The 128,329-nt window shown below is 33.0% G+C and overlaps 17 protein-coding genes and 2 pseudogenes across 20 annotated transcripts; 11 read left to right on the forward strand and 8 right to left on the reverse strand.

Annotated features, from left to right (window-relative positions):
- The first annotated feature begins 407 nt into the window (after window positions 1–407).
- Window positions 408–3,652, forward strand: LOC130806076 (26S proteasome non-ATPase regulatory subunit 11 homolog). Its single transcript, XM_057670999.1, has 2 exons — window positions 408–643; window positions 2,123–3,652. The coding sequence occupies exon 2, from the start codon at window positions 2,128–2,130 to the stop codon at window positions 3,391–3,393; it is 1,266 nt and encodes a 421-aa protein (XP_057526982.1). The 5' UTR covers window positions 408–643; window positions 2,123–2,127; the 3' UTR covers window positions 3,394–3,652.
- Window positions 3,653–5,347: 1,695 nt separating this feature from the next.
- On the forward strand, window positions 5,348–6,673 carry LOC130805811 (F-box protein At3g07870-like). Its single transcript, XM_057670596.1, has 3 exons — window positions 5,348–6,286; window positions 6,455–6,515; window positions 6,597–6,673. Exons 1-3 carry the CDS (start codon window positions 5,348–5,350, stop codon window positions 6,671–6,673), a joined length of 1,077 nt encoding a protein of 358 aa, XP_057526579.1.
- A 12,627-nt stretch (window positions 6,674–19,300) lies between these two features.
- Window positions 19,301–21,470, forward strand: LOC130806077 (7-deoxyloganetic acid glucosyltransferase-like). Its single transcript, XM_057671000.1, has 2 exons — window positions 19,301–19,890; window positions 20,552–21,470. Exons 1-2 carry the CDS (start codon window positions 19,395–19,397, stop codon window positions 20,737–20,739), a joined length of 684 nt encoding a protein of 227 aa, XP_057526983.1. The 5' UTR covers window positions 19,301–19,394; the 3' UTR covers window positions 20,740–21,470.
- A 2,852-nt stretch (window positions 21,471–24,322) lies between these two features.
- LOC130805812 (uncharacterized) lies at window positions 24,323–27,065 on the forward strand. The gene is made up of 4 exons (XM_057670597.1): window positions 24,323–24,514; window positions 24,815–24,901; window positions 25,269–25,329; window positions 26,308–27,065. The coding sequence occupies exons 1-4, from the start codon at window positions 24,323–24,325 to the stop codon at window positions 26,913–26,915; spliced, it is 948 nt and encodes a 315-aa protein (XP_057526580.1). The 3' UTR covers window positions 26,916–27,065.
- Window positions 27,066–27,215: 150 nt separating this feature from the next.
- LOC130806080 (tRNA-specific adenosine deaminase TAD2-like) lies at window positions 27,216–30,347 on the forward strand (annotated as a pseudogene).
- Window positions 28,516–33,573, reverse strand: LOC130806079 (uncharacterized). Its single transcript, XM_057671001.1, has 2 exons — window positions 33,171–33,573; window positions 28,516–31,535 (listed from the first exon to the last, which is right to left on the reverse strand). The coding sequence occupies exons 1-2, from the start codon at window positions 33,183–33,185 to the stop codon at window positions 30,807–30,809; spliced, it is 744 nt and encodes a 247-aa protein (XP_057526984.1). The 5' UTR covers window positions 33,186–33,573; the 3' UTR covers window positions 28,516–30,806.
- Window positions 33,574–40,645: 7,072 nt separating this feature from the next.
- Window positions 40,646–45,839, forward strand: LOC130806081 (rho GDP-dissociation inhibitor 1-like). 2 transcript variants are annotated; one of them, XM_057671002.1, is made up of 5 exons: window positions 40,647–41,218; window positions 41,341–41,407; window positions 43,031–43,249; window positions 43,996–44,120; window positions 45,427–45,839. In XM_057671002.1, the coding sequence occupies exons 1-5, from the start codon at window positions 41,006–41,008 to the stop codon at window positions 45,502–45,504; spliced, it is 702 nt and encodes a 233-aa protein (XP_057526985.1). In that variant the 5' UTR covers window positions 40,647–41,005; the 3' UTR covers window positions 45,505–45,839. The 2 variants fall into 2 exon arrangements, with proteins under 2 accessions (XP_057526986.1, XP_057526985.1); XM_057671003.1 differs by lacking the exons at window positions 43,996–44,120; window positions 45,427–45,839 and adding an exon at window positions 43,800–43,989 and having other exon boundaries at window positions 40,646–41,218.
- Window positions 45,840–47,726: 1,887 nt separating this feature from the next.
- On the forward strand, window positions 47,727–49,965 carry LOC130806082 (fasciclin-like arabinogalactan protein 7). Its single transcript, XM_057671005.1, has 2 exons — window positions 47,727–47,994; window positions 48,981–49,965. Exon 2 carries the CDS (start codon window positions 49,049–49,051, stop codon window positions 49,808–49,810), a length of 762 nt encoding a protein of 253 aa, XP_057526988.1. The 5' UTR covers window positions 47,727–47,994; window positions 48,981–49,048; the 3' UTR covers window positions 49,811–49,965.
- Window positions 49,966–56,576: 6,611 nt separating this feature from the next.
- Window positions 56,577–61,908, forward strand: LOC130805813 (uncharacterized). The gene is made up of 4 exons (XM_057670598.1): window positions 56,577–56,594; window positions 57,175–57,351; window positions 60,335–60,737; window positions 61,624–61,908. Exons 1-4 carry the CDS (start codon window positions 56,577–56,579, stop codon window positions 61,644–61,646), a joined length of 621 nt encoding a protein of 206 aa, XP_057526581.1. The 3' UTR covers window positions 61,647–61,908.
- A 1,611-nt stretch (window positions 61,909–63,519) lies between these two features.
- LOC130805814 (uncharacterized) lies at window positions 63,520–64,092 on the reverse strand. Its single transcript, XM_057670599.1, has one exon. The coding sequence runs from the start codon at window positions 64,090–64,092 to the stop codon at window positions 63,520–63,522; it is 573 nt and encodes a 190-aa protein (XP_057526582.1).
- A 1,879-nt stretch (window positions 64,093–65,971) lies between these two features.
- Window positions 65,972–74,448, forward strand: LOC130806083 (fimbrin-5). The gene is made up of 15 exons (XM_057671006.1): window positions 65,972–66,287; window positions 67,183–67,320; window positions 67,722–67,892; window positions 67,982–68,220; window positions 68,486–68,657; window positions 68,774–68,812; window positions 68,923–68,991; window positions 69,086–69,202; window positions 69,947–70,158; window positions 71,813–71,974; window positions 72,053–72,252; window positions 72,690–72,847; window positions 73,128–73,224; window positions 73,377–73,468; window positions 73,990–74,448. The coding sequence occupies exons 2-15, from the start codon at window positions 67,234–67,236 to the stop codon at window positions 74,131–74,133; spliced, it is 1,959 nt and encodes a 652-aa protein (XP_057526989.1). The 5' UTR covers window positions 65,972–66,287; window positions 67,183–67,233; the 3' UTR covers window positions 74,134–74,448.
- An 11,334-nt stretch (window positions 74,449–85,782) lies between these two features.
- LOC130806084 (60S ribosomal protein L23A-like) lies at window positions 85,783–88,133 on the reverse strand. The gene is made up of 4 exons (XM_057671007.1): window positions 88,067–88,133; window positions 87,916–87,952; window positions 86,310–86,670; window positions 85,783–86,158 (listed from the first exon to the last, which is right to left on the reverse strand). Exons 2-4 carry the CDS (start codon window positions 87,929–87,931, stop codon window positions 86,074–86,076), a joined length of 462 nt encoding a protein of 153 aa, XP_057526990.1. The 5' UTR covers window positions 87,932–87,952; window positions 88,067–88,133; the 3' UTR covers window positions 85,783–86,073.
- Window positions 88,134–89,235: 1,102 nt separating this feature from the next.
- LOC130806085 (uncharacterized) lies at window positions 89,236–95,644 on the reverse strand. Its single transcript, XM_057671008.1, has 11 exons — window positions 95,458–95,644; window positions 93,445–93,578; window positions 92,953–93,034; window positions 92,019–92,086; window positions 91,730–91,831; window positions 91,530–91,619; window positions 91,371–91,445; window positions 90,723–90,755; window positions 90,541–90,621; window positions 89,788–89,844; window positions 89,236–89,687 (listed from the first exon to the last, which is right to left on the reverse strand). Exons 1-11 carry the CDS (start codon window positions 95,510–95,512, stop codon window positions 89,511–89,513), a joined length of 954 nt encoding a protein of 317 aa, XP_057526991.1. The 5' UTR covers window positions 95,513–95,644; the 3' UTR covers window positions 89,236–89,510.
- Window positions 95,645–97,207: 1,563 nt separating this feature from the next.
- On the reverse strand, window positions 97,208–99,287 carry LOC130806086 (probable glutathione S-transferase). Its single transcript, XM_057671009.1, has 2 exons — window positions 98,622–99,287; window positions 97,208–97,909 (listed from the first exon to the last, which is right to left on the reverse strand). The coding sequence occupies exons 1-2, from the start codon at window positions 98,934–98,936 to the stop codon at window positions 97,565–97,567; spliced, it is 660 nt and encodes a 219-aa protein (XP_057526992.1). The 5' UTR covers window positions 98,937–99,287; the 3' UTR covers window positions 97,208–97,564.
- A 720-nt stretch (window positions 99,288–100,007) lies between these two features.
- On the forward strand, window positions 100,008–106,202 carry LOC130806087 (putative BPI/LBP family protein At1g04970). 2 transcript variants are annotated; one of them, XM_057671011.1, is made up of 7 exons: window positions 100,008–100,660; window positions 101,824–101,963; window positions 102,677–103,094; window positions 103,999–104,247; window positions 104,595–104,720; window positions 105,504–105,592; window positions 105,757–105,889. In XM_057671011.1, exons 1-6 carry the CDS (start codon window positions 100,226–100,228, stop codon window positions 105,579–105,581), a joined length of 1,446 nt encoding a protein of 481 aa, XP_057526994.1. In that variant the 5' UTR covers window positions 100,008–100,225; the 3' UTR covers window positions 105,582–105,592; window positions 105,757–105,889. The 2 variants fall into 2 exon arrangements, with proteins under 2 accessions (XP_057526994.1, XP_057526993.1); XM_057671010.1 differs by lacking the exon at window positions 105,504–105,592 and having other exon boundaries at window positions 105,757–106,202.
- A 688-nt stretch (window positions 106,203–106,890) lies between these two features.
- LOC130806088 (uncharacterized) lies at window positions 106,891–113,193 on the reverse strand. 2 transcript variants are annotated; one of them, XM_057671014.1, is made up of 6 exons: window positions 112,860–113,193; window positions 111,298–111,415; window positions 108,505–108,607; window positions 107,827–108,010; window positions 107,524–107,564; window positions 106,891–107,270 (listed from the first exon to the last, which is right to left on the reverse strand). In XM_057671014.1, the coding sequence occupies exons 2-6, from the start codon at window positions 111,373–111,375 to the stop codon at window positions 107,266–107,268; spliced, it is 411 nt and encodes a 136-aa protein (XP_057526997.1). In that variant the 5' UTR covers window positions 111,376–111,415; window positions 112,860–113,193; the 3' UTR covers window positions 106,891–107,265. The 2 variants fall into 2 exon arrangements, with proteins under 2 accessions (XP_057526997.1, XP_057526996.1); XM_057671013.1 differs by having other exon boundaries at window positions 106,891–107,293; window positions 112,860–113,192.
- A 1,388-nt stretch (window positions 113,194–114,581) lies between these two features.
- Window positions 114,582–121,769, forward strand: LOC130806089 (3-oxoacyl-[acyl-carrier-protein] synthase, mitochondrial). The gene is made up of 14 exons (XM_057671015.1): window positions 114,582–114,860; window positions 114,941–115,164; window positions 115,917–116,024; window positions 116,107–116,178; window positions 116,476–116,562; window positions 117,558–117,709; window positions 118,469–118,549; window positions 118,681–118,714; window positions 119,253–119,319; window positions 119,396–119,472; window positions 120,019–120,079; window positions 120,243–120,325; window positions 120,698–120,769; window positions 121,489–121,769. The coding sequence occupies exons 1-14, from the start codon at window positions 114,725–114,727 to the stop codon at window positions 121,651–121,653; spliced, it is 1,419 nt and encodes a 472-aa protein (XP_057526998.1). The 5' UTR covers window positions 114,582–114,724; the 3' UTR covers window positions 121,654–121,769.
- Window positions 121,770–122,092: 323 nt separating this feature from the next.
- LOC130806090 (tRNase Z TRZ2, chloroplastic) lies at window positions 122,093–128,140 on the reverse strand. The gene is made up of 8 exons (XM_057671016.1): window positions 127,676–128,140; window positions 124,838–125,000; window positions 124,670–124,740; window positions 123,292–123,387; window positions 123,111–123,224; window positions 122,951–123,019; window positions 122,497–122,571; window positions 122,093–122,328 (listed from the first exon to the last, which is right to left on the reverse strand). Exons 1-8 carry the CDS (start codon window positions 128,069–128,071, stop codon window positions 122,239–122,241), a joined length of 1,074 nt encoding a protein of 357 aa, XP_057526999.1. The 5' UTR covers window positions 128,072–128,140; the 3' UTR covers window positions 122,093–122,238.
- Window positions 123,642–123,764, reverse strand: LOC130807153 (5S ribosomal RNA; annotated as a pseudogene).
- Window positions 128,141–128,329: the final 189 nt, after the last annotated feature.

Genomic DNA, 128,329 nt, shown 5'->3' on the forward strand with positions numbered 1-128,329 from the left:
AGTTTACGATCAACTAAAAACAAAAATATCGGTCTTTCATAAAAATGAATGTGCGGGTTCTAAAAGAATGACGTCCCGCCTAATTAAATATAAGTAAGTCTCTTGAAAGACCATCTCTTTAAAAGATGGCTCCCAAAGGCGATCCCAATTTATCTTTTAAGAGAACTCCTATTACACCCATGCATTTCACAAAACACCTACTACAATTTTTAGTAGTTATTTTGCTTCTTGAAATAGACATATAAACACTCAAGCACGTAGCATAATCTCCTACATCAAATAACCTAAATAACTATAGCACATAACATAAATACATAAAACAAATAACCTAAACACTTACAATACATAACGAAAATACCTACAACATATAACACTTTGTGATGAAAATAGATTCACGCAACATTTGAGGGGGAGAAACCCAAATTGATCAATCCTAGGCTCCTAGCCCACCTTCTACTAAAAAACACATTTACTTAGTTAACTAATTGTTACCAAAGTATCCCTATTCCCTTGCAAACAAATGTTTTTGGCTTAAATTCTAGGGATCTTAATTGAGAACGGTTCGCTAGTTAGATTCTTGAGCAAGAAAACCCGAAGAATCCGACTCGGACCCAACTCATACTCAGTTTCGTCCCAATTTCAGGTTTTTCTTCCATCTCGATCTTCTCGTTTAATTTCTATTTGCATTTTCTTCTGTAATCTTTCTCCATTTCTTCACATATAGATCAATAATTTCATCTTCTGCTTTTGTTTTCTGCCCTAATTTCACAATTCCTGTTGATTCATTGTGTATAGTTTTCTCGAGATTTGATTACTTGTAATTTAGGGTTCGACTTAAGCTAGCCAATCTTATTTAAAATTATGTCGAATTTTTAATCTTTGATAATTTGTTGGTTTTGTTATCTGATTAGTAGATTACAGAAGGTTATTTTTTAGAGATAATTACATTTCAGATGTATGATTTTAATCGTAAACACTGATTTCGATGTTGAATAAATCTGGTGTATTAGAATAGTCTTGATATAAGTGATGAATCTGGCTTGATAGTACATGATTTTGAGTGAGATCATTGCTTTTGTTTTACATGGTCAGTTTACCTAGTTTTGTGTCTTCTAGTATTGTCGCCTGTGGGGTGCTACAATTGCAATTACTGTTATGTTTTTATGTTCAATGAAAATTTTCTGAGTTTTCAGAGGCAAACTGGATGTATTGAGTCAATTTTAGGGAAATGATGCGATAGGTATCTTGATAGTTGCCCTTTTATGTGGGGAGTTAGCGATTTTATCACTAATTGAGAGCTCAAGTGTTTTGGTTTGAGTGTTCCAAAGCTGCTAACTGCTAGTTGTAGCTGATTATGAAGTTGAAGTTGAAGTTGTGAGAAATGAATGTGGGTTGGGAGTTAAAGTGGGGGTGATAAGAGTTGCTAGGAAAATTTATATTCTAGTACGAGGATTTAATAAACGTCGTGGAGTAAGAATAATGCACATATCATATCTTGGAATGGCAAAACTGGGAAATGACTTATAAAACACAAATAACTTCGGTAACCAGTTGTCCCAGGGGTTTTGCAACTCAAAAGTTCTTAGTTTTATTTGAATTTTAGAATGTGGTGCATACTTTTTGTGTGTCGCCTTGCTTAATACTATAGCAATGTTCTTCGTGGTGCGAGGTTTAATGTGTTGCCAATAGAATGGAGTTTTGTACATTGCCAAGTACAAGTTCTCTAGTCATTTGTGACTTTTGGCTCAAGCATTTTTATCCCTAGATATTGGGACATGGGGGACAGTGCTGATTGTTAAGTATATATGGTGAATGATAACTTAAAAAAATATAATTCATATGGTTATGAAGATTTTTTTTGGAAATCTGAATTAAGTTAGACCTTTATCTGTCTTAGCTGTTGTGGTTATGGTTTCCCTTAATTTTATCATCTAGCCCACCTCGAATCAACTTCCATGCAGTGAACATCAGAAATATGTGCATGTGATGGCTCTTGCACACTGCACCAGAGAGCTAGAGTGTTTAGTGTACAAAATTCTGTTGTCTATAAAATTTGTACAGATTTTACAGGTTTGTACTTGTGTTTCCTAATAGTATGCTGGTTTTTCTTGGTCATACATAGATATAATGGACACTGCTCTTCCAGCAACCACAGAGTCCCTTACGCTGGCTATGGAAGCGAGCAGTGCTGAGGAGTCTATTTCCATCTTGCAGAGAGTGCTCGCTGATCCATCTTCTTCACCTGATACCTTGCGGATCAAAGAACAGGCAATTTCAAATCTCACTGATCTTCTCAAGCAAGAAAATAAAGCGGAGGACCTTCGAATCCTTCTGACACAATTGAGATCCTACTTCTCCATGATACCTAAAGCTAAAACTGCGAAAATTGTCCGTGGAATTATCGATGCAGTGGCTAAAATACCAAATACAACTGAACTCCAGATCTCCCTTTGCAAGGAAATGGTGCAGTGGACTCGTGATGAGAAGAGAACTTTTCTTCGCCAACGTGTTGAGGCAAGACTAGCGGCTTTGTTGGTTGAGATCAAGGAGTACTCTGAAGCATTATCTCTCCTTTCGGGTCTGATTAAGGAGGTTAGAAGGCTTGATGATAAACTTCTTTTGGTGGACATTGAGTTGCTGGAAAGCAAGCTTCATTTCTCTCTGAGAAACCTTCCTAAAGCCAAGGCTTCTCTTACTGCAGCTAGAACAGCCGCCAATGCCATTTACGTGCCTCCAGCCCAGCAGGGGACCATAGACTTACAGAGTGGGATACTCCATGCCGAGGAAAAAGATTATAAAACTGCTTATAGTTACTTCTACGAAGCTTTTGAGGCCTTCAATACTCTCGAGGATCCCAGAGCAGTATACAGTCTGAAATACATGCTCTTGTGTAAAGTCATGGTGAATCAAGCTGATGATGTTGCTGGGATAATATCTTCCAAAGCAGGCTTGCAGTACTTGGGCCCTGATCTTGATGCAATGAAAGCTATAGCCGATGCTTATTCGAAGCGTTCTCTAAAACTCTTTGAGGCTTCATTGGAGAACTTCAAGGCTCAACTAGAAGAAGATCCAATTGTTCATAGGCACCTATCATCTTTATATGACACTTTGTTGGAGCAAAACCTTTGCAGATTGATTGAGCCATTTTCAAGTGTTGAGATTGCCCACATTGCTGAATTGATTGAACTTCCGGTTGATCACGTTGAGAGGAAACTATCTCAGATGATTTTGGACAAAAAATTCGCAGGGACTCTCGACCAGGGTGCAGGATGCCTGATCATCTTTGATGATTTGAAGACGGATGCGATCTATGAAGCTACACTCGAAACCATTTCAAATGTTTCGAAGGTTGTCGACAGTCTTTTTATCAGATCTGCTAAGATTATGGCCTAAGGGTACGTTTTGTACATCAATATATGCCTGTCTTTGCTCATGAGTTAAAAGCTCCTGTTTCTGTTGAGTTTTAGATATACTCAGTTTGGATATTCTCCGTTCAAGTTTATTTTTATTCATTGCTAGCATTCGATTCGTAGTTTATCAATATCATTTGAACATCTGTGTTTGTGGCGGCTCTGAATCTCTGGTGGTGAAACTTGACAATTGCATTCTACTCGATTTTCTTTTATAAACCGTCTGGCTGTTTAGGTTTAGATGGAAACTTGTTAATATCAGTACTAGTTAGTTATATAACTAAGCTTCTCAAGGCTATCAAGCCAACCCTCTTTGCAGCCTATTACTCCACGCCTGCGCCTGTCTGCCCTCCATTGCTTCGTTTTAGTGTTCGACACAGGGTTGCGCTCCATTACCGCAACTAATGTTCCTATACAAGTTCGTGTGTTCTACACAGGCTCCTCTACTCGCTTGCTTTGGTTAATGAAATCATTTACTAACTGAATTTTGTTATTATCTGAGAATCATGGGTTTCTGTGGTGGTCGTGTGATTTCTCTTTCAACCTTGTGATGGGATTTCATTACCCATCTATAAAAATGATTAATTTCTTCTTTTCTTATCTCTACAAATTCTAAAAAAAATAATTAAGCTTATTTAATTTTTTCTAAGTTCAATTAAATCAGTTTAAATTAATTGAATATTCTTACAAGTATAGTTCAATACAATATAAAATATAGTTTAATTTAGTTTTAATTGACCAAACTTACTATAATACTCCTATGATTTACTAGGGTTTGACATAGCTGGTTAACAAATTCTCAAATGATACGGTCTCACGGTGACACTATTTTTGTTTGACAGACTCAATGTACCTTTATTGTTTTTACAGTGTCATTTAGCTTATTACTGTAAAATAGTTACTTATACTTTTAAAGATCACCTTCTATAGTCATAAAGTGATCACTTACAATCTTAAACTGATCAATAAGTGAAATAAATAATAAGATATATAACTCTTCTCATAGTAAAATGATCTTCATACAAGACTTGTTAAATCTTTGATTTACGCTCATTTTAGTCTGACCAACCATTGAAAAAAAGAAAATAAGTTTTACTAAAAATCAATAGACAACAACACGAATAAATAGAGAATCATTATTTTATCACAAATTCTTGTAATCTCTAATTGAGGTGGCTTATAAACGAAAATATAAATTAAGTTATTTCGTAGACATTAACAATATTATAAGTAGACATTTAAGATAACTACCGTCTACCGCACATTAACCTATCTTATAAAAAAAATTAAATTAAATTTGATGCACCCTATTTTTGTACGGACTATGTCCACACAAGAACTAATCATAGCCTTGAACGCATATTCAATGATTTATGGCCAAGATTAACTCTGATTTAAACCAAATATGGAATTCTCTTCCCTAATTTTCTCTCATCTCCTCACTTTTTCTTACTTTATTTATAATATTTAGAGCGATTTTAGGAGTACTAATCTTTATTTAGTAATAATAAAGTGTAAAAATATACTTAACAAAATCGGAAAATATTTTTTTCTTTATTTTTAATCATTAATTTTAAAAACTATAATTTTTTCATGATATTCTATATATATATATATATATATTTGCAAATATGGAATACAAATATGTCATTTTATTTTCACAATTCTCTCATATAATGGAATTATCCTCCCCACCACCAAATCTACCATGTCACATCTTAATTGATATCTTAGCAAGAGTTTCATTAAAAACCCTAATCAATTGTAGGGTTGTTTGTAAATCATGGAAATCATTGATTTCAGATCTTTATTTCTTTAAATTGTATAATCATTACACGCCCACATGTTTGATCCTTCAATTGGAGGGTAACACCTTTAAAAATTTCAATAAAACATCATTCGTTGATAAAGATGTTGATTCTTATATTCTAAGATCAATGTCTCTTTTATCCGATGTTGATAATCCCAATTCAAATTATAATAATTCGGGTTTTATTCTACCCGATTTTGGATTCAAGATTGGAAATAGTTGTAATGGGTTGATTTGTTTAACAAAGATTCAAATTTGTAATCAGAGTTTGATTTGGAATCCTATAATCCGTGAATTTGTCATACTTCCAAAGCCCACAACCGCAACCACAGATAGAAATGTGATTATGGGTTTCGGTTATTGTAAACGCACCGATAGATATAAAGTGGTTCGAATTTTTCGTAAGCTTATAGATTATTGTCATAAAAAACGAGCTGAAATATACGAGTTAGGTGTTGGATTACAATGGAGAGAAATTGGGGATGTACCATTTAATATTCCTTCGTCAAATCGTGGTTTTTTCTTTAATAATTCAATTCATTGGTTGTTATTGGAGTGCAGCAACAATAACAATAACAAAAACAATAAAATCGATAATTTCGATCTCATTGGTGGATTTGATTTCGTAGAGGAGATATTTATAACAATCTCGCCACCACCCATTTTTAAATCCGATAAGATGAACGAGTATTATTGGTCGAATTTAGGTGTCATTGGAAACCGTTTTTCAATATGTGCTACCGATGCAGTGAGGTTTAGACCCGATATTCAAGTATGGGTCATGGAGCAATATGGAAAATCGGATTCATGGTCGATTCGATACTCTATTCGAGACCCTTTCAAGGATTGGTGTAATCCTTACAAATGGATTCAAGTTATAAATTATCTTAAGGATAGAAAGATTTATATGATGTGTTCACATGGTTATGTTGTTGCTTATAATGCCATTGATCGAAAGTATGTGGATTATACGAAGGAATTGACATTTGATAGCATTGCTCATGTTCCTAGCCTTATATCCTTGAAAGATATTTTGAATCAACGTAATGGAACGGGATCATTGGAAGTAAGATACATGTAGAACAAGAAATAGAAAAATAAACGGAGGGAATCGAAGGAACAGCGAGAATCGAATCATCGATCTTTCATTGAGAAAGTGATACATGCTCCAACTTGATTTTCATAGATTGAATAAGATTATATAGAGTATGTGATTTGTTTTTGTTCTGTTTAGATGATGGTTAATTGTGGGGGTGTAGACAAGTTTTCGGTTTACTTTATGTGTTCTTACCAATGTGAGAGTTTTTAAATTGTAGTATTGCAAATTGAAGAAAACGTACGGATTGAGTATACATTTTAGAGACTATGAGTTGTAGACGATGGACGTATGGAGATTAAATCAAAACTCACAAGTTCAAGTGAATTGGGTTTTATCATCAACTGCCAACAATAAAAGTGAAAGATCGATTCATTTCACAGAAGATATTATGTACTTAAGATTAAGATCAATCGAACATCACTTAAATAATAAGGTTGTATAGAACTAGTCTTTAGACCCGTATGAATGGGTGACAATTTTAATAACATTTCAATAGTGAAATGTCGTTGTTGTTATTCTCTAGTATTTTGGCAATCAATCATCAAATCTTTGTTGATTAGGGTAAAAAACTGAAAAATCTGTTTCATGAAAATTTGGAGATAATAGAAATTTAGATTAAGACTTGAAATGTTGCTATTTGGTGATATTTTTATTAAAAATTTATGATATGACTTTTAATTAATCATTGTATGCTATTGTTAATGTTTGACCATCTTTTGTTGTTTGTGGCACTTGAAATGTACGTCTCATATAAGCTGTTACTTTCTTGTATCAGTAGCAAATCTACATGATTTTTTACGAACTAGGTCGAGAGAGGCAGCGTGAATAAAATTTAAGATTTTATTTCGATAAAATAGTACATATTTCAATTGACATGATATTTAATTTACACTAATTCAAGAGTAAAGACTCAAATGTGTCACCTTAATGTTTATTTAACTGTCTTTTTAATTTTTAATCTAGCATTTGGGTTGAATTGGGTTTTTGCTTAAGTGTCGAAACTAGGTTTTGAAATAAAAAACAGGGTTAATCTAGGCTAGTTCAGGCTAAATAAGTTTGATCCATTTTGGTCATTTTCTAGTAAATAGGCTAAATTAAATTATGATACGATTTGTCAATCAAAACACATTAAGGAGACTTTTAAAGTCATTTATAATTTGATTAGGTAGAATGTGGTTATTCAAGCCAATTTGGCAAGACCTTAGGTGCCTTCAACATTTTTAGATAATCAATGCATTTTGAGACACAAACAATTATAATACTCATATTTGATGTAGGTAAGATACCATTTGAAATGAGCATTATCCAAAAACACAAATAAAATAACTGCGTTTGTCTTTAAGAGATTACAATATTTATGCTCGACCCATCAAATAGAGTACTAATTAATCCTAAAAAAACAAAAAGACATTCTAGAAGGAAATTGCATGATACGAATCAATGAACAATATCCCTAAATAGCTGATGATAATGACAACAACATAAGCATGATTATCCCTATTTGGCAAATCCCACTTTCATCTATATTGGGCATAGTAAGCCATTACTCAATCAAAAGCTATAACTAGATAAAACTTCATAATATATTATAAATTCTATTACGCTTCGTTATATAAGATTTTTTCACGCCAAAAGGATAGATGCACGTGCCCTCTCATTCTTAAGGCTAAATATTTTGTTTAAAATAAATGGGTATATATATATATATATATATATATATATATATATATATATATATAAAATACTTTTACTCTCAAATGCTTGAACAACTATTATATGTTCATATATGTCTGAGTTGGTAAGCAAAAGTTAATTTTGTATTCACTATTATCCCATTACCTTGAAGAAGATAATATTTTAAATTAGATAATGTAATGATAGATTATCATTATCAATTTATAGAAAAGGCAATTTACTTTTTCATTGGACAAAATCTTACGATAATTGCTTCACTTGGAGGCTACATATTCATTTGCGGTTATATTTTATATTAATTTTTTTTATTTAGAAATTTCTGTATTAGACGGTCTCATAGTAAAACTTTTTCTATTTGTTTGAAGTCGTCATATCAAAAAATGGTCTCATACAAGACAAGAGTAACCCTTTTTTATTTTGTTAGATGGAAATGTGAGGAATAAAAAGGGTTAGAAGACCTTACTTGAGAAAAACGATGCTTAATAATTTTATTTTAAGAAAATAGGATTTAAAAGTTATAGTTAGAAAAATGGTAGTATGTTGGTTACTCACAAAACGATAGCATGGTAGTCTTAATTTCAACAATAAAACTCTATAATAACAATTGAGACTTCAAATTGATATGTTGTTTGACAAGTGTTTTGAGTTGTTCTTGTGTTCAATTTAAAAGGTCTATTTTATTTTTTATGTAAATAGCTTTATATACATGGATAGATTGAGAAATACTATTATCTTATACTTCATATATAGATTTTAATTCAAAACTATTGTGAAATGAGAAAAAAATATTTAACAATTTAAATAAAAATAAATCAAATTATTATTCATGTCACTCAAATCAATTAAATTTAGAAATATGGAAAGGCAGCACAAAGTAGTTAAGACGACCATAATTAGGCGCCTTTGTCGGTGTGGTGGCTGGTAAAGGAATCCCACAATCCACAACGCAAACAATTAGTCAATCACTCGGTGGAAGCAGTCGAAGTAAATTCAATAATTTAATAATATAATAAAATTTAAATTTAATTTGATTTTATAAAATGAATTTTACAATTATGCAAAATTAATTTGGATATAAAACATAATTATAAATCAACTTAAAAGATGATCCGAATGAACACCTTTATCCTAATGGAAAATTAGAGAGTCAATACCCTTGTTGCTCATCTTTTAGACTATTTGATTTATGGTTGGGGAGGGTGAAAATTGTCGATTATTATGATAAAAAAAATCATCTTTCAGTGAGACGATCTCAAAATAAAAAGTCTAATTTCTCATAATTTGTATTAATTGGACTATTAAATCATATATGTGCCGAACTGAGACATGATAAGTGTGATACCTAAACCACCCCAAACAACACGTGAACAACTCAACACAACACCTATAATTGTTTATTAGATATGATAAATTGCAACCATAACTTTGCCTATAGCTACAATTTCAACGCAATTCCTTGGAACATAAAAATGTGTGTTGGCAACAATATGAGTTTATCCCTAATTAGTGGGGCAATAAGTTTTGGAATAAGCATCATATGTGACTATGACTTGTAGTAAAACTTGGGGAGGATGTTCAATCAAGTTGAGATCATTTTATTCAACAAACCATCATAAATAGGGCAATTCTCATGTCCATAAATTGGATATGGACTTTGTCTTATTCAAAACAACAAGCCATAACTTAATGAATTATATATTCTAGATATGCATCTCATGACTCATACCATGCATGGTTCTAGTACAAAGGACAAATTATCACTTGTACTATTAGTTACTTCAATTATGCAATAAATATATGCCTTTTAACATTAATTAATGTTGGAAAAGTAAAAATAATATACAAAGATAATAGAGGTCCATACCTTTTATGCACATAAATTTATTATTGTTTTATTCTTATGCTATAAAGTATCATATTGGGTTTAACGAGCCTTTTCAATCTTAATAGTTGATTATTAACCTAATACCGTACCTAAAGGCTTTAAAAGAGAAATAGTAGGTTCGAGCTCAAATGTTTACCAATGATCTTCTTCTTAAAAAACAGACCGAATTAACATCCGACGAATTATTAAACTGGTTTAAAAATAGATGGATTTAAATTCATATAAACTGTTACATGTAAGAACGATTAATTGGAAAAGCGAGTCAACTTTTCTAGTTCAGGTTAAAGTTAGATTATTTGACCTACATTTTAAGGTTTTTTTTTAATTGGCTTAATTTTGAGTTATCAGTCAAAAGTTTTGAGTCTTAACTTACACATTATGATAAATTATAAAGCTAATTTCGGATCAAATTAAATTTTAATAGGTATAGGTCAATGATAGTCTCAAGCACTAAGCAAGTAGTAGGTCTAAAAGACCCACCACTAACAACTTGCAATAACAAGACAAAAAAGGTAAACAAACACCCATTTAAAAAGCTACCATTCTCTTTTTTTCCATTCCACTACTCTTTCTATTCTTCCAATAAACATTCAACTAATTACAAACAAAAAACACCCTAATTCATATAACCTAAAACAATTTTCCCTACACAAAAAAACCATCCAACAAAAAATGTTGCAAAACATTATTACCAAAAGAAAGTCTCCAAAGGTTGTTGATGAAGCCATGTTTAGTAACCTTACCTTAGATGCTTCTAATGTGCCTATTTACGTCCACCATGAAAGTTCTCGCCACGGTTGGCATGGTTTTGCAGTTATCTCGACCTTATTTCGTATTCCCTTTTCGATTCTTTCGTGTTTCTCACAACGCCATCATGGAAATGCTAGGGATGCTATATGGGTTACAGGAGAGATGGTTAGAACTTCAGAGATTGATCATCTTATGATTAGTGAAAGTATGCGTTATGCAATTTTGATGTAGGTTTAACACATGATTAATCTTTTTATTTGTTAATTAATGATCGATACTTAATGAGATGTGATTAGGTTTTATCGAGTTGATTGCTAGAAATTCCAAGATAAGAAATGATTAGAAATGAGCTCTCATGTAGCTGACTCTAATTTTTCGAAATTAATACTTTTGCATCATTGTGGAGTCACACCATCCCTTTGCATTTCTTATATGACATCGAAAATGTTCTCACTTTGATTTGTTAAACGTAAAAATACAAAGGAACAAATGATCTTGAGTATCTTATATTTACAAAGGAATATGAAGAAACAATTAGTGGTTGTGGCTTTATAGGCTTACTATTCACTTCTATGACAAGGGTACAATTCGCATCGATCATTTATAAGGAATAATCCCTTTACTGCGGCCTTATATGGAATATAAAAAGAGAGGAGGAATATTTACATTGTTACATGTAAAATTTGTTAATGGGTGTATTTAGTTTGTAAATTCTTTGGTTATATTGGAAAATACTATGACGTTAATCTTGATTTTGCATTGTGATCTTGGAAAATTGGGAATAGCTAGTTATGTACTTATGTTAACAAGATTTTCTAGTGTAAACTTTGTAAAGTAAATCAAGACTTTTACATAGCTAGATAGCATTCATGCTTTAAGTGAGAATTCAATATACAATTGAGAGAATATTTTATTTCGAACATAATCTGGGGCATCAATCATTTGGTACGTTGAGTTGATTTATTAATATGGTATCAGAATTAAGCCAATGTGATAAGAATTCACGAATTTAAATCTTACGCATCTCTAATTTGAAATGGAATATTTCATAGGGTATAAAGAGAACATGTAATGCATTCACATTTTTAGCCCAAAAGGGTCTCATGCAAGGAGTGTCATGGACATAGTCATGGTCATCAACCCAGCATCCCGCACAAAGTCAGGGTCTGAGGGGAGAGGGGCGTGTTAGAGTATAAAATTTAACATGGGCTTTCAATTATCGGCTTAAGCTTTTGATTGAATTGATTTCTTAACATGATATCAGAAGCTAATGAAACAAGAGATCACAGATTCGAATCTCACCCACTCTCATTTAAAGTGGAATATTTCAAGCCGAGTATGATGAGTACATGTGCTGCATTTCTAGCTCAAAGGGCACTCGGGTGAGAAGAGATATTATAACATAAAATATTACCTGTTATTTCAATCATCAATTTAAACTTTTGATTGAATTGACCGGTAAATTTATTTCTTTCATAAAAATTGTAAAATTATATGTCATTAGAGATTTTTGAATACGTTCAACACCAGCATAATTATTAGGTTAATCACCAAGAAGAAATGGTTTATCATCTCAAAAAAAAAAAAAAGAAGAAATGGTTTAATATCAGCAAGTTGAGTGAAAAGTTAGTCCAATCTCTCACATTCAACAATGAAAATGCGCAATGACGTTAATTTATGAGACTATGACAGGTAGCATCTATAAATGCTCTTTAGGGTGTTTAAATGCTACTATAAATCGGTATTAAATAATATGAACGATTAATTGAAATTAAATTTTGAAAATGTTTAATCATCTTATTTTCTTTGCAAACCTCATCATAATATATTACCGGACACTTGAAAATGTGATATGAAAAATTTTGAACAGTAATTTTACGAGCAATGTTTCATTAATTCATTACCATGTCAATGTTATATTGACATCATAAAAATTTATATTACAAATCATTTTTATTACCACTATTTAGTTATCAACAACAGAGATCAATAGGCATTAATTATTATTATTTGACGAATACAAAATTTATAATTTTTGTCTTTTTTCATAGTATGAGAGCCTTACTTTCTATTTCAAGCATACTTTGAGCAATAACTCCTCTTAACTTATTATTGATCATTTTTTTGACATAAATATTGACTTTCAAGAAAAGCTTTAACTTGCTCGTGAGAAGTTATTTCCCTGTGAAAATATCATTTATATTTTCTTCTATTCTAAGGACGTTGATTTTACAAGAGAAGTATAATTACTACTTTTCCATGAAAATGAACATTAAGCTAGTACAAGTATATTCTTTTGTTCGTTTGATTTAACATTAAAGAGAAAAGTGAAGTGTTTTCAAGAAAAAATGGATATTTGATAATAAATAAAAAGAAAGGTTAAATTGTATGTATACATTATTAAAAGAGAGATAGAATATATAAATAAGATAAGAAAGTGGCGGTCCATTTTCGAAAATAGAAATGATGCATTAGAAATAAAACAAACTAAAATAACAAATGAAGCAAAATGATAAAACTAGGGGTGTATAGATGCACTAAACAAATATAAACTGAATCGAATTAAATTGAAATCTAATTGGTTATATATATATATATAGAGAGAGAAAGACAACACTCCACAACTAGATTTATTAATTGGTTAGGATAACGTGTGGGTCAAAAATTTAATGGGCTGGATTGAGGCGGGACGAGCGACAATTTTAAATGCGCATGGTTCAGTCAAAGTCCGTTTATACTTGACCGCCCGCCGCGTTTAAAAAATGTGCATTTTATAATATTTAGTTCGACTTTGTAGTTTGTTGGGTTGATTCACCAACATATATAATAATGTCATATGGAAAAAAAAATGAGAATATTTTATAGCAAACAAGCTCAATAATAATCCAACCCGACTTAACCCAACTCTTTACATAAAAGCCCAACAATAATCAACATAAAAATATAGCAAAAAAAATTGTGAATATGAATCAAAGAAAATAATAAAAGTATTAACCAAAATAAAAATATATCAAAATCAAAAAAGCGAAATAAAATGAAAAGTAATCCAATTTATGCGAGGGGATATAGGGAGTATCATGGTAAAAACTTTATTTGATTAAGTTTAGGTAGTAGCATCATCAATCACATCAAATTTTGACTTGCCATTTACCATTTTCAAATGAAAACATGTTGAGTGGAAGTAAAAGCTTCTTGCACAAATCATAATTAAGATAAGGAAGCTTCAAAGATATTAGTACTTCAAAATACTTTGCTATTTCATTATATTTTACAAAAGTATTAAATATGTCAAAAGAAAATATAATAATTTAATTAGAGAATAAAAATTATTATCAGGCTGAAATTAACTATGACCCACCTTAAAAAATAGTGAGAATGTTACAGTCACAACAAATTCACGAATGACATAATTAAGATGCTCAAATACCCTGTGGTCTTGGCAATCTTAAATCCCTCATCTAAGAATCTTTTAGTAACGTTAAATTTGAATTTTCAATCCTTTCTCATTTAAAGTTTTGACTTTATTTGTAGATATTAGATTGAGAATATTTTCTTTCAAATCACAAGGACAACATTGATCCACATGATAAAGGAGAAAGTAAGATCCTATGTAGTGTTTATTAGTTACTCACATACTCTAATCCAAGATATGGAAGAACAAATTCTTTAAGCATTATTTCATGCATTTGGCTTAGAAAGCCTTTGGAATTTGTTCTGCACATATCTTTTCCTGCATCAAGAACCAATGTCTTGCTTTCTAACAAGTTTTTCTCAAAAGTGCCTATTATATGCTATTTAAGTATAGCAAAGGTTGTCATTCTTAGATTATACATTTGGGAGAATCTAACCTCGAATATGTTTAGGTCATAATTTAGAGCATTTAATTAAAAATTTAATAATAATATTAAATTGTATAACATATAACATAAAAAAGTAGCAACTGAGTTGGTTAATAGTTAGTACATATGAAGTGAATAGTGTTCAGCCCACCTTATACTAGTGTTTTGAATTCGATTCTAAATATGATGATCTTATAAAGCAACCAAATATATTCCTCTTTTTCTTTTTCAGATTTTGGACCTTCCCCGTTCTTTTTCTTATTCTTCGAGTTCTTGCCTTTGAAGTACAACTAAACTTTGACACAACAATTCCAACCCTTCATTCCAATAATATGGAGTCGACTATTACTAATCAACATCTACATATATATCGATTTCTATAAGTAACTACATCTATTTTCTTCTTCATTCATCCCATATGTTCCTTTTTATCTCAAATGTGTTATTTAGGTCATCTCCAACAACTTACCTAAAATTTGACAAACAAGTAAAAAAAACGATTCTAGAATACTCGACTCCTTTTATGATGTATAAGAAATTGTTCGATCCTTTAAAAAAAAAAGATACTCAAATTAATTTGTATAATAACTAGTTAGTGTAGTTTTTCGTAATTTAAATCTAAAAGTCAAATTAATATATTTTTTAGACAAAATACCACAATAAAAAATTAATTATATGTTTGATGATAGATATTTTGTGTTGCTAAATCAATCATTTGTATTACAAGCACTGGATCTTTCTAGTTGACTTTTTCAACTTAGTTATAGTCAATAGAGGTAATTTTGTAAAATAGATATTTTTAAAAAGTTAGTTAAATTGACTTTTAATTGAATGGATAGAATTCGATAAGATATCATTAAGTAAATAGTCAATCCTCATTTGCAAAATGGACAAAGTCAAATGCAATATGTTATGGAAATCATTGAATTGAAGCCAATACTTGAAAGGAATATACAATAATTATCATTAAAAAATAGAGTAATAATAATGAATGATGTGGTTCAATTTATATCCATGTTAAGTGGGATACAAGCAACATATGGAAATAAGCTAGCAATTACACCAATCACATTTAGCTCAAATAAATGGGAACAAGCCACCCACTACCTACTCATAATGAGTATATGCACTAATTGAATGATGTTATCCATTTGTTATTGGATCATACTAGGCCCTAGTATCTAAGGTTGGACAACAATGATAAAGATAACCTCAAAAGATTGAGGTGAAAAATGATAAAAAAAAAAAATGTCCATATAAGAGTTGACACTTGAGATATTATATTGGATTTATAATTTATATATTCAACTCTATTTTTTAAAGTAATGTTTTTGTCGTCATTGTTAAAATACTCTCTACTATTCGCTCTTTCTAGAAAAGTGTTTAAGAGATAAAGTCAACCCACAATTTCCATCAAATCACATCCAAGGAAATTTTGAATATAACTACCATCTAAGCATAGTTTAGAGCATTGAATATACACATAACACAAATTTACCAGACATTAATTTTCTATAAGGGGGTATTTAGAAAAATAGTATATTCAACAATTTCAGCTTAGCTTGTTAGGTTGATAAATTTGCAATCTTTCTATAATTTTCTATAAGGGGTGTTTGAAAAAATTGTATATGTTCAACCATTTCACCTTGTTTTAGTATAGATAGATAGTAGTTTGGTCAAATGACCTAGCTAATATGAGTATTTGATTAATTAATTGGTTAAAACAACTAGTCGGTGTGAATTAACTAATTTACAACAAACTACTCCAATCCTACCGATGTATTAAAAATTAGTTAATTAATTTGATTAACCGGGAAAATCAACTTATCAAATCAAACACTCCAATCAGCTATCAGTCGTTGGTGGCTGTTGCCAAACACCCACAATATACGCAAATATATATGAACTCATTGTCAATCAACAATTTTTTAAAAGCATACAAATCTTAAAATCATTTGTCAATTTTTACTCCGATTTTATCCTTAGAATTTGCGTCTAAGATGAAGTGATTTAGACGCAAGCGAGACAATCTCGCCTTTATCTTCCCTTTCAAAATGATTTGTCATATAACTTAATTCTTCTCTACCATCTTGCATCTTTCTTATAAATGTATCATCCTTTATTATTCTTGCAATAGACTTCTTCATTGCTTCTAAGAAGTCAAGCATTCTTAAAGATTTATCATTTAGATTTATCTGATAGCTGATAGCTGATCCCTGATAGCATTAACAACCATATTACCAAAATAATATGATTGTTCATCTTGTTGACTGACTGGTCGCAACCTTCTTTGATAAGAAAAAGGTTTGTCGTGTTTTTTTCTTTCCAAATATTGATTATATCTTTTATGAACGAGATATGCTCGGTATGAAGTTGATGATGATATGCCTTTGGTGGGCTTACTCTATTGCGTATATTAACTGCATGGAATACATGGTGAGGGATATTATGAGTAGTAATTAATTTCTTGAATTTAGCCCAAATGAAAGATGATAAAATCATTGAAAGAGAAGGAAGCTTATGATTTGTGTTATTATATAGTTTTTTCCTTAGGCATCTAATTTTGCTTCCTCAAACATAAACCATTTTGTTATGGGTCTATCTTTTTCCTCTCCCTTGGAATTTTCTAATAAAGCAGAAATATCATTATCAGTAATAAATTCATCGTTAGAATGAATATGATATTTCTTACTGTTTGATGAAAGTAAAGGCTAAAAAGCCTTACTTATTTCAAAAAAGGGCGAAAAATAAGTATTTTTATATTGTTTGTTACTATTAGCAATTGATGCCCATGTATTGACAAACATAAAGGATGAGAAAGCGTCGGAAATAGCATGGCTCATTTTTACACCAATAGCTAGTCCACCAGCCACCACACATGAAAACATTTATTTGAATGGCTAGCAAAAATTTTTTAAACCCTTGTTTATTATGACCATAGGAAGGTAACAATTTGTCTAGATGACATAAATCTACCTTATGGATGATATTCTCTAGTGGGATCCACCTCAGTTTCAACGTAAGGTACATCCTTGTCGTTGCAATCGATGTGATCGACATCTCGAACACGACTGGCGAGTGGGTAGAACAAAGATAATGTGATCGGAAGGGATTCTTCAAGTTTGATCAATGTTTTTTCAGTATGTGTTATATTGGTGGTAGTAGAGGTTTTGGGATAAGAGAAGAAAAAAATAAGGGGCATTAGAGTTGGTGAGTTTACAAGATCAAATAATGATGCTTGTAAAAGTCTAAGATTCTTAGGGGTTGGGTGATATGGTTTGATGATGTCTTTAGAAATTATTTTGGTACTCATGATTTTTGTTTGATCATCAAAAGAAGAACATTCAAAGTTTTGAAGTTTAATTTATCACTAACAATCAACAATACTTAGATAAATCAAATAAAAACATCAATGCTATTAACTAGTAAAATAAACAACAGTCAAAGACTAACAACCAACGACCAATGATTAACGTTGTTATATAATTAAACTACATAATAATTATCTTCATTTATTATATCGATAATTGAATTAAAAAAAAAAGATACGCACAACATGTGATAGTGTTGGGGAACCCACATGTTAGTTATCGGATCCATCCCTCTAATTAATTTCACTTACTCCTATAATAATTTCAACTATTGTCATCTGGTGTGAATAATCCCTACTATTGATTATTTTTAAATACTCTAACATTTGTATATTATTTGCTGATAACACCCTTTTCACATTTTAACCGGATATTATAGGTATCTACCAGCAAAGAGGAGTAGGGTAAGACCAATGATAAAGCATAAGGGGGAAGAAGAAGTAAGTGTAACGGTTAGTAGGTACCTACAGTAACAGTAGGCGGTTAAAATATAGAAAGGGGTGTTATCAGCAAATAATATACAAATGTTGCATTATTTCGAAATAATTAATAGTAGGAATTATTCACAGCAGATGAGTAATAGATGAGTTTATTCTGGACAATTTTTCCTAATAAATAGTATTTGACTATTATAAACGTAAACTTTTAAAGACAACCACTGTAGAATCACCAATCAGTTAAATAAACTACTCTCTCCATTCTTATTTGACTATAACATTTCTTCTCAAAAGCGCTCAAATAAAATGTGTAATATTACAATCTCAATAGAACATCATCATCATCATCATCATCAATTCGCTTGAAAATAGGGTATAGGTGAAAGAACGTGACAAACAATCCATACCTATACTCCTTTTAAAGGGAGGACTAAAGAAATATGGTCAGAAGTTGAATATCATTAAAACAATTCAATTAGTAACAGTTTTAACTAAACTAATTAATTAACAAGTCGCTATGGGTGCGTAACCAACTCTCCTTATACCTGGATTGTACACACAAGTCTCGCGTGTACAAACCCACGTAAAAGAAGAGTCGATCATTCATGAACTTGATTAAATAAGATCACTTAATTTCCCACATCACTGTTATCGATATAAGATCACATGTGAGCATTTCCTCACTAAAAACCCACATCTAGTAGACTATTTAATTATACCTTGAAAAAAGTTGACAAATAATCTCAATAAAACAAAGGCATATAAATCAGTCCAAAGCGGTCACAAGTTGAATATCATTTATACAAATCAATTAGTAAGAGTGTTAACTAAACTAATTAACAAATCGTTATAGGTGTGTAATCAACTCTCCTTATACATGGATTGTACATATAAGTCTCGTGTGTACAAATTCACATAAAGAGAGATCAGATTACTACTCATTACCGATACCATGTCAGATCACATGTGGGCATTTCCTCAATAAAAACCCAATTAACCACATCTAGTAGACTATACTTAGTTTCTTATCCATTATCTATCCATTAATTCATCCTTAGTTTTGTGTCAATCAAATCAAAAACCTTACACAATACAACAATGAAGATCATCAAACCTAAGACAAAAACAATTTCACACATCTTAATATTCCCATTACCAATCCAAGATCCAGTTAACTCAATTTTAAAACTATCAGAATTACTTCTTTTCTTCTCAAATAACATTCACATAACCTTCTTAACCACCCATGTAGTCTATAGAAACCTATTCATTTTGGCTCGAGCTCATGAAAGGTTTAATAAGAACCATAGATTTAGTTTTCATGCAATTTCAGATGGGCTTTCAGAGGATCATATTAGGGGCAGAGAAAAGTTTTTGGAGATGTTTTTGATAGTTAAAACATTGGTGCAAGAAATGGTGATGTCTTCTAAATTTAGTTGTATTATTGCTGATGGGTTGTTTGATTTTGTTTTGGATGTTGGAAATGAAGCTAATGTGCCTGTTTTTTATTTTGATACTATTAGTCCTAGTTGTCTTTGGGTTTATTTTTGGGTTCCTAAATTGGTTGAAGATGCTGGTGAGATCCCTTTCAAAGGTAAATATGTCTTAGTTTAGATGTATTCTTCCTCAATTGTTAGTTTAAGCTTTTGGTTAAATTGCTTTTGGTTAAATTGCTTTCTTTACTTTTGACATATGTGGTAACAGAGCGTGATAGAGTATAAAACGTATATCGGGACTTCAACTTGAACTTTTGGTTGAGTTAGTCCTTGATATGGCCGGAATCAAAAGCCAAAGTGAAGAGAGGCTAAGAGTTTGAATCTACTTGACCCCTAATTATTTTAAGTGGAATATCTTCCAACTTGTATTGCCAACTTGTATGAGAAGAACATGTGTTGCATTCGCATTTTTAATGCAAGAGTTCATGTGCTTTATTCATCAGCTTAAGCTTTTAGTTGAGTAATTGGTTCCTTGACATGATATCAGGATTTAAGAGTTAGCGTGATAATAGATCATGGGTTCGAATCTCAACACCCCATATTTAAACTGGAATATAGAACGTTATATGCTACATCCACACTTCCAGGTTAAAGGACTCTCATATAATGGTGCGTGTTAGAGTATAAAACATACCTTACAAAAATGAAAACATATCTTCTATGACACTATATATCTTATTTAGACATTTTTTGTTTAAGGAAAACAAATATATAAGTGAATAAAATAACAGGGTTTTTATTGTTGATTTTTGTGTGCAGGAAATAAGGACTTAGATGCATTAGTGAATGTTCCCAGCATGGATGAATTTCTACGTTGGTGTGACCTACCATACTTCTATCATGGGCGTGATGAAACAGACAAGACGATGATCCAAATATTAACAACGCAAATGAAACAATTTGAACGAGCAAAGGGCATCATTTTAAACACATTTGACGACTTTTGATTCGCTTGCGCTTTCTACATGCGCTCGCATTGTCCAAATAAAATCTATACAATCGGGCCCTTACATATGTGCCTTAAAGAAAACTTGCAAGCAAAATCTAATTTTCATCACTCAAATAGTTTTTGGCAAGAAGTTAGAAATTGTTTAAGTTGGCTTGACAAACAAGCATTAAGATCAGTTATATATTGTAATTTTGGAAGCCAAATAACCATCACAAAAGAGGAATTGATGGAGTTTTGGTATGGTTTAGCAAATAGTGGAATTAGGTTCATATAGGTTAATAGACCAAGATCTATCATTAGTATGGATGAGGATTTTGATATAGATCAAAATTTTCTTGTGATCATAAAGAAAAGAGGGTGTATTGTGAGTTGGGCACCACAAGTTGAGGTCTTAAGTTATTCTGCTAGTGGCGGGTTTTAAACTCATTCTGGATGTAACTCAACTATGAAAAGTATATTAATGGGAGTGCCTATGATTTGTTGGCCTCGATATGTTGATCAACTTGTGAATAGTAGGCTTGTATTCCAAATTTGGAAGATTGGTGTTGATATGAAAGATAGTTGCAATAGAGTCACTATTGAGAAGATGGTTAAAGAAGTCATGGTTTATAGGAGACAAGAGTTTTTAGAAAATGCAACCAAGTTTTCTATCTTGGCGAAAAATGCAATTCTTAAAGATGGATCTTCTTATGAGTCTTTGCATAATCTAATCAATGATATCTCATTATCTAATTTGCACGCAAAGGCTAAAATGTAATTCTACACAACCTCATTGTTATTGGACAAGATTTTAATTTGTTATTGGTGATATTAAGCACTAGTTTTATAAATTCAGCAAATTTTATATGAAACTGTCTCAATTTAAGACATCATCATCATACTTAGTATATTTTATTTATAGGACTGTAAATGTATATTGAGTAAATCCAATTAAAAATAATCTCGCCATAAAATCATTTCATTTCAAAATTTAAGTTATGAATTTTATGACGATCATTTATCATAACCTTACTTTTTATGAAAAGAAATTTATACCTTTGTACATATGTAAATGTATTTGTACAATTGTAACTGTTAGATATTTAGTTGTTTAAATAACTTTGTAAATTAATGTTGTTTGGTAAAAGTAACGGTTACGATAACAGTTGAAATATAATTTATTTAAAAAAATATAGAAAAATTAAACTACTACTTTTGATTTTAGAAAATTGTAAGGTATAACGTTCTGATGAAAATTATCTGCACAAGTACTTAAACTACTTAAAGGCTTACGCGGTTACGCAAAACACCTCCTTATTAAATACAGGAAAAATTACCTAGAATAATCCAACATTTTACTTATTTTCATACAATAATCTCAACTTTTGATTAACCATAAATAATCCCAAATATAAGAGATTCTTGCTAAGAATGCACCAAGATAACCTCCTACCTATACAACAAGTCAATTTGCTTAAAAAATAAAAAAAGTAAATATAAAATAAAAATATAAATAAATTTAAAAAAAAAATTAGAAAAGGAATTGAGTAACTTTTTTTTGTTTTAACATCTAATTTTTAATATTTTTCAATTTAATTTATTTTATTTTATTTTTTTGCGTGGCAATTGACATGTAAAAATCAATCATGAGTAAATTTTCCTTAAATATAAGTTTATTTTGGTTATTTAAAAAAGATTTAAATATGACAGCTCCTCCAATTCCATCTAATCCAACTCTGCAAACCCTAACTCCTCGAAAACTCTGAAAAAACTATCCCCAATCACATTCCACTCGCTGTCTCTTCTTTAAGAATCTATACTCTTCCACCTTCTTTTGAGATTTCAGGTTTTACTTCTTACTCTATAATTGATTCGTTACATATATTCAAACGATATCTGGCGTTTAATCATCTGTAGTACTTTTTATCCAATTTTTTGATTGGTTATTTATATATCTGTAGTTTTTTTGTGCGTGATAATTAAATTGGATTACTTGAGTAAATGATATAGTATTTCCGTTATTGCATTTGATGACTAGAAATTGGATTAATTGAGTAAATTACTAAGATGTTTGTTACTGAAATGCATTATCTGATTTTGTTAGTTTAATGTGTTTTGGAATTTCTTAAGTATTTTGTCTTTGATTATATTCTGATGATAATTTTGGGAATGAAAGAAGTTATGCAAAATTAGGTTTTGATAATCATGTTCTTACCGCGAGTGATTATAGTTTTAGATTAATTTTAGGTTAGTGCTGTACTTGTGAAATTTCATGTTTCCGTTAGTGTTGAGATTGAAATTTGATTATTTTAAGTTAGAATCAACAGGGCTTTCATAGTTTCATTGTCGTAGAAAGATTGATTTATAGCCTAGATTGGTGTGCATTTCTTTGAAAAACCTTTTTCTTTAAATTGTGCTCCATTTGTTATCGATATATATTTTCGGTGTCTTTATCTATTTGCTACATTACATTTCGCACTTTATCAATATTGGGTTGTAAGAAGAGGGAGGAAGAAAAAGAAACAAGTGGCTGGATGAAGTGTGTGTGTATGTGATGAAGAGAGATATAGTTTGTGTATGAAATGAGGAGATTAAAAGTGGTTGCTTTGTAGATTTCTGAAGTGTAGCAAAATGAGTGGGATATCCAAAATACAAGTATAATAAATTCACCCGGATGGAGGGTGTACATAAAATCACTATTTTGTTGGTTTTCATTTATTTTTTGTTGTTAAAATTGCAATTAAAAGAGTGTGCTTTAAAGTTATTAATAGTCAAGATTGTGCTTTAAATGTTGGAAAGAATTCAAATGGAGCAACTAAAAGAATGAATGATGTATGTTTTTTAAATGTTCAATTTTTGCTTTGGTGTCTTTATGTTCTTATATACCTTGTTATCACCAGATAAGTGTTAAGAATTAAGAAACAAACCCTTGGTGACTAAAGAACATTGGAAATTCACTAAATTTAAAGACTCCACTTCTTCACTGGTCACATAATAGTCATCACAATTTTTGTTTTTGATGTCACAAATGCAACTTTGTTTTCTCTGTGTCCATCCATTCTCATTTGGTGTGCTGAAATATAATTGGTGAACTTATGTTGCATCCTCGTAAAACTTCTTATATTGAGAGCCCGAGAGGCAATGGACTGATTTCTTCTGTTAATTTCATATTTGCATAAGGATTATAGACAAGTGTGCGACTAGCTGATGTACTAATTTGTGTGTTTAGTTCTCTTTTCTTATATATTATTCTCCTTTTAGGTGGTAGTAATGTGGTGCTCGAGAACTAAGTATATGTTTAATTGTTTATCAAAGCACTTCAACTTTTTTGATTGTACTGATCAAGAACTTAACCTTTTCTAACTTACTAAGTAGCGCGAATCTGACGGTGTGAATGGTGGAGAAATCTGAACTTACTAGAATTGAACTGATTGTCAGCTTGTTGGGAAGGGGGAGTCCTCAAGTGTTGATTTCTGTATAGTTTGAATGTGTCTAGTTCCCTTGCAAATGGTATTGTTTACTTTTCTATCTTTATGACTTATAGCAAGTTGATCTTTATGTCAGATTGGGCATAAGACTAAAATTTTGATTGCAAAGGAAATATGCCAATTGATAGAAGTCCCAACAGGCGTAGTTCAGAAGTTGGAGATAAAGACAGAGATAGAAATCGTGAACACCGACTCCAAGAGGTGAAAGGTGCTAGTTATGTGTTGAATAATAAGACTAATGGGTTAGGTGAAAGAGCCAAGGATTCTGATACAACAGCAGTCCCTCGTTCTCGATCTTATGTTCAGGTTTTTTACAATTTTTTTTTCCTTTCCTATTATATCAGCATCAAGATTTTGCATTACCTTCCTTTGATGAGTCATTACAAGAGATAATCAAAATAGATTTCCATACTTTCTTCATTTTAATGAATTTACAGGGTGTTTATTGAATTTTTTTTGGGTTTCTGTTCGTAGTAGTGTGTATACCTGAAAATGCCGTTCAATGGATAAAAGGGTGTAAAGATTTCAAGAGAGGTTTTGTACCGTTGAATTAGTTGTCTTGGTGTTGCTGGATCATTGTATGTCCATCAATGAGTATCTTACTAAAAATACTACTCCTTTCGTCCCAAAGATATTCCACCTTTTTGTTTATATGAGTTTGTTATTTTTATCAAACTCATCTTTTGGACAGAGGTAATATTACAGTCTTTTCCTATACATTTTAACTTATTCTGGCTAGATGATTTGCGTTTGCATGCTTGTGTATAGTGTGTGTAATTACTTATTTGCATGCAATTATACATTTTTTGTTTCTTTTTTCCTCCATGTAGTGGTTAGTTTCTACTATGGACATGCACTACAGTATATGTTTTTAGCCTAGGTAAATGTATGCCTTTGTTCTGAATGTGTCACTAGATATTATTACAGTTTGATCATTTGTATTCATTGTTAGCAAATCCATATACTGGACTGAACTAGCAGGATACTTGTTCGACCCATGACTTTCAGTGCTCCTGTGTAGTGTAACTATATTAGGCTGCCTCTTCATGTCTTATAACAGCATGACGACCGTCGAACGGCTGCCCGAGATGGCAGACACTCTGGACGAAGATCGACTTCTGGTGGGTTTCATATTTTGTTTGTTTTCAACTAATTGTTACACTTTTCTGTTTATCTTTTGATTGCACTACGTTTGATTCCAATTAAATGAATGTATTTCAGCTTCATAATTAATCTGAAATTATTGTGGGTGTGAATGAATCATCTTCAGCCTTTGTTGGAACTTTTATTGTACACATTCTTCTTCAACATTTTTTCCCCTTTAACTTAAGGTGAAGCAATAGAGCTAGAGTTCTCATTTACAGCAAATATGCTCATCAATCGTACTTTCCCCCGCTCACAAATAAACTTTCTGCCCTTCTGTTTGATGAATCTGCTGTTACTATTTATGTACTTCCTTTGTTTCCTTTTACTTGCAACACTTCTTAAAACACATGTAAATACACAATTTCAACGGGTAATATCTCTATTTTTAAGTAAAAAAACTGCTAAAAAGTTCATTTATTGAAAATATTTTTTGAGCATGACTATATCTTTTGTTAAAGACTATTCACTAAATAAGGTCAAAGTATATTTGTGATTAATTTTAAAGTCAAAGTGTGGCAAGTATGAAAAACGGAGCAACTATATTCTAGCATACCCAGTACATATAATATGAATTTCTTTGCATTCTCTTTCCGTTCCTTCTCCCCATATCCCATGTGTTCCATTCCTCAATTTCCATTAACCATCATTCAATTTTATTGCTGTTACGTATGCTTATTATCAAAAATATACCTATACTTTCCTGTTGAAATTTCATAGTATTCATGGCCTAGCCTACATTCTCATTATGGATGGAGGTGGTGTATGAATGTATCTTTTGATGTTTTTCCTGGATTTGTGCGTATATATTGATTTCCAGGATCAGGGACTTTTACATTAGTAAGTTGCAGTTTAAGTTGCATTCGTAACTGTAATGATTTGTTGAATTCTTTCCTCAACTTTTGGTTTTTTATCTGTTAAAATTTGCTGGTTAATTGAGGTGTTCATATGCGTAGAACGTGGATGGTGGAAAGATTCTGCAGATATAGAGCGACGACCATATAAAACAGCACCTTCCGATCGAAAAGAAAGGGATGAAAAAACCCGAGCTCAAGGCGGTGATAAACATGCTTGGAAACATGATAAATTCGTGGAAGCAGAGGGCGATGTACGTCCACCTACCAAAAAAAGACGTCCATTTAGAGAGGAGAAACTTCCCGTTGAGTCTGAGAATGTGAAAATTCTTGTTGCAGAGCCTAGCGTGGGTACCAATCCTCCTAGCTCTACTTTTGATGCTGTAAGACGGGAGGAAAAAGCACGTGATCGTTGCCCTTTGGAAAGAAACCAGTATGATCGACCATATGAAAGGGACATATCATTTTCAAGCCGACCACGAGGGGATAATAATGGATTTCCTTCTCAAGGACAAGGTAGGTTCAACGGTGTTGGTAACGATGGCAAATATAAGGGAAAGGAGATATTTCGTGCACAACAAGGGTATCGATCAAATGGTGGTCGGGTGGAGAAGTGGAAGCATGACTTGTTTGATGAGACTAATGGAAGCACATCCCCTAAAAAAGAGGAAGATCCAGTTGCAAAGGTGGAAGCATTACTTGCTTTGTAGATTCACCAAAACTTGCTTTGAAATTATTAGTGAATTCTTGATTACTGACTTTTAGCTCCAAGACCTTTAGATATTGCAATGCCTTTTGTTGGTTGAACAATTTGCTAGATAATTTGTGTTTATCCAAGAAGTTTGTCTATTAACAACAAATTATCATCAAATGGGTACTAAAAATACAAATATTACCTCCTTATCTCTTTTGATACGGGTATGGTCTGCTATTCAGTTGTCTTCTATCCCTCTTCATACCTTGATTATATTTTTGATGAGCGGAATGTTTTGGTTATCATGATGATGGGGTACCGGAAACTTCATTAGTTTAATAGTTTTTACTAGGAAGATGAGATCGGATATATAATGCATATGAATAATTGTTTCATAATTGTTTAGATGTCATTTTAATTAAAATGATTGTTTTCTTTACTCAACCAAAAAAATGGAGTATCCTAGCAAAAGATTGAGATTTATCTAGGGCCTAGGCACATATGGAATATGCATGATCGTATAAAGCCTGAATAACTCGTAATAGACTCTAATATTTAAAGGTAAAACACATAGATCTCAACACATTTGTCAATTTTTACTCTTTATATTACTCAATGAAATGCTTCATGGGGGATATCATGAACATTACTTGATTAGAGGTGATATTCGGTCACCGGATTGATATTGGATCAGGTGTTCCGGTTCCGTTTAAAGTCGAGTCTTGTGTCCATTGCAGTTTACATAATACAAATCTACTTTTAAAGTCGGGTCAAATCAAATTCGATTACAAGGTCGGGTAAATATCAAATTCGGTGACAAAGTAGGGTAAATATCTGATCATCGAGTCTCTATTGAATACCTCTAATCATGATTTAGGTTAGATAATAGTTTTGTTACTAGGGCATCTAATTTGGCGCTTCAAATTTAAACCCTAATTCTACAACAATTAAGAAGGAAGATAGGAAGAGCAAGAACCGAAGGCTGCAAAACCACAGCCAATATTATTCGTTCACAAACCAATCCCAAACAGTAAGTAATATCATCTCCACTGAATATACTTCAGAATCCCCAATTTATTTCTCTAATATGAACCCTAATCCCCGAATTCCAGTAATTGTAGGTAAATTATGGTTTTGTGCTAGCTTATTTTATTGCATATTCTGTAATTTTTATGTGTAATCTTCATATTCTTGTTTAATTTTCATCTCTTTGTTTCAAATTCAAGTCATTTTCCAGGTTTGAATATATGGGTTCTGAATCTATCTGTAGACTAACTTATTTGTGTTTCTTTAGTGCCCACATGATTTTTGTGGGTTTTAGGTTTTAAAACGAATACTGTTTTGTATTGCTTTGATGATCGTTGGGTTTTTGTTTATTTTTCGATTAAAGTTCATAACTTTTGGACTAATTTTGACAAGTAATGGTGTTTGTTCTTCTTTCTTATTCCTTAGCTTTAAGGAAAATTATTAGAAACTACCTAGAAAAAACTTCTCTTTGTAAAAAATAACCTAAAATATTTTTTTGTCAAAAACTACATAGAAAATTATTTTTTGTTGTCAAAGAGTACCTATTAACGGTTACTGTTTAAAATTCCGTTAATAAATCATGATTTAACAAAAAAAAAAAAAAAGAAAAAATCATTGCCACGAAACGACTGGCTTAATTTGTTGGTTCAATTTGGTTGTGTGATGGGAGATATTATCTAGCTTGCCGAACTTTAGGGTTTATGCTGAATTTGGTTGAATTTTTTTTTTGTCATGATTAAGCTTTACCGACAGAAGGGGAGATTTGCAAGTTTTTATTTTGGAGGGGGGTATTGTTATGATCTCAATTGAACCGGAATGAATTCGATTTTTTGGGTTTTAATCGAAGAAATCAAGATCAAATGGAACATGAATCTGTGAACTTTAAGGTTTGCGTTTTCTGATTTTTTCTGTTTTTTTTGGTTAAATCTTGACTTACTAACCAAATTTTGGATGGTAACCATTAAATGGTACTCCTTGGCAACAAAAATAAATTTGTTAGGTAGTTTTTGAAAAAAAAAAGTTTAAGGTAATTTTTCACAAAAGTAATCTTTTTTAGGTAGTTTCTAACAATTTTTTCTTTTCTTTATTTAGTTTATATTTTGTTTTTGGATTTGTTTTGTTACATGGTAGGCAAGAATTGAAGTCAGAGCCTTTCTTGAAAAGTGATACTTGCTTTACAACTAAGACAATATCTAATTCTCAATTTCCAATAAGGTTTATGATCACATGATTGGATTTAGACATAGGATCTATAGAAATAACCAAATATTGTAAAGTTTTAAGGAGAATCAGGTATTATTTAAGTTGGAGCATGTATCTATTTAACTATGTACCACTTTTTCAAGAGGAACCTAAGTTCGATTCTCGTTGCCCTCTTTCTTAGCCCTCCTTTTCTCTCCGCCTACTTTGTACCCAAAAAAATGTTTTAAACGTAGATGGGTTTATTGATAACCAATTCTTGATGGAGTGATTATTTCCCTTGATTTATTGCCATTTTACAAACCCGAACATTTGTAGTACTTTCTGATAACCTCATGTTTCTCTTTACGATGCAGAGACGGAGTTATTCTTCCCATTGTTGTAAGAAAAGAATTGTTAGTGTGATGACATAACGTTTGGAGCGGTGTTTGAAATTTGCTAATCGGAGCTCTTGATTTGGAGTACTTTGTAATGGATTTGGTTGATTCAGGAGAATCTTTGTATCATTGTGCATTTATGAAGCTTTCGATACAAGAAGCGAAACTTGCTTTGGAGAGACTAGAGGTGCCAGTAGGTTGTGTTATTGTCGAGAACGAGAAGGTCATTGCATCCGGGAGTAATCGTACAAATGAGACACGGAATGCCACATGACATGCTAAAATGGTAGCTATTGACAGTATTCTACAGCAGTGGCAACGATGGACTTTCTCAACTAGATGTCGCTAAGCGATTTTCCAAGTGTGTCCTGTATGTTACTTGTGAGCCTTGCATAATGTGTGCAGCTGCTTTATCTTTTATAGGAGTAAAGGAAGTTTACTATGGTTGTCCTAATAATAAGTTTGGTGGATGTGGTTCAATTCTTTCCCTTCATTCGACCATTTCCGAGCACTCTAACCTTGCCGAAGTTAGAGGCTTTAAATGCACTGGAGGAATCATGGCATCGGAAGCAGTTTCTCTTTTCCAAACATTTTATGATCACAGGAATCCTAATGCACCCAAACCTCACAGGCCAATGGTTCAACCTTGACGTCTCTTCATTGTCGTTCCTTCTCGTCTTTTATTTGTAAATGGAGGCCATATAACCTTTACCAGCATTGATCGGTTTAAAAGTATGTTCGATTTGATACAATGGTGATCTTCATGAGTATATCTACACATATTGTATGTCATATGCCAAGATACTTGAATTAAAGCCAATATATTAACACTCGATTTGAGTATATAGATACTCTATTATGACATTTCACACGAGAGCCTTTTGGATGAAAAATGTGGAAGTAGCATTGACGTACTTAATACCCAACAATAGATAATCCATAAGGTGGAAAAAGATACAAACTCGTAACCCTTTTATGTTGTTAGATTTAAGTACACACATATAAGGGGAATATGGTAAGAATTTGGTTTTAGTAAAAGGAAACACATTTTATTAAGCAACTAGCCAGCATTTCTCATCTTGGATGAACATCATACAAAAGGCTTCAAGTATCAAGAGTACATTTGCATCATTAAGTATTCAACCAAAATGAGCTAAAACAACATCATCCTTACAACATTACTCCATACAGCTGACTACTTAACATATTTTTTATAACATAAACACATAAATTAAACAAAATATAGAAAAACCCCATTGCATAATCTCATGAAATTACTTAAACCCATCAGATTTCCCATGTTTTCATGCTGCATCAGCTTGAATAACAGCAACAGATGCCTCTGATTTTGCGTCTGCTGGTGCCACAACAACAGCAGCCGCAACAGAAGCTTCTGCTTCCTGTTCTGCAGGTGCCACATCAGCAGCAGCCGTGACAGAAGCTTCTGCTTCCGGTTCTGCAGGTGCCACATCAGCAGCAGCAGCGACAGAAACTTCTGCTTTCGGTTCTGCTGGTGCCACATCAGTAGCGGCCACAACAGAAACTTCTGTTTCCTCCTCCTTAATGTTTTCATCATCGGTTTTATTTTCGTTCTCCTCAGCTGGTTCTGGAGCCACCTTCGAGGACTCTTCCACAGCCGTGTTCACTGCTTGATCAGCATCCTCGTTTTCTACATGTGCGTTTTCTTGTTCAACTGATTCGATAATAGGTTCTGGTTGTTGTTCTTCCTTTGGTTCGGTTTCTAACTTTTCGGATTCAACTGATTTAACAGGTAATTCTGTTTGCTTCCCTTCAGTATTTGGCTCATCTTCTACTGCAGTAGGTAGTGCTGATTGCTGATCTTCAATTTTGGGTTTGTTTTGCAGCTCGGGTTTTTCGTGTTCTACAGGTTGTTGCTGATCTTCCCCAGTTTCATCTTTCGGTTGTTCTTGCTCGACTACTTCTGATGCCTTCTCTTGTACTTGCTGTGGGGCTGAAGTAACAACATCCTCTACTGTTTTTTCCTTTGGCAAAGCATCCTGAGCTGATACAACCTGCACAAGTTGCATATCCTTAAAGGGTTAGTTGTCCTAAACAAAACTTCTCCAAAAATATTACTTCAATATATGTAGCCTAGAACAGGGGTGGATCTAGAATAAAAATCAAATGATGTCGATATATTTTGAAAAATTTGCTCAAGGAGGTTTGAGTCTAGGTTAATGCATTCACATAGCAAACTTTCCACCATCTTAACCAACACATATATTAGTATTTCTAGGTATATGGTTTTATACATAAACATCATTGAATGACTTTGAATCTGCCCCTAGCCTAGACGGCTTTGTTTTCCGTCTTACACTTTCTCCGATTTTATTTACATACACTCCCCCTGTCTCAAAAAAGTAGCTATCAATCATGCGGATCTAGAACAAACTCATATGATGTCGATAATACTTAAAGAAATGTGCTTAGGAGGTTTGAACTTAGGTCAATACATTCACATAGCAAAACTTCTGGCAACTTAATTAGCATATGTATTAGTATCTCTAGGTATATGATTTTATAAGTTGAATACTCTCAGTTGACATCATTGAATGACTTTAAATTCATGGAAAATTTGAAATGTATAAGACAATTTATCAAAAAAAAATAAACAAAATAGTATAAGTTTCAACTTTATTCCAAAAGTAAGCGTGAAATTCTCAAACCTGAGGTTTGGGGCTGTTCGCAGTTAGTAACTGCGAACAGGTCAAAAAAGACAAAAATAGTTGTTCGCAGTTAGTAACTGCGAACAACTATTTGACCTGTTTTTGTGGAGCATGACAGCCCCAAACCTCAGGTTTGAGAATTTCACGCTTACTTTTGAAATAAAGTTGAAACTTATACTATTTTATTCATTTTTTTTGATAAATTGTCTTATACATTTCAAATTCTCAAATTCACCCCTCATCAATACAAAATGTGTCTTTTAAGGTTTAAAGAAATTTATGAATAAGATGAAAGTATAGGTTAAATATGTGGATGAAAATCAAATAAAGGGTATAGATCATAGATAAGAATAATATTTTATTAAATTTTTTGTAACGGAATAAAAAAATTATAGGAAAGTCTATAAGGTAGATAATTAAATGTAGAATTTTAGTTTTTAATATCTTTGGTCAAACAAAATTATACATAATTAAGAAAAACATTTCAAATAATATATGAAAATACTTCTATACATTAAAATAAATGAATGAAAAAATGATTTTATTTAACTATGATTTTTTGGAAAGATAAAGTGAAAATGAAAATGAAGTATTATAGTTGAATTTTAAATATAATTTCGATGTGAGATCACAGATGGATTATTTTCAGCTACTAATCAATTAAGAATACAATAATTCTCAAGTTATATGGAGATGCTTTTCCATGACATCAACCTTAAGTTATCGATGGAAGGAAATGATCGAGTGTATAACATAACATGAGCTACAATCAAAAGATTAAGTTAATAACAATTTAATTATAGCCTAGTCAGTGATTGACTGATTGTAACCGAAAATATGTTATACACTCTTTCAGAAAGAAAATGATGTTTAGCTTGCTCCAATTACTTGGTTGTTTAAGTAATTAATATAAGTAATTAGTAGTGTTAATGAAAATGATTTAACTAAGAATTAAGGAGGGGATTAGTTGTGTGTGATTACCTCAACAGTGGCCATGGCTACTGGCTAGTGAAAGAAAAAGAGTGTGGTACAAGACAAGGAGTAATAAGAAACAAGCTAGATGAAGTGTAGGATGATGGAATTCATCAATTAGAAAAAGGGTATTTATAGGGCTGAACCTGCATCTAGAAAATTATGTCTGGTGGGAGTGGGACCCAAATGAAAATTTGTTGCCTAATCGACGTCACTTGAAGAATCTTAGGAATTTCATGCAATGAAAGTACTGAATTTGAGATATTGTCTCCGTTAGAGTAAATATTGTTTTTTCCGTGTAAAGTTATATATTTGATTTTCACGTAATTTTCTTTCTTAGCCTATTTTGTAATTCCAAAAAAAGTATTAGTGTTCGTTAATTGAATGTTGACTGTTGATTGCTATCTGTTGGTCGATTTAGTTGATATATTGCTTGTTTCTGAAGTAGTTGTTAAGTTACATGTATAAAAGTTTTAAAACACATGTTTGATAAATTTAGTTTTGAACCTGATTTGACCTGATTTTAAAATAAAAAATTGGAAAAATTATCAGGAATAATATAATTTTTTGCTTATTTTCCTACAATAATACGAACTTTTGATTAACCATGAATGGTACCAACTTAAGGGGGTTTTTTCCTAAAAAATCATTAACATGTTAAAAATCAAACTATAGGTGATTATAAGACAAAAAAAATTGGTAAATAGTTAATGAACTAAATTTTGTATTATTCTAGGAAAATAACCCCTTAAGTTGGTATTATTCATGATTAATCAATAGTTGGTATTATTGTATGAAAATTAACTAAAGATTGTATTATTCACGGTAATTTTTCCTTTAAAATTATATAAAAATTAATGTGGACACAAGACCTAGTTTTGATCCGATTTAAAATATTTGACCAAAAATGAACATGATAACTCGAATGAACACCTCCATAGATAAAGGTACATTCATTTTAAATATAAGTTAAATTAAATTGAATATATGATATAACTTAAAAACTGGATTATTTTGCTAATAGAGTTAAAGTAGTCCGTGATTAATATAATTAACCAAAATTGAACATAATTCGACCTGAATTGAAATAACACCATATAAAAGTTAAATCAGATTATCAAGATATTTACAAATAAATAAAAATCATATTTAAGCGAAATCGAAATATTACACTTAAAATCCGCTTGAACATTCGAAAGTAATCTTGTTTATGTTTACCAAGTATTTCATCATTCTTTCTATGGAGGAATGTGCTGATGTGCTTTGTGCAGTCGCTCTTGTAGGAAACTAATGCTATGATTCATCCATGTTCCTAGAATTCCTTCTCTTGTGTAGTCTCCCAAGTACCAAAAATTATAAAAATAATAATATAAGAGAAAATATTTTTGAGATGATAAATAAATATAAGGAATGTTATATGGGTTTATTTTGGGATTAGTATATTATAATAAATCTAGAATTACACCAAATATTTAATTGTTAATCTTACTTTTATAGAACTAAACCTATTATTAGGCCCCGTTTAGTTCATTTTAAAAATTTTCAAATACACAAAGGACTTACAAAGTTTGAACTTGTGGTTAAAGGTGATTTAAACTCATTTATTTGTGCTTTTGATACTATGTTAATGAACTATTCAACCAGAAATTTATGCTTTTATGTCATAAATTAAGATATATTATATATATACTATATCAATGTCATATGAATCCTCGTCGATTATAAATAATATATTTATAAGATATTCTGAAGCTTCAACTATATATTAGCTCAAGTTTATAATTCAATTTGTTCTATGGCAATGTATTAGATATTTAAGTCACGTGTTATTCTAGCTCTATGGGCACTCATTTTATTGCAGAAATCTCTCTTTTTGAGGATCTTTCTCGAGTCGAGAGACTTTTTGATCGTATCCCCCTTTGGGTTGTTGTCTTCCTTTCTTTTCTAAACCCTTATTATAATTTCTTATTGGCGAAATACACTGGGATGATGATGATGGTAAAGAGTATATGAGAAATCTCATTGTCTCAACTCTCAACCAACAACATTCAATTTCATTATCTTAATATCACTAATCAGCTTGTAGTAGTCTTGTACATACCTAGGCAAGATTCAAGTGTGTCGAATAAATGCAACATTACCTTATCTTTGTCAGTGATAACAAATTGAAGAAGTCGTTATCAAAACTCTGCTAACATGTTTCACTATAATTTGAAACGGTTTATGTAGTATAATTTTTGTTTGAGTTGATTTTTAACAATTTCATTAAAAAGAAATTGTTGGTGACTTATCATGAAATGATCAAATCTGAGCAGATCCAGCCATTGAAATACAACCTATTATCCACCGAAAGCATCTTTTTGATGTACTTTCCATCCCATATTTCCTTTGTTCATGTCGGGTGATCATGCCTACTGCTGTCTTTGTTAACAACTAGTATATACTATATATAGTAACCAATATTTTATTTGTTCCTTTGAATTTGTATCATATACCTTAAAATATCTCACATATTAAGTTGTATGGTGCAAATTCAAAGTGGCATTAGGATCAATCATCAAGCATCATCGTCGTACTTAGTATATCCCGATCATAGAAACTATGACCAGGGTCTGGGGAGGAAAGGAAGACGGCAACCCATATTCATAAAGAAGGATGCGGTTAAAATATCCTTCGTCTCAAAAACCGCCCTCAAAAAAGAAATTCTTGCAACAAAAAAGATTAAGTAAAGTTGAATCCATAGAATAACCATCAAGCAATTGTCTTAATTCTCTCATTATTTCCTCATGAACTCACACTTCCCTTTCATTTTACACAAACTCCTTTCATTCGCTTGTTTTTGTCTTTTCTCTTACTTAGGGTGTGAATCAAGGTCTATGCTTGCTTAGGTTATGATCTAAATCTTTTGATAAAAATCCTACTATATCTTTTAATATATATTCTCCGCTCTAACTGAAATTGCTATAATTTCATCTTTTATAAAAAAAATTTAAAAATATAACAATTTTGTAAAAATGGAAAAGTAAATTTGTCAAATATAGAAAATCCTATTAGATACTCCAAATGAGTATAGAGTAGAGAGTAAAGTGAAGAAGAATAGAACAAAGAAATTGTAGATCCCAATTTACCAAACCAATTGAAGATTTCGTACGCATATGTTAATTGGTGGAAAAGTGCGTTTATTGATACTCACTCCGTCTTGAAAATTTTGTCACCGTTGTATATTGCACAAACTTAAAAAAATTATTGAGTAAAATAATATTTTAAAAAATTGAAATATATAAACGACATTAAAAGAAAGTGACGAGAATATTTTCAGCAAATTATAGCAAAGCAAAAAGAACGGACTCAAGTCGATTTCGAGTTAGGTGTTTGGTGTTGTTCAAAATCGGATCTTGTGTCCACATTGGTTTTTACATAATTGTAAATCCATTATCAAGTCGGATCAAATTAAATTTGATTATACAATCTGATGATTATTAGGTCTTTAGGTATGTTTTGAACACTTTTACTTACATGGTGAGTAAATGGTTGCATCAGCCATGTTTTGTTGTGACACATTCGTTTTGGAAGCGTAATTCCTTGTTTGGCCAAACCTCCCCACCCAAAAGCATTTGCACTTTTATGATCTGATTTTGATGTAAACTATGGACGGTGATTCTGGTCCCACCAAACGCATCTTACAACTTTTCTTCGGGTAGTCTATAAATGATCCAACGTGTCTCCATGTCATATAATTCTGCACATTGTACATAATTCTTCTATCTCATCAATGATCGAAAAATTAGTGTCAACGGTAAATTTAAAGAAACCGAAAATATATAACTTTATTGAAAGATCTAAACTATAAATTTGCATCTATATTGGTTTTTTTACTTAATTTTAAATTCATTTTGAAATCGAGTCAAGTCGAGTTTGATTACCAAGTCGAGTTTGATTACAAAGTCGGGTAAATATCAATCGTCGAATCTGTTTAGGACACCAATGAATTTTAAAGAGCTAAAAATTTACACTTAACTTTTGATATAGTTGATTGGTTAAATGCATGGTGTCGTAATATATCTAATCTAATAATGATAGCATGTTAATCCCTAATTTATGTGGAATTTTTAAAAATGATTGTTAAAATAGCTTATGCAAATGTGTTGCATTCACAAGTCTTATTCAAATGTATCTAGTGTAAGAGAACATATTACAGTTATAATATATCTTGTAGTTTTAAACATCAATTTATACTTCTGATTGAACAATCACTTGATATATACTGTAACTACTACATAATGGTCTTTAAATAACACTTAAAAGTGAAAATAACACTTTTTTAATGATACATTATGCTATATATTATCTTAAATAACACTTTTACAAGCATGTATTAAAATATTTATAAGTGTCAATTTACATACCTTTAAGGAACATTTTTTTTACAAATGTATTATTTTCAAAGTGTTACTATATATATCTTTAAAACACTTTTTTATCATGGGATATCACTATTTGATCTCATCATTTTAGCTCTGGTAACGCATTTTAAATTATGTATTATTTTCAAAGTATTACTACTAATAATAATAATAATGATAAAGTATTAATTAATAATAATGATAATAATAATAAAATATTAATTAATAATAATAATAATAATAATAATAATAATAATAATAATAAGAATCTATTGTTATTAATACTGTTTGTTTGTTGTTTTGATTGTTTGCTTAAAAGTAGAGTTGTTTATGGGCGGGCTATCTATCAGGCTCGACCCATCTGGTTCGAAAAACGGGCGATCTTGGACAACGTTTTTCAAAAAAAAATTTAAATTTGGACGGGTAATACCCGCTCGCCAACATAAATGAGCCGGTAACGACACCAAAAAAAAAAATACCCGCGGGTATACCCGCCTGCCTGCTAATTTTAATATATTAATTATTAAATAATTAATTCTATTGATCATGAAACTAGTAGACAAGTACTAATAATCTACTACATACCCCAACTTTAGTAATTAGATTCCATACGCACTTTAATAATTTTTTTTAATTTATTATGATTGAAGAAGTATATGTCTGGACTTAGTACTCCGTAGTAAGATAAATCAATGATGCAAAGTTTTTGTTGGATTATCCAACAAAATGTTTATATTGTAATTTGAGTATTTTGAGACTTTTTATGTATTTAGAGTATTTTGGACAATGTATTGTATTTTAATTGTTATTAAAACTTAACTTCATAATTTGTATTATATTTTTAATCTATATATAATAAATATCCGCCTACCCAGGTCCCACCCGCTTTAAGAACTGGCAGGTGGCGACAAAAAAATATGCCCACAAATACAGGCGGGCTTTTGAATATTTGAGCCCACAGATAGATTTTTAGATACTACTCGATCCGCTATCCGCCCAAACTCGCCCATAAACACCTCTACTTAAAAGTAATCCTTTAGTTGTGTTAATTATGTTGCTCTTGAATTAGCATTAGAGCAAACAATTTATTTTGTGTAGACATATAGAAAATTACTACTCGTATACAGTTGTATAGTTCCATAGAGATCATGAAGGATTTATTGTTTTTCAAAATACTACTATTCCCTTTGAATTAGTATCAAAAAGAAAACAAAATATTTTTAAGAAAAAAAATAAATATTTGGTAATAAATGAAGAGATAAATTGAATTTGGTGAATGAAATTAAAATGAAGTAGTTAAAACGCATGGATGAGATTAGAAAAAGTAGTTGAACATTGTCCAAAAAGAATGATGCAAAATAAGTAAGGCGAACTAAAATAATAAATGATGCTAAATAAATGAGACTGTTAAAGTACTTGTTTGACTAAATTGATGCGACTAGTAGAAATGGTATTGCTACTAAATTGACTTAGTGATCAATATGATTATTTGCACTTATTGATGGTATATGATGATTTTTAGACTTTGGGTAACTAGTTATAGTAAGAACTACATGATCAAAGAAGAAAACTATATACATTCTAGACAAATTTGGATGCGACTCGCCTCATGTTTGCAATGTTTCGCCATATAATGGAGGCGTCTTTTCTTTAGCTTTTGTTTTTCTTAATTTCTGTTTGTTTGATATGTATTTTCTTTGTTCTTTTGAATTTGCACCATATAATATTAAATAATTTAAATATGTTTGAGAATTTTAAATCATTTAGTGTAAACTCAAAGTAATAAAGGGAGTAACAAATTAGTGACTACTGTTATGCCTATTTGAATGGAGTCAATACAATTTACAACAAATTCCCCTCTATTTCTCTAACAACCTTTAAATTCCTTATTTTTTTAATCTTTGAGATCTGCTAATATATGATATAATGTTCGGTCCAAACATAATGAATAGGCTAATGGTAGGAATTTAGTAAAATGAAAGATAAAAATTAATAAAATGGCTTTGGGCGATAAAAATAATGTCACTAATTTTAAAAGCGTCAATCATGCTATGAACATAGCTCCAAATATTACTTTATTATTATACTAAAGCAAATCAAAAGCGCTTGTGACTCGATGAATAGAGCATCTGCATGTGGAGTAGAAGGTTTGGAATTCGACCTTTACTGAACGCAGGTATTAGTTAGGGGTTTTTTGACAGCACGCATTTCTCTTTACTCCCTCCTTGGGGGAACGGGTATGATTTGTCCGCATCTTTTAGAAAAAAGAAAAACTCCTCGTCTGAATTCTACCTTATGTGAGATATTGTGAGTATCCTTTACCTTTACTGTACTAAAGCAAATCATTTAGAGCTCTTGAACCCAAAAAACAATACATTATGGGCTAGATGATGCTATGTGATGGTTTTAGAGTCTGGGATCGCTTGTATAGATCCAAAGAAAACAATATACATTTTTGGATAGATTTGGAGGCGACTCGCCTCACCTCCAAACGTCTTTTCCTTAATTTTGTTTGTTTGATATATACTCCATATATTCCTTTGAGTTTGTAGTATGACTCAAGTATATGAGAGTTTTTTAAGTCATAATTCATATGGTACAAACTCAAAGGATATTATAAATAAGGAAGATATGAGAAAGAAGGGAGTAAGATGAAAACATATTTTAAAATGGCTTTTAGCAACAAAAATTATTATCGCTAATCTTGAAAGTGTCACCCATGCTATGGACATAGCTCGGGACATTACTTTTATATCATACTAAAGCAAACTATTCACACTTTGTGGGCCTAACAAAACAACCATAACAAATTGTTTTGAGAGATGACCTCTTTGAGAAACGCGTTCTTTTGAGCCAACTTAATATATTATTAGAAAAAAATAACAAACGCGCGTTTTATTATCTGTGTTAACCTATTTAGAATTGATTTTTTAACATATTAAATTGGTATTCTAATCTACTCAAATTGGTATTTTAACCTACTAAAGTTGGTATAATGATCTAATTGAGAGTTGGTCTTCTTTTATCACTTTCTTGTAAAAACAACAAAAAGACAAATGTGCTTGCCCTCTATCATTCATAGGCAAAGTGTGGTTAGATAGAAAGTACAACCAATGTAGTGAACTTTCACGATGTTCGTTAGTGCACCTCACGATCTCTCCAATTCTGTTTCTCTCTCTTCACTCCTCTCTTCCTCGCTCCTTTCGGATCACCACAATTACCAAACAAATTTTCTTTTCCTCTTCTCATTCTTCTATTCCATTCCATCTTTAACTTACTTTTATCATATTCAAATTTGTGATTTTCTTCAATTCCATTAAAGGGTATTCAATTTGATTCATTTTATCATTCGGGTTGTTCTTAAATTTCAATTTTCTTATTTAATTTTTGTGGGTATTTTTATTGAGAAATTATAATAATTGGGTTTTTTTGGGTTAAAAAATGGGGTTTGATGAGAACAAAGAGATTGGAGAAAAAAGTGGAGCTGATAAAGAGATTGTAAATGAAGATAATGAAGAGGTAGAAAAATTTGGGAGAAAAATGAGTGAGAATTCTATTTATACAACAGATAATGAACATGAAGATGAAGATTATGATGGCAAAATTGATTTGGGTCCTCAATATACCATTAAAGAACAATTGGAAAAAGACAAGGTCTTTTAAATTTTTTTTAATGGGTGTTTTCTAATTTTTTTTGTCTAATTTTTTAGAATATTTTTGGATAATTTAATGATATTTCATCACATTGTATTTTTGTTATTGTTTTGGGAATGTAGGATGATGAAAGTTTGAGGAAATGGAAAGAACAACTTCTTGGAGGAGTTGATTTGAATGTAATTGGAGGTAAATCTATCATCATCATCATTTTATTTCTATGGTTTTTATTCCTAGATGTTTTCTAATGATGGTTCAATTATATTATAGAACCTTTCAATTTCATGTTATTTCATTAGTGATTTTAATGATGCTTGTACAACAATTTTGTATAATTTATTTTATTTTATATAAGCTAGGTAAATGCAATTGATATAACAACAATGTCAAAGCCAGTAGTTGTCCACATGAATTCTTATTCAGCAAGTCTTGTATATGTAGACTTTGATGAGACGGGTCCATACAAAAGGCCCATTAGTAAAAAAAAAAAAAACATCAAAAACTTCGAGGTTGTTTATTAATTCTAAAATGCCTAAATTTTAAGGTTGTAGCAGCCTCAATAAAGAATTAGTGTCTTCTTCTCCATTCATTATGCAATGAATATAGATCAAAATAATTAAAGGTTTTACCAATAATCTTGAGGATGAAAATAAATTTAAGAACTAGTTTGAAGCCTAGTATTTTTTAGTGTTTGATTGGATACTTGTCTAATTTTGTGATTGTAATTTGTAACCTACAACTTCTTGTATCATCATATCATACATTGATGATTAGTACTTGCTTTAGTCAGCCTAAGAGAGAGCAATATCATTGATCTTTCCTATCCGAATGTACTAGAGGATCCCGGTGTTTGGTAGTCATTGTATAGAATCTCTATGGACTAGTTATTCATACACATCTACGATTGATCTAATCAACACCTCAACTATATTTGTCGGATTCTTAACACTCCAACATGGGTATATATAACCTCGGATTTGCGATAAAATAGTCAAGTCAAACATATTGTCAAGATACCCGTGTTTGACACGAGCACCCGAGTTGTGTAAAATAGGTTTTGAGATAACACTCAAGCATTTTGTAAATTGTACCCTTATATATTTTCCGCGTGATACATGTCTTAACACAATTAGCTTGAACGGGCATAGTACCAAATGGGGAAAGAACAACTGTTTATGAAAGCTGTAAGCTTATGATTGAATTAAATCTAGAACTGTTTACTGTGCTTCTGTGCTTATCCTTGATGATTCTTCAAGCTGAAGGGTCCTTACATGAATAATGAACCAATGGCATATAGGCCCGGATCTTTAAGCTAATGCTTTTATCTATTATTTGACAATTGGCATGAAGTTATGATTGAATTCCCGTTCCTTTTTCTCTTGCGGGGCGGTTCAATCCAATGTGATGATAGTTCTTCAACTAATAAATTCGATGCAACCGCATTTTTCCTCAATTGCACATTTGAGCATCTTTAATCATGGCTTGCTAAAGTACATGAGCATTATGTTGTTTTCCTAGTGAAAAGGGTGGGGGGAATCATGAATATATATACTACTTTAAAGTTTTTATTGTCCTAAATCTATTAAAAGACTTGGTAAATCATGTGCACTTCTTATTTATGTGAAGCCGCAATTAATGTTTGTTACTAAGGGTCAATCAGAATAATCTCTTACATATCACTAACAAGGGTAAGGTTGCGTATACTCGACCGGTTCAAACCCCGCCCAAGTGGGAGATTGGGGTAATGAAAAAAATATGTTAGAGTATGAGAAATTTCCGCTAGTGTAATGATTTACTGTTCGATTACTACAGAAAGTCTGGAACCGGAAGTGAAGATCCTTAGCCTTGTGATCCTCTCACCAGATAGGCCCGACATCTATCTTCCAATGCCAGAGGATGGAAAACCAAAATCACCTTGGTTTACATTGAAGGAAGGTAGCCGATACAAATTGAAATTTACGTTTCAGGTTAACAACAACGTTGTTCTCGGGCTTAAGTACACCAACACTGTATGGAAAACTGGCCTTAAAGGTATGCTTTTTAAACTTATTTCTCAAACTCTTAAAATATCGAAGATCAAATTAAGACGTTTTTTGAACATAAGATGTAAGTTACAGAAATGCGTATGCTGAGGTGGATGTGTGGGCACACATTGATGGATCGAATTAGGAACCAAGAGTTTAGAGAAAAATTGGGGGTAGCTCCTATTTCTGGAAAAATGCGCGAAAATAGATTGAAATGGTTTGGACATGTGCAGAGAAAGACTCTCGCCACCCCTGTGAGGAGAGTAGAAAACATTATAGTAGAGGGCAAAAGGAGTCGAGGAAGACCCAGGAGAACTTGGGATGATCGGATAAAAGTTGACTTGCGTGAGTTAAACCTCACCGAGGGCCTGACTAGGGATAGGGGTAGTTGGAGGCGTAATATCCATGTTTTAGACTACTGATGTCCTCGTAAATTACCTCTTTGTATTCTTGCCATCTTGCTCCTGTCGTTTTTTTATTAGTTTTTTTGTCCCTTTATTCTGTAGGTGGGTATACTTATTTTTATTAATAAGCCTTTTTTTATCTTTCCCGTGTAGCTACGTCTCCGTATCTGTCTCGAGCCGGGGGACTCCTTTGGCCGCGCTCTCCTCTTGGGTATGAGTTGCCGCCGTCCTTCCCTCTCTAGACCCTATCCATAGCTTTTTCTATGAGTGGGATATACTGGGTTGGATGATGATGATGATGAAATTAAAGATAATGAAAGTATTTGGCTTATAATGAGCTTGTTTTCAGTGGATAGCACAAAGGAAATGCTTGGAACGTTTAGTCCTCAAGCGGAGCCATACGATCACGAGATGCCAGAAGAGACTACTCCTTCTGGCTACTTTGTGCGTGGATCATACTCTGCACGAACAAAGGTCAGCCTCATTCACTAAACTATATATTGCTTGCTTATGTGTGCAAACTTTGTACAATTATATCGCTCCACATTTTTTAATGAGTGAAAATTTAACGATTAAACCGAAAATTCTTATATTGCATTATTGAGAGGATAGCTTGAATCGATTTAAGGGATTGTAAAATGTTGCATTCTCAACACTTTGGCGGCATATGTAGTACGATCATGACTCACACATGAATACGCACCCTGAAAACGATCGCCAAATACTTACAATGTTAAGAACAAACAACAATGAGCAAAATTAAGTTTGACAAAGTAACAAACAAGGACACAAAGATTTAAGGAGGTTCACCCAATGATGGCTACGTCCTCCGTGGTGTGTAGTTTATGTTTATATTATATCAAATGAATACAAACAACACTTCAATATGAAGAATTACAATTGAGATAGAGATAACAACAATAGGCTATGTGTTTGGCTTAAGGGTTGTGTTTGATGTGTTTTGCATACTTGAAGTGTGGGTATGAGAGCCCTATTTATAGTGCTAGGTACTTGAAGATGAATGGCTCAAATAAGTACATAGTTAATTTAGGGTAATGAATATTATGAAATAACTCTAAGAACTTGAAAAGGCATTATCTCAAGAGTCACACACATGAGACTCTTCACCTTAATCTTCATTAACACCAATAATTCCCATGAATACTCTTCACCTTATTACACCCTTTTGGATTCCACAACTCAAGAGTCACACACATGAATTCAACCCTTTAATGTGCACTCAAGTTACACATTAGTATAGTATCATTTATAATCACATTAGTATACTACCATTCATAACACACCCAATTTGGATTTCCGCTTTTAAAATTTTTTTTTGTGGAAGAAAAACCCGCCTGGATGGGAGCCAACATAACGGCATTGGGTAATGTAGTTATGTTTTTGTTAAAGGGAAACGCTTGTTTTTATTGTGAGACAAAAATCCTCTTGTACATCTCTATTATATTGAAATTGTCAAAGTTTTCCACCTTTAGAAGGGATGATAAATATGACATTCTCATTACACTTAAGGACATGTCCTTAAGTGGTTCCCGCTTAGGTATACTTTGAGGGTCGGATATTCACAATTTTACCTCATAAAACCAATGATGTGTTTATAATTGACCCTTGATGAGAAAGTCATCTACAACTTTACGTAAATAAAAGGTGCATATGCTTTAGTGAGTTATTCAACTATATTTTATTAAATCTGAAAGTACAGAATTAAAAATCTTTTAACTCCATCGAGAATTGACACAAACAATGCGTTTTTGTTTTGCAGTTCCTTGATGATGATAACAAATGCTACTTAGAGATCAATTACACATTCGACATTCGTAAAGATTGGTTAACTACATGATTGAAAGAGTTTGAGCACTCTATAATCTCTTAACCATATCATCCCAATCTTTCTTGATGATTAATATAGGTTCTCAAACTTCTAATTGTTATGATCGCGTATTTTCTTTTTCTTTTTCTTTATCGAACATCAGAATGGAAAAATATGAAGAAAAAAACGAGAGGAGGATTAAACTTTGAAGATGTTCTTGTGTATTAGGAGTAGCTAACTTTGCCTGTTTCTATTGAAATTTCTGCGATTTTTGTAGTCTTTGTGTTATGTAACTTAAGACTCTGTTCTGTACGAGTTATTCGTTGATAAAACTAAATATATTATATTACGTCCCGAATTCTGGTTAAGATAGTGTTTGACAAATGACTTTTCAAATAGTTTTTTTTGTTGCGTTGAGTCTTTTAGCTTATTGGTTGTTCAAATAGTCAGAAAAAATGTGTTTGGTAAATGACTTTTAAGCCACTTACAAAGCTGATTATTAAAAATTAAAAAACTACCCTGATCAGTTTTTTCATTAGCATTTGACTTTTTAAATTATTTTTCTAATAAACAGTGAATAACCAATTTATATTTATCTAACTATTTTGTTAACAGTTAATTCCATAGAGTGATTAATTAAGAACATTGAGGTATACAACTAGAATGAGATTAGTCAATGTTTCTAAATAATATTAAATGATTACAAAATATTAACTTATTTAATTAGTGGCTAATGATTTGGGCAAATTTTATTTGGGTGTATTAGGGTGTCGGCAGTACTGTTTGTAGATATTAATATGTCATTACTTATTAGAGTCCATGGATTAATGGACAAACCCCCCTTTGAAGCTAAGTCAAAAGTAATTATTTAAATTAATCAATTAATTACAATTTTAAAAATTTTAAATAAAATAAAGTTTGCAATCATTAAATTTTGCTTTTATCTCTTGGATTGATAATTAGAAGTGTTTAGAAAGTGTGAGAAAATAAGATGTGTTGAGAGAGAAAAAAAGTCGAAAACATTTTTATAATTAAGTATCGATAATAATTAACTAAAATATGAATCATTAAAATTTAGTGGAAAATGATTTGAAAAACAAAGATAAGAAGACTTGAAGAGGCAAATAGGGAGCACCTTATTGATAGAGTTCTAAAGGGATTACATGGTTGGCATGAATCGTTAAATATATACAACCTACTTAAAAGCAATTTATAAATCATAACTTATTTTATAGCGAAAAAATAAGTTTGTATTCTTTAGTAGTCATGTTGAAAAGGATTTTAAATGTACCGAGTTGATCATAAAGACGTAAAAATGTAATTTTGTAGCTAATTGAAAAACTATTCATAATCTCAAGCCTTTTAACCCATAAATATAATAACCGTACAATTCCATTAACACATCAGTAAAAATTATTCAATATATAAGTTTTTTGAGAGAGAAGTTACTCAACTTTTAAGGTATCCTTTTAAAAAAAAGTTAGTGAATACCATTATTAGTTGTATATTAGTTGAAGATAATGCATATTAGAATAGGAAGAAACCCTTAAATATTCCTAGAAATTACTCTACATGGCATGAGCCAAGAGTCAAGAATCAAGATGTGCAAAACTATGATGATTGATGGGGTAGAGTGCAAGGTTGGAGACCCAATTGTAAACAATTTTAAGTTTTAGGGTTGATTTTGAAATCCCACCCTACACATCAACATCTTCTAGATCTCATTTTCCATCCAAGTACTCAAATACAATTATACTTTGTGGGTTTTTTTAGTTGAACCCGTCTTAACTTCAACATTATTTATCAACCAAATTGTCTTGTTTATTTTAGTTAATTTATAAGTTAAAAGATAGTCAAATGAGATCTACTTGAATTATCTCGATTTAAAGTTTATTAATATTTAGTTTTCATAATTTTTTTATTCGTAATTAGAGACATTAAGGATTGAAAATATGCATTAGAGAAACGCAAATGACGCAAGTAAAAAACAGCGATAATATTTTTATTTTATTTTAGTGTGTTAGGCAAATGAAGTTTTGCTAGTTTTATAGTTGACTTGACTTTTAGCTTTTTTATTGGTACAACAATCAAATTAGTCATAAATGCCTATTAAGCAGCTAAAAAAGTGATAATTAAGTAAAAAAAAATGCTATAAGCAACTTATTTAATGATTTTTAGCATTATGACCCATTTTTTTGTCTAATAAACCGCCGACAAGTAAATTTGATTAAATTTGTCAAAAGCATCTTACCCGATAACTAGCAAATCAGCCAATATTTTTATCTAATCAAACCATCCAATAGCTCCAACTAACCGTCATGTCTTTTATTTGTGAAAATTCATGTATTTGAGCACCAACCAAATCTTTTTTTATCTCTAAATCCCAGCTCAACAGCTGCTTTTGTAAGCTTTTACCTGCCAATAACGCTAACCCTTTAAATACACTTACATTTTAGCCTTCTCTACCAGTTGTCACTCCCACATTTCTTTTCTTTTAGTTCTCTGTATTCCTCTTTTCAGGTTAGTCCTCTACTTCTTTCCCTTCCATATGATTTCTGGGTTTGATTTGTATTGGTTTATTCCTATGTTAATGGGCATTTTTTTTCTGTTTTTTGGGTACATTATATTACATTACTGTTATGTTTACTGATCTAGATCTATTTGCATTAATGTACATTGCTTCCCAATGATTAGATATGCAAAAAAAAATCATGTCTTTTTAGTGAAAAACTGCTGATTTTGACCATTTTGAAGAAGTTTATTATGATCTTTAGTAAATAAATACTTCTGTATGTTGATTGGCCAAGATCTGTTATTGCTTGATTCTGTGGCACAAGGGTGAAGCCATCATATAGAGTGGTCGAATACTCGTCTTTATGTGTGTAAAGAACCAACCTGACTATCATTTTTTTTGTATATGTTATACAATTCGACATTAATAAGGATTTTGATTAATTGACCCGGGTCATATAGCAAGCATTGGCCTAGATTTCCTCTATTGTGGCATGATGGATCAATTTAGTAGAAATTTACTTCCATATTAAAAGTAGTTTTAAACATGTGTAAGATGTCAGATTGCATTGGACCCATAACTTGAAGCGCCTCAGATATTAATTTACATTAAACTTTTTATTATAGTTAAAATTATTTTCTTAGGCCATAAAATTTCGAAAATATTTTGAAAATAAGTCTTGTATGATACCGTCTCAACATGAGAGAGCCCATGTAATTAGCCTATTTCTCTAATTGATCACTTTTCTCTAATTGATCACTTTAAGATTGTAAGAGTCACTTTAAAACTATAACCGATCACTTTAAGGTATAACTTATAAGTGATCACTTTAAGACGATACGTGTATATTGAATCAGCCAAATAAAGATGATTTGTGTTTTCAAAAATAAACAAAGCCTGGAAAATTATTCCCCTATTGCATAATACTTCTATTATAATTTGAGATACTTATGATTGTTGTGTAATTTTCTAATGGGTTTTGGTCAATTTGCAGGAATTTGGAGAGAATTTTTGGAAATTTTATAAAATCAAAATAGTAATTTGCAATTACCCAATATAGAAATGGAGAAAGCCATGATTCTTGTGTTTACCACAACTTTGTTAGTGTTAAGTACTTCTAAGGTAAATGGTCAAAAAAAGGGTGTTCCAACCCCATCACCAGCCCCAGCCCCTGCACCAGGACCAACCTATGTAAACTTGACTGAACTCCTAAATGTAGCTGGCCCATTTCATACTTTCTTAAACTACCTTGAATCAACCAAAGTTATTGATACTTTACAAAACCAAGCAAACAATACTGATGAAGGTTTAACCCTTTTCGTACCCAAAGATAGCGCCTTTTCGTCTCTTAAGAAACCGTCTTTGTCGAACCTAACCCAAGACCAACTTAAACAGTTGTGCCTATTCCATGCTTTGCCTCACTACTACTCACTTGCGGACTTTCGAAACCTTAGTGGAATCGGGGGTGTCAACACCTTCGCTGGGGGCGATTACTCGTTGAACTTTACTGATGTGTCGGGTACTATCCATATGACCTCAGGGTGGAGTGTCACTAAGATTAGTAGCAGTGTTTGGTCTACTGAACCTGTTGCTATTTACCAGGTTGATAAGGTTCTCCTTCCTGAGGCGATCTTTGGTACCGACATTCCTCCTATGCCGGCTCCTGCCCCGGCTCCTGATGTCGCCCCGACTGCTGATGCTCCTGCAGATGCGCCAAAGGATGCAGACACGCCCACTACCTCGCCATTAAACTCATCTAACTCGTGTCGAGCTATGGCTAGTTTGGCTCTGGCATTAGCTGGAGGACTTGTTTTGTTCTTGTAAGAAGGGATTTTGTTGGTGATGTAACTTATATGAAATGGGTTTTTTTTTTTCCTAATAGTTCCTTTGATTGTTTTATGATTCTTTTGTTAAGGCATTTTGTTCACAAGATATTATACATTGAAAAACATTGTATGTGAATGTGAGATTGATTCTTAGTACCTTGTCTATCATTATTAGTTCCTTTGGTTTTTCTTTTTAGGTTTGTGAGACTTGTTTTTTTGAGATCTATGTTACTCAGATTTTTTTATTTTAGACATATCTAACACTTGGACACGTACCTATATCCGACATTAGTACAACAATATCCGAGTCCAAGTAACAGCTTGAGATATACGTATATGCATCTTATGTTATGCAATCCAAAATTCCAATTAAAATGTGTCATAGTATTATATATGTTTTTGTATAAAGATAGAGATAAATTATTCCATACAATTATAAAATAAAATGGGGAATACTTAATAAATTCCGCCTTAATGGAGAGACACTTAATAACATAGACGAAGATATACAAACAAGATGATAAATAGCACCTTTACTTTACCTTGCATATGTTTTTGCAACTTGATAGTGAAGGAAGGTATCATTTAGGTGCACTTTTGTTCCCATGAAGTTGTTCATTTTTATGATTAAAAGTTTTATGCTAATCATAGACATTTATTGATTTATTCTTGGAGTGAAGTGATATTTAAAACTTTATATTCTCTATGTGCTATGGATTTATTCTTATTTTTTAGTTTGTTCTTTAAATTTACCATTTTTTTATTTTTGACTATGACCTATTTTTTTATTTTTATTTACATATTTAACTTTTATTTTCATTTTATTACGCGTTTTTTTTCAGTTTCCGATAAAATATATATTTTATCATTTTTTATTTTTCGTGATATTCGCTCATTTATATTTGAAGCTATTTCTCTAACATAGATTGAAGTTGAAGGATAAGAATTTGAAACAGCGAAAGACACATTTATAAACAAAATTGCTATTAAGCATATGCAGAAGGTTGTTACATTTGATTTGATATAATCATACAAATTTAAATACTTAATTCCCTTTTTGTCATCACTTTAACTAAATATAATTCTTTTTATATAACTCATTTATAAAAACTTACATATTAAAAAAATATAAACATTGTCATTATGAGGAGTGTTTATAATATGCTAGTTTATGATGATAGAGTAGTAATAATATTAATGGGTTTTGTATCACATTCGTCCCGATTAGAGTGAGTATGGGAAATAATTTAGAGGGTAGTGGGTGGATATGTATGAAAAGTATTACCTGCTATGGGTAGTGGGTATGAGATCTTACATTTCATAGAGTCATATCCACCCGCCTCATCTCAAATCTGCAATGTATTACTTTATACTCCCTCCTATTCAGCCAAAGTGTCCAATTTTCATTTAGGGTCAATTCACTCTAAATGTCCCATTTCTATTTTTAGTATGTAATATTTACCCTTATATCCTTACTTCACTTAACCTATTTACTTTTATACCCCTATTAAACTCAACTAATTTACTCTTTTTTTTTATCCTAAACAATCAATTACACCATTCAAATCTAAACAACAATTAATCCTTCCCTCCAATTTAAACCCTAACTTACTCACCCCAACCCATTCCCCTTCCTTTTATCTTCTTCGTGTTCTTCACTCAACACCGCAACCTCCATTGTTCTTCTTTCTTAGAACCCTAGATATGGGTCTCTGATTCCCTTCATCGTGTTATTCTGGTTGTTGTTTCTTCTCCTTCTTTTCTCTCTTGCATTTTTCTTTGTCAGTTCTTGCTCTGTGTTCATGGAAAATCCTAAATCTCCCAAAACCTCCCCTCTCATGAACCCTAAATCGCCCATTAACTCACCTGGCCAGGTCTCGTCTTATACTAGAGGAAACTCGTCGCAATCATCAAGCGGCAAAAGAAGCCGCTGAAGATGCCACAGCCCTAAGAACCTTAACTCTCCTGATGTTTCCCCTCTCAAAATCCTAAAATCGCCTCTAGCAAACCCCGAGTATTATGACGATGAATGCTTTTTAGTTGAGACAGATCCAAAGTGGGGTAGAGAACTAGACTCTAAGGGTGAACCCATTTACATGGCCTGATCGTGAATATTCTTCTATTGATGTTGTTTTTTCTGACACTGATTGTGAGGATGAAGATTAGCTTGACAAACTTGGGCCATTTTCGAGCATGTTTCTGATGATTTGGTTGCGTTCTAACTGATGATAATTTTTCTTTTTAGGGTTTTTCGATGCATTATTTTCACATGCTCAATGATCTTCAAGTGAGAGTATTTTTTTTGCCACCAAAAAAATCGAACAAAAAAAGGGGTTTGGATTGTTTTCCTAAACTTTAAGCGCATACATGTTCGTTTTTTGCTCAATAATTTCATAATAAAAATGACAACTTTCTGTGAGTTTTGTAAAAAGAACCACTTTTTTCATTCATGTAAGCATGAGTACAAATGTTTCATTTTAAACAACATCAAAATTTTTATACTTGTTGTTTATATCTGAAACATCCCATTTTCAAGATCTCAAAAATTGTCCAAAAAAATGCATGATTTTCAAGGTTCACATGGTAAGTGGTTTCCTTCTTCGTGTTGCTGTTTTATTGTATGGGTTGCTGTTCATGTTGAAACTTGTTGTGTTGGTGTTCGTTCTTGCTGTTTTGTTCTTCCCAAAATGATGTTGATTGTGGTTGTTGTTCATGTTTATTCTTGCTTTTTTGTTCTTCCCAAAATTGGTGTTCGTTCTCTGTGTTGGTTGTTTGTTTATTGTTGTTGCTCCCAAAAATCTTCTTAACTGCTGGTGTACTTGCTGTTGTGGCTTAATCTTGCTATTGGATTTGTTGTTCATCGTTTTGGCTAGTTGTGATGGTTATGTTGACATGGACATTATCTTGGCCTTCTTCTATACCCCCTTGATACCCTATCATTTCCACCAACTCATTCATTGTCTCTGAACTGATTCTTGTGAATAAATGTTGAAGAGATTCAACAACTAATTGTTTGTCCACACTTAGATAGTCAGGCAATATCCCCTCCCTAACAGCTTTGGTTTTGTTCATATGTAGGATATAATAGTCAATACCCCCTTGCCTTTTCATGACCTGAATCATGCATGCTTGTAATGTTATGAACACAAATCTTAAACAATAAGGACTTAAATTGTCAAATGCATTACTCACAACGCTTAGTAATTGTGGTACATTGTAGGTTGTTTTCTGATATTGCAAAAATTGAATTGATCTAAAAAAACCTAGATCTAGTACATTCATGTCAGGAGAATTTGGTGGTTGTTGTACAAGTTATATAAAAAAATTATCTTTCATTGCCTCCTTCATAAACTATCTGTCATTGTGTGCTATGTGTGGCTTTGCATTATCCTGTTGAATGAAAATGTGCTTTGACATTCCGTGTGGCCACTTAGCTCTAATGGTGGGTAGGACATTAATTATGAGCATTGATCTCATATGCTCTTTGGTTATTGATTGTATTGGCTTTGTAACAGGCTCAAATTTCTTAATCTTAATCTTCCGATTAATTATTCCGAAATTTCTTTTCGAATTCCTAATCCTTTGGTTATCTAATTCAAATCACCTTTAATTCCTAAACCTTATTCCGATTTTTGTAATTTCTTCCAAATATTAAACTTAAAAATATATATATATTCTTAAATTTCTTTATAATCACTAAAATATTATTTTATTATTTTATACTACGAAAAGTAAAATTTTAATATTATATTTACGGTTTTATTAAAACGTTACGTTTAAATTTCGTTTTCTTAAACTAACTTTACTACTTATCATTTAAACTTTACAACTTTGATTTAATTATTTTATACCTAAAAATTAACTATATTTTTCTTATTAACTTTAAGTATAGTTTTAACTAAAATTTTCTAAGTAAACTATCATATTTTCATAATCAAACCTTAATCATACTTTCCCATTAATCTAAAACATTTCACTAGCATAAACTAGAACAAAAATTTGATGAATCAAAATCCTTTCTACATCAATCCATAATGTTCATCACTTACACAAGCTATCACCATTTCCTTACACAAGTTATCCTTCTTCTACACTCCAAATTCTTACACATCCACTTACACACTCCAACTCTTACACATTCACTTACACACTCTAAATCACTTACACAAGTTAACCTTCTTTTTCATACAATCTTATGAACTAAAAAGTTGCCCAAAACCCATTATAAATACCCCTCCTTAGCCATGAGATCACTTGCACCCCCATCATCAAATCTTTCTACCATTCTTTCTTATATCTTCACTTCATTAACATCTTACTAACTTTATACCCTTTTTATTTGTTGAAGAATCAAATGAAGATGGAGCTTGATCTTATCACTTCTTAAGCCAATAATCATCAACTTTTGAAAAGTCAAGTATTATCTTTTGGAGCTTGGATATCATTTTCTTTTGGGTAATTGAAGATCTACTTCTTTGAAGCTTGGAACCTTGAAGACTTTCTCTTTTGGAGCTTATTTCCTTAAGTTCTTATTATCCTATTATTATTCTCTTACTTGGTTTAGCACCACCTTCGGAGGAAAATGGTACACATTTTCTTAACTCTCTCGTTATGTGATATTTATTTATGGTTACTCGATAATATTAAAGCATGATCAACATGATCTTATTTTAGTCATTTAAACTTTATATGGTAATATTAAAGTCATATCCAGTTTAGTGATATTTTTGTCAAAACAATAATACTTTTGGGACACTCGAAAAAAGAGTCATATATATGGAAATTTTTGATTAATATGATAATATAAATATATATGAATTTTACTAGTTAAATAAACTTATGTGTTTAAAATGATTCCATATCATCTTGGTGTTTTGATAAATTTTTAATCGATTTATTGGTAAAATAGTCAAACAAATTTGTTAAAATGCTTAGCATTGTTTTTCTCTAAAACTCATTTCATATAGATTTTGGACCCTTAATAATTTGTCGGATTATGTTATTTTTATAGTGATGATAGATCCGTTTTACTATTTTACTAGTTATTTGATAAAATATGTTATTAAGTACTTAGAAATATTACCCTTGACTGTTATGATTATTTATGACACAATAATGACTTAGTTTAGCCTCAGGAATCTTAGTATAGCTACGAAAATTTGTTATTTAATTAATATTAATTTATTAGATAGTAGTAATTTGTTTCTATTACAAGGGTAGAATTGTCAAAAATTTGACTAGTGGAAGTTTGACTTATAAGAATGTAAACTATTTCGGTTTAGAGTCTTGTTTGATATTGCATGATATTGATTGTATGACTCTGATAGTAAGGTAACGTCGAACCATGGACCGGCATGTAAAATCTCGGCGTCCGTGTTAGCCGGCACGTAAAATGCGGTGTCAGACAGGGGGTCCGAGAAAAACCCATCCTGTGAAGTCTCGAGCATAACAGTATTGAGAGGAGTGACGACTCCCACCACAGTTAGGAATTAGGACTACGGTCCTCACCTAACCAGACCCTTACATATATCAGTTGTCATTATTGTTGTGATCTTGTGATGTGCTATGATGGTAAAGCTATGAGGCTTAATTGAACTTGATTAAATAAGCATTAAGGTTACCAAGTATTTAGTAGCAGTAATGAACTTCTGCAAGTATTGAGAATGTAACTTAATGGCTTAGTAAAGGTCAATAATGAGTAATAACCTTCTATATTGTGCTTGATGATTATTTTGTAAGCATGATTTAACTATCGCATCATAAGCTTATTGAGAAAATTGTACTCGGCTTTATCGCTGACCGATTTAATCGGCTGTCATCCGTATTATGGATGACAGTATTTTGCAGGAAAAAAAAATTAGCTCAGGTTTCGATCCAGGCCGCAACTTTATTTATTCTATCGAGGACTTAGCTTCAATGATTTTACTTGATGACTATATTGTACTTATGTTTTTTTTATCGTATTTAAGTAAACCTTATTTTATATTTTCTCAGTTGTAAGATATATTTTTACTTATGTTTGAACATTTTTTTTATTTCAAATGGTTTTTAGCAGTTCGGCGTTTTACACTTCCGCATTATTTATCTTAAGTATAATTATTAATGTTAATTATGTAACGAGAGTGCCGCTCCTGCTACACGTGGTATCAGAGCTAAAGTTACTCGAATCTTGGAATTTTAGTTCCATGTGAAAGGCTCGATAGCTGACTAAATATATATATATATATATATATATATATATATATATATATATATATATATATATATATATATATATATATATATATATATATATATATATATATATATATATATATATATATATATATATATATATATATATATATATATATATATATATAAATTAAAAAAAAAAAAAGAAGAAGAAGAAAAGAAAAGAATTTCAAATTATTTTCAAAACAAGTGTTCCTAAAAATTCTATTTGTTTTCTATGTGCTTATGTGACTATGTGTAAAATTACGTGCCAGATTAATTAAGTTAATGTGAAAGTCAATCACATGTTTAAAATTTTTTTTTAGGTAAGAAATGGCGTAACTTCATCTGATCACGAAGCTAGAGTTCGAGAGCTAGAAGCACAACTAGCTCGGATGGAAAGGACAAATGAGCGACTGATCACCCTCATGGAGAATCAGGCTAAAGAGGCCAATGACGACGGGAAATACTTTAAGAATATAGCATATCATCGTCCGCCGCAATACGACGGAGAAGCTGATCCGGTTCGCTTCGAGAATTGGCTCGCAGAGATGGAGAAACTTTTAGAGGTCATTAATTGTCCAGCGCACCTAAAAGTAAAGCTGGCTTCCTTCTACCTATCTGGTCCAGCAGAGTTATGTCAAGGCCACTATGACTGATACCTTTTGGGATGACTTTCTTATGACTCTTCGTCAACAATTCTATCCGCCATCACTCCAACGGAAAAAGGAGAATGAGTTCTTACATCTTCGTCAGGGTCTTATGACCGTGATTGAGTACAGTTGTAAGTTCAATGAGCTGTCTCGATTTGCTTCTGACATTGTAAGCAAAGAAAGTGTTCGTGCATCCCGCTTCTTCGAGGGTCTTAATCTTAAGATCCAAAAGGGGATTGGGAAGTATTCTGACTTCCGAGATCTCTACGATCGAGCGCTTGAGTATGAGAGGATCCTTGACAAGGAGGACAACACCAACAAAAGAAAATTTGGTGGAGGCAACAACAACAGGAATAAGAGGCTAACCAATTGGGATCGCAAGCCGTTCCAACCAACAACTTCAACAAGAGTCACAGTTTGGAAGTGTCGCTTATGTGGTAAGGATCACCGAGGTCGTTCATGCACTGGGAAGATCATCTGCTTCAAATGCAAAAAGGAGGGTCATGTTTCCACTAACTGCCGAGAAGGGATCCAGTTGGGAGCTAGTAGTACTGGTAATTATGGAGCTCCTAGTTTTTCAGGAAATATTCAGAGTATTGCAGCTAGGAGGACTGCCGGTTTGCACGCTATTAGCAACCATGTAGACAATCTTCATCAGGCGTTTGAGGGTAAGGTCATTTCTGGTCACTTTGTCGTAGGAGACTCTTTGGCTCATATTCTTTTTGATTCAGGAGCTGACCGATCTTTTATCTCTTCTTCTTTCCTTCATAAATCCTCTATCTCTCTTGAACCTCAAAAATTTAATCTCCAAATTCTATTACCTGACGGTTCACCATTCCTATGTGACCGTATCTTTCCTAATTTCCCTCTTAAGATTTTGGGACAACCATCTACCTGCCGATTTAATAGTGTTTGAGTTGGGTACATATGATATTATTTTGGGGATGGACTGGTTGGGACGTCATCATGCGGAGATTTTGTGTAAAGAGAAGATCGTTCGGGTTAAGGCTCCAGGTGGAGAATGTTTGATTAGGAAGAATTTTGTGTTTCCCATTCAGACCATTTCTGCAGTTCAAGCCATTGAGATGATTAAACATAGAGATAAGGGATATTTGTGTTTTATTACTAGTAGTGAGGAGAAAATCAAGTTAAGTCTTGAGGAAACCCCAATTGTTTGTGATTACCCTGATGTTTTCCCTGAGGATCTACCTGGTTTACCTCCAAGGAGAGAGGTTGACTTTCATATAGATCTAATTCCTGATGCTACCCCTATCTCTAGGACTCCGTACCGTTTTGCTCCAGCTGAGTTAGCCGAATTGAAAAAGCAATTAGATGAGTTATTGGAGAAAGGTTTTATCCGACCTAGTGTGTCACCCTGGGGAGCCCCTGTTCTGTTTGTGAAGAAGAAGGATGGAACGATGAGATTGTGTATTGATTATAGGGAGATTAATAAGATCACCATTAAGAACCGTTACCCTTTGCCCAGGATAGATGATTTGTTTGATCAGCTAAGAGGCGCTCAGGTGTTCTCGAAGATTGATTTAAGGTCTGGATATCATCAATTGAGGATAGCCAAGGAGGATGTTTCTAAAACAGCATTTCGGACCCGATATGGACATTATGAGTTTTTGGTGATGCCATTTGGGTTAACAAATGCACCTGCAGCATTTATGGATTTGATGCAGAGGTATCTTCGTCCTTATTTGGATAAATTTGTGGTTGTTTTTATCGATGATATTTTGGTATATTCAAGGAGTAGGGAAGAACATGAAAAACACTTGAGAATGATTCTAGAGCTTTTGAGAAAAGAGAAATTGTATGGGAAGTTTAGTAAGTGTGAGTTTTGGCTTGAGGAAATTTCTTTTCTAGGTCATATGGTGTCTAAGGGTGGAATTTCTGTAGATCCTGAGAAGATTAAAGCAATAACGGACTGGCCGATTCCTAGAAATGTGACTGAAGTTCGGAGCTTTTTAGGATTAGCTGGGTACTATAGGAAATATGTTGAAAACTTTTCTAAGGTTGCTCGTCCCATGTTTAAGCTGTTGAAGAAAGGGATACGATTTCAGTGGAATGAGAGGCACACAATTGCTTTCGAGGAATTAAAGAAAAGACTTACTACCGCCCCTGTTTTAGCAATGCCTGATTGTAGCAAGCCATTCGAGGTCTATTGTGATGCTTCATTCGAAGGTTTAGGTTGTGTACTTATGCAAGAAGGAAAGGTCATAGCTTATGCATCGAGGCAGTTAAGGCCACATGAGGTGAATTACCCCGTGCATGACATTGAACTTGCTGCAGTGATCTTTGCTTTGAAGTTGTGGAGACATTATTTGTATGGGTTACCGTGTAAGATCTACACTGATCATCAAAATTTGAGGTATGTCTTCAACCAAAAAGAATTGAACATGCGCCAAAGGCGGTGGCTTGAGGTTATTAAGGATTATGATCTTGAAATTGTGTACCACCCTGGAAAAGCGAATAAGGTAGCTGATGCCTTAAGTAGGAGACCGAGAGTGTCTGTGAATGCCATTATGTATGTACCATGGGAGTTGTATCGTGAGATGCAGAGTTTGAGATTAGAGATTTGTAGTCGACACGAGGTTGGTCAGTATTTGGGAGCAATGACTATACAACCCACTTTGTTTGATCGTATAATTGAGGCACAACTTGAGGATCCAGAGATTGTTGAGTTGATCCATAGAGTTGAGAAAAATGAGACTGATGCTTTTGAGTTAGGAGAAAGAGGAGAGTTGAGGATGAACGGTAGATTGTGTGTTCCAAATCAATTTGAATTGAAGAATGAGATTCTGAAGGAAGGTCATCAAAGTTTATTTCATTTGCATCCAGGTCGAGATAAGATGATTGAGGAGATAAGAGAGATATTTTGGTGGAAAGGTCTAAGGAAAGATGTCTCTAATTTTGTGTCTAAGTGCCTAGTCTGCCAGAGGGTAAAGTTCGAGAGACAAAAGAGTTCAGGGTTGCTTCAACCGTTGCCTGTCCCAGATTGGAAGTGGGACTCGATTTCTATGGACTTTGTGGTAGGGCTGCCAAGGACCCAACGAGGGAATGATGTTATTTGGGTCATTGTTGATAGATTGACCAAGGTCGCTAGATTTGTGCCAATGAAGAATACTTGGGGGGCCAAGCAATTAGCAGATACCTATGTCCGAGAGATTGTCAGACTTCATGGTGTTCCGAGGACTATTGTTTCGGATAGGGATCCGAAGTTTTTATCGAGGTTTTGGGAAAAGTTGCAGGAAGCTTTTGGGAGTAAGTTGTGCTTGAGTACTGCTTTTCATCCTGCGACTGATGGTCAGACTGAGAGAACTATTCAGACTTTAGAGGATCTTTTGAGATGTTGTGTGTTGGACTTTAAGGGTTCTTGGGAAGATAAATTGCCGATGGTGGAGTTCGCCTACAACAACAGTTTCCAATCTAGTATTAGGATGGCACCGTATGAAGCTCTTTATGGAAGGAAGTGTCGAGTACCTTTGTGTTGGGATTTGATGGATAGGACCATTCCCGAAGGTCCAGATGTGATTCAGGAATCCATTGATGCGTTGAAGATTGTTCAACAGAACATGAGAGCAGCACAGAGCCGACAAAAGAGTTATGCTGATAATCGTCGAAAGATGTTGCAATTTGAGGTGGGCGACAAGGTTTTCCTAAAGGTTTCACCTACAAGAGGTGTCCAGCGTTTTGGAGTTCGAGGAAAGTTGAGTCCAAAATTTATTGGACCTTTTGAGATCCTAAGGAGAGTCGGGGAAGTTTCTTATGAGTTGGCTTTACCTCCAAGTTTAGCAAAAGTTCATAATGTGTTCCATGTTTCACAGTTGAGGAAGTATGTTCACGATCCGTCTCATGTTCTAGCTCACGAGCCACTTTTGATTGAGGAGTCTTTGGTGTATGAGGAACGACCAATCAGGATCTTAGATACCCGAGTAAAAGAGTTGAGAAATTCGAGGATTCCATTGGTCAAGGTTTTGTGGTCAAACCACGGGGTTGAAGAGGCGACTTGGGAAAAAGAGATCGACATGAGAGAGCGTTATCCTAACCTTTTTGGTAAGTCCTAGTTTCGGGACGAAACTATCTAAAGGGGGAAAGAGTTGTAACAGGCTCAAATTTCTTAATCTTAATCTTCCGATTAATTATTCCGAAATTTCTTTTCGAATTCCTAATCCTTTGGTTATCTAATTCAAATCACCTTTAATTCCTAAACCTTATTCCGATTTTTGTAATTTCTTCCAAATATTAAACTTAAAAATATATATATATTCTTAAATTTCTTTATAATCACTAAAATATTATTTTATTATTTTATACTACGAAAAGTAAAATTTTAATATTATATTTACGGTTTTATTAAAACGTTACGTTTAAATTTCGTTTTCTTAAACTAACTTTACTACTTATCATTTAAACTTTACAACTTTGATTTAATTATTTTATACCTAAAAATTAACTATATTTTTCTTATTAACTTTAAGTATAGTTTTAACTAAAATTTTCTAAGTAAACTATCATATTTTCATAATCAAACCTTAATCATACTTTCCCATTAATCTAAAACATTTCACTAGCATAAACTAGAACAAAAATTTGATGAATCAAAATCCTTTCTACATCAATCCATAATGTTCATCACTTACACAAGCTATCACCATTTCCTTACACAAGTTATCCTTCTTCTACACTCCAAATTCTTACACATCCACTTACACACTCCAACTCTTACACATTCACTTACACACTCTAAATCACTTACACAAGTTAACCTTCTTTTTCATACAATCTTATGAACTAAAAAGTTGCCCAAAACCCATTATAAATACCCCTCCTTAGCCATGAGATCACTTGCACCCCCATCATCAAATCTTTCTACCATTCTTTCTTATATCTTCACTTCATTAACATCTTACTAACTTTATACCCTTTTTATTTGTTGAAGAATCAAATGAAGATGGAGCTTGATCTTATCACTTCTTAAGCCAATAATCATCAACTTTTGAAAAGTCAAGTATTATCTTTTGGAGCTTGGATATCATTTTCTTTTGGGTAATTGAAGATCTACTTCTTTGAAGCTTGGAACCTTGAAGACTTTCTCTTTTGGAGCTTATTTCCTTAAGTTCTTATTATCCTATTATTATTCTCTTACTTGGTTTAGCACCACCTTCGGAGGAAAATGGTACACATTTTCTTAACTCTCTCGTTATGTGATATTTATTTATGGTTACTCGATAATATTAAAGCATGATCAACATGATCTTATTTTAGTCATTTAAACTTTATATGGTAATATTAAAGTCATATCCAGTTTAGTGATATTTTTGTCAAAACAATAATACTTTTGGGACACTCGAAAAAAGAGTCATATATATGGAAATTTTTGATTAATATGATAATATAAATATATATGAATTTTACTAGTTAAATAAACTTATGTGTTTAAAATGATTCCATATCATCTTGGTGTTTTGATAAATTTTTAATCGATTTATTGGTAAAATAGTCAAACAAATTTGTTAAAATGCTTAGCATTGTTTTTCTCTAAAACTCATTTCATATAGATTTTGGACCCTTAATAATTTGTCGGATTATGTTATTTTTATAGTGATGATAGATCCGTTTTACTATTTTACTAGTTATTTGATAAAATATGTTATTAAGTACTTAGAAATATTACCCTTGACTGTTATGATTATTTATGACACAATAATGACTTAGTTTAGCCTCAGGAATCTTAGTATAGCTACGAAAATTTGTTATTTAATTAATATTAATTTATTAGATAGTAGTAATTTGTTTCTATTAAAAGGGTAGAATTGTCAAAAATTTGACTAGTGGAAGTTTGACTTATAAGAATGTAAACTATTTCGGTTTAGAGTCTTGTTTGATATTGCATGATATTGATTGTATGACTCTGATAGTAAGGTAACGTCGAACCATGGACCGGCATGTAAAATCTCGGCGTCCGTGTTAGCCGGCACGTAAAATGCGGTGTAAGACAGGGGGTCCGAGAAAAACCCATCCTGTGAAGTCTCGAGCATAACAGTATTGAGAGGAGTGACGACTCCCACCACAGTTAGGAATTAGGACTACGGTCCTCACCTAACCAGACCCTTACATATATCAGTTGTCATTATTGTTGTGATCTTGTGATGTGCTATGATGGTAAAGCTATGAGGCTTAATTGAAATTGATTAAATAAGCATTAAGGTTACCAAGTATTTAGTAGCAGTAATGAACTTCTGCAAGTATTGAGAATGTAACTTAATGGCTTAGTAAAGGTCAATAATGAGTAATAACCTTCTATATTGTGCTTGATGATTATTTTGTAAGCATGATTTAACTATCGCATCATAAGCTTATTGAGAAAATTGTACTCGGCTTTATCGCTGACCGATTTAATCGGCTGTCATCCGTATTATGGATGACAGTATTTTGCAGGAAAAAAAAATTAGCTCAGGTTTCGATCCAGGCCGCAACTTTATTTATTCTATCGAGGACTTAGCTTCAATGATTTTACTTGATGACTATATTGTACTTATGTTTTTTTTATCGTATTTAAGTAAACCTTATTTTATATTTTCTCAGTTGTAAGATATATTTTTACTTATGTTTGAACATTTTTTTTATTTCAAATGGTTTTTAGCAGTTCGGCGTTTTACACTTCCGCATTATTTATCTTAAGTATAATTATTAATGTTAATTATGTAACGAGAGTGCCGCTCCTGCTACAGGCTTGGTCTTCAATTCCCCCCTCTTTTTGTTCTTTGAGCTCCTTTTGGCGGGCTCTTATGTAATAAAAGGCCACATCCCTATCTTTCCATCAAAAAACACATCACTATTTGTTAAAAAAATTTGGATTTGCAACAGCACACATGAACATTATTTGTGGGATGAATCTTTTGGGCTGACATTTCCTATGTGGTTCAACTTCACCCGGTGCTAGGTAGTAAGTTTGTGATTCTCGGGTTAGATAGAAATGCTTTTCATCAATATGAATAATGTTAGTATGCAGCTTAAACTTGAAAGAATCATTCTGTTCATCGTATTGCAACTTAGATAATGCAAAACCTAACCTGTGTAGTTTGTTGTTATCATTAAGTGTGGGTTTGATTGCGTTTGTGTGCTTTCTAATTACTTTGTCTTTCTTCCACCCACAAACCATTGACTGTGATACCTCCATTTGCTTTGCAACTGAATGTTGAGTGTCTTTTAGCTCAAATTTGATGGACTTAAACTTCTCCTCATCAAATTGAATTTTTTTGGGTGCTTGTCTCCCAACCCTCTTGTTGTTGAGGTTGATAGTTGTGTTGTTGTTTTTCCTTTGCTTTTGAACTTCTTTCCATAATCTCGTGATTGTTTTCCTACACACTTCATACTCTCTTGCAAGTTCATTAATTGTACCTTGCATCGGTTTTCCCTTTTTGTTTAATTTGCTCAATAATTTTTGCATTATTTGAGTTTTTGTTGGGTGGAAAGATTCTTGGTTGGAGCCATTTTTGTTTAATTTGGAAGTGTAATTAATGTGATAGATGACTTTGGTATTTAAGGCACTTGGTTTCTGATTTTTGTTTTCATTAATGGTGCCAATAATGGATGGATTTTGGTTTCTGATTTGTGTTTCGTGCACTTTCATGTTTGGATCAGTTGTGTACTTCTGTTTATTGTTTGGTTTCTAATTTCATGTTTGACGCCTATAGTGTATTTGTGGTTTCTGATGTTTTTTTTAGACATAGATTTTTGATTTTTTGAATGAAAATGGGATAGTACAGTGATGATTTTTTTTACAAAATGAAATTTTTGTTGTTTACAATTCCGTGGCAATTTATGAAAATATTAATGCATCGATTTTTTTGGTAATGTGAAAAACCTGAAGTCGATCATCGAAAAAAAATCCGCACCTACATGATCAACAAAGATGTGAACTGCACCGAAGCTGTTGAAGAATTGAAAAGGCTATCTGAGATTCCATAGTTGAACTATGTAATTTTCTTTATTATTCGGACTAAGTATGTAATGTATTTGTAGGACGTATGTATTTTGATTATTAACCCGAACTATGTAATTTTCGGTTATTGAAAAAAAATTAACGGCTTTTGAAGGTGAAAAATATTCACCATTTTTAAATGCACACAAGTATTTTTAAATTTGGAGGGAATCATTAATTTCTTAACAATTCATTAAAAACCCATAACATCACTCTCTCTCCTACCCTTAGGGTCCTATTTTGACCTATCTTAAAATCCGTAAAAAGTCAAATGGGACAATTGGGCTGAATATGAGGGAGTATTAATGTTGTATATTCTTATTAAAAACTAGTTTGATGAAAGAATTAAGGATATTAATTTTTTCTTATGACATCGTATGATTTCAATAAAATTAAATATAGAATTAAATTTGTAAGAAACTACGATTGTAACAACGTAATAGAGTGGATGTAAAGTAGATTTTAGGTGGGTATAAACATGATGGGTAAACCTAATTGACCATAGTTAGTGGGGATGAGTTTAAATGCATAATCAGGTGCGTCAGTCGTAGGTGTGATAATCACCCGCCATGGGTGCCGGGTAGGTGTTGGGTATGAGAATTTCAGGTGTGTGTAGGTGTGTTCGTGTGGGAGACGTATTACACCCGCCCACCCATTTTGTCATCCCTAAATTACTATTATTATTAGTTTTAAACTCTCTCTAGTTCATATGTGTCTCATTTGGTTATTATCAATTTTCATCTATCAACTTTAATTTGTATTATTATTGTAAACTAAAAGATAGTCAAATGAAATTTTATTTGATTCGTCTCAATATAAAATTTATTAATAATATCTTTTTATATTTTTTATTATACACAATTAGAATATTTTTTATTATACACAATTAGAGAAATTAAATCATGGCTTATCTAACCTATGCCATAAGGACATATATTATAGAAAAAATTATCAAAAATAATTCAACATTTTAGTCATCCCTTATGAATAATCTCACATGTGAATTATTATCTATTAGTCTTGCATTTGCTATGTATTTGCTTTCTTTATATCTGGTGATCCGAACAACCACAACTCATCCCTCTCCTCCTACATCAGGTATGCTAAACATCATGTATGCTAAGAGCAAATATATATCAAAGATAAAATAATTAGAATATAATCAATAGATAAAATTATTCATAACGAAATGGGCAAAATATTAAATTATTTTCGACAATTTTACGATTGAGGCATTAATGAGACAAAATTGTATAGGCAAAGTTTGTCAAACATATAAACACGTCTAGGAGAACTTAGAGCCGTCCACCACAGCGCACGTCCACATCCCACCACCAATCCACCGTCCACTTCCATACATGTCGGATATTAGAATTTAAAATTACTACTCTTTAATTGTTTGTCAAATTTAGGAGAAATTTCGCATTTTTCTGACCAAATGAACTTGTAAGCAACGGACACTAATTACATGAAGTATTGAAAATAACCCATATAAAATATATTATTTTTATTGTTGTCATACAAGAAATGGTGAACTTTTATGCATTTAAGTTATAGGCTTTACGATTTTATCTCTCATTTTTTCTCTTTCTTCCATTTCAAGCATACATTCCAACAAGGTTTGATCTTTTCTTCTCTTAATCTTCATTGGGTTGTTCTTTGTTTTTCTTGTTGATGATTCCTTAGATTGTTTTGATGGGTATTTGTTGCATATGGGTATTTTCTAATTAACTTTGCTATTTATTTTTTAGGGATTTGCATTTGATTGTTTGTTGCTTTTATTGTTAATTTGTTGATGATTATGGTTTAAATGCACTTTTAATGATTGTGGGTTGAATGCAAATTTGATGATAGGATTGAAGATTGAATCAATAGAGGAAGGAATACCAAGAAATATAAGAATTCTTTTGTCATAAAACAACATTTTTTTTTATTTCCATTGAAGAAATGTGGAAGTTATAAGCATTAAAGTTATAAGCTTTATAGTTTTTCAAGCATAAATTTTAAGGTTTGATCTTGTTTCTTCATTTGGGTCGTTGTTTGTTTTTATTGTTGATGATTCCTTGGATGATGAGTATTTGCTTATTAACTTTTTCAAGCATTAATGCACTTTTAATGGTTGTGGGTTGAATGCAAATTTGATGATAGGATTGAAGATTGAATCAATAGAGGAAGGAATACCTAGAAATATAAGAATTCTTTTGTCACAAAACAACATTTTTTTTAATTTTCATTGAAGAAATGTTGAAGTTATAAGCATTAAAGTTATATGCTTTATGGTTATTTAAGCATAAAGTTTTGAGGTTTGATCTTATTTTCTTCATTTGGGTTGTTGTTTTGTTTTTATTCTTGATGATTCTTTGGGTTGTTTTGATGGTATATGCTAATCAACTTTGCCATCAATTTCTTTGGCATTTGCATTTGGATGTTTGTTACAGTTATTGTTGAATAGTTGATGATTATGAGTTAAATGCACTTTCGATGATTATGGGTTGATTGCAAATTTGATGATAGGATTGAAGATTGAATAATTAGAGGAAGGAATACCCATCCACATTTATCAAGATGTCGGGTTATGAGGGTGTGCTTGTTTCTGATACTCAATTGCAAAGTCAATTCACCCAAGTGGAGCTTCGTGGCCTCAAATCTAAGGTTTTGGACATTAATCATCTAATATGGAATCATTTAAGGATGATGTTTTTACTTCTAATTGTTGTTTACATTGTTGTTTTTGGGTGCTTTAGCAAATGGTTGTTGGTTGTTGGCTGTTGGCTTGTTTGGTTTGTTTAATCAGCAGAACAAGTCAAGTGTTTATAAAGATGTTTGATAAAACTATGTATCAAATCTTGGTGGGCGAAAAAGCCAAAAGCCAATGTGATTTTGGCTTAAAAGTCATTTGCTGAACAAGTTTATTTTAAACTATTTGACCGACCAACAAGCTAAGAGCCAAGAGCCTATCAAAAGTCATCTAATAGAGCCTTGTGCGAGAATTTATGAATCAATCAGTTAGAATATGATAGATTGCTTACAATTCTTATTGTGGGGTTTTGCAGTATTCTGCATTACAATCTCGTTCTGGTCATGTTACAGTATCCGATTTGCCGCCAGTTTTCGCTAAACTTAAGGGAATCAATGGAATTTATCCGGAAAGTGAAGTTAGAGCTGTATTGGAGGATTCATATCCCGATATGACTCACGAGATCGATTTCGAATCGTTTTTAAGGGTGAGTTTTGTAAGCAATTATGTTATAAATTGCAATGTCGAAAATATGTATGAAGCTAAACCTGTTCAAGCTCTTATCGCATTGGGCAGGAATATCTTGGCTTTCAAGGTCGAGCCAGCGGGAAAGGTACAGGTTATAAACGAGCTACTTCAATTCTAAGACAATCTACAACTACCCATTTTCATGTCATTAGCGAATCGGAGAAGGAATCTTATGTTACTCATATTAACCATCATCTGGCGGAGGATCCTTTCATGCAAAAATTTCTACCCATTGACCCGAAAACAAATCAGCTATTTGATCTTGTAAAAGACGGAGTTCTTTTGTGGTATTGTACTTGTGACTCCTAGATGCTTCTATTTAAGTTTGTAGTTCATAGTTGATTTGTGCGTTTTGAACACTGTAACATGATTCGCTAACTGATTCGCTTTTTGAATTCGCGATTCGCTCAAATTTGTCTAAAAACAGTCCAAAACCAACCATATCTCACTTTTTTCGATTCGCAATCTGTGAAGAGATTAGTGAATCATGTGACACCGTGAATATTTTCCTATAATGTCTTTGAAAGCGTTGAACTTTATGTTTTTCCACAGTAAGTTGATTAATCTTGCTGTGCCGGGAACGATAGATGAAAGAGCTATTAACACCAAAAAAACTCAAAATCCCTGGGAGAGAAATGAGAATCATACACTTTGTCTTAACTCTGCAAAGGCTATCGGCTGCACAGTCGTTAACATTGGCACACAAGACTTGGTTGAGGGACGGGTAAGTTATCACAAATTTGTTTCATAGCCGTATTCATTTTAAAGTTTTATTATTTTTTTTTGGAATTTTGTTTTATAATTTTAGTTATTGCTAATCTACTTAATGTCATTGTGTAGCCTCATCTTGTAATGGGATTGATTTCACAAATAATTAAGGTATTGAATCCTTCATCTCTTCAATGATTGTAAGCGGAAGTTTTCTCGCATATTAAGATTTTCTATTAATTGTCGTGCAATGCAATCCTCATATATATTATGTGAATCAGATTCAATTGTTATCCGACCTCAACTTGAAGAAGACACCTCAACTTGTGGAGTTAGTGGAGGATAATCAGGTTCGAACCGTCCTGTATTTGACATTGTATTCGGGACCAATTTTGCATGTGAAAGCTTGCCCATTTATTTTTGATGATGTAATATTTATCGCAGGATGTGGAGGAATTCATGAATTTGCCTCCAGATAAGGTCTTGTTGAAATGGATGAACTTCCAACTGAAGAAAGCGGGATATCAAAAGGAGGTGACGAACTTCTCCACCGATTTGAAGGTGAGCTCTTCAATGACCCTGAAATTAATAACAAGTTTTATGCAAGCTAAAAGCAAAATATTTGTTGATTTTGTTCTGTCCATATTTAAGGGAAAGGCTTTCATTATAAAGGGAACTTTGCTAGTTTTAATTACGGAAGAGACTATTGCTTCCTTCAAATTAACTTGAATTACTCGAGTTTGGAAAACGAATTAGGAGCCGCCATGATTGTTTCAAAAATCTTAACAATTTGTGGATCTAGCGTGCACTATGTGTTATCTTTTAAGCTTCCTAACCTGTTCTTCATGAACTATCAAATGGATTGACAGGTCTTGTATGAGACCGTCTCACCGTCTCACCATGAGACGAGTCCATATAAACTGTCCATTTAATTTTTCTTTTTTAAAAAAAGTTGATTAAGTAAATGAAAAACTGTTTATTTTAGTTATTTAAAAAAAACTAAATAGTGGGCCAACCATATTAAGTCGTCTCACGATGAGACGATCTTAATAAAGAACTTGTCCAAATGGAGAGGAGTTGTCCTTTATTTCAAGTGAGCTTATCTCGGAATTGAGGCATTGTTTCTGATTCCATGATCACCGTTTAGTTGAATTAACTGAAAAACTTTTACGGGCTTAAGCTTAAATAGATTAAGCTATTAGCCACTTTACAAGACCGAAGAAAAGAGTGTTGAACACCCAATTTCTTATGAGATTCTGCTATTTATAGAACATTAATCAGTGAAATGATGTGTTGTATATCCAGGATGGTGAAGCTTATGCGCATTTACTTAATGTTCTTGCTCCTGAACATAGTACGACCACTACTTTGGAAACTAAAGATCCTACACAAAGAGCAAAATTGATTGTGGAGCAAGCAGAAAAGTTGGATTGCCAGAAATATATTAGTCCAAAGGATATTGTCGAGGGGTCAACGAATTTGAATCTTACTTTTGTTGCTCAGATTTTTCAACACAGGTAATTCTTTGTGCCAATATTTCTACTCTTTGAATATCTCAGTTTAGAGCTGAAAATGTATCCATTTTGTCCTATTTAAGGAGATTTACTTGGTCGTGTTAGTAATGAATATATAAAGGTTGTTTCCAATTGATCCTTGATAGCAAACATCAACAACTTCACGTAGCAAAAAGTGCACATTAATTTACGAGTCATGTTGATATAGTCATTGATTTTGCAAATACTATATACTCATTACTTATGGAGATTTAAGTCAACAACAAGAGAATGACCATTGACATTCTTAAAATCTTCGCATGGATTATCTCCAAGTAATGCACCCCCTCTTACGCATTTTCTTGTCGTGCCGCCTCTGATAAAGTGTTACCCTTAACCCTTTGTTTCTCTTCTCGAATCTCTTCAAGATAAATATTACTCCCACTTGTCTTCTTGGAAATAAATTCATTTTCCAAAAAGACACCATCTCGAGAAACAAACACTTGGTTCTCACTTTGGTTGTAAAAGTAATACCACTTTGTCTCTTTTGGAGACCAAAAAAGACACTTATCGGATTTGGGTGAAAGCTTATCAGGTTCTATAAATTTTTTTACATATACTTCACAACCCCATTCAGCGGCAGTGTTTCCAATGGAGTCCTTTGCTGGAGGATTCCACAATTCATCAAATGATATATATACTCTTGGGATAAGTATTTGCCACCACGATTTGATCCTTATGAAGTTTTTTTAATGCGCTTTGAGCTCCTGTGATCTAATCGATAATGCCCATTGGTAAGTGGGATTACAATCATTTAACTTTTGCCTCTTTTTATCTATGTTATAGATGTGTGTTTCCAAATCCAAAACAGACAAATCGTTTGAAAGTTTGGCAGACATATAGAAAGTGTGCCTACCAACTACCAAGACATACTAAGGGGCTCTTTAAGCCATAGTGTAAAAACAAAGCCGCATTGTAAAGGTTTTCAATACAAACGAACCGATATTTTGCGTGGTAAAGGAGTAAAAAACCGCATTTTTGGATTCTATCAAGAGATATCTTATGATTTGGCTGATATTTAGGCGTTACGATAATTGCATCACTCCTGTTACCGCATCACCTTTTCGTTACCGCAATTTCGACCATTACCGCATTTTTACACTATGCTTTGAGCTTATTATGTGGCCTTCTTGGGTCCATTTTTAGTTATATAGGACATATGGTGACTCTGACCATTCCTTCATCATATTTTCATTTTTTCAAAAAAAAAATTTCGAAACACCCCAACGTGACTTATAGCCTTTGAAATGGGATACTCAAAACCAAATTTGGACCTCGTCTAGAATCCTTCAGACTTTTCCCACACTCTTTATAGGTGCTATTGGGATGTTTGGGACCTTCTTACTCTAGCCAAATTGCTCACATACACAATAAGATGTGTCGTGGTGCCATTTATAGTTTTCTAGGGCACGTGGTGACCCAATGAGGATACCTATATTGCATTCTTACATAGCCATAAAAAAATTTTAAAACACTCCGAAAGCATGAATTTTATGAAATTGGGTAGATCTATCTCGGGCCCCGGTTCATATTCTCCCACACTTATCATATAGTTGCTTTAATATGCTTTTGCTACTTATGGACTGATTATTTAAGAGACTGTTTCTTGGTTGTGCAGAAATGGTCTGACTGCAGAGGTTGATACTGAGAAGATATCGCTCACCCATGTTCTAGACGATGACTTGGAAACTTCGAGGGAAGAGAGATGCTTCCGACTTTGGATCAATAGTCTTGGAGTTGCAACGTATGTCAATAATTTGTTTGAGGACGTTAGACCAGGGTGAGCTTCTCGTCTTACTTCTCATATCTGGAAATGAGATGAAGTTTGGTCGAACTAAATTATGATCGACTTCTGCAGGTGGGTTCTTTTGGAAGTGCTGGATAAAGTTTCCCCAGGATCAGTTAATTGGAAGCATGCCAGTAAACCTCCTATCAAGATGCCGTTCAAAAAAGTCGAAAACTGCAATCAAGTCATCGATATTGGAAAAAGCATGAACTTCTCCCTTGTTAACGTTGCTGGAAATGACATCGTACAAGGAAACAAGAAGCTCATTATAGGTTAGCTTCCGTTTTCCATTCACTCAAAATTTCTTTTTTTTACTGGGTCGGCTGAGGGAAGGAGAGAGTTAGGGAGGGGGGAAGTGAGAATCGAACCCAAGACTGGAAAAGTGATATATGCTCCAATTGAGACATGACCCGATTCTCATTTTTCTTAGAACAATTAAAACCTAACGGGTTAGGGAGGGGGGAAGCGAGAATTGAACCCAAGACCTTACCTGGGAAAGTGATACATGTCCCAACTGTGATAAGACCCGATTCTCATTTTTCTTAGAACAATTGAAACATAACGAGTTAGGGAGGAGGGGAAGTGAGAATTGAACCCAAGACCTTGCCTGGAAAAGTGATACATGCTCCAACTGAGACAAGACGCGATTCTCATTTTCCTTAGAACAATTGAAACCCAACTAACCCAATACAAATATGGTGTTCCTCAGCATTCCTCTGGCAGTTGATGAGGTTTACAATAATCCAACTGCTAAAAAATTTGAGATCGTTCTCACAAGTAAGGGAGATAACAGATGCAGATATTCTTGATTGGGCAAACAAAAAGGTCAAGAGTTCGGGCAAATCTTCTCAAATCGATAGCTTCAAGGTACATCGCTACTCTTTTTTACGTAGACTTGATCAAATGACATTTTTCCACTTTTGAAACCATATCAGTGTCACATGATTTGCTAACTCCTTGCAAATTCCGAATCGATCAAGACGAATACTGATCAGTTTTGGTTTATATTGGGATATTTTGATCAAATCACAAATTCAAAAAGTGAATCAGTTAGCGAATTATGTTACACTGAACCAAATTAACCAGTGAGTTGCTTGAATATAGCTGCACAATCGATCTTTTCGCCTAAGTTTGAATTTTTTTTCAGGATAAAAGCTTATCCACCGGTATATTCTTCCTGGAACTTCTTAGTGCAGTGCAGCCAAGAGTCGTTGATTGGTCAGTTGTGACCAAAGGAGAAAATGGTATCGTCACTTGATTCCAATTACGCAACTAAATTCTTTACTTTCATGATCGTCTCGAAATATTTGGATCGTTTGAAAATATTTGTTCCGTTTGCATCTGATCCCATGCAAGTAGAACTGTTATGCTATTGAATAATCTTCTATGACTGCAGATGAGGATAAGAAGCTGAATGCATCTTACATAATCAGTGTCGCGAGAAAGCTCGGATGTTCTATATTCTTGTTGCCTGAGGATATCGTTGAGGTAAATGCTGGCATCCATAATCCTGTAACTCTTCTCCTTGCCGCAATTCAACCAAAAGGTGTTCAAAACAGACGCGATGACCCGATTTTCACCCGACCTTGTAACCGAACCCGATTTAACCCGACTTAAATATAGTCTTACAATTAGTAAAACCAATGCGGACACAATACCCGATTTTGAACCATCAAGAAACACCTGACCCAAAATCAACCCAATGACTCGAATGAACACCTCTAATTCAACCCATGGAATTAAAATGGGGTTGTTACATTACATAACGGCCACTTTGTAACAGATTTAAAGCTTACCATTATGCAAAACCCCATTACGTAACCTGTGATTATATTAGTCATTATAAGTTGTTATTCTAATATATTTGTCCTTGTAAAATAGATATTTTTAAGTCAACAATTCACATTTCGATGTCTGCATAACGAGTCGTAACACCACAAGGTGGTGTGTGTTACCTCAATTGCAACCTATGATTGAACCATAATTGCAAAGTACATGTTTTTTTACAGGTAAACAATAAGATGATTCTTACCTTAATTGCAAGCATTATGTACTGGAGTCTTCAGAAGAAACCAGATCAGCTGGCTATCCTACAAGAAACTGAAGAGGCTTCCTCTTCTGTTGAAGAAGCTGAGCCCCAAGAAGAGGGATGATATTGGAGCATAAGTTTTGGAGATTGAATTTTCTTTTTTTTTTTTTTTATAATATACATATTTTTTTCGGGCCTAGGAAAACCCGAAACAAAATCGCAAAACGAAAGACAGAAAAGGAAAAAAAAATCGAACGAAAGAAAAACAAATTTGTTTTGGAAATATGCAAATATACTTGTGATTCACATTGTTTGTAAACATATAGAAAAATAGTGTTGGTCATGTAAATTTACTTTCAGTTTTGGTGATAATATAAATATATTTATTCTTGCAAGAGATATTGTATTTATTATAAGCTAAAGAAGTTTTTGTGTAAGATACGTGGTGTATTTCATTAAATAAGTATTAATCTTGTATACTTTATAGCGTCAGTTGAGAATTCATGCATTGTAATACAACTTATCTATCTGAAAGTCTGATTAGTATAATCACTTTATTATACATTAAAACAATTTGGGAGAATTTGGTATAATTATCTTCATGAATATCTCCTAAAGGGTTATAAAAAATCTCATCAATCATTGTGAGATTATTAAATAAACTCAATAAGAGTTTGTGATTAAAATATTAATGAAATCCCTAAAGAATTTAAGGATAAGACAAAATATTTTATGATAGAATGTAAGATATTAAGGAAAAATAATAAATAATTTATCGAGAAGGTAGTAGCATTTTCTATAAATTTATCATCAAGAATTATATTTCACCAACAAATACATATTTCACTAATAAAGAGAAGGTAGTAGCATTTTAGAAGAGTGAAGAAATCGATTTTTGAGTTGAAAAACTAATACAATACGAGTATCAATTATTGAGGAAAAAATAAATAATTTTTAGCGAAAAAAATCACTAAATATAATATTTCTTTTATAAATCACGATACATTTTTTTCATTTGACATAATTAAGCAATTATGTATGGTGATATTTTATGGTCCATTACTTTGCAAGATTTTTCTTAAATGAGCTTTACCTTCAAGTATTGATTGTACTATCTCTTTTACTTTTCTCTTTCATACATTGAACAATAAATTTCTTCAAGGTTCTTTGCCTCTAAATTTGCTAATTTTTTGACATCTATGTTGCTAAAACTCAATTCCTTAGTTCGTTTGAATTTGCTACACAAACATCTAACAAACCATCACTTCAAAAGACAGAGGAGTGTTTCAAAGTGTCGAAAATTCCATAAGAAATTAAAAATATGTGAAGCTAAAATGAGCAAAACAACCAGTTTAAGCATCCCATCTTCCAATTCAGTGTCCATCTGAGGAGGGTTGGATGACGACAAAAAATAAATAAGAAGGTTCTGGTTCGTGAGACCCCCAACTCAAAAATGACATGCAAATGAAAACAAACGACCAAGAACTTGCCAGAAGTTTACAAAATAGAATGATAATTACTATAAAACAAACTTAAATTGAAAAGCCAAAGGGGTACAAAAAAAAAAAAAAAAACCCTCTTTAGGGATGTAATTAGTTAATGTTACAATTATATTTACAAATTATATTAACTACATTATAACATAAATAAAAATGTTTTGGTTACATTTACAGATCTTGCCTTGATCTAAGCAAGTTAAGTTTCATCACCAGGAAGGGAATTTAGCCTTCTCAATCTCTGATCAAGTTCTTTCATCACAGCAGGCTCTTGCTTTTTCCGTTGCTTTGATATAGTATTCGTTGTCATCGAACCGATTTGATCTAATGCCACCTGCATATACTCGCAGATAATAGTTTATGCGGATTGAACGAAGCAGCTTCACCCCTACTTCGAGCAGATTAAACAAAGCATATGCACCAAAATGCGCAAAGTATACTTCATATAAGTATAGTATCTACCAATTAGCTCATCATCATCATCAACCTAGTATCGTGCTCGAAAACAGGGTCAGTTTTGGGTGAGGGAAGGTGACAGTCTAACAGACACTATATACGTGTACTCCCTTCAAAGGGAGGACTAGAAGAATGTGGTCAATTTTACCCCAAAAACATGAATGCACGTGGAAGAACGCGTTCAACATTGATGCTCTCGGAGGCTTTTTAGAGGTGACTCGAGGTTCATAACGTGATTAATAAATTGAGTTTAGATGCTCAGCTTACCGTCAAAAGATCATCGGGGTCGAACATGTGGTGAGTAATTTTCTGCAAAATGTGTATTACATCAATCAAGTTGTGTGAAAAGCAACTCGTCCTCTTTCATCTGCACCTAAGAAGATAGCGTTCTAAGAAAGTGTTCACCTTTTCTCTCATTCTAAGTGGCACCAAATGGGACACATACTAAGCTCAACAATCCATTTTGTATTTCCTCGTAACCACAGTTTAATGTTTATGAGAGCAATTAAGCAAGGTAAGGAAATTTTATCACCACAAATATCTCGATAAAATACATAAAGAGTGTGGAAAAAGTTTTAGAGAATTTTGAACCGAGGTCCGAGATAGGTCTTAAATACCCTATTTCAAAAGCTATAATTCGCACTTTTTGAGTGTATTGAAAATTTTTTAAGGCAATATGAGATTTCAATATATATATCGTTATGGGTCACCACATGCCCCAGAAAGTTATAAATACCAACAAGAAGGCACATAATGAGCTAAAGAACTCTTTGGGTATTTTGATAGACATGCGTTATTATATATGTGAGCAATTTGGCTAAAGTAGGGAGGTTGTATGACCTAGAATATCCTGATACGACCCATAAATTGTGTGGGAAAACTTTTAGAGAATTCCGAGTTCATAAACCCCGAGATAGGTTCTAATACGCTATTTCGAAGCCTATGATTAACACACTGTCGGGGTGTTCAGAAAAATTTTATGGAAATTTGAGGATGCAATATAGATATACTTATTGGGTTACAACGTTTCCTGAAAAGCTATAAAAAGCACAAAAAATGCACATAATGGGCTAAAGAACCCTTTGAGTATCTTGGTAGACACACCGTAATATGTGAGCTATTTGGCTAAAGTAGGGAGTATCTATCACCCTAAATATCCTAATAGGACCTATAAAGAGTCTAGGAGAATATTTGGAGATTTTTGAGCAGAGAATTGAGATAGGTTCTAATACTCTATTTTAAAGGCTATATTTCACGCTTTGTGGGTGTTATAATAACTTTTAATGGCAATGTGAGAATGCAATACAAACAGAAAAAAGAAGGTACATTATCATACTAATCTTACCTAATGTAACATGGCATACACACATTCTGTAAAAGTAGTTCTATTTGTCCATGCTTAATTGAACAAAGTCCACATTTTCACCTAAACACAACAAATATGAAATATCCTTGTTATCCTATCCTCTTATCACATGCAAGTCACATTGTTCCCATCAGAAAGGCAGAAACTACTCAAATAATTCCAATTTCATCAGAAAATAAATTAAAAGTATTAGCAATACATAATCATTTATACATATGAATTATGAGCATATCAAATTAAAAACCATTGTCATTTCTCCAATAAGACAAAGATTTATTGTTCTTTAATTTGCATAATAAAGATTATATTATAATGACTTACTAAATTATGTGAAGTTTTTATTACGTAATGTTGCATATAATGTTTTCTACCAAGAGTCACTCACTAACAAAGGTAAAGTGATGAAATCAGCAAAAACAAAACAAGGAAAAACATAGAAGATCAGAAAGAAGGAGGAGAAGAAGGAAGATGGGAGAAGAATGTTTTCTGGAATTATCAAAAAAATGTTATTCAAAAAGAGAAAAAATAGCCTATATATATACATGAGGTCATTTACTAAAATAAGAGGGTTAATGCCTTGTGCTATATATAGTCAATTACAGAGAAAAAAAAATAAAACCGTAGCGGATGACAAGTCATCAGCTCCAACACCCCCCCTCAAGCTGGAGTGGTATTAACAACTCCTAGCTTGGTTAGAAGCTTACAGAATTGAGGTGATGGCAGAGCCTTTGTGAAGACATCAGCTAGTTGATTTTGGGTAGGTAAATATGTGAGCTGAAGAAGACCTTCAAGAACCTTATCTCGAGTAAAGTGACAATCCACTTCTATGTGTTTAGTTCTTTCATGAAAGACTGGATTTTTTGCAATGTGTATGGCTGACATGTTGTCACAATGTAGAAGAACAGGTTCTAAATTGTATACACCAAGGTCTTGAAGAAGCTGGATCAACCAAGTGATTTCTGATGCAGCTGAAGCCATGGCTCTGTATTCTGCTTCAGAGGAGCTTCTTGAGACTGTGGCTTGTTTTTTAGACTTCCAAGATATAGGTGAACGTCCAAGTAACATCACATATCCAGTAACAGACCTTCGAGAATTTGGACAAGCTGCCCAGTCACTATCTGAGAATGCCTGAAGGGTAAGTTGTGCTGAACCATGTAATAAAATGCCTTGTCCTGTGGTTCCATGGACGTATCTCAATACATGATGCAGAGCATCAACATATGGCTGCCTTGGGGTATGCATGAATTGACTCAATGTTTGGACAGAGAAAGACAAATCTGGTCTTGTATGAGTCAAAAAATTGAGCTTTCCAATCAAGGATCTATAATGGTCTGGATGAGCATACAAGTCACCTGAATTATCCAGGAGTTTGGTGTTTAAGGATAAGGGAGCAGGAGCAGATTTGGAAAGATCAAAACCACAATTGTCAAGGAGAGATTTTGTGAACTTTTTTTGAGTGAGAATGATCCCAGCTTGTGAGTAAGATACCTCTATACCAAGGAAATAATGTAAGATGCCCAAATCTTTAATGCTGAAGATTGTGTCAAGATGAGCTTTTAGGGTTTGTATATCATTGTGATTTGTACCAGTTACCAGGATATCATCAACATAAACAGCAACAGTGGTGATGTCTGAACCCCTTTTTTTGATGAAGAGAGAATAATCGTGTTTGGATTGTACAAATCCTTGATGTAACAGTACAGTATGCAGCTTAAAAAACCATTGTCTGCTTGCTTGCTTCAACCCATATAGGGATTTGTTGAGTTTGCAGAACTTATTCCCAGGATTTTCAATTCCTTTGGGCATTCTCATGTATACTTCTTCATTAAGATCACCATGAAGGAAAGCATTGTTAACATCTAATTGAAATATATCCCACCCTTTGCTTGCTGCAATTGCAATTAAGGCTCTTATGGTTGTCATTTTGATAACAGGAGAGAAAGTTTCCTCATAATCTACCCCAAATTTCTGTGTATATCCTTGAGCAACTAGTCTTGCTTTGCATCGTTCTAAAGTGCCATCTGGTTTGAGCTTTACCTTGTATACCCATTTGCAGCCTATAGCCTTTTTTCCAGGAGGCAAATCAACAATGTCCCAGGTGTTGTTCTTTATTAGAGCATGTATTTCCTTGTTCATAGCTTCAACCCATTCTGACTGTGCTGATGCTTCTTTATAACTTGTAGGTTCTGCAATATTACAAACATTTGACACTAAAGCAAGATGAGTTAGTGGAAGATCAGAAAAAGATACAAGATTACACCAATGTTTGATGGAAGGACATTCATATTCACTGAGATAAGAGGGTGGTTTGGTGGGTCTGGAAGACTGTCTGAGAGGAGGATTAGGTATAGGTGTTATTTCTGAAATATCAACAAGGTTTGTATGTGAGGGAGAGGGGTTAGAGGTGAATATATCTGGAATATCACCTGGTGAAATAGATGTAAAGGGTGTATGTGTGGGAAGATATATGGTAGAAGGGAAATCAGTGGAAGGTGATGGAATAGAAGAGGATACTGGGCATGGATAGTGAAAAGGGAAATGATGTTCATGGAACTGAACATCTCTTGAAACTGAAATTTTGTGGGTGGTTAAATTTAGAATTTTGTACCCCTTTTGTGTAGGTGAGTATCCAATGAAAACTGATGGTGAAGCTCTTGGGTTGAATTTAGTTCTGTGAGTGGTGGAAGAAGAAACAAAACAAAGGCATCCAAATGTTTTTAGATGATCATAGGAGGGTTTATGTTCATATAATTTTTCAAAGGGTGTGATGAAATTGAGGCTTTTGAGGGGCATTCTGTTTATGAGATAAGTTGCACACAGTATACATTCACCCCAGTATTTAATTGGAAGCTTGGATTGAAAAAGTAAGGCTCTTGCTGTTTCCAAGAGGTGTTTATGCTTTCTTTCAACGACACCATTTTGCTGAGGTGTGTTACTGCAACTGGTTTGGTGTAAAATACCTTGATTGAGATAAAGCTGTTTGATTGATCCTTCAGTTAATTCCAGAGCATTATCAGACCTTATTCATTCAACCTTTGCATCAAACTGAGTATTTAAAAACTTCAAGAATTGAGCAATGACATTAGTAACATTAGTTCTTGATTTTAAAAGAAACACCCAAGTGGATCTAGTAAAGTCATCAACTATAGTAAGAAAAGAATTACATCCATTATAGGTGCAGTGTTTGTAAGGACCCCAAACATCTAAATGTAACATTTGAAATTTTCTAACAGTTTTTATGCTACTTATAGGAAATGAAGATCTAGTTTGTCTAGCTGCTGGACATATAGTACATATGGAGTCACATTTATTAGGATTCAAGTGTATGTCAGGATGAACAAGCTTTAAGTGACCAAAAGGAACATGTCCTAATCTTAGATGCCACAATTTAGCAGATTCTATAACAGAGATGCAAGCAGTTGATTGTATGAAAGAACCAGCCTGAACATTGTAGAGACCAGCTTTTACTTTACCAAGAACTTGTGGCACATTCATTGAAGGGCCCTGTATAAAGCATTTATCAGCAGTGAATGCTATTGTACACTTCTTGTCAACACATAATTTGTTTACAGAAATTAAGTTGTAATGAATGTCAGGTACATGTAGGACATTATATAAAGTGATGTGTTCATTCAATATGACTGTGCCAGTGTTATGAACTAAGACATGTCTACCATCAGGGATAGTAATATTAGTTCTAGTATGCAAGATTGAATTATGTGTAGAGAAAAGCCTCAAGTCAGAACACATGTGATCAGATGCTCCACTGTCCAGAATCCAAGTATTGTTTGTACAGGTTAAAAAACAATAAGGTATACCTGCCATGAGAGCCTGAACATCATTGTCATTTTGAATACCAGTTTTTGTATCAGCTTCAGTATCATTTTGAGGTTTATTCAGAAGGTTAAGAAGGTAAGTTCTGAGTTGTTGTTCTTGATCAGTTTTGGAGGAGTCTGTTGTAGTCTGATGTTTTTTATGAGACTGGTTTTCATCTGTACATGTTGCTGCAAATTTTTTTCCTTTGTCCTTGTAAGCAGTGTACCATGGTGGATATCCATGAAGCTCAAAACACCTTTCTGTGCTATGACCAGGTATCTTACAGTGATCACAAAAATAGCTACTAGGTGGTCTTTTGTTACCATTGCCTTGCATAAACCTTCCTCCTCTAGTTTTGTTCTGTAGGAAGTTTCTTGAGTATCCAAGATTTTGTGAATATGGTTTGTAGTCATTGTATTTTCCTTTGTTGCCTGCCAAGGCAACAGTCTCAACAGCTGAAGTGTTGTTTGCAGTTGTGAGTGCTTTGTGTCTCTCTTCCTGCATTAGTAACCTATAAGCTTGTGTAAGATTTCGCAGGGGATTCATCATCAAGATATTTCCTCTCACGGATCCAAATTCATCATTCAATTTCATGAGAAATTGCATCAACTTGAGATCTTGTTGTTGCTTGAAGATCTTTTGAGTTAGATTACAGGTACATTGATTACATGTGCATACAGGTAAAGGACATGCTTCACTGATTTTATCCCATATTCCTTTGATTTCAGTTAAAATTCAGCAACATTTTTGGAGCCTTGCATAATCTCAGAAACTTGTTGGAGGGAAGTGAGTTGCGGAGCAGATACATAGCCATATCTTTCTTCAAGATCGTCCCAAATGTCCTTGGCTGTTTGCAGATATAGCACACTTTTGGCAATAGTTGGATCAAGATTGAACAAGATCCAGGATATCATTAGATCATTGCATCTTTTCCATGCTGAATACAATTTATCATCTATTGTTGGTTCAGGTATACTACCATCAATGAAACCTAACTTGTTTTTGGATGAAATTGAGATTAACATACACCTCTTCCAATCTCCAAAACCTTCCCCATTGAATTTGATGGAAACTAATTGACATGTTGTGCTGTCTGTAGGATGTAAGTAGTATGGACTGGTGAAATCTTGACTTTGAGGAAAATTTTGTGATGAATGTTCAGCCATAAGCAGAGGATTAGAAGACATATTTGAGAAGAATGTAAGAAAGATGAAAAACAGGAAAAGAATTGATCAAAAGAAAAAAAAAAAACTTATAACGAATTTGAACTGGATTAGATGAATAAGGATGAAATCAGTAATCAGAAATGAAGAGAAAGAATCAAGAATGAAGAACAAGAAAACAGATCATGAACAAGAAATTTCAACAATTCAACTTACAACAATCTGCATTGCAAGGAAAGGAATCGAATTCAATCAGCCATCGTTTCTTGAAATTGGCGTGAAAATGGAGGTTAGCGTTTCGGAAATTAAAAAAAAAAAAAAATGCAGAAAACTAATGGAAGTTCTTGGAATGAAAATATAATACAGTGACAAATACACTTGTCAACATAAAAGTGTTCTTTGATGCACATGCAGGTACCAGCAATTTCGTTGACGTTTCCAAGAAATTATACTCCATAGTGGCATGCACACATCCTGAATTTTGTGAGGCGGAAGCAAGGAATGGATCGGGGTTTGCTCTGATACCATGATGAAATCAGCAAAAACAAAACAAGGAAAAACATAGAAGATCAGAAAGAAGGAGGAGAAGAAGGAAGATGGGAGAAGAATGTTTTTTGGAATTATCAAAAAAATGTTATTCAAAAAGAGAAAAAATAGCCTATATATATACATGAGGTCATTTACTAAAATAAGAGGGTTAATGCCTTGTGCTATATATAGTCAATTACAGAGAAAAAAAAATAAAACCGTAGCGGATGACAAGTCATCAGCTCCAACATAAAGATATATACATCTGACCCTTCACTAATGGCATTGGAGTAATGGGATACATGTAAATCAAAAACCATCAGATAAAACTCAATTTTGTCAAGGAACCAATTCAACAAAAGCTTAATGCTAATGGTTAAAGTTCCCGAATCTGTTATATACTCTATCATGCCCCCTTCATACGAGAGTCCTTTGGCCTAGAAGTGTGGATGTAACACAGGCCCTCTTCGTTCTTGACACTGAATATTCCACTTTAAATAAAGGGGTGGTTGAAATTCAAACCCGTGATCTCTTGTCACGCTAACATTCAATACCGTGTCAAAGAATCAACTCAACCAAAAACTTAAGCTAATGGTTGAGGCTCTCGAATATGTTATATACTCTATCACGCCCCCTCACATGAGAGCCTTTTGGGCTAGAAGTAAAGATGCAGCACAGGCCCTCTTCATACTTGGCACTAAATATTCCACTTTAAATGAAAGACTGATTGAGATTCGAACCCGTAATCTCTTATCACGCTGGCTTCTGATACCATGTCAAGAAACTCAACTCAATCAAAAACTTAAGTTAATAGTTGAGGTGCTAGAATATGTTATATATAACAAAATTGAGGACTCATTACATCAAATACTACTATAACAGTCATCCTACAGAAAGAAAATTTTTTTTTTTCCTTGTGTGCTTGATTATTAAGAAATAATATGATACGACAGAAAAAAAAGGAGGAAAAGAGAAAGATAGAAAGAAATAAGTCTAATATTGAACACCAAAAGAAAAATCTCTGAAGAATGTGGGATACTGAAATATAGGACCTCTGAAATGTACAATAGAGAGGAGGAATGAAGAGAAGTTTTTTTTTTTTTTTTTTATTAAAATGAATGAAGAGAAGTTGGGTGCGAAAGATCAATTAAGCTCACTTCATAACTCATAAACTCATCTTCGTCCTCCGTTCCGACATATTTGCTACATTATTATTATTGACATTATTTATTGTTTAAGTTTAATTTATATATTTTGGCTAATATATAAAAAATAATATTATTATGTGATTATTAATTTAATAGCGTACTTTAAATACTCAAATGAGATCTTGTTTAAATCATTTAATAGCATACTTTCTTAATATTAATTTTTTATAATTTTTAGATATTCATAGTGTAGGAAAGTAAATATTTAGGAAATAATATTATTATGTGATTATTTTCTTTTATTTAGTGTCCTAGATTAGTTTTGCTATTCTTGTATAAAAAGGGGCTATTGTCCTTGTCATTATTCAATACAAATCAAGTATTCAAACCCCGAAACCATCATTTTACTTTACTGTTCCGCTTTATTAATTTCTTCACATAGTTCAATATTTGAATGATCAAAATAACAAATTGATTGTAAAAAAAATCAAATATAGCAACTAACAAATACAATAATACAGAGAAACTAATATTTATGTTTGAATAAATTTATTTATTGGGTATAATTGTTGATTCACCAATTGTTTATAACTATTTCTGAACTTTTTTTATAAGTCAAACAAAAAAATTATAAATAAACAATAGATGAGTCTATTTTCAATAAGTGTAATCTATACATAAATTTATTTAGAAATAAACAACAAATATTTAATTTTCACCAAGATGAATAAATATTGATTTATTATTGACAATTTTCTCCATTATTTAATGGGACGATTTGTATTTATCGATTTATTTTATTTTTTAAGATAATTCCAATCATTATTTAATGGGACTATTTATATTTTTTTTGAATTATTTCGACAAACTTTTAAACAATAGTAAATGAGAAGTTTAAACAATTGCTACTTTATTCTCTAAATAATACTCCTATAAACCAAAATTAATGATATCATGTAAATTTTTATTTTAAAATGTGCAGCGTTTATGTATGCTTAGTTATATATGCAAAAAATAAAACAAAAATTTGCAGAGAATGATTCATTGATACAATTGTTTTGATAATCTTAGTGATTTTATATGAAACTAAATACTAGCATCAATTTAAAATCTTACATATCAACAATTTTAATCATCATCATCGTATTCAATATCCCGCACAAAAGTACGATTTAGGTGAAAAAAGATAATACATAACCCATATATATATTCTCTTTACAGAAAAGACTAGAGGAAAGCGGAATACATTTTAATTTGATGATTATCGAACACAATCAATGAGCTTTTAATGCCACTATACTGTCTTTTATTTTGCGTTGTTTCACGCCAATGCGTACTTTGCATCGCTTTGTCGAAAACTTAATTTGATTAATACCAGTCGCACGACTTAAATCTGTAAATTTCAAACATAACATGCTTCCAAGAACTGCATAACAACTTTTATCAAATCTCGAAGCAAGTTATTAGACCTTATCCCCAACTAGAACTTTTTACGCTTTTGCTTGGCAAAAAACTTTTAAATCAATTTCTTTCATTTACCACGTAATATTACAAGAAATAATTTGAAATATTCTATCATTTCATCTTGGTCAAAGTTGTTGGAAGTTCCCATATGCTTAGAGCCTTGGACAATCCCAAATAGAGTATATCACATAACCTTTTCCAACCTTTTTGTGCAAGATCAAATAAAAATCAATATTTAATGTATTACTAGAAAGATAAATGGTACTTAGATAGTTATAGTACATGAATGTAACCTTGAGAATGGAAAAATGAAGTTCTAGAATAAAAACGGTGAACTTTATGGGAACGAGTTTATCATCAAAATCAACTAAAGAGATAAATATCTCTAACGAGTCGAAGAAACCACATGGTTGGATACCAAGAGGAGCTTCCAAAGTTCCAATAAACATTAAAAAGTTTAAAAACATACTCAAAAGAGCACATAATGATAATACTAAAACTAAAACTCAAGCTTCAAAGCAATCAAATACCGAACGGAAAAGACGTTTTTCTATTTAGCTTTGGCTGTTTCCTATCAAAAAAACTCAAAAGTGATCATAAGCATAAAAAACAAAGATGGCACACAGCTTATATGATACCAATCTTGTTTGCCACATCCAGTGCATCATAATCGGGTGTCAACCGAACGTAGGCCTTCTTGGTGCCATCGGGCCTGCATAAACAAACAACAAAAAAAGCTTATAATGGGAAACTATAATTCATTAAGAGTGCAAGGTGAAAGCTCAAGGAGAATAAAAACACGATTGACTGAAGCATTTTCTAAGGAGATAAAGCATTAGCACGATCGAAATATAGACCCCAACCTGATCAAGGTATTCACTTTTTTGGCCTGGATGTCGTACATCTTCTTGACAGAGTCCTTAATCTTCTTCTTGTCTGCACGAATGTCAACGATGAAAACCAACGTGTTGTTGTCTTCAATTTTCTTCATTGCAGACTCAGTAGTCAAGGGGTATTTGAGTATCTGGTAATGATCCAACTTATGTCTTGGTGGTGCACTGATGCGAGGGTACTTGGGGTTCCTGTCTGTCTTCAATGTCTTTGGCCGATGAAAAGTAACTTTGGTCCTGATCTTCTTGGCCTTCTTCTTCAAGGTAGAAGCTCCGGATTTCACAGCTTTTGCAGCTTTCAAAGCTTGTGCCTTGGGATCACTTTTCTTACCATCTGCCATTGAAGATAAAGTATCAGGCAAAGCTCAATGCTTCCCACAATTTTTCAAAAATTTACAAAAACGATAATCCCAATTTTTGTCTCCAATCGAACAACAAACATAACAAATCTACATATCAAAGAGGTAGGACCAAAGAATCATTATAAGAACATACAACAGCAATCACATGCCAAAAAGGCAGGACCAAAGAATGATTATAGAGCATCCCAAGTAATCTCTTTACCATAAAGACAAAAATACACCAAGTATTCCAAACTAAGGAAGGTAGAGATGAAAACAAGAAAGAAAGAATGTTCCCCTATCCATACTACAATCAATCAAGCTATCAATCCTAAAGAAAATTATGAATAAAGCATTGAATGTTCAAATCAAACTGAACAAATAATGCCTTTGCGCAACCAATTACAAAGTACAACCACCTTGCATTTAAACAACAAAAACATTGCATCATTGGCATAGAAAACTCAAGAAGAGACGAGTGATTCAGTAATCTCCCCACAAATCCAAAATCGAGAAGGCGAATTATGGTAGGTATTTGGCTATTTTAAGGTCATTTTGAGCAAATAGCGAATTCAAAAAGCAAATCAATGCGCAAGTTACCGGTCAATATAATCTCATAAAGCATTCACAATCTCATAAGGAGAGTTGATTAGGTTTTGTACAACTTGACGTTTTAGTTACAAAGAGGTTAACTTTGCCACTAAACCAACCATTGTTATGAAGAATAAATTTTTAAGGTGTCATCATGTACTCCTATATATTACATCATATTAGGGAAAAAAGTTTAGGGGGTGACGTCCCATCCCACCCTAACTATGTTAATCCCCTGTCTAAAAGCCTGCCTAGATGCTAGGCACTAAAATGTATTAGGCAATGAAATGTAATTGTAATTTAGAGTTCATAAAAAATAAATCATCTAATCATCAATCCATAGTCCATAGCATTATATTAGCATGAGAAGGAAATCATCAAAAACAACAACAGAATTGTAAACTTCAGACATTAATCAAAGATGTTCAGATTAATTCTAGTATCTCAATTCTCAAATACCACATCTAAGCAACGAAACGAAGCGTATTACCAGATTTAAATTCATAATCATAAAGAGTGAAAAAAAATATGAAAAAAAAAACAAGTTTTGTCTAAGTTGAACAGCAACTACCACGCTACCATCCTCACATTCCTCAGCCTACCTTGTAATCCAATCCAAAAAAAAACATTTCAAAATGAAAGAATACCTTTAGGAGGCGCCATTGATGCTGCAAATCGTCACACCTGGAATCAAGACAAAACAGCAATTAGATCATTAGATTAAATTTAGAAAACAACACAAAAAAGAGTGAATCGATAATGAAATACTAGATTGAAGAGAGCGAGATGAAGATGTACCTGAAAGAAGAGAGAGAAAGTCGTAGCTGCAGAGCAATTAGGGTTTTGAGAAATGAGTGAGATTTTGGTTTAGCCTTTATAAACCATAAACAATCGGGCTTTGTCTTTGGTTGGGTAACTGCTTTGGGCTGGGCTAATCAAAATCTTTATTCATTTTTCACAAATTCTTGTATAAAACGATCTCATCTTAAGACATATTTTATACTTGGTTAAATAGCCCAATAATAGAAACTTTTAGGTTATTGACTTCTTGCTTTGAGATTGTCCCACCGTGAGATGGTCTCATACAAGAAGGGCTATTTTATTTTTAAATCGAGTCTTATTCCAGTTGGAGTATATTTTTCTAATAAGATTTTGAATTCGACTTTCGTGTTCTTTTATCTTAGCCTACCATGTACTCTCAAAATAATTATATGATTAAATTTAATCAGAAAAATATATAGATGATTAGATTTTTAATTCTAGAGTTGTGATATACAACTTGGTTTGATTCGTTTAAATTTAAGATAGGATAAAAGTGCAAATCGTACTTTAAAACAATTAGATTTTTACATCGTAAACACTAATAATAAAAACCGTATAAGTGCATTTTTCTAGTAGCATGAAAGAGTAAAAACCTCAATAGATTGTTAAAACTTAATATCTTGATTTGAATATAAAATATTTTGATGAGAGTTTCTGTTTTTATATTTTGACTTAACATACATTTTAGAACATTATTTGAATTTATGTTAAATATTTACAAAAAAACCATGCCAAACTTCTTTTGTAACACTTAGTAGAAAATGCTCATCATTCATCACATGCTCTATAAGAAAAAACATAGTTATGTAAAATCTTATAATTTATTTTAATGTGTATTTTGAAAAAATTAGCTCATTATAATTTTTAATTATTTCTAACTAAAGATATTCAAAATGACAATATTATACTATCTTAAATAATGTATAAAGAAAAAATATTACAAGAAAAGAAACCAGAAAATATAACTTAATTTTCAATAATCTTTTAGTTAATTTCTCAATAGTCTTTTAGTTTGATTTCTTGATTTTGTGTGACAATACTAAACTGAAGTGAAGTCATGTGTCTCTTAGTGTAGCTGCATTTAGTTTGTAGCATATTTAGAAAATAAAATAAAACGACAAAAAAATAAATAGATAAAAAGAGCATGTAAAAAAAATGACATTTTAAAATGAAAATTACTCGGGTTTGGTCAAAACAATTTCTAAAATAAAGCTCGGGTGATGTCGTGCCCTGTTATTCACGTATATACCGATAATAACAATAGGGAGAATAAAAATAGATGAATCTCCGACAAGGAACTAGCTTTGAGAAGCATTACAATAACGCCAAAGCCTTATGCCCAACGATATGGGTTGGGTGAGAAGCATCTACCAAAACAAAACTATTTTATTCACATCAATTAACAAATGGATATAAATCACTAATCAGATCGAAGAATGTCATGTGCCAAAGAGAATCCAACCGGAGTAAACCGGTGTAATCTTGTCTTCACTCCGGCGGTTTTCTCGGCAATTCCGTCAAGATCTTCTGCCTTGAAGCCTGAGATCGGTTTCTCCAAAACCTTTGGTTCAGTTGAATCCGTTAGAAATTGCAACCCCTACAAGGAAGTGGCATATGGTATAAAGAAGGAAATGCCCTTGAAATAAAAGGTGATAATGGGAAATTTTGAAACTCAAAAAAAAAAGAAAAAAAAAAACCTTTCGAGAGTTGTCCTCGCATGTAACTTTAGGAGGCTCGAGCTTTGATCCAGCATCCTAGCAAACACAATAAAAATAAACATTAACGACAAAAACAAGTAATCTGAGCAACTTCGTAATGATCTCATACAAGAATAAGTTCAATATCCTCTTCCATTCAATTAACACAATTCTATTAAACGAGTCATATGATTCGTCCGCATGAATTGCGAAACGAACAAAGGGACTTATGGTCAGTTTTGGGCTATTTTGGACCATTTTAAGCAGATTGCGAATTCAAAAGGCGAATTAGTTGGCAAATCATGTTAAAGTTCTCGCACTTATGGGATTGGGAGGGCAGATATAAGCAACCTAACCCTTATAGTGATAACAAAGAATGAAAGAGGTTGTTTCCGATTGACCCATGGTAGCAAACATCATTCACAACTTCACATAAATAAGAAGTGCACATGATTTAATGAGCCTCTTCCAGAGTTCCAGTGCCTCAAATTTCAAATCATTTGCGTTAGTAAAAGGTTCAACATTGCATGTCGATTATGGACAGCAAAGATTGATAAGCATGTTTGGCCATATCAGCCACTCCTTAGATTCAAGAACAAGACGTAAAAGTACAGCACCCAAGGCCAGAGCAAGAACGTATCAAAGGCGAAGTTAACAGGAACAATTGATTAATGAAGCCTATGTTTTTGAAATCTCGATTTTTACGGAGCTTTACATGTCAGGCAACGGCCACCAAGGAACGATAAATCTAACCTGTAAAAGTCTAGCATTTAGTCCCTCCTTCATTCCATCGGCTACTTGGCATAGATAGTAAACACCCGAGTTTGTCAAGTCCTGTACCATAATAACGCGTACATGACAGAAACAAAAATATATCAGGCTCATTTATAAGTTATAGATTGATTAGTACAAGGAACGAGAAGACAAGCACATACCTGTTTACCTTCAAGAAGTTCGAGCTTCCCTTCCTGTCAAAAAACAAACATGAATTTAGAAGAGGGGAAAGTTTTGGCCAATGCCAAATTACAATATAAGGTATTGTTTAGTGAAACATAATTCGCAAGTTAGATTCGCTCAAAATGGTTCAAAAATAGCCTTAAACCGGCCATAATTCGCTTTTTTTGATTTGCAATTCGCCAAACAATCAGTAAATCATGTGACACTAGTATTGATAATCCGAGAAGAAAAGGAACATGTGTCATCATGTCATCCAGATGATTAGATTAGCATGCTAAATCCCATCCAAAGTCTAGGACCTCTAAGTTGAAGTCCCTAATTGCACACTACCCTTACAACTAATGAGACTAAGAAACAACAATAGAAACATTGCATAATCGCAAGCCCCTAAGTCACGTAGTGTAGTTAGAATGGGTCACAAAGTTGTACTCGTGGATGCTAGGACATGAATGATACTCGACACTTCATTTTAGGCAAAAAAAGTGTGAATTTCATATAATTTTTTAACCGATTACTCGGATCCACATTCCACACCCATATCGTTATTTTTAGATGCGTCCATATGACATGATTAACACTAAATTGTAAACATCATTTCCAACTTTACAGAAATGAGAAGTGCTTACCAGTCCAAGTACCATCTCATGAATTGACTCGATGTCAAAACCAATTTGGGAAATGGTAGACTTAACATCAGTAACCTGCAAATCCACAAAAAGTAAACAGAAAATGAGACTAGCTAGCAAGCTCAGAAAAGTTCGTGATCATTAGATCGACATACAGACATCATTGAGGATTCGCCCAGATATGTCTTTCTGCTCTTCCAGCTTCCAGTCCAACGTCTCTAGCCTTTTTGACAAATGCCTTTTTGTTGTCTAATGAATTGGCAACAAGGAGTTGATAAGAAGATAATAAGACATCAAACTAAAAGAATGAGTAACGAACAACTAAATCAATACGAAGGCCAACAAGAGATGATACTAACTGCTAACGCATCTGTCAAGCTATCCAGTTGCTTAGAAACACTAGCAACAGCATTTGCCATGTTTTTCTTTGTCACAAACATGACATCCGAAAATGACAATCCCTGCAACAAAGGCACAACGCAAGCACATTTAAGCAGCAGAATGCAGATTACCTCTAAAGATATAGAGCTCAAAAGGAGCTTGAAACATGGCGGGAGGTTCATCAATATCAAAGGTAGATAGAGCACAAGTTAGACAACATAGCTAGAATAAAGAATTGGCGTGTAGGATGTGGAGTAAAGATGATACCTTCCACCACATATAACAGTATCCCATCGCTCCAAGAGCAGCAGCCGGCACCAAATAAGAACCATAACCTGCGGCAAGAAAAATTTAGACACCACAGGAGTCCAATATAAAGCAAGCATCTCATACGGTTAACTTTTCCAAACAGTTCATAAAAAATCAAAAACTAGAGTGCTAGAAAGAATTTTATCAAGGGTAAGGTTGTGTACATCTGACCCTCTCAAACCTCATCATAAGTGGAAGCCACTTAATAGCCATGGGGTAATGGAATATTGTTGTATACACCAAAAAATTGGATTCAAAGGCTCAAGCAAAGATAACGACTAAAAATTACAAGAATCAAAAGTTCAGCAATTAGCAAAATTTTACAGCATATCCCCCCTATGAAAAACAAAACAGAAGGAAAAATAGGAAAGAAAATACAAGTCACAACTGTAAAATAGGGCGTGAATCTCTAAAGATTCCCCATTCCCATCTGAGTTCATAGACAAAAATCATAGCTACACAGAGTAAATAGTTGTCCGTTTATATAATGTAAATATAGACTCATTGGTGATAGGCAGAAATCAAAACAAAATCTATAGATGCAAGTTGGACTTCGAAGTCACTTAACCCACTCAAAAAGATCATTAGAAAATCTTTAAATTATTGTTTTGAGATATAATCCCTCCTCTACAATCAATCTGAATTTCTTTACACCATTAGTACAATCAGCGGCTGTAAATTGATGAATATAATGAATGACAATTGTAAAAAATGATACAAGTTTGTATAGATCAATGTCTGATGGCTCCGTGGCTTTGCATCAATAAAATGAACAAGGGCTACTGAGCAAGATATTAACTCCAGCTAAAGAATCTCGAAACAAAACCCAACATATAAGTGATAACAGATGATAAAAGGAAGGAAGCGTAAATGAGAAAAACCAGCTTCATACCGTTGGAATCAGATCTCCCATTCATTATAGTTATAGGATTCGATAAGGACAGCTCCCGAATCTCCAGAGCCAATTGCCGAATCTGAAAGTAACAAGAGAACGTAAACAGTAACATTGATTAGCCGAAAAACTCTTGGTTAATTATTAGTTTGCTTGTCAATAACAAGACACATGATCAATAAGATGTAGTAAAATACCACACACATGATAAGTGTAGTTCATGTGTCTTGTTACAGATTTGCAAATTAATTTTCACAGCAACTACATCAAAAATGTGATCACACTGAAAATTGAAATGCAACACATCAATAAAACATTTTTACATAGAAAAAAATAAATAATCGAGTAATAAGTTTTTTTAAAGAGATCATTGCAAATTCAAATAATAATATTTCCAAAAGAGGAAAAATGTTGCATTTTGACTACATTACAGTAACAACATTCCATTTCCTAAGAGACGCCCTTGTCGTTTTAGTCTTCTCTCAACATTACCTGTGCTGAAAGAAGTGCTGGATCAATTTTAGATGAAGAAATGTTTGTTCCATTGATGCCTTGTAAAAGTTCCTGAAGTTGGAGGAGGACATCTGATAACCGTCCGCTCTTCAAAATTACTGAACCAGTTAAACCTATTGTGCAAAAATGAAACTAAGGCCAGTAAGAAACAAAGCATTCAACAGAAATAATCAATCTGAGCATGAGTTTTAGATATTGAAGCATATACATATTTCAAAAAGACAAGTCTATTAATGTCAATAGAATAGAAATGTAAGGCCAATTATCCACAAAGTATGCACTGTAATAAGTAAACATAACTTCCCTACATGATTGTCATACGGCAACAAGCCCCAGCAGAGGTTCTGAGCACGTTCGACCGCACAGGGACCCCAAAAATTGGAGGCCTCAATATTAAATTATGTAATACTCCCTCCAAACCATTTTAATTGTCCCATTTGCTTGGGCACGATTATTAAGGGTGGTGTGGGGTCCATTAAAAAGGTGGTAGTTGGATAAGTAGTGAAGGGTTATTTAATTAATTAGTTTGGGTAAGTAGGGTATATGGGGGTATATTCGTAATTACCTGTGTGAACTAAGGGCATTTAGGTAAAAAGAAGATTGACAAAAATAGAAATGCGACAATTGATATGGTTTTGCCAAATAAGGAAATGTGACAATTAATATGGTTTGGAGGGAGTATATGTTAAGTGCATACAAAATTGTTAGAAAAATATCATAATTTTTTAAATTGCACAGGGCCTTAAAAGAATTTTTCAATTTTTGCTCCGCTGCAACAGGGGATGTCCTTGCATATGCTGGAACATGTTGCACACCCTTGTCCCTTCGCAAGCAACAAGGATAGCATAAATTTTGTACATGTTTTAATATTTGCTTCCTTACTAATGATTGCACTAAATCAAAGAGAAAGCAGTCATGTATGGAAGTGATTCCCATCCCCGCTCATAATCACAATCGTCAATGCATCATACAAGTGTGAAGTGCCCCATCAACAAGATAGCCAGATAAGAATATCAAAAGAAAACTTCACTATACTTGGAAGCTCAGATATAATCAATTAACCCATATACATTACGTTACTTTGAGCTGTCTATCTCCAATGAATTGAAAAAATCCATCATGTAATCATTATTAATCGCAAAGGGCATCAAATGGCTCGTGTATGCAATTATTAACCCAAATGTAGTCTATTGTCAAAGGATCAATACGTTGTTGAATCATGATCAACTTGATATAGGGCATCTCGCGTGCATAAGCCACCAGGCATATGCCGAAGTGGATTCCATCATTCGAGTATTCAACACAGTATTTTAATTAGTAGTAAACCAACTTCCATAGCTAATCAATTTAATCAAGCAATTTACAACCAACAAGCAATTTTTCAATCCATGCTTGATACTACCAGCAAAATCATTACTTTCTATATTTTAAGTTTGTAACATAATCAATATAAAATTTCCCTTGCATCATAACAATCTAAATAAAAATACACAAGCAAAAATACACAATAATTTTGAAAGTCCGATTAATTTTACATTTTTTCAAAATAGTCTAAAACAATAATTGAACTATAACAAGAGTAATGTAAACTAATACTAAATATAAATATATCATAGTCGTCATCGACCCAATGAGTTCCGCCCAAGGCAAGGTTTAAGGGAGGGGGAGAAAGAAGACAAACCAATAACCCCGTCACGAGAAGGTTGCGATTGAAGAGACCCCTCAAATTAATATATGTGGCCCTTTAATTTAGACGGGCGATCGACAACCTTGCACATTCCATAAACAGTTCAACGATTATAGACAAAACCTAATAATTCTAGAAAACCCCAGAAAGGAAAACAAACAATTAAGTGAAACTAATAAACTAATTGAAGAAAGTAAGTGATTGAAAAATTGGGTGAAGTAGAACAAATAAAAATGAAAAGTACCAAATTAAATTCAATCAAATAACTACTTCAAAAGATCCACATAGAAAAATCGAAGCTTTACCTGCACCCAGCAAAATCAAAACTTTGGAAGAAGCAACTCCAGTTTGCATCGCCATTTTCAACCTCAGTTTAGCTTCCGTCGCATAATCTTTATGGTCGTGAAGAAGGTTCGCGGCGATGAGATCGCAAATGGTTGTAGAAATTAGATTATTTAATTGGATTTTTTTTGAAAAAAATTACCGTGAATAAATAAGCTTTTATTAATTAAAGTATTTTTCTAGAATAATTTATTAATTAATTTACCAATTTTTTTTTATCTTATAATAACTGATAGTTTGATTTTTAATATGTTAGAGATTCTTTTTGAAAAACATCCCTTTAAATTGATATTATTCATGGTTAATTAATAGTTGGTATTATTGTAGGAAAATTAACAAAATGTTGTATTATTATTGTAATTTTTCTTTTTCTTATTGAGTCCACACTCAAATAATATATTTTGAGTAATAAGTATTATTCATTAAAAAAATAAAATTATGAAGGAAAAATTGGAAAAATTAAATTAATTTTGCTCGCTTTACTAAAAATAAAATTAAATATTGTTCATTTTATAATGAATTCATCGGTATAATTGCTGAAAATAAAATTAATTATTGTTTATTCATAATTATTGACTTACAAAGAAGCTTTAAATATTGTTATAAATAATAGTTCGATCCATTTTTAGTAAATATACCTAATAGCCAGGTAAGTTCATTTAAAAAATAAATAATAGGTGAGTTTAATTTCAGCGGATCAAGCAATGTTAGTCTATTATTGATAATGTTCTCTATTATAAAAGTATGTAATTAGACATTTTAACAATATTTCATTTTACTATTTTTTCTTAGTATTAACAGCAGTATATTAAAAAACTTAAATAGTTAATTGCGGCAATAATCACAATATAGCCCATATTTTAGAACGGAAAAAGTAATACAAAATTCTGATTAGAAGTGTATGTAGATACTAGTATAGGGTGAGCAAAAATATATGTGTGCGTAAATCAAGTTGGTTCTCATTTTTCTTATATTAAATATGTTATAAAATATACTATTAGTAAGGTTTTTAATCAAATGGCTTAAGTCATAATACAAACAAACCCATACTAACATTTTTCCTAGATTGTAACGGTAACAAAATTTTTAAGAGTAATTTTTTTTTAGCAAAATCACATATAAAGATTTATATTTATATTTATCCTACTCAGATAAATTATTCATAAAATTTATTTAAATTTTCTATCACTTGAAGCACTAGTGTTATATTCTTACGATAATTTATAAGAAAAAAACATATCTATATGAGTAAAATTATTTTCAGAGGATAACACTTTTACCATGTGAAATTTAATTATTATCACTATAAACAACGTTGGTCATTAAGTTTTCTTCATCAAAACCCTTAAAAAAATTTTTTTTTTCTTCATTCCAATAGTCTAACTAATATAAGATTTCGTCTTATTCGAGGAGCTAATGTTCAATTGTTATATTGATAATAAGCCCGATTTCTTATTAAATTTCACCGTTTAAAGTTAAGATGTTAATTATAATTTTTTGAATAGTAAAAATAAAAATTTAGCACTTAATGATAAAATGGTTGGAGTTGTTTGGAACTTGAGTAGAATAAACCTAAATGACTATTATAAATCATTTATCATTTTTTTTAATTGTATTTTGTATTTAGCACTGAATCATATTGCATGAAGACAAACATGTCATATATATTAATTTATACTACATGTTTAGCATTTTGTTATCAATATTGCGCAATTTTGATTGCTACAAATGTGCACTAACTTTGATCATCATCCAAACAAACGAATACAACACTTTCCTTCACAAAGCAACTAAAAATGAAACATTTTTAGGCCCCTTTTTCATCATAAAAGACCTAAATATAAGACATTTTTAGGCCTAACCTTATTACAACACTTCAACAAACACCACATTACAACAACAACAAACCTCATACTTCAATCTACAATCTACCATGCATAACATTGCTAATTATTCACCATGAGACAAACCAACTACTTAAACCATGTTTTCATTAGGATGACGACGATAAACGCGTATGAATAAAACGATGAAACATATCTTTAGAACAGAAGAAGTACCGCGTTTCCTTTACTCAAAACCAAGTGCCTTCTTTAACTCCAATAGGAACTCATAAACCTTCTTCTCATCTTGAAGAGACTTAGCAACACTATCTCTTTCCATGCATCTTTTAGCCCATTCAATAAGCTTAGGGCATGACTCACCAATACTAAAGTTGCCTAATTTTTCCCAAGCATAAAACCAACAATAGAATGGGATCAGACTAACATCAACAAACCCAAATGAATCCCCTCCAAAATATGGCTTGTTTCCTAATTGTTGCTCCAATATTTTGAAATGGTCTACCAATTCCTTCTTGGCTGCCTCTTGTTCTTCACCTTTAGTAGTCCAAATTCTCCTACTATTCTCATAGATCTGCATAAGGAGTGTACAAAGATTTGCTATTAGAGACTAGTAGCTAGGGCATCCTTAGAGCCTAAAACGAGAATACTTATTAATCATTCTTAATTTATATTTATCTATAAACTGTAAATTAAAGTGTTTTTATGTAAATAAATTTTTATAATTTTTAATTTTGCATATTTAAAGTTATTGATATGGACATAGGATAACTCTTAGCTCATTTTTAATCTAAGTTTTAAATTAATTTTTTTTGCAAATTCTTGCACGTGACATGTCTCATACTTAAGTTAAATAATTCGATTAATAAAAATTTTTAGCTTATAAATCTCTTATTTTAAGGCCATCTTACCATGATCTGATCATACAACACTGAATGTATTTTTTTTTTTTGCCCACCAAATTACTCTCTCATCCCATTAACATATCATATTTACATTTCTAATATAAAATAAGGTTTTTAATAATAAATATAGTAAATTTAACGAAATCAAAATAGCATAAAAAATAATTTCTCTAACAGCTAGCGTCTTAAGTGACCGTATCTTTTATTATATATTTTAAACCCTATAAAAAATTAATATCTACTCAACGTATTCTTAATGCCTATTTACCATATTTTTAAAACTTACTTTCGTTATGAATGTGTGTTTCTCTACTGTGTATCAACCACAAAAATCTATAATCTATATTAAATAATAAAACAATTAATAGAAGAAAAATATACCTTTTTATCAATAAAATCAGCCCAAAAACGAGCCTGAGCTCTCTGATAAGGATCAGACGGCATCAAAGGATTCTTATCATTCCAAACCTCATCTATATACTGAACAATGATGGTAGATTCACAAACCGGCTTATTATTATGAATAAGAACCGGTATTTTTTTATGAACCGGGTTCATTTTGAGCAACAGATCACTCTTATTCCTTAAATCTTGTTCTTTATACTCATACTTGACACCTTTTTCGGCGAGTGCGATTCTTACTCTCATTCCAAACATACTTACCCAGACATCTAATAGTACTACTTCATCCGCCATTGTTGATGGGTTTTTGAGCTTATACAGGGAGGAATTGAAGTTTTGTGGTGATTGGTGATGGTACGTAAAGGGAATGAAATAGGGAATTGGGGTTAATTTTAGGGTTTATGGTTTGTGGGTATTTATAGAATGTTGTTGGGTTGGTTTGAGTAGGTCTCAATGAGACTAGAAATATGTGGAAGTATCGAAGTTTGAAGGTTTCTATCGAGTATTGACTATGTATGTCATGGGTGACGTTAATAACAGGACAAAAGTGTAGGAAATTTGTGGTTTAGGTAGACCGGATTTGGTTTGGTTCAATTTCGATTTATGTGTCTAAATGGAAGAGTGTGAGTTGGAAAGGCGGAAGGGGTCTAAAGTTTCATATCAACCTCAAATTTAAGGTAAAAAGGTCAAAATTGATGAAATTTAAGGTATTTAATAAATTTTATTATATTTTCTATTAGACTAATGGGTAGTCTTATTTATAAATGGAGTTAATTAATATATGACTTAACCAAGTTTTTCATTAGAGTCTCACTTATAATTTGAGATAACATATGTATTTCCAAACACATCTAAACTCATTTTATAATCACTTCATTTGTACTTTATATGTATTTTTATTAACTTTTTGATTTTATATTCTCCCCACTAAACATTAAAAAGAAGGTGGAGAAGTACATTTAATTTTTTTTGTTTTTGGTATGTTATCCCTTTTATATCTATTTAAAGGGAATACTTTATGAGATTTATATAAATAGAAATGTAGTAAATAAAAATGAAGTAGTATGTGTAAAATTTATTTGTGGTTTGAACGATTAACCATCAACCCACACACCAAGTGGTCTGTTGATCACCATATTGGCTCATGCGTATGGTACAACTACTATTTGTGAAATTAGTGTGGTGAAGTATATCAAGTCCACCATTTTACGATCAGACTTACAAAATAAAAAAAAATCATTCTTGTTGTGATATGTGATATATTCGCATAAAAAATGTCACAAATAATTATTTAAGAATGGAATGACATAGAGTGTTACCTTACACGACCAACTAGACTTGTGGTCGATTCCGATACGTACAAGATACAAAAAATAAAAAATGTTACAAAATAAGTCAAATAATTTTGAGAGATCTAACTCTTGAACAACCATAATAAGGTGGAGTACGATTTTGTGCACTCCTCATTCTCACATTACCTCTCACCTTTGACTTCCCATCAATGGCGGATTATCCCACCATTTCCACTTCCTAACACCAAAATACACCATTTTTTTTTCCATCTCCTTGATTCCAATCATTCCATGAAACCCACAAAATTTTCCCTCTTCTTCTTCCTTCTTCTACTCTCCCTCCTCCTCTATCAATCACCACCACCCTTCACCACCGCCGCCATTGATGAACCTTCTTCAATCTCATTCCTAATTACAAACAAAGGCTTAACCTTTCTCAAGGATTTGCTCATTTCCAAAGCAATTTCCACTCTTATTCCCCTCCAAATCCCTCATATTGATCAAACCCTTCAGATTCCCTTTCTGGGTAATGTTTTTGTCAAATTATCCAATCTTTCCCTTCATCAAATTGCTGTTTCTGATTCTTATATCACACCAGGAGAATCTGGGGTCTCGTTTATTGTCTCGGGTGCTACTGCTAATATGAGTTTGGATTGGTATTACTCTTATTATGTTGGTCGGTTTTTTCCCTTGCAGATTTCTGATCATGGGCTTGCTTCTATACAGGTGTGCTTTTATTGTTTTTCTTTTTGGTAATCGACTAAGTGGTGGTAATTTGAATGGTTTGTAGTGTAATTTTTTAAGATATGTCATGCCGTTTCCATGTTAAAGAAAGTTTAATTATAAAGTTTTTTTATTCACGATTTTTTATTACCATCAAATTGTATTCTTTAGAATGAATTTTGTGAATAAAATAATTTTGTAAATAAAATTAGATTGTTGAAGAAGAATAAGCGTGACCATTAGTAAGTGATTTTCCGATCAAAATTATACTAATTTTTCATTACAATTCACACCATTTGGTACCATTACCAAATGGGCCCCTTTGAATTTGCAGCAATGGGTTGTAATTGCTTTATTAAGTTTTGGAAGCCAAAAAACAAATGGATGGAAGAAATAAGTGGATGAAACGTAGATAGAGAATGAATTTGTGGATGAGATTAAAAAAAGTAGAATGACTATTGCTAACTAGAAAATGTGTCAAATTCAAAGGTATTGATGTAGTACTTTTTTTAGATTGTTGTTAGGTTTTTGAGAGAATGACAAATTGTTAGAACACATGGATGAAATTAAAGGCGAACTAAATGTAAGAATAAGAACTTGTAGGAGGGTGTATGGTTATTTCCAAAAAAAAGTATTTGTAGCAAATTAGTGGGATGGACACAAGTGGAAACTGTATCAAGATAGAGAAGTAGAAGAGTGGCTTGATTACCGTTTAGTGAAATGTCGTTCGAAGACGTTTGTTATATGGAATATTGTTATGCCATTGACAAATGGAATTGGATTGTGTCTTGGGGAGGTTGAGTCGTTGAGGTTTATGGAAATTGTAACCAATTTGGATGATTGATGAATTAATGAAGTAATGAGGGAATGAGATTATTGTTTTTTTATTTCAATTTTGGGTCATTGAGGTTGTTTTCATTGCATAGAAAACACTAATCAACGGCTAGGGCTACGTTTGCTCCACACGCATGCACGTATGCTTGCAAGTTGCATATACACAATGCTCCTTTACCCGTTCCAATTTGTGCAATTAAGCTTGCACATACACAATGCTGGTGCATTTTAGAACTTCATCAGAAATCATAATAATAGTGGATCGATAATCGGTAAAATTCTATGATTTGTGCTTATATATAACAAGAATTTGTGAACTTGTTATTTAAAAGGTTGAAGGGTTGCAAGTGGGTCTCACGCTATATTTGGAAATAAAAGATGGAAGATTGATGCCGACTCTTGTCGAATGTGGTTGCTTTGTTGAAGATCTCTCAATCAAATTGGAAGGAGGAGCATCTTGGCTTTATCAAGGGTATTCACTGATTCATTCTATTTAACTTTTTTTTTGTGTGACATACATATCTAAGGAACTTTTTAGCTCTATTGACCGTTCATCATGCGTTTACTTAGCCATTTGATAGTTCTATGTGGCTAACAACGACAACATTACTTGGACGAAGATTTCACCCCATGGGTTGCTCAGATAGATCCTTCTCCCTTCACTTGTCCCTATGGCCCCTATCTCTTCCATTATGATTCATCTTATGTCTTTTTTGCGCTTCCTCCATCCAGGTCATCTATGGTCTCCCTTGACTTCTTTCAATATGTTCATTTGTCTATCTAAAATACTCCCTCTGACTCATTGAATTTGCAGCATTCTCTATTCTATCTTTGGACAATGGCCCAACATTTTCTTTTAATCTCATGCATACATTTTAACTTCTTTTAATTTCATCAACACAATTCATTTTCTATTTTTATTTATCACCACTTTCTTAAAAATTACCTTTTTTTCTTTGATGCAAATCTAATGGGGCAGATGAGTAGTCTATACTAGTGAATTGTAGTAAAGTGCTACACTCTTATCAGTATCCTTTTGCACCAGGAAAAGATCATATGATTTTGTCTTTTGGGTTGTGCGCTTAAATTTGTCTAACATAAAATTGGATCAAATCTAATACTCCAATGCTGGTTGTTGATGCTTCACTGCAAAAAATAACTTCTCGTGTTTTTTGTTGTCCCTAGGATTGTAGATATCTTTGCTGGACAAATTGAGTCTGCAGTGGAGGAAGCTATCACGAAAAATCTTAAAGAAGCAATTTTAAAGCTTGATACGTCTCTTGAGAGCTTACCCAAGCAAATACCGGTTGATGATATTGCATCCTTAAACGTCACCTTTGTAAATGACATCGTCCTGAGTAATTCATCAATTGGGTTCGAGATTAATGGTCTATTCACTCGAAACGATCAAACATCGAACTATAAATTTTTGATGGACCCTTTATTCAATAATAAAATTTTGTCCACTCAAAGAGATCAGAAGAGGACGATGAAGTTCTTCGAGGAGCATTTGCTGGTTCCATCGGGTCAGGGTACATCAAAAATGATGGGAATTTCAATCGATGAAGCTGTTTTTCACTCAGCATCCACCTTGTACTATGAGGTAAAATTCAATATAAATTGTGATTATGTATCTAGTGAGCTGCGTTTTTTAATCAGAAATCTAGGTTAGATCATGAAGCATCAAACCTTGTAGCATTCCATGATGGTATTGGTGAGCTCTGGTACTAATTTTCATAAGCATGTCAACCGAACTCCATTGAAGATGTTGTTGAGTAGGTAATAGCAGTCATTTAGCTATATATAAGTTCTTTGTGGAATTTATGATTCTTCATATGATAAAAACAGACGTGCAAAAAGCAGCCGGTTGGAAACTCTTACCACCTTACACACCGATTGATGAGTACCCTAGTTAAACAAGAGTTAAAGAGTCGAATTATTAATCATGGTTTTGGCATTGTTGTTATATCACCTCTCCTCCGCCTACTGCTACCTTAAATGAAACTTTGTCTTATTTTATTGTCACCTCTAGGGGTGTTTAATGGGCCGGATAAAGGCCGGGCCGGGCCGGACTTAAATAAATATGGGTCGGGTTGGATAAGGCCCCTTTGAACTTAATATGGGCTTTAAATGGATCGGTCTTAGAAAGCCCAGTCCGGTCCGAACCGGCCCGTTTTTATCATTAAAAATTATTTTAATCCCCATTCATCAATTTATAAAAATTAAATTATCTTTTATAATAATTAAATTGAAAAAGTATTAATAATCCTCATTGGCATTGTCATTTATAATATTTAAGTTATCTATCAATTATGCTATTTACAAATGTCCTTTTTCCGACCTTTATTGAGCCCTTTTATAGCCCGCTTCATTTTAATTATAGTAGAGCCTGTTTTCGACCTGGCCCTTACAAAGCCCTCTAAAAACAGGCCGGATAACGGCTCAAAAATGGGGCCCAGCCCGTTGAACACCACTAGTCACCTCATTGGTTATATCTGTGTGGTCAGGCAGATTACTTGCAATGGATTGTGGATCAGATACCAGATCAGGCTCTCCTAAACACTGCTGGTTGGAGATTTATCATTCCTCAGCTATATAAGAAATACCCGAATGATGATATGAATTTGAACGTATCTCTAGCTTCTCCTCCGGTCATTAGGATTTCTCAAAAAATCATTGATGTATCTGCCAATGTAGACTTGATAATTGACGTCTTAGACGGTGGGCAAGTAATACCTGTTGCTTGCATTTTCCTGGTTAGTTTTTCTTTTTGCTAGTACACTGTCTGGATTCTCTTTTTGTTTCTTTCCTTTGTGGCATATAGGTTTACATAATACGAGGTTGTGTTGTATTGGCCATATTGTGAAGATTTTCAATTTACCGAACCGATATTACCCGCACCGTCAAGGTGTAAAAACCCGCGCTATAGGTCGATTCAAGGGATATCTCATTATTTCGGCTGTTGGAAAATTGCATCACTCCCATTACCTCATCAACGTGTCGTGACCGCATTTGTGACCATTACCACATTTTTTTCACTATGGCTTGGACTGTTTCGCCTTTTTTTCAGTTGACTGATGGTGTTGGCTGGTATTTATCTCAGGAAATTCAAGCCTCTGGTTCCGTGGAATTAAGAGGTAATAACCTTGGTGGCAAGGTAAAATTGGGTGATTTCAAAATGACGTTAAAATGGAGCAAGATAGGTAACTTGAAGATGTTCTTGATCCAGGTTAATTCTCTTTTACTTCTTGAAGCAGTATTCTATGATTTTAGCTTTTCTATTTTTCTGTAGACCATTGTAAAGTTGTTTTATTACAACCTTAATTGCATGCTTGCTAGCATTTACTTTATCCGCTCCACCGAAATCGCTCATTTTTTTCAGACCCAAATCCAAACTATAAAATAAAATTTTTGTGGTGTATAAAATGTAGCAATCTCACCAGGGCATGTGCTTTTATTTCTAGTTCAAGATAAAGAAATGATAAAGCAAATATAGTTGGGTTTTCCCTTTGTAAATTTTAATCTGAATTTCTTTATTACCGAGTAGCAAGTACTAAGTACATAAGTGTTGCAAATTAGGCCATATATATCTTATTTGTAGTCCCACTTATGGTGCAATGCTTAATTAGTGAATTCATGATTTCTGTAAGTTGTACATTTTAATTACGTAATGTCATTAAGTGGCTCCCACCTAAGCGGGGTTTGGGGGTCGGATTTATGCAGCCTTACTCTTCTCTTTTTCTTTCATTAACTTGTGAACCTGCTCCTATGCCTTCCATTTCATTGTTTCAATTCAAACCTTCCTTTTTTATTTGCAATTACATAAGTAGATGGAGACGCCAGATCCGTGTACATGAGTCTCTTTTAGTTTTTTTTAGTGTTATCTTAGTCGTTTTTGTCTGCTTATAGTCTAGTTAGTTGTTTTTTTAAGTGTTTTAGCTTTTTTTGTCTACTTATATAGTCTAGTTAGTTTTGTCTTCCTGGATGCTGTTGTGATTCGTATATTTTGTAGGTTTGTTCTTTGCAAAGACCTCATGTGTTAGGCAATACTCAAGTTGAGGGGCTCCCTTTGATCGCGACCTCCTCGTGATGAGGGTATTGGTATGCCTTCATTCCAACTTTTCCAGACCCTGCCTTAGGCGGGACTCATTAAGATGATGATGATGAAGAATTAAATGAGTAGGGTAGTAAATTGTAAGCTTTTTCAGTAAAAATGCTTTTCACTGACTATATGATACTGGACCTGTTTTTGATTTTTTTTGTAGCCTGTTATATGGACAGTGGTCGAAACGGTTTTTGTGCCGTATGTCAATGCACGACTTTGGAGAGGGTTCAGATTACCTATGATCCACGGTTTCACCCTTCAAAACGCTAAAACAAGCTACTTAGATTCCGGCATCATAGTTTGCAGCGATGTATCATATTCGGATTCAGATTACCACGCCCAAGGCTTGACACATATATCATAACCACTTCCGTTCTTGCTGCAGTTTCACGGGGCAAGACTCCCGTGCAGTTAGATACTTTATAAATCATACGCCAGCCAGCATTCGGGAGCATCAATGACCGATTAATCTAATAGTGATTGCTTAAAAAGTAGAGGCAGCTTTCGCACTTTGTACATTTGTATATTTGGGTATGACTGAATTCCACAAGTGTAATTACTATGTGTAATGTGTAAATCAATCATATTTCCGTCGTTGTTCTCAAATAAGTCATTAAATTTCACAAGGGTTTTGCAATCCTCACCGTAGAACTTGCTAATTTGAGGGTCAACATATTGATGCTTCTAACTAAAATAAGATTTAATTTTCATGTTTAATCAAATTTTAATTAAGTAAATTATTCCAAATGACCCGTTTGGTTAGTGTTATTAAATGACGGTAATGAAAATGATTTTTAGTGTAAAATTTCACTAAAAGTTCCATATCATTTCGATGTTGATGAAACTTTGATCAAAAAAAAAAATTTTGTTTACATATTTCCTTTAACATCTAATATCACCTCTTCTAATGGTATTGGAATGAATTTTATGAAGAAAATAAGATGATTAAAGTTGGACTAACATGGCCATTAAGGTAGCCATTAGATTTTTCAACTAAAATTACACTAGTTTTTCATGCCCATTACCACCATTTATTACCACCTACCAAACGAGCCGTAATATGTTTGTGGCAAAATCACAAGACAAGAAGTGGATTTTGTAGCTATGTTTAGTGTTGGAAATTTTTAAAAAAGACAATTGTAAGAGAACTATGTTAGTTTAGTTTCATTCTCTTAAAAAACGTATAGGTTTAATGGTTTGAAGACTGTTTCAACCTTATAACAAGAACTTGATTCTTACCATCAACAAAAAAGATTGTTTCCTTGTCGGTAGTCAATAAAAAAATGAACTAGTATTGACCGTGTGATAAAAGGATTTTGACTTCAATTTTATTCTACCGAAAAATTGATACAAAGAGAGATTGTATGTCCAATGCGAGTCAAGGAAAAAAAACTTGCTTCGATTTTGTATAATTTCTTTCAACAATTTTTTGAATAAACGATCCCTCTTTCAGAGCACTTATATAATCCACGAAAATTAAAGACCTTGATCATCTTCTCTTTGTGATGCAGGACTCAAAACCATCTCAACTGCAAAATTAAGGCCTTTGAAAAGCTTTCTACCACGAATGGAGCTCTTCGTGCAATCATTTTCCGTCAAAATCAGAAAACAGACCCAAGCCACCATAGCCACACAACAACTTGCGTTGCGTCTTCTTTATCTGTGATCTTTACCCTGTAAAGCCTCTACTACCATAACTGAGTACACAAGTTTCGCATATCAGAACATCAAAATCAAAAAATATAAGTGTCTAGCTCAGTGTAACATGATTCCCAAATCTTCTCGCAAATCGCAAATTGAAAAAAACGATTTACGGTTGGTTTTGGGCTATTTTAAGCGAATTGTGAATTCAAAAGCAAATTAACTGGCAAGTTATGTTACACAGGTCTAGCTTGTCTTTAATGTCAGTCTTTGCCTGTTCACTTACCATTTCTTTTTCTCTTTAACTTTGGTGCCTTCGTACTTGATCTGCAAGAAAGCCAATAAGCAAATGAGTAAAATGTGCTCGGAAAAAGGATACCAATTGCTTGTAATAACACCAAAGGATAGAATACTTGATAGAATCTAAGTCAGATAAGAGTGTAAGACATCTATGTTACACATTTTTTACATTGCAGGCACAACAATAAGCTTTTAAGAATCATTCCAAAAAAAAGGTTTAAAAACCATTTTGCCAACTAATTCTCCTATTCATTAGACATCAACATTTGAAAAGCTTGTAAACAATTACCTTGTCTTCACTTCCTCTGTTGCTTTCTCTACTTCTCCTGTCGTTGCTTGCTCTCGTGTCTCAACTCTGTTCTCCAAGTCCAATTTCAATAGATTACATCCATCAAACAAATTATTGGACCCAGTTAATCCAGTCAATTGCAAGCCTTCTACTTGTTCTTTGATGTGCCGCATCACAATAAACCCTATAAAAGAACAGATAAAAGACCAAAAAAAATCAGCTATGAGACAGCAAAATTAATTTTCCGATCCCCGTTAATGTTCATTTAAAGCTGCAAAATCCTATAGTTCAGTGCATTTGAGTTCTCCAGTCTTAAAGCAAAGATAGCAGATGAAAGACAAAACAACACGAATCAACCTTCCAAATTTTTTTACAAGCAGTCACCTAATAGGCGTATAATCATGTAGGTGAGATTTCTTGATTGGAACACACAACTCATTTTAACTTGGAGAAAGAATATCAGGGCCAAAAAATTGTATATGAAGATTACAATTACAAAAGAAAAGTTGAACTGTTCATTAAAAAGCATAGGTAAAGTAAACTAGAAAACACAAATCGTATGAAATTATAGCACCAATGAAAAGATAACATAAGAGGAAAGATAAACTAATAACATTTCAGTATCAGAAAAGGCCGATTGCAATTGATGTAACATGTAAGGTAATAGAAGGCACATACCAAGCGCTCGAAGTGTTTTGAGATCAAATCTTTGGGCAAGACTTTCATGGCCTACACATTGCGCTCGTTTATGGGCAAGTTTCTTCAGGCTAATCAGCAAATCCTGTCAACATCATATAGCCATTAATTCCGTAATACACATTGGAAAAAAGATACTGCAAGCATTAGTCATTCAGGAAACAATTCCCTTACAATAATATCATATCAAATGATATATGTAAGCATTTGGAGGTAGACAATTCACAGAAAGTGCTATTTAGCACAACGGAAAAAAAAATATTACGATAAAGCTCAATCCTTTTTAGTGAATTCTGATTCTGATCTATCCTTCACATACTGAAAGTGCGACTCAACAAATTGTACGTGTTGAGAAATGACATGCATTCCAGAATGTTTTTCAGTTTCAAAAAAAAAAAATTACAGAAATGTAATAACATTGTATTTTAGACACCTGATTTACACTAGAAACCTATGTTTTGCCAATTGCTACCAGTGCCAAAACCCAATTTTTGTATAAGCATTTTTCACTAATTTAAATCACGTGCTCTCTTGAGAGACCGTCTTTTGTAAAGACGGCTCTCAAAAGCCCAGCCCAAATCTAATTTATGTTAATTTAAAAAACAAACTGACGCGCGCGTGTGAATTGGAATATGAAAAGTCTCATATTATATTTGGGGTTATAATAACATTTATTTGGGGTTATAACATAATAGTTTTGGTGTTATACCAGCATATATTTGAGGGTTATAACATAATTTAGTTAGGGTTATAACATTAATATATTTAAAGTTATAACAATATATATATATTTGAGGTTATAACATAATATATATGGGGTTATAACAACATATATTTGTGGTTATAACATAATATATTTGGAGTTATAACATAATATATTTAGAGTTGTAACAATATATATTTGAGGTTATAATATAATATATATGGGGTTATAACAACATAAATTTGGGGTTATAACATAATATATTTGGTGCTATAAAAATACTATAACTTTAACACAAACCATTATATACCCAACTATATAATTTTAAAACCTCCAAATACATAATACTATAACCCCGAACACAGACCATTATATATCCAAGTATAAAATGTTATAATTTCAAACACAAACCATTATCTACCCACTATATAATGTTATAACCCTAAACACAGATCATTATATACCCAAATATATAACCCCAAACACATAATATTATAACCCCAAACACAAACCAATGAACCATTACATACCCAATTATGTAACGTTAGAATCCCAAACACAGATCATTATAAACCCAACTACACGCGCGTGTTTAGAAAGTTTAATTAATTTTTTATAAAAAAATTGAAAATTGGGCTGACCCAAACTTGAGACGTCAAAAGACAGTCTCAAGTAAGAATTTGTGAATTTAAATTTGGCACAAATCCTTATCCAACCATCTCAACATTAAACTAAAAGCAACTTTTGAGGCAAAGATGTTAGCTTATTAGCAGTGACAGCAGTATTATGCACATGCGTGGTGACAAGCTGACAGCTCAAGACTTCAAATTTATAGGAAGAGAAACATTAAACACAAGAGGCATTTGTTATGAAGCATTTCCTATTCGTATCTCTCGAGCACTAAAGATTTAGAAATACAACTTTTTACTGTAAAGAAATCCTCCACACCAAGGACAAAATTATAAAACAAAACTTGTATAATTAAGTGGTTTTAGAGTGATATCTCATGAACCTCGTAAGTTCTTAACCCATTCCTGAGGCAAGAACAATGTAGTTCCAGTAGAATGCATATACAAGTTGTACAACTTCAAGTACCATACTACAAGTACCACATAATCTCCACGACAAGGAAAGGAAATGAACATACAACATAAAAACCGAGTAAAAAAACTACACTTAATCAATATCCTTTTTTGGGACAAATAACAATCAACACCCTAGGAAGGGGGCAATAATTGAAGTATACAATCATAAAACCCATATGTAATGAAATGGATTAAAGGCCATTACAAGGTTATGAGACTTTGTGCCACATCACTTGTATGGGTAACTAATGTGGTGTTTAAAAGGCAAATATGCTCTCTCACCTATTAGGCTAATCTTTTGGGTGAGTACTTTTGTTTATTCTATAACAATGGTATCAGAGCCGACCCAGAGTGGTGGCCTACAGAGCGGTGACCTGGGTTAAGCCAGTTGTGACCAAAAAGGATCCAAATCGGAGCGGCGATAGCCTGGGTTAAGCCAGCAGTGACCAACAGAACTTTGGAACTTATGGGGGTTCAAATGCAATGGAATGGATTTAAGGCCATTACAAGGTTATGGAAGTTCGTCCCACATCGGTTGTATGGGCAACTAATGTGGGGTTTATTGAGTAAATGAGCTCTCTCGCCTACTAAGCTAGTCTTTTGGATGAGTTCTTTTGTTTATTCTATAACATGCAACCCATACAACAATCATTATCAAATTTTTCAAGATCAACAATTTTTTGACAAGTATGCATAACCATCTTGTGGCTAGTGATAGAGATGCTCTTTCAGCTTGACAAACTTATTACACTTCTAGAGCTGGTAACAATCATACATGATCAATATCCATAAGAAAAGCACCATGGTATATGGTTAAGATTACAAGATATGGAAGAGTGGCTTACGGAGCACAAATGATTCCCACTAGAATTTCTGTTACACACTTTATTCTTATTAGCAAATGTTTAGAAAAAGTTTCGTTATCTAATAAGAAAAGTCTAATCTAAAGTTTTCACAAGTATTGTATGAGTATGTCTTTTTACTTACAAGTTCTGTCTCGGACAATGAGAAAAGCCATCTAACATCTTCGGGATTATTATGTCCAATAAATTTGATCTCATCCATAAGAAAAAAATCGCTATCCACAACAATTGCAAGTTGTTCACTGCAAAATATGATCAAAAAGTAAGAAGATTAATTCTTCCTATAAATATAATTAAACCAACAAGACAAAGATGTCATTGATCATATGCAATAAATCTAAGTTCAAACAAATTGATGCCTCGTGAATTTCTATATTGTTCTAAGTTCGAGGGTAACATCAACATAATCAATAACTCTTATAAATTTCACGCAATAGGATCCATAATTCGAGTATAAAACATACATTCACCATTATTAATAATATATGGAAAAACAAGATGCATTCACAAATTGGTTACAATGTGTACGTAGCTGCAACTGCTAACGCTCTGCAAAAGTTAAAACAATCGCCAATACGGGGTTTTATAATTCTCTAACGAAGTGGGTGCCTACCAAGTTTAAAGTAGGGCTTATAAGTTTACTTAATCTCATTAAGAGCTACTTAACATTGCGAAGAGTAACCTTTACCATTTACAAGTCTTAACATATTTAACACAATCACACCCCTCATCAATGCATACTAAAGCTCACTTATAAAACAGTGTGCTAAATGCTATGCTAGTTCGTGACTTAAAAGGCCTATTTAGACCAACCAACTCTCCAATTAAATAGTTCGTGACTTAAAAGGCCTATTTGGACCAACCAACTCTCCAATTAAATTCAATGATAAAGTATTATTACAAGGAGAATTATTTTATGAATAAAATTGTATTATATATGTAATCATTCAAATTGAAATATTAATATGATTCACATCACTTAAGCGCTATCAATTATATCAAGGCTATTAATATAATAGGAGTAGTAATTATTATTTTTCTAAGAATCATAACAATTATCGTAATTTCAATTTTCAAGCGACAAAAATCAAACCAACATTACCCATAACCAAATCTACTCAATTCCAACAATCATGAATAATCATATTGTACTACTAATAATGTTCCTAAATAATTATTGGTCATTTAGAAAGATTATTAACATAATTAATTTACGACATAATAGTAAGTAGAGCATGTAAAAAAGTTATCCCAATATTAATATATCACTAAAAGACACTATATAGCGCATACAACCATCCATTCAATTATAAACCTTAATCCTTATATGCTTGAAATTAACACATTAAGTCTTCCCACAACAAAATATGTATTATACTCAAATTAATATAGAAGATATGAAATAATCTCACAACACAACGAATCCACAACAATAACATCATTAAGAATATGTCAGAAGTTATAAGTACCACCGCATCATCAATACTAACAATATTACTAAAAGCAACAAAAACTCAAAGAACAAAACTCAAAACCCCAATTAATTTATTTCAAACCCTAATACCATATGTATATACAAAACACAAATTTATTCAGCCCAAAACAAAATGTCAAAGTACTAAACATAAAATTAACAAAGAAATATATCGAAGAATATGAATTTAAATTGGAAAGAAGATAACTCACATAACAATGGAGAAGGGAACGTTTCGTGGTGGCTCCGTCGCACAGAACAGGCGGCAGCCCTGCTGTGGTCAGGAGAAACCAGGACGGATGTGAAAGAGGCGATGCCCTCCCTTTGTCGTTGTCGCTGTAACTCGTAGAGAGGAGAAGAAGGGTGCAGCCCCGCTGCTGTTGTTACGCGACAAGGGAGGAGGGGGAGGTGGCACCGGTTTCTGTCTGCAGGGAAGGGAAGCCGAACGGTGGCGTGTAAGGCGGTGGCAAGTGTCAAGTGGCAGGACAGGAGTAACAAGAACAGGAGAGGAAGAGCAAGGAGCAAAATCTCATTTAAACCCTAATCAGTTAAAATTTGGGTATTTATAAATTCTGAAATTATCTACGGTACTCCTTAGTTTTTGGCACTTATCAATATTACGCCTAAGTTTTTTATTTTTTTATTATCAATCGAATCCTCGTATTATTCAGCGTTTTACAATTGTAATCTTTTTAAACTATTTTCTTTCAAATTCGTCCAAAACCGTTAAGTTATTTTCCTTTTCTTTTATTTTTCAATTCAAAACATTAGAGAAAGTTAATGGTTTTGAAGGATTTTGGACAGAAAAGTTAAAAAAAGATTTGTAAAACGTTTAATAATAGAAGGTACCATTAATAATAAAAAAACTTAGGGGTACCATTAATAAAGTGCCAAAACATAGGGATACCATTGATAATTTCCCTTATAAATTTAGCCAATTTAATTTAGCCTAAAAACGACTTCATTCTCATTGGGTAGGGAGAAAAAAAATACTAATTCTTAAATGAAACGGTCTCATGGTGATATCACCTTTATTGGGCTGGTCCAATATACATTTTTTGACTTAAAATAATCACTTATAACGTTAAATTAATCATTTATAATTTTAATATAATCACTTTTTATAGTCTTAGAGTGATTACTCATAACTTTAAAACGATTACTTATGATCTTAAAGTAAATAATTAAAGAAATGGGCTATTATATGAATCCGTCTCATGGTGAGACGGTCTCATACAAGACACGAAAAACAAGCTATTCATAATTTCTATCCTATCTAATAATTAAACTCTTGGAAAATGACAAATAATCTATAGGGATCCTTGATATGTAAATTATTAACATCAAGTTTTGTATGAGATGTCACATTGTAAGATGAGCCTATAAAAACAGTCTAAAATTAAACTAATATATAACAGTTAGTTAAATAAAATCAGGTTCTTTTTTCATAAAAATTTAAGAAATTTAGAATTAAGTCAGCCCATATTAAATCGTCTCACGATAAGATAGTGTTAATAAAAAATTTGTCAATTAAAATATTAACAAAACGTATGCAATAAAAATAGTAAAGTAAGTCCATTTAAACTTATGCATTTAGCAAAATATTCGCAATAAAAAAAAAATCTGATAAATAGTTAAACAAGACAATTAATAATAACTAACAATTAATTGTCAAATATACAATTAATTCATATATTTATTTATTTCAAATAAGAAAAAAATATACTATTAATCAGGTATTTGACTATTGATCTTGGTTGTTGTTAATTGTCTTGTTGACCATCTAATAAAATTATTTTTTTAGCGATTGAGATTAATGTAGTTGATAAATAAATGTTTTAAGTCTAAAATAAACTTAGAAAAATATATCGATCCTATGTGGACCATTATATTAATATTTATGACATTATTTTAGGAGTTGCTTTTATTAGATTATTTATTTAGGAAAACAATTCTAATATGTTTACCCGGATAGTGTAACTTCGGGTCGGGTTTTTGGCCCAATATCTAAGGCGGCGAAGATCTAACTAATGCTGGGGTTTAACAAATCCACGAAGCTCCACCACCATCACCTTTAATGGCGACTCATCAATGGCGTCGGTTTGGCTTCCTACGTTCTCACTTCCATTTCTATCGTTTTGTATCATATTCATCAATCTCACAATCTAGTTACATTCCTTCTTCGCATCATCGTCGCCGTGTTGTTGTCACCGGTAACGTCTCTTTCTTCTTTCCCCTTTTTGAGCTTCATCTATTGAATAATTCATTAATTTCAATGGTGAAATGTTTGTAGGTTTAGGAATGGTAACGCCTCTTGGCTGTGGAGTTGAGACAACTTGGAAGAAACTAAATGAAGGTGAATGCGGAATCAGAAAATTAGTTATTGATGATCTTAAGTTGGATGGATTTGATGCTGATACTCGAGCTCATGTTTATGATCAATTAACTTCTAAAGTTGCTGCTATTGTACCTTCTGGTAATCAGCATGGTCAATACAATGAAGATTTGTGGATTAAGGTTCATGTTCCTGATTATTATTATCTTCCGTATCTCTTTGCTTGCAATACTTCTCAAATTACGCTGTCAAATGTCAATGCATATTCTCAACCGCTCATATCTCCAAGTAAAAATGATATAAAATTAATACATTGAAACTACAACAATCAAACAAGATTAGTCAACAATTATATTTCAATCGTAATTTTCTTTGTCTTATAGTATAATTTCATGCCTTTTAACATAGCCGTCTTTAGTTTTTGTGGTGTAATATATGGGCTTTAATAAAAATTATAAAGCTCTATAACATATCACAATTCTATATTTTGATAATCTTAGTATTTCTTAATGATTGGCATGTTTCTTTTTTGGTACTTATATTGAGTGAAACTTAATCGAAATCCTTTGAACTGTTGTATTATTCACATTCCTGAGGAAGAACATATAAGGATAGATTTACAAATACATGAAAACTTGCATCTGATATCTACGTCATACTCTTTTCTTTTTTAATCAAAGTTGGAGGTTTTTTGATGAATCAAAAGTTCCTTTTTTTTTTTTTTTTTTTTTTTTTCTTTTGTGGTACTTACGTAGTGGTTACTTATGCTTTGATGAGGCTGTATTGCAAAAGTAGTATTTCTTTTGAGTTAGTGGATGATGAATACTTATCAACAAACTGATAGTTCTGATACAAGATTGTATTCTATGGTGTGTTCGCAACAACCCCTCCCCCAGAGTTTCGTGATGTCTGGTCTGATTATCTTTATAACCAGGAGCATAGGTCAGTTTCAAGGTTTATAGGGTATGCACTATGTGCTACTGATGAAGCACTTAGAGACTCAAATTGGCTTCCAACAGAACAGATTGATAAAGAAAGAACTGTAAGCATTATTTTTCATGCTTCTTTGGGCATTCTCTGTCATGATTTTGGCTATATAGTATTTCCTGATTAGAAGACAACAGGGGGTATCCATTGGTGGTGGTATGGGGAGCATGTCTGACATTGTAGATGCTGCACAGTTGATATGTGAAAAGGTAAGTTGTCTCTGCAATCTGTATCAATCCAGCGTCCTTCCACCAATTAGTATTTAGTGTCAAGGTTTTTGTGTCGAAGCTAATTTGTTTAAGCAAAAATGTTCAGTTTTTCAGTTCAAATTATAGTTTTCTATCTGCTGTAATTAGCTTCAGTATTCTGCAGTCTTAGTAAGGATTGTTGAGTTGCTATTGTAAATGTAACTTAGTCTGTCAAAAATTTTATAGGTTTTTGTTCTAAAGAAAAGATATTACCTTTCTCATAACAATATTTGTCACTGAGTTTTTGCTATGTTGCAGCGCCTTCGGCGGCTGAGTCCTTTCTTTGTTCCTAGGATATTGATCAATATGGCTTCTGGTCATGTAAGCATGAAGTATGGATTTCAGGTATCCTTAGTCCTTACATTTACATGTAAAAGAAATGATTAGTTTGAGAATTAGCTTAACAAATAAACTTTGCAAATATTACTCTCATTATTATCTGAGATGTGAAGGAGTTTGTGGTCAAACTTGCCCATGTAATTTTGACAAGGTTAGCTTTTTACAAACTTAGCAAAGATTATGCAGGTTATAATCTGCGAATTCGGCAAAATTAGTTACTTGAAGCTTTGACTTTAAGAATGATATGTGGATATGTGCCTGGAATCTCAGTTAATCCCTTGACATGCAGTAATCCATCTTTTAACCACCTTCTCAATGCTATATTGCCATCTGAACCAATTTTTATTTAACCCATCAAAGAAGAAGTCCCAGTAAACAACATTCAAATTCGTAGTAAGAGCACTTGCGGGATCTAAGTACGAGGTGGTTTACTGGTTTCTCCTCTTGCTTATAGAGGTGGCACCAATCTGCTGAGCCTGAGATTAAAATCTTCTCTGGACAATTTTTACTGTCTTTAGTAAGCACCTGCCTGTTATCTCTGTCCGGGTAAAAATCACGGCTTAGTAGGAGCCTTGTACTTGTGGAATATCTGTGAATGGAGGGCAGAATATTGTACTTATAGCAAATTCAATACTTTAAACTGCAACAGCACTACTGTTATAATGACATCAAACTATGAAGCATCACTTCCAAAAGCCGTCATAAGGACTGAAAGTTAAAAAATAGCTTTGAGACTGGTTGTTTGGGTTTATAATTCTAATGTATTTTTGATGGCTTAATGTGATTAGTGATGTTAAGTATCTTTCTTTTTCTTTTCCCTCCTTTTAAATCATGTTTGATATTACCCAAAATGTTGAATTTTTGTTTATGCAGCCAGATTTCATCTGTTTAATATTAAAACTTAGGCATAGTTGTTGCAGTTGATTTTTTTCAAAAAACTTCTTTCTCATTTTTTTTGTGGAAAGGGGTGTATGCATGCATAGTCTTGTTTTTGAATCTAGGGACCAAATCATGCTGCTGTGACAGCTTGTGCGACTGGAGCACATTCCATTGGAGACGCTGCTCGCATGATTCTATTTGGAGATGCAGACGTCATGGTGGCTGGAGGAACAGAGGCCAGTACTGATGCCTTATCCATTGCAGGATTTTGCAGGTATCAAAGTCTAGTGCGCGATGGATAGTTATAAGGGTCTATAATGGGAAAGCAATATTTTGAAAACTAAGTGAAGAACAAACCATTTGGCTTGTCTGAACTCTGAGCTCATTTTTAGCTTGGTAAACTGTCAGACTACAAAGTTCTATCTCTGTAGCTTTACTTTTCTTCGCAATTATTCATCACGAGCAAAATGTCGCAAGCTTTAGAAAATTGATGTTTTTTGAGAGTCTATGCAAACTTGCTTAAGCACCTCATATATAATGGAGATGTCATAATTAACATGTTAGTACGAGGAAAAATATGCTAATATGCAGAAAGAGGTGATAGTTTCTTATGATAGTTTTAAGAATGGGGTGTTGTTTTAATGATCTTTGACACTTTCACCTTCTATCTCAATTAAGGCAGGAGTCTCTTTAGAGTCATCAGGGGTAATGCTGATGTTCATCTTGGACACCTCATGTACTGGCTTTGCTTTTATTTTACATAGGCTAGATGCTTTCCCTTTGGAATGATTATAAATTGTGATTGGTAGGCCTTCTTGGATCAAAGATTTTTGATTGCTTTCCATTTCAATGAACCATTTTCAGTTCTTGCTTCTAGTGGCCTTTTGTCTCAAAAGGTACCAAAAATGCCTTTGCTTTTCCTCAACTTGACATTCTTACCCTTGAATCCATCCACTTGTGATACGTCTGTTTATTAAATCAAATGTACCTTTTGCAGTATTCACTTGATGACATAATTCTTTTTAACACGCAGGCTGAAAGCTTTGTCCACAAAGTACAACTCTGCCCCATGGGAAGCCTCTCGACCTTTTGATTGTGGACGTGATGGGTTTGTGTAAGTCTGTAAGAAAATATCTGAAGCTTTTGAGGCAGTATGCATATCTATAAGTATAAATGTGTAGAAATTTCTCCTATCATATCTTTTTGTGGCTCCTGTAGCTGGCTGACGTGTTTTCTAACATGCAGAATTGGTGAAGGCTGCGGTGTTATGGTACTGGAGGTAAGTTGATCAGTGTTATTTTGTTTGCATTTCTTCACCATCTTTGTTTTTCACCGCAGTCTATTAATTATGTTACACCGATACTCATATGAACTGACACTTCCTGACACTCTGTCTATAGTTCTCACTTCTCAGTTCTCATCTTAAAGACCATATTTTGTTATGAATACAATCTAAAAATGCTATTGAATATATATGTTTTGCTATCCAATGACAGTTTTATGTTCATTTGCCCTGTAGTTTCCCTATCTTTTAATATGTAGTAGACAAGGTGTGGGTCTGTGTTATTCCAACACTACTACATGATGTGTTGATGTCAGAGTGTCTGATCCTCGATCAAGATACTACATTAAGCCACTCTAAAATAAGCCTGAGATCCATGTTATTTGGTTGTATTATTGCATGTTGGAACCTTTGTTCATATTGATGTCTGGCACGAGTCACACGTCACACCTGACTCTTAGTAACATAGGTGTTGGTGCAATTTCCATTATTTCCATTTCTGTTTTCTTTCTTAGCATATGTCTTTGTGTTGAAGGAACTTCGACATGCGAAGGAGCGTGGGGCAAAAATTTATGCGGAGCTTTGTGGCTATGGGATGTCAGGTTGTTTCTCAAATTACATATACGTCGAAATTTGGAATCTCTGTTGTGAGGTTTCTTGACATTTAATAGCACGTAGGTGATGCACATCATATAACTCAACCTCATAATGATGGAAGAGGCGCCATTCTGGCTATGACTAGTGCTTTGAAGCAGGTATAATTGCAGGCCTTAGTAGCTTAGTTTTTGTTTGTTGAGATTTTTGAAATAAAGCTTTCTTCTATTTTAATGTAGCCCAGACACTGCTTCTTGTCTGTTTGTTTATCACATAAATTTTGATATTTGTTAGATTTATCTTTCTCGTTTGGAAATGAAGAGTAAAAAGATGCCGACGAGTGGAAAGTTTGCAGTAGTGGTATAGCAAGAAAATGCTTGCTGAAAGCTACTTTTTGCTTCGGTGCTTATTATCTGTCTGCCTAACATACTATAATAAATGAGTATCTGAAATTTGTCCTTAGTTTTATTTATCGTACTTCGTGTCCCTTGCTTGAAGCTTTTCCCCCATGCAACTAAGTCTGTGAGCTTAGTTTTGGCAAATCAAAGGTTTATGAACTTTCATCTCCAAAACTTGGCAACAGTTGAATCTCTTAGTCAGATTTGTGTAGAAAAATAATTCAATAGAAAATTTTAAAGGTTTTTTACTTCAATGAATTCGATGAGCGGTAGAATTATAAATAATGCTTGTTCATCCTGGACTTGCAGTCAGGTATTCACCCTAAACAAGTGGATTATGTAAATGCTCACGCTACATCAACACCTTTAGGTAAGGGATTTCCCTTTTACTTCTCCCTTTTTCGGATGACGACATAGCTTACCCAAACTTTAAAATTCATTGTGATTGCTTTTTGTTAGCTTCTGATTTGAGAATTTATTATGCTCTCATGCTGGTTGATCCGCCCATAGCTAATTTGATCTTTTTTGCTTAGGTGATGCCATAGAAGCCGCTGCCATCAAAGTAGCATTTGGTGAGCATGCCAAATCTGGTGCTTTGGCATTATCTTCGACAAAGGTAAATTTTGAATTAGCTATAATGAAATATTTTTTCCATTTCTCTGATGAGTTTGGAGATATGTTCAGTGCACCATTGAGCTTCTAGTGGAATCTGAATAATTTCAGACACTTCTGTTTGTTTTTTGTTAATCCGCCTCCTATACGCTGTAATTCAGTTGAACCCAACAAGAAAAAATAAACTTTGAATGTTATGTGTCATTGTATACTTCCCAAAGAAAATAAATTCAGCTCAAATGCTTTCCTTCAAACCAAAATAACTGTAAAGCTAAAGTAAACGTCGTTCCTAAATGCCTTTCATTATTTTTTGTTATTTTAAAATACTCTTTGTTTTATCCTACCAATGTGTTGATGATTGTATGTGTTCTGTCAGGGTGCCATTGGACATCTTTTAGGGGCAGCGGGATCTGTAGAAGCCATTTTCACTGTCTTAGCTATTCATAATGTAAGCATATTACTCTTTCTTGCTGCTGTAGTGCTTAATGTTGACAACTCATTTTAAAACATTATACACCTACAATATGTTTGCATGACATATTGTTTAGTACCTTAGGTAGTTTGTTTAGTTGTTCAAGCTTAACTTTACACATAGATTTATTATAGTCAATAAACGATGGAATATAGCACATTTATTACTCCAACCCATGCGGGTTGGCGGTGACTACCTATGTAGATTGTAGACTAGCCTTCAAATCAACACAAGTTTTTTGTTGAACACCTTGTCCCGACTCACCATGAGAGCTTCTTAGGTGGCCACTCATCAAAGATTACTCTACAGTAAGCACGCTTAACTATATATTTCTTGACATATGACTATGAGCTTCCATAAAGAGCGACTTGTTTGTATGTGTATCCTTAAATCCTTTCCCTTTCTATCTCATTGATCATATCAACTTGGTATATCACATGTACCGCTTTTAGTTTGTCTTGAGTGGATCTGGTAACTCAGAAAAGGGCTTAATTGTTATTTCTGTTAGACATGTAGTGGTATTTTCACCAACTAGTTTGGCATTGAGTTTGATCACTGATGGGTACTTGAGATGTTAGCTTAGAATAAAAGAAACAATAAATACTTGATACTTTGAGAACCTAAACATGAAATATGTAAAATCACGTGAACTGTAAAAACTGCATATGGTTGATGATCTAGTTGTGTTATTGCAGGGAATTGCACCATTAACTCTCAATCTTTCCCAGCCAGATTCTGTATTTTCCGACGGTTTCATGCCATTAACTGCATCTAAACAAATGAGTATTAGGACAGCTATGTCGAATTCTTTTGGTTTTGGGGGAACAAACACATCGTTGTTGTTTACTAAAAGCTCTTGAATTTTTAGGAAAAAACTTGCTAAAATTTTGACTTCGCCTTTACTCTCGTTTGCGTGATTGTCAAATTCTTTTGGCTTCAAAGGAATATCATATACTTCATATGACTACTAACAGAACTAAATCGAATATAAACAATGCTCATAGCGCCTCAATGTGCTCATACAATGAAAGGAAAGGTCAGTGTTGCTAGTTGCTCGGTAGTCAATGAGTTATCGGTTGTCGATCACTGCTTGTTTTTCACACCATTGTTAAGAGTTTCATTATTCGAAATTTTGGGCGAGATAAGTATCTTTTACACAAATTAATCTCGCGTTTTTAAAGGCTCTTCTTAGGGTTTCAATCTATTATTTTATATGATATTTGAGCCTTAAAAGGTTGGAAATTCATATTAGAAATTTAAAATATAAATATAAAATATAACATACATATAAGGTGTAGCTTCATGATAAATTCTCGAATTAATATCATTTTAAGTAATGTTTAAAAGTTAGGTTGAACATGGATATTGGATTTTATCTTTGAATCTAAGAGTACAACAAGAATAATTACATTAGCCTAAAAGTTTAACAAAATCTCAGTCTAAGTCTATGAGTACATGGACTTGAAGCCTTCTGTAAGGGGGACTACTTTTGCAGATACCTTTGCCTGTAACTTCGATACCGCTTGACGGATGTCCTGGAATCGGGGAAAAGGTTCTCAAAGATTATTAGGGAAATAAAAGAAAACGGATCAAGTAAGTATAGTGTATTTATGTACAATGACTCGCTTGTCTCAATTTACCGAAGTTATGACACGCAACAAAACGAAGAATGCACTTAGCGGAAACGAGCAAAAAACAATTACCTCAAGATGGTAGCGGGAAGAGAAATGCGTAAGCAAAACAGTTTTGTTTCGTATCCACTGAGCAAGTTCAATGAGCTGCGGTTAAAAGCGTGTCCGGGATCAGATTTCAATACCAATCACGCTGATGTGCCAACGAAAACATAATTTTTACGGTAATAGTAACTATACATATCCTTCCCTTCTAGTTGAGTCTTAAAAACGTTTCCAACAACACGCGGTTGTTATGGGCTTGAGACCTCAAAGTAAGCCTTTCTCTACGCTTGCTACTTCGTAAAATGAGGCTGCACCGAAAAAGACTAAGCCCTTTGCTACATTCCCGATATTTCTTTCTCACAGGTACTTTAGCTCGTTTCTAGGGGCACATAATACTACGTATTTGTATTTTAGTTTTCTACACATTTCTGCATCCAAGAGATTAATGATCAAAACGATTTATTTTGTAAGCAAATTGTACCTCAAATAAGTGAGTATGACCGCGCTCGCGAGCATCTTCAATGCTAAATCTATCATCGAGAAAAGTTGCCTGTCAAAGGGCGACACTGATAAGATAGTGGATACGCTAAAGGTATAAACAATTAACTCACATCAGCGACACTAGGAAGTAGAAAGGATACCTCGGTTATAAGAAGTTTTGCCCGCAGTGCATCGGCATTACGTGGTTCTAGCAAAAAATCTGACGTTGTGTCTCCCGTGAATGCAACCTCGGGAGATAATATCATGTCTGTGATCTAAAAAATCGAGGGTCAATATACTAACGGAAACAGGGGGGATAAAATGATCATTACGGATACTCACCTCGACACCAGAATTTTTTAGTTTCTCGATTTGTTTTCCTTTCAAATGAATGTATTGCTTCTTCAACTTATTTCTAATAGAATATATAACATATCCCTGGAAATATAAAGACAAACTATAGATTATAAATCTTTCGTCAGGCAGTATTACAGCTGTAGACGTAGCCGCGTAGCTCAATATAGCACAATACAATTGACATTGGCCGACACTGTACCATTTGAGATTAGAGTTTCTTATCAAGCAAAACCAAATTAGGGTTGGGGGGATTATACTCAAATGACCGATCATCATCATCTTCTTACCTAGTGTATCCCGCTCATAGGAAATATGATTAGGATCTAGGAAAAAAAAGAGTGCAACATGAGGACTTTCCAAGAGGTCACCCATCCTAATACTACTCTCTCCTAAACACACTTAACTGCGGAGTTCTTATGGGATCCGGTGTATTAGTACTACTCAAATGACCGATACACTAACAAAATAATACAAAAACAAATTAAAAGTCCAATGTTTTTAAATGAAAAAATTCTACTACTTTAAGACAAAAAGTGTATTAAAATATAACAAAAAATTATTACTTTTGTAGCTTGTATAAAAATTCAAAACAAAAACCTCAATATTTATATTTCAACTACTTTAAGCACTGCATATTATTTGATTTTGTTATGTTTAATCGGCCTTTATTATCATAATGTTTTAAATTAGTAAAGGGGGCCGAGTTAACAATACAATAGGGTGTCAATTTGGACCAGGGCCCCCGGATCCCGGTGTGGCTTTGCCACAGCTATCAATAAGAACAAATGTATTACTTGAATAAAGCGCGTGCTTAATCATCTAAAAAGCATAAGCAATTTTGCTCATCTTTTTGACCCTATCAATGAAGCTCGCTTAGAATGGCACACAAGCTATGCAATATGTTGGTTCACTACTGCAACGAGCCCAGTGTAACATAATTCACTAACTAATTCGCTTTTTGAATTTGTGTTGCGCTCAAATTTGCTTAAGAATAGGCCAAAACGGACATTTGCCTTTTCAATTCGCGAGGATATTAGCGAATCGTGTGACACTGAACGAGCCTGGTGACAGAATATATATGTACACAAGAGCCAAGACATGAAGACAACTAAAACTAAAGGTTAGATGCAGCCAAAAATATTGCATACGAGCAAATTTCTGTTTAGTCAAGGACTCGGGGATTATCTTTCAATAGAACTCCACCCGATGCTGTATAGTTCAGTAACGTACTTACATACACGAAATATTACAAACCGTTAATCATTAAATCTATTGATCATTTAAGATAAGGCCTTATGTACTTAATGGATGAATATAAGTCTCATCATGTAACAGTGCATAGCACAATTTAAACAAAACTCACCTGACTGGGTATAACATGATAAGTCTTGAATGGTCTCACAACAAGGTTGTTCCTTAGTTCATAAGTTTCCCCTTCAGTGGAACAAATTACAAATTATTATGTTTAATTAGATGAAAAACTCCACCGAAATTAAGAAAAATAACAAACAAAATCAGTAAACCGACTTACCAATATCAAGTGCTACCAAATCAAAATCAAGTTCCACTTGACCCATGGATCTATGAATGTCGAATAACTTCTCTACATCCTCTTTAATGCAGGGTGGCACGACGATAGTTGGTGGTTTCAGGCTATATAGAGCACGAGTTGCTACATACATTGGTAATCCTCCCTAGAAACACAGTCAACATAAGAGTAAAACACACATAAAAATAAACAGATGAAGGGTTGTGAACTAAGTGTTCACGATATCAATTTCAATAAAGAGTAAAACGAGCAAGTTAAATGATTAACAATCAGCTCAACAAAACAACGATTACCGCATACTAGCAATATTAATTCAGGCTCGCAAAAACATTAAAAGCATTTTAGTTGCATATGAGAAAACACTAAAATCATCTAACTAGCAAGATTTTAATGTGCTTGCAAGCTTCTATATTATAGTGTAAAAACAAGGCTGCATCGCATCAGACGCTAAGATTTTCAAGACAAGCGAACCAATATTTTCCGCGTTGTAAATGTGTAAAAAAAATTGCATTTTGGGTCGTATCAAGGGGTTTTTTATGATTTGACCGATATTTAGGCGTTATGATGTCGATAACCACATCACTCCCGTTACCGCATCCTGTTCCTTTACCGCGATTGCGACCGTTATTGCAGTTTAACACTATGTTGTGTATAGAGGACTCTACTATCCAAAATCCAAATAAATCACAAAAAGTTAAATATAAATGATATCCTACAATAAACTAATATTCGTGTTCCTATAGACAAGTAGAGGACAACAAGTCATACATATAATCACCTTAGGGTTCTCCTCTAAGAAGGAATTGTTAGTAAGGATAAATTAGAGATTACATCCTTGCATATTCACAAGAAAGAAGTCCCAAAAGTGCAGAAATTCTGCACAAGTTCTCCAGAACTGTAGACTAGAACATGGCCAGCATAAATAAAATCTTTGACAAAAAATGTTGCTATAAGAAATTGATCTCGGCTAGACAAATGACGCCATCACCATCTATATAAATTTGTGTTTCTTTTCGATTAGTATCAGATGGGTTGAAAAAGAAATCTCCGAAATTTAAGTGCACCACTAGTGAAACAAGCACAGTTTGGATACTGTTCTTGCAAGTTCAGCTTGCTATTCAAAGTTATTATGTAGTCTCTCTCGGATAAACATTCTCGGGTTGAAAATGGGCTGGGCCGAAAAAGGGCTATACTACAATTAAAATGGAGTGGACTATAAAAGGGCCTGGTCGGAAATGGGCCTTTCTAAACAGAATAAGCGAGCTCTACTACAATTATTATAAATGACAATGCCAATTGGATTATTAACATTTTTACAATTTAATTATTATAAACAATAATTAATTATTATAGATTGATTAATAAGGATAATAATAATTTCTATTTATGAAAACAGGTCGGGCCGGTCTTTTCAAGCCTGGCCCAAACAAAGCCCATATTAATTTTTAAAGGCCCTTATTCGGCCCATATGTACTTAGGTCTGGGCCGGCCCGTGTCCGACCCATTGAACACCCCTAATGAGGACATACGCTTGACTAATTTGTGGTACTTACACACTACTATGCTGAGAATTAAGAACTTACTCACTAGGCTCACAAACTTACAAGAACTCACTAACTCAATTGCAGAGCACTCACAACTGATAAAACTTTATTTACGACATTCAAGAGACAATTATACTTCCCTGACAGATGAGTCTTAGTCACACAGACCTCTCTACCTTATTTGCTATCACTCACACATACTCGTCTTATTGTGAAGAGCATTCCAAGCACATTCTTGCTTCTGTTTTCCTTGGCTTCAACTCACAAGTGAGGACTTACAACACACTTGCTTCTACTCACTTCTAACAACAGAAACTATAACATGAGCTCCTTATTAATACTAGCACAAGGTCAGCATAAGCTCCAGTGGAATGGACAAAGAAGTGTTAACTATTGTCTGCTAATTAGTGATAGGGGCAAACATCCAAGTTCCAACTTCTAAACTTTTACTTGAATTTTATCTTTCGCCGAATCTTTCCTTATTCACAAATTCTTGTATGAGACGGTCTCACCGTGAGACGTGTCCCATACTTGGTTTAAATAGTCCAATAATTGAAACTTTTAGCATTATGTGCCTTTTGTATGGATTCGTCTCACGGTAAGACGGTTTCAAACAAGAAGGGTTGTTCCTTATTTCCTTTATCTTTATATTCTAGACATTTCAACCGAAAATATCTAAAACATTCATCCAATAAATTTTTATATTTTTAATAGAAAAATTAACCACCCCTAGTGTATTTAGGATTTTGAGGAGACTAATCCATCATTGATGAACACATTTCTTCTTTCATGCCCATGAAAGTTCTCAAATGCATCTCAATTTCAGGCAATTTACAACTTTAACCAATGCATCAAGGGAAAATTTGGCTAATGAAGTTTCTCTAAAAGTTTGTATCTTCAAAATCCCACAACTCCTTAAGATTAAAAAGAAACATTGGTCAATATATTACAAGGGCACTTCAATTAGCTTAAAAACTGATCATCATCATACTCGGTATATACCGCTCATAGAAAAACTATGATTTACAAGTACTAAATAATCCTTATTGGGCATTCAAATTTAGTGACTTCTAAGCATTTGAAGTAAACATGACACAATTTTCAAGAACAAATCATTAAAACAACATAAATAGCAAAAAAAAAAAAAACATTAGTTTGAGAACATCAACCAAATTAAAGTACTCAACAAGGGAAACCAAATAAGCCAAACTAAAAAAGACAATTTTTTCTTTAGAATTTACAAAAATGAAAGTGGGTTAAAGGAGCAAAAACTTACAATATGATCAAGATGAGCATGAGTAATAAAGACAAAATTTTGATGAACAGCACGCAAAGGGCACCTCCCAATATCAAAAACACACTTCAATTCAGGAACAATAACACAAGTTTCATGCCCACCAACAGAAATACCCTCAATTGAATACCCATCAATTTCAAACCCTTTTCTTTGAACTTCAGCTCTTGCTTTTCTGTACTCTTCTTCTTCAATTGCTTTTCCAATTGCAGAGAATATGCCAGACCCTTTAATGGCTTCTAAACGACTCGATTTTACATTGCTATTGAACGAGAGATTGGGGGGTGGAAATGATGGACATGAATGCAGAATTGGGTCATTAAAAGTGTGAAGATAAGGTGGGTTATTAGGTGTTGAAGATGTGAGAAAGACTTGCATTTTTCTCTTAGCTGTTGAGGAAAACTAGATTTGGAGGGTTTTCTGTGTCAAAAGGTATAATCTTTCCCAGGTTAGAGGCTATTTGCTATAGTCAAATTTTAACCGGACTCAAAATTAGATTGTTACCCGATTCACATTACACCTTTTTTTTTTTTTTTTTTTTTTTATCGCCATCTCTATTTTAATAAAATGACGAAAATGTCCGTGAACTTAAAATAACAATAATAATAATAATAATGATAATAAAAATAAAAATAA

Source organism: Amaranthus tricolor, chromosome 2, assembly GCF_026212465.1.
Source record: "Amaranthus tricolor cultivar Red isolate AtriRed21 chromosome 2, ASM2621246v1, whole genome shotgun sequence".
NCBI lineage: Eukaryota > Viridiplantae > Streptophyta > Magnoliopsida > Caryophyllales > Amaranthaceae > Amaranthus > Amaranthus tricolor.

Bases quoted from the DNA above. Each gene is read 5' to 3' on its own strand.
- LOC130806076 (XM_057670999.1), top strand. From the start codon at position 2,128: ATGGACACTGCTCTTCCAGCAACCACAGAGTCCCTTACGCTGGCTATG.
- LOC130805811 (XM_057670596.1), top strand. From the start codon at position 5,348: ATGTCTCTTTTATCCGATGTTGATAATCCCAATTCAAATTATAATAAT. The intron at 6,287-6,454 runs GTAAGATACATG...TGTTCTGTTTAG, and splicing joins ATGGAACGGGATCATTGGAA to ATGATGGTTAATTGTGGGGG. The intron at 6,516-6,596 runs GTGAGAGTTTTT...TATGAGTTGTAG, and splicing joins CTTTATGTGTTCTTACCAAT to ACGATGGACGTATGGAGATT.
- LOC130806077 (XM_057671000.1), top strand. From the start codon at position 19,395: ATGAAGATCATCAAACCTAAGACAAAAACAATTTCACACATCTTAATA. The intron at 19,891-20,551 runs GTAAATATGTCT...TTTTGTGTGCAG, and splicing joins TGGTGAGATCCCTTTCAAAG to GAAATAAGGACTTAGATGCA.
- LOC130805812 (XM_057670597.1), top strand. From the start codon at position 24,323: ATGCCAATTGATAGAAGTCCCAACAGGCGTAGTTCAGAAGTTGGAGAT. The intron at 24,515-24,814 runs GTTTTTTACAAT...GTATCTTACTAA, and splicing joins GTTCTCGATCTTATGTTCAG to AAATACTACTCCTTTCGTCC. The intron at 25,330-26,307 runs GTGGGTTTCATA...TCATATGCGTAG, and splicing joins TGGACGAAGATCGACTTCTG to AACGTGGATGGTGGAAAGAT.
- LOC130806081 (XM_057671002.1), top strand. From the start codon at position 41,006: ATGGGGTTTGATGAGAACAAAGAGATTGGAGAAAAAAGTGGAGCTGAT. The intron at 41,219-41,340 runs GTCTTTTAAATT...TTGGGAATGTAG, and splicing joins AACAATTGGAAAAAGACAAG to GATGATGAAAGTTTGAGGAA. The intron at 44,121-45,426 runs GTCAGCCTCATT...TTTGTTTTGCAG, and splicing joins CATACTCTGCACGAACAAAG to TTCCTTGATGATGATAACAA.
- LOC130806082 (XM_057671005.1), top strand. From the start codon at position 49,049: ATGGAGAAAGCCATGATTCTTGTGTTTACCACAACTTTGTTAGTGTTA.
- LOC130805813 (XM_057670598.1), top strand. The intron at 57,352-60,334 runs GTCATTTCTGGT...GTGGGCGACAAG, and splicing joins ATCAGGCGTTTGAGGGTAAG to GTTTTCCTAAAGGTTTCACC. The intron at 60,738-61,623 runs GTAAGTCCTAGT...TATTTGTTGAAG, and splicing joins GCGTTATCCTAACCTTTTTG to AATCAAATGAAGATGGAGCT.
- LOC130805814 (XM_057670599.1), bottom strand. From the start codon at position 64,092: ATGCAAGGTACAATTAATGAACTTGCAAGAGAGTATGAAGTGTGTAGG.
- LOC130806083 (XM_057671006.1), top strand. From the start codon at position 67,234: ATGTCGGGTTATGAGGGTGTGCTTGTTTCTGATACTCAATTGCAAAGT. The intron at 67,321-67,721 runs GTTTTGGACATT...GGGGTTTTGCAG, and splicing joins TTCGTGGCCTCAAATCTAAG to TATTCTGCATTACAATCTCG. The intron at 73,225-73,376 runs GTATCGTCACTT...CTATGACTGCAG, and splicing joins TGTGACCAAAGGAGAAAATG to ATGAGGATAAGAAGCTGAAT.
- LOC130806084 (XM_057671007.1), bottom strand. The intron at 86,159-86,309 runs GTTGGGGTCTAT...TTGTTTATGCAG, and splicing joins AAAGTGAATACCTTGATCAG to GCCCGATGGCACCAAGAAGG.
- LOC130806085 (XM_057671008.1), bottom strand. From the start codon at position 95,512: ATGGCGATGCAAACTGGAGTTGCTTCTTCCAAAGTTTTGATTTTGCTG. The intron at 93,035-93,444 runs GTAATGTTGAGA...TGTTACTTTCAG, and splicing joins CAGCACTTCTTTCAGCACAG to ATTCGGCAATTGGCTCTGGA. The intron at 90,622-90,722 runs GTATGTGCTTGT...ATTATGGTACAG, and splicing joins AACTTCTTGAAGGTAAACAG to GACTTGACAAACTCGGGTGT.
- LOC130806086 (XM_057671009.1), bottom strand. From the start codon at position 98,936: ATGGCGGATGAAGTAGTACTATTAGATGTCTGGGTAAGTATGTTTGGA. The intron at 97,910-98,621 runs GTATATTTTTCT...CTCCTTATGCAG, and splicing joins CTGATTTTATTGATAAAAAG to ATCTATGAGAATAGTAGGAG.
- LOC130806087 (XM_057671010.1), top strand. From the start codon at position 100,226: ATGAAACCCACAAAATTTTCCCTCTTCTTCTTCCTTCTTCTACTCTCC. The intron at 104,248-104,594 runs GTTAGTTTTTCT...TATTTATCTCAG, and splicing joins CTGTTGCTTGCATTTTCCTG to GAAATTCAAGCCTCTGGTTC. The intron at 104,721-105,756 runs GTTAATTCTCTT...TTTTTTTTGTAG, and splicing joins TGAAGATGTTCTTGATCCAG to CCTGTTATATGGACAGTGGT.
- LOC130806088 (XM_057671013.1), bottom strand. From the start codon at position 111,375: ATGGATGAGATCAAATTTATTGGACATAATAATCCCGAAGATGTTAGA. The intron at 108,011-108,504 runs GTATGTGCCTTC...GTTCTTTTATAG, and splicing joins CAAAACACTTCGAGCGCTTG to GGTTTATTGTGATGCGGCAC. The intron at 107,565-107,826 runs GTAATTGTTTAC...GCTTTCTTGCAG, and splicing joins ACAGAGGAAGTGAAGACAAG to ATCAAGTACGAAGGCACCAA.
- LOC130806089 (XM_057671015.1), top strand. From the start codon at position 114,725: ATGGCGACTCATCAATGGCGTCGGTTTGGCTTCCTACGTTCTCACTTC. The intron at 115,165-115,916 runs GTTCATGTTCCT...CTTTATAACCAG, and splicing joins ATGAAGATTTGTGGATTAAG to GAGCATAGGTCAGTTTCAAG. The intron at 120,770-121,488 runs GTAAGCATATTA...GTGTTATTGCAG, and splicing joins CTGTCTTAGCTATTCATAAT to GGAATTGCACCATTAACTCT.
- LOC130806090 (XM_057671016.1), bottom strand. From the start codon at position 128,071: ATGCAAGTCTTTCTCACATCTTCAACACCTAATAACCCACCTTATCTT. The intron at 124,741-124,837 runs GTAAGTCGGTTT...GTTCCACTGAAG, and splicing joins TTTGGTAGCACTTGATATTG to GGGAAACTTATGAACTAAGG. The intron at 123,020-123,110 runs GTATCCTTTCTA...GCCCTTTGACAG, and splicing joins CAAAACTTCTTATAACCGAG to GCAACTTTTCTCGATGATAG.